At 44.3% G+C, this 144,179-nt stretch overlaps 3 protein-coding genes across 5 annotated transcripts in view; 1 reads left to right on the top strand and 2 right to left on the bottom strand.

The window, feature by feature from the left end:
- Window positions 1-17,773, bottom strand: part of LOC117346581 (lymphocyte antigen 6 complex locus protein G6c-like) — an 18,640-nt gene extending 867 nt beyond the window's left edge. Inside the window, exons 1-3 of the mRNA XM_033916396.1 lie at window positions 17,619-17,773; window positions 5,588-5,707; window positions 1-2,228 (exon numbers count right to left, since the gene is read on the bottom strand). The exon at window positions 1-2,228 is cut by the window's left edge and continues 867 nt beyond it. Coding sequence (XP_033772287.1) covers window positions 2,023-2,228; window positions 5,588-5,707; window positions 17,619-17,670 — 378 coding nt within the window. The 5' untranslated portion in view covers window positions 17,671-17,773 and the 3' untranslated portion in view covers window positions 1-2,022. The remainder of the gene's footprint in view (window positions 2,229-5,587; window positions 5,708-17,618) is intronic.
- A 52,446-nt stretch (window positions 17,774-70,219) lies between these two features.
- On the bottom strand, window positions 70,220-103,251 carry SPACA4 (sperm acrosome associated 4). 2 transcript variants are annotated; one of them, XR_004536641.1, is made up of 3 exons: window positions 103,133-103,251; window positions 74,059-74,184; window positions 70,220-71,286 (listed from the first exon to the last, which is right to left on the bottom strand). XR_004536641.1 is itself a non-coding variant. In XM_033916469.1 (3 exons), the coding sequence occupies exons 1-3, from the start codon at window positions 80,420-80,422 to the stop codon at window positions 71,087-71,089; spliced, it is 378 nt and encodes a 125-aa protein (XP_033772360.1). In that variant the 5' UTR covers window positions 80,423-80,430; the 3' UTR covers window positions 70,220-71,086. The 2 variants fall into 2 exon arrangements, 1 of the variants encoding a protein (XP_033772360.1); XM_033916469.1 differs by lacking the exon at window positions 103,133-103,251 and adding an exon at window positions 80,371-80,430.
- A 4,039-nt stretch (window positions 103,252-107,290) lies between these two features.
- On the top strand, window positions 107,291-135,075 carry LOC117346603 (E3 ubiquitin-protein ligase TRIM39-like). Of its 2 annotated transcripts, none has more exons than XM_033916450.1 (7): window positions 107,291-107,483; window positions 108,255-108,716; window positions 111,153-111,248; window positions 117,421-117,651; window positions 119,836-119,858; window positions 122,024-122,121; window positions 134,387-135,075. In XM_033916450.1, exons 2-7 carry the CDS (start codon window positions 108,297-108,299, stop codon window positions 134,899-134,901), a joined length of 1,383 nt encoding a protein of 460 aa, XP_033772341.1. In that variant the 5' UTR covers window positions 107,291-107,483; window positions 108,255-108,296; the 3' UTR covers window positions 134,902-135,075. The 2 variants fall into 2 exon arrangements, with proteins under 2 accessions (XP_033772341.1, XP_033772342.1); XM_033916451.1 differs by lacking the exon at window positions 111,153-111,248 and adding an exon at window positions 111,010-111,093.
- The last annotated feature ends 9,104 nt before the right edge of the window (window positions 135,076-144,179 follow it).

Raw genomic sequence — 144,179 nt, 5'->3', positions numbered from 1 at the left:
AAATAAGTCCTAATGTGTTTTTTGGACCCAGAATTAATATGGGTCAAACACATTAGTAATTTTGGGGCAAACACAGTAGTAATAACCAAGTTCATTGATAAGAATATAAGTTGGTAAGCATTTAAGTTTTTGTAGGAGTGACACAGTTTTATGCGCTAGAAAATATATATCACGCCGTTAAACATAGCTGACAGTGACAAATGGTATGGCAACAGAGGGACTTCTGTAGATGAAGAAACTTGACCCAGCAACTCCACTTTGCTGCCCATTCATGGACAGTGTTGTTTGTTGGGGCTTTCATTGTATTTAGTGGAGAAAGAGGATTTCTTTTTTTGTGCTCCATGCTGATAATATGCTCATAAATTTTCTAAACTTCTCTCGAAGCTTAAATAGATTCTGAAAAACTGGAGAATATTTTCTTAACCAAACTTGGCAGGCTATGTACATAGGTAATGCATACAATCAAAGCCCGAGACGTGACTTCATTCTAATAGTCTGAGAAGGGTGGTGGAGGGAAGGATGGTGTTCTGGAGGGAGGTCTGATGGGGAAGAAAAACATTTGTGCATAGTGGGAGGGCTAAAGCGGCTAGGGCTCTTCAGCTTGGAGAAGAGGTGACTCAGGGTCTATAAAATAATGAGTGGAGTGGAAAGGTTAGATGCAAATCACTTGTTCACGCTTTCCAAAAATACTAGGACTAGGTGACATGCGATGAAGCTACTAAGTAGTAGATTTAAAACAAACAAGAGAAAATATTTCTTCACACATGTAATTAAACTTTGGAATTTGTTGCCGGAAAATGTGGTGAAATCAGTTAGCTTAGCGGGGTTTAAAAAAGGGGTTGAATAATTTCCTAAAAGAGAAGTCCAGAGACCATTATTGAGGTGGCTTGGGGAAATTCACTGCTTATTCCTAGGATAAGTAGCATAATCTAATCTTTTGTTTTTATATACAGGATCATTCCCATAAGGGACTCGAACCGGTTAACAAAACTTAACATAAATACATTAGAAAAGCTAAGATAAAATGAACAAGGAACGACAATTCATAAATCTGTCATTAGATAAAAATAATTTTGGACATTCTTTCTTTCAACTATCTGCTAAGAATTTTTGAAACAAATATGTTTTCAAGGTTTTTCTAAAAAATGTCAGAGAAGTATTTCTAATAATAGGAGGGAGGTCATTCCATGCTTTTACCATAGTGAAAGACAGAGAGTGAGAGAGCTTGCCTAGGGTTTTAATCCCTCTTATTGAAAGTAAAGCTAGTTTAAATTTGTATATATTCCTTGTGGACTAGAAGCGAGAGGAGTTGAAAGTAAAGGATAGCAGTGGAGAGAAAATTCCATATAAACTCAGAATCTGTTTTACTACTTGGGATCTAGCTAGGTACTTGGAAAGGATACTGGCAATTCTTAGGTTCTTATGACAGGGAGAAGTGGTAAGTGGCATGAGTGTACATTGTAAGTAAGATGGGAAAGGTGTCCTTGGTTTTAAGAGGGAAGGTATACTAAGGTTTGGAGAGGAAAACTCTATGTGATAGACAGATAAGTGTTATTGATGGTACAGGAGAGGGAGGAGAAGGAGGTACTGATGGTGATGGGGAAGAGGAATCGGAGGTAGATGGGAGAGTGCTGGTGGTGGAGGAGAGAGATGAAGAAGGAGTAAATGTTGCTGGAAGGCTGGGGGAAGTGAGCGTTTGATGGAAGGGGCAGAGGTCTTTAAGGGGCGGGATGGATTGGATCAGGGTTCTCCAAAGTCCCTCCTTGAGGGCCGAATCCAGTCGGGTTTTCAGGATTTCCACAATGAATATGCATTGAAAGCAGTGCATGCACATAGTTCTTATGCATATTCATTGGGGAAATCCTGAAAACCCGACTGGATTCGGCCCTCATGGAGGGACTTTGGAGACCCCTGGATTGGATAGTCAAGCAGAGAGAGACCTTGGAATAACAAAGAGACACATTAGGGAAGATGGCTTCCCAGTTCTAGGTCCATCTTCTTGGCGTTCCTGGAATTTGGCTCCTAAGAGAGATTAAGAAGCAGGGTGATCATAGCAGAAAAACCAGCTAGGAGGGAGAGTTGCAGAGCAGATGCAGAGTTACATAGGTCAACTGCGCAACAGGTTTTCTCGTAGTTATATCCGAAGGTGTTGTCAACCTGCTTTGAGACGTTGCAGTTGTCAGGACCCTGGTCTGCACAGTTCAGTTTGCTGAATAGGGGTGCATTGCCTGTACGGAGGAAGAAAGAGAACAGTTCAAATCATAAAGCAAAGAAAACAAGGAGTCAGTACTAGTTCAGAGAGAAACGTGTCACCTAACAGCATACTAAGATACTGGGTTGATCCTAGTTCAGAGAGAAGAGTGTCCCTAACACCATGTTTGAACACTGGATCAGTACTGGTTCAGTGGGAAGAGTTTCCCTTACCCCATGCGGGACAAAGGGTCAGTACTGGTTCAGAGGGAAGAGTTTCCCTTACCCTACACTGGGACACTGGGTCAGAACTGGTTCAAAGGGAAACATTTCCCTTATCCCATGCCGGGACCCTGGGACAGTACTGGTTCAGAGGGAAGAGTTTCCCTTACCCCATGCTGGGACACTGGGTTGGTACTGGTTCAGAGGGAAGAATGTCCCTTACACTATGTCAGGGGTAGACAATTCCGGTCCTTGAGAGCCGGAGCCAGGTCAGGTTTTCAGGATATCCACAATGAATATGTATGAGATGGATTTGCATGCATTGCCTCCTTGAGATGCAAATCTATCTCATGCATATTTATTGTGGATATCCTGAAAATCTGACCTGGCTCCGGCTCCGGCTCTCGAGGAGTGCTCATGGAGTTGAGTGACGTCCTGGCGGAACCGTTATCCACGCTCTTCAATCTTTCCCTAAATACAGGAAGAGTCCCGTTGAATTGGAAAATGGCTAACGTCATTCCACTCCACAAAAAGGGATGCAGGACGGAGGCTGAGAATTATAGACCGGTGAGTCTCACATTGATAGTGAGTAACTTATGGAAACACTAATCATAGAAACATAGAAACATAGAAGATGACGGCAGAAAAGGGCTACAGCCCATCAAGTCTGCCCACTCTATTTACCCACCCCCTGTCTATGCCCTAATGACCCAATTTCCTTATCTTGACCCTCGTAGGGATCCCACATGGGTATCCCATTTATTCTTAAAGTCTGGCACGCTGTCTGCCTCGATCACCTGCGCTGGAAGCTTGTTCCAATGATCAACCACTCTCTCTGTGAAGAAATACTTTCTGGTGTCGCCATGAAATTTTCCGCCCCTGAGTTTGAGCGGGTGCCCTCTTGTGGCCGAGGGTCCCTTGAGAAAGAAAATATCATCTTCCACTTCGACACGTCCCGTGAGGTACTTAAATGTTTCGATCATGTCTCCCCTCTCCCTACGTTCCTCGAGAGTGTAGAGCTGCAATTTGTTCAGTCTCTCTTCCTACGAGAGACCCTTGAGCCCCGAGATCATCCTGGTGGCCATCCGCTGAACCGATTCAATTCTGCGCACATCTTTACTGTAATGTGGCCTCCAGAATTGCACACAGTACTCCAGATGAGGTCTCACCATGGCCCTGTACAACGGCATTATGACTTCAGGCTTTCAGCTGACGAAACTTCTATTGATACAACCCAATATCTGCCTTGCCTTAGATGAAGCCTTCTCCACTTGATTGGCAGTTTTCATGTCTGCACTGATGATTACTCCTAAATCTCGTTCTGCTGAAGTCCTAGTTAAAGTTTCTCCATTCAAGAAGTACGTCCTGCATGGATTTCCGCTTCCGAGGTGCATGACCTTACATTTCTTAGCATTGAAGCCTAGCTGCCAGGTTGAGGACCAACTTTCCAATGTAAGCAGGTCCTGCGCCATATAATTCTGTAATTCTGTAATCAAACGCCAATTGGATACGATCCTGAACGAGGAGAATCTACGAGATCCCCATCAACATGGTTTTACGAAGGGAAGGTCCTGCCAATCAAATATGATCAGCTTCTTTGACTGGGTAACAAGAAAGCTGGATATAGGGGAGTCCCTAGACATCATGTACTTGGACTTCAGCAAAGCATTTGATAGCGTCCCACACCGCAGGTTATTGAGCAAGATGGGTTTGATGGGACAGGGTGAAACATTAACCGCATGGGTTAGGGACTGGCTTAGAGGTAAACTTCAGAGGGTAGTGGTAAACGGTACCTTCTCCGATACGACGGAGGTGATCAGCAGAGTGCCCCAGGGCTCGGTCTTGGGCCCGATCCTATTTAACATCTTTGTAAGAGACTTTGTAAGAGGCTGAGGGGCTTCGAGGTAAAATTACATTAATCGCCGATGACACCAAACTATATAACATAGTAGGCAACCGCACAACGGATGAAAGCACAGTGCCCGACAAAAACTCAATGCCCGACAGTATGACGCAGGATTTACTCCGCCTGGAGCATTGGTCAATGACTTGGCAACTAAGTTTCAATGCCAAAAAAATGCAAGGTCATGCACCTTGGCGGCAAAAATCCATGCAGGACTTACACCCTAAATGGTGAGATCCTAGCAAGGACTGTAGCAGAATGTGACTTGGGGGTGATTATTAGCAAAGACATGAAGACTGCCAATCAAGTGGAGAAAGCTTCATCCAGGACTAGACAAATCATGGGCTGTATCCGTAGAAGTTTCGTCAGCCGTAAGCCCGAGGTCATAATGCCGTTGTACAGATCCATGGTGAGATCCCCATCTGGAATACTGTGTACAATTCTGGAGGCCGCATTATCAAAAAGATGTGCGGAGAGTTGAGTCGGTTCAGCGAATGGCCACCAGGATGGTCTCAGGACTCAAGGATCTCCCGTATGAGGAACGACTGGGTAAGTTGCAGCTGTACTCACTCAAGGAACGCAGAGAGAGGGGAGACATGATCGAGACGTTCAAATATGTCACGGGCCGTATCGAGGTGGAAGAGGATCTCTTTTTCCTTAAAGGACCCACGGCAACAAGAGGGCATCCTTTGAAAATCAGGGGTGGGAAATTTCATGGCGACACCAGAAAATATTTCTTCACCGAAAGGGTGGTTGATCGCTGGAATAATCTTCCACAACAGGTAATTGAGGCCAGCAGCGTGCCATATTTTAAGAAAAGATGGGATTGGCATGTGGGATCTCTTCATGGAGGTAGTTAGGGGGTGGGCCATTAGATGGGCCGTGGCCCTTTTCTGCTGTCATGTTCTATGTTTCTATGAGGACTGGAATTGCCTATCCCTGCACTATGTGACACTGGATCAGTACTGGCACCAGGCTCTGACACTGTATGGAAGGGTATTTTCTGGTAGACTCTTGTTTTTCTCTGTAATTCATAAAATGTGGCATCGCTTGGTCACTGACAGCATTAGCTGCGTATACAAGTCACCAAGGCCTGTCTCAGCCAGTTTTAATTTACCCTGAGCCCTGGCTGTATGTTTTCCAGTTTTTCTGAGGGAAAAAAGCAGGACACTGCAGGCCTGGGATGCTGTGAGACAAACCCCAGCTTGGCTTCAGTATACAAGGCTGGGAACCAGGAAGTGATGGGGCTGGAGGAGACAGAAAGGTATTTACCAAAGTAAGCTTTGATGGTTTGGCATTTCTCATTGGCACTGCAAGTTTTGATTTCTTTCCCTTTGACGCACCCAATGATAGGCAGCTTTATTACGCAGACGTTACACTGAAGTCCTTTCACTGTCAAAAGACACAAGAGAGGTCAGCTCGAAGTGCTTCCTTTTCAACCACATGCTGCATCCATTTCATATATCTGCATCCGTCTATCTTTTATTCACTTTATTTTGTTCACAAAACTCGCTCGACTACCCACGAACTTAAAAGCCCACCAGAGCAGTTCATACTTTTTTTTAAAAAAAAGGCCCAATATTCAAAAGCAGGGGTCCCCAAAGTCCCTCCTTGAGGGCCGAATCCAGTTGGGTTCCCAGGATTTCCCCAATGAATATGCATGAGATCTATGTGCATGCACTGCTTTCAATGCAGATTCGTTGGGGAAATCCTGTAAACCCGACTGAATTCGGCCCTCAAGGAGGGACTTTTGGGACCCCTATTCCAAATGCTGAGAATCAGACAGCCAGTCTTAGATGTTTCAGGCTTTGCAGCTTGTGCAGAAAAGCAGTGACTCAACTGGTGACCAATGTTTCTAAAATTGATCGATTTTGCTCAAGCTGCATCGCTTACCGACTGAGTCACGCATTTGCTTCAAGATTCTCTGTTTAATTTTTAAACATTTCGAATAATGATGGTCCTGTGAGTTTGGCAGATGCATTGCATTTGTGTAAGCCTTTGTGCAGTCTACGATCTTCCCAGAAACGACTGTTGGATATTTATTCTTCTTAGGGGTTACCAGACAAACGGATTTCCCCAGAAATGTCCTCCTTTTCGAGGACATGTCCGGGGCAGGCTTTTCAAAACCTGGCAGGCAGCGGGAGAGGGGGAACTGGGCCGGGACTAGGGTGGGATTGAGGGTGGGACTGGGGTGTAACGGGGCGGGGATGTATGGAACTAAAGTAAAATCTGGTAACCCTACTTCTTCTAGACATGTTAGATCAGTGTTTTTCAACCTTTTTACACCTATGGACCGGCAGAAATAAAAGAATTATTCTGTGGACCGGCATCGGACCGTGGACCAGTGGTTGAAGAACACTGTTCTAGAGCTCAGATTGTGATGTCATAATGCTTCATTCACCAATGCCTAAGCTCCGTCCTCATCTGCACAAGCCTCTTAAGTAGCAACATTCTAGAGCTCAGATTGTGATGTCATAATGTCTCATTCCACCAATGCCTAAGCTCCGTCCTCATCTGCACAAGCCTCTTAAGTAGCAACATTCTAGAGCTCAGATTGTGATGTCATAATGCCTCATTCCACCAATGCCTAAGCTCCGTCCTCATCTGCACAAGCCTCAAACACTTTAAAACCATAAGTAGCAACATTCTAGAGCTCAAATTGTGATGTCATAATGCCTCATTCCACCAATGCCTAAGCTCCGTCCTCATCTGCACAAGCCTCAAACACTTTAAAACCATAAGTAGCAACATTCTAGAGCAGTGTTTTTCAACCTTTTTACACCTATGGACCGGCAGAAATAAAAGAATTATTCTGTGGACCGGCAGTTGAAGAACACGGGGCTAAGTCGTGGGCCAGAACCCGCCCATCTCTACCCAATCTCCAACCCAGACCCCACCCCCATAATAGTACTAGTTGCACCTTGCGTGTCCCGTACCTCATCTGGAAGGTTTCTCTCTGATGTTGCAACGTCAGAGAGAAGGCTTCCGGTTCAGGCACAGGATGCCCGTAGGAGCCACTGCCTGTGGCTTTGTGCACTGAATCAGTTAGGAAGAGGGAGCTGGCTCGAAGTTAACACCGCATCGACCGCACCGTGGACCGGCGGTTGAAGAACACTGTTTTGGGCCTGATGCACGTGCTGGCACTGTGGACCGGCACTGGTCCATGGACTGGTGGTTGAAGAACACTGACTTAGATCATCTAAAGAGAGTCAATGTTTCAGACTGAGGGGGGGTGAGGAGGAATGAACTTCCTTGCAGTTATGGGCTTCTGTAAGTTTGTTACATTTTTGTAAGCAGCTAAAAACCTGGTACACTGTCAATAGTGCGTAGGACAATAGCATACAGGACAATTCCGCTCCATCAAATGCGTACACCGACAGGTGCGCGCATGAAGGGAGTGGGATTTTCAAGGCACAATTGTACGTTTAGTGTGGGGGGGGGGGGGAGATTGCGTCAGTCTTCAAATTGAGAGCACGTCAACATCCCCTGAAGGAAAGCGTAATTGTATTGGGGGTTCCCCCCACAGCCCCCCTCAACGAGAATGTGAGTGTTCCCTCCCCCAATTGCATTGGCCAATCAGGGACTTCCTTAGGCTACTCACTAAGAAAGTCCCTGATTGGCTCAGGCACCTCAGGCCTCTCCCAAGGAAGAGCCTGTAGGGCCTGAGCCAATCAAAACCTTAAGCCCCTCCCCATGCATCACATGATGCACCGGGGCGGGTCCTAAGGCCCAGACTCATCGCTGGAGGGACTGAGCACCCCTCTTGCTCCAAACAGGTATGGGGAGGGGAGGGGAAAGGGAATGGGGAGGGGGTGTCTGGTGGGAGGAGGGAGTCAACAAAAATCCGCCTTATTAAAAATAAAAAAAACCCAACTGAAGCCCTAACAGCAGGGATAAGAGGCTGCTTCTCCTGTCATTACTGTCAGGACTCTGCCCCGACTCAATCGCTCACTGAGCGATTGAGTCGGGAGTTTGCATGCTAATGATTTGCACCTCCGGGCAAATCATTTGCATGCAAAAAAGACAGTGAATCAATCGCTGTTTTAAAATTGGCCAGGAATCGACCAACAGCGATTGAATCGCTATATTTAGTGAATCTGGGTCTCAGTAGCTTCATCGCATGCCCCCCTAGTCCTAGTACGTCTAGCAGCTCTTTAGAAGTGATAAGTAGCAAAGTGTAGTTACTTACCTGTAACATAGGTTCTCTGTGGACAGCAGGATAGTCAGCCACATATGGGTGTTGTCCCAATAGCTCCCAGTTTGCGGATAAGCTCTCCAATAGCTCAGAGAGATTTTTATTTTTTCTCTGAGCACGTGCAGTGCCCGGGCCCCACTGGGCATGCTCAAGCACAACCCATTTCTCCCTGCTTCCCCCTAATCCCCAGTCTTTAGTCTCCGCCCATTCCCATCGGTCGGATTTTCTACAGCTCTCCATTACTTTTCTACCATCTAAACTTTTTTCTACTTACCATAGATGCCAGAAACATCAAAGAAATGTCCGGGATGCAGAAAAAGGATGAGTACACTGGATGGCGTCCACTGCTTGGGTCCGGTGTACGAGGACCAGTGTTGCTTGCATTATGCCCGCCTGTCTCCGCGCGCACGCAAGCTAAGGAAGAGGGCACTGAGAGACTTCATGAAGAGAAGTGAGGCCCGAGAATCTTCCTCCAGCAGCCATCCTCATTGGAATGCAGCAGTGGGGGATCCACAAATTACAGGGGTTAGGAGCCTCCAGGACGCCCTGGCTCAGCTATTCCCCCCGCCTGCACCTGGCCCAGCAGAGAAATCTCTCCCGGAGTCCCTGCATGCTGCCGTGTACAGCCAGCCCCTGCAGGCAGCCGATCGGGGTTTCGCTCTCCGGCCCGAGAAATCTCTCCCGGAGTCCCTGCATGTTGCCGAGAATGGGAATCCCTCCTGCCATGACTTTGAAGTGGCGATGGCGGCGGGCATCGGCTGGGGGGGGTATGGTTTGGGGAGAGAAGGGGCACTTTGTCGGGAGGGGGGCTTTTTTTTTTTTTAACCGGGCAGATATTTTGCATGTGTAATACATGCAAAAATCTGTCTTATTTAAAAAAAACCAAAAACAACCAAACCCAGCTGAAGTCCTGACAGCAGGGGTAGGAGGCTGCTTCTCCTGTCATTAGTGTCAGGACTCTGCCCCAACTCAATCGCTCACTGAGCGATTGAGTCGGGAGTTTGCATGCTAATGATTTGCACCTCCGGGCAAATTATTTGCATGCAAAAAAGACAGTGAATCAATCACTGTTTTAAAATTGGCCAGGAATCGACCAACAGCGATTGAATCGCTATATTTAGTGAATCTGGGTCTCAGTAGCTTCATCGCATGCCCCCCTAGTCCTAGTACGTCTAGCAGCTCTTTAGAAGTGATAAGTAGTAATTCTATTCAATTTCGGTGCTGTTGTTGCTCTGTGGGCTTTGCATTGTGGGCTTTAGCACCCGTGCTTTGTTAAAGAGGGTGAGGTTAGGCCTGGTCCCTGTCTCACATCTCCTTACAGTCTATCTGTCTACAGGTTGCTTTGGGCTAGATTCACAAAGGGCACAGATCAGATTGGATCCGCGAGGGATCCGATCCATGTCCAGGGGGGGGGGGGGGGGCTGATTCATGAATGCAAATGAGGGCGATTGGAATCACGCCCCCATCCGACTGTCGGGATCGCTGTCTAGTGATCCCAATGCATGCGCCGACCATCTGTAGATGGACTGTGCGTGCTTAAGAGCAGGCTCGGTGTGGGGAAGAGCAGGCGCCACGAGTCAAAACCCCCTCCCCCAAGGGAGGCAAAACTGGCATCGCAAGTCAGCGGTGGGGCTCAGGGCAGACCAGGATCTGGAGGGGATTAAGAGCAGCGACCTTTTATTTAAAAACTTTTTTAAAACTTTGCTTTTGTTTCTTTTTTTTCTTCGTGAGCCGGTGGTTTTAAGCCGCTTTAAACCCTCAAGTTAAAATCATGGGCTGGTAGAAACATAGAAACATAGAAACATAGAAATTGACGGCAGAAAAGGGCTATAGCCCATCGAGTCAGCCCATACCAATGACCCACTCCCTGATTCTTACTCTCCTAGAGATCCCACATGAATATCCCATTTTCTCTTGAAATCTAACACGCTGCTGGCCTCAATCACCCTCTGAGGCAGCTCGTTCCAATGATCTACCACCCTTTCAGTGAAGAAGTACTTCCTCGCATCACCCTGAAATTTCCCTCCCCTGATTTTCAGCGAGTGTCCTCTGGTTACTGAGGGCCCTGTAAGACTGAAGATATCATCTTTCACCTCTATACGCCCAGTAATATACTTAAAGGTCTCAATCATGTCCCCTCTCTCTCTTCGCTCCTCCAGTGAGTACATCCGCAGTCTTTTTAACCTTTCTTCATACGTGAGTTCCCTGAGCCCCAAAACCATCCTGGTAGCCATTCGCTGAACCGACTCAATTCTCAACACATCTTTTCGGTAGTGTGGTCTCCAGAATTGAACACAATACTCGAGATGAGGTCTCACCATGGATCTGTACAGTGGCATTATGACTTCAGGTTTTCTGCTGACAAAACCCCTACGGATACAGCCCATCATTTGTCTTGCCTTGGACGATGCCTTCTCTACTTGATTGGCAGCCTTCATATCGTCGCTAATGATCACTCCTAAATCACGTTCCACCGTGGTCCTGGACAAGGTTTCACCATTTAGTGTGTAAGTTCTGTGTGGATTTTTTTTGCCTAGGTGCATTACTTTACATTTTTTAGCATTGAAGCCCAGCTGCCAAGTTGATGACCACTGTTCAAGCTGTCTTAGGTCCTGCGTCATAGAGTCAGGCACACTGCTTTTGCCAACTATGTTGCATAGTTTGGCATCGTCGGCAAACAGTGATACTTTTCCTCTAAGTCCTTGGGTCAAATCTCCTATGAATAAATTGAATAGAATCGGCCCTAAGACGGAGCCCTGAGGTACTCCACTCATCACTGCTGACGTTTTGGAGGGGGTACCGTTTACCATCACCCTTTGAAGCCTACCATCTAGCCAATACCTTACCCATGTTGTGAATGTAGTAGTGGGGAAAGGCAGGAGAGATTCGGGGCAGGCAGGCAAAGAGATTTGGGGCAGGCAGGAGCAGAAAAGCAGGGCGGCGGAAGGCAGGGCAGTCTGAAAGGACCTCAGCAGTCGCTTATTTTTGGATCGTGTTTTTATTTTTTATTTTAGTGAATCGCTCCCTGCCTGCATTTGAATGCCGTCCCCCTCATTTGCATGCGCGGATCGTAGGATGATCAGGACAGAGGTTAGTGAATTGGGTTGGAGGGAAATCGGGTCGTAAAGGGGTCATTAAGTGGTCGGAAGTTGATTGGTGGGCTTAGTGAATCTCTAGCCCTTTGTGTTCTATCTTGCCGCTGATGGATGAATACCTGAATTTAATTATCACACAGATTTCCCTCCGCCCCTCTGCTTTCCCCTCCCGGGCCTTGTTTTCTGGTGGTTTACTGTTGAGGCCTGGTTGCCGACAAAAGCTCTTGGAACGCCATGCAAATATTTTTTCTCGGGAAGGGAGTGTTTTTACATGTTTGTTAATTAAGGTCTGTAAGGCAAAGAGGTGCTCATTCGGTGGTTTGGGGGAGGAATGCAATGGGAGGCCCGTGGGGCGTTTTGTTATCCATTAGGTATGTAGAGCACAAGACAGAAGAGTTTGCTGAGGTTGTGACTGACTCAGATCACCTCCGTCGTTTTTCAGATGACTGGTAGCTCCAGGTCTACAGAGTTAGGCTTGTGCTTGGAGCCGTGTCGGGAGGGCATCTGCGAATGAGCGACGTGATGATGTCACACAGGTGTGCGAATGCACGTGACATCACTGCGTTGCATCCAGGCTCGGGCAGATGCCCTCCCGACGTGGACCCAAGCTTGAAACTTTTCAAACCCTGGACCAAAATGCTGGGTTTTGAAAAGCCGTCACGTCTTCTAAAAAGAGGCCTCTCCCGTTCCGACGCCTAGACACTGGTACAGGGAGATAATGTCACTCACCCTCAAGGTCATACGCAGAGAGTCAGTGACAGAGCCAAGGATTAGAACCCAGGTTCTGGGTAACAGAATGAGATGCTACGCTGAGGACCTCCCTTTCAGAAAGTAAAAATATCAGTACATTTCTCATAGATCATAAAACCCCCTGCAGGCCTCCAGCAGACAGATGAAATGGTCTGTGCCCTATAAACTATGGCCTCCCTGTTCCTTCTAAGAAAATCTGGGCATAGCTTTACACACAGTACAAACCATCGCCTTGGCAGCTTCTGACTTCGCTGTTGACTTTTCTGGTCTTAATCCTGAGTTTTCTTTCCTTTTTGACTCTTAATTCTTACATGTTTTCTTCTGACATTGCCTTTTAAAAGTCTCCTTCCCTAAGTCCTGTTCTTCAGCTGTCTGTGCTGTATTCATGATTTTAGACTATCAGCGGTGTCACCTCCACGATCTCTTTGGGAAGAACTCCACACGTGCTTTTTTTTGTGTGAAGGGGTTTTCATGAGAGTTAAAATCCCTGCTCAAATTGATTTTTTTTGTAAGGCAGATTTGTTCTCTCTGCCTGAGGTGAATTGTTTGAGAGAGAGAGGGTGAGCATTCTTGCTGACATTCCCTGGGGCAGGTACCAGGCACCACATATTCCAGGGCCTGGCAGAGCCTGCCCGAGCGATACTCCAGCCAGTTGGCTTTGTTACAAGTAAACCAGTGTGATACTTCCACGGGGCTCTAACAGATATATTTTTCCGGTCTGTGAATATGTATGACTCATACAAGGGGGCTGCTGAGAAGTTCTTAGCCCAAGCAACAGGAGCAGGACACTTAGCCCAGTGATTTTCCACTTATTTTTGTTCCGTCGGAAAAAATATTGAACAACAACAAAAAAAAAAAAAGGTGGAAAATCACTGAACTAAGTGTTTAGTCCTCGAAAGAGACTGCCCCACCTTTGTTGTTTGTGCTGAGAACTTTTCAGCGGCCCCTAGTATATCAGGTGAAATCTCTGTGGGGCTCTGTAGAAGAACTGATTTCTAGTTGTTTGTGCTGTATTCATGCTTTAGACGTGTATCCGTGTGCACATCCTTGGTGATTCTGAGGACGAACTGTTCATCTGTCTGTGCTGTATTCATGTTTTCAATAGGCTGCGTCGGTTTGACGCTTTCAGATGGCTCTGACGACAAACTCGTCTTTAACACGTCTGGCTCATGGCCTGTATCGCCACGCCACACTCAAGGTGGCAGAACTAACAGTGTGTGTGAAACAGACTTGCCCCTGTGCTCCAGATCAGCCGAATAGGCTGATCCAGTCCTGATTTTTCCCTCACTGTGGGCAGGGTGGCATTCTAATTTTCTTAGAAGAATCGATGGGAAAATAAAAGCTGCATATCCTTGCATGCAGTGGGGGCAAACCTGGGACCGAGTTCTCCTGACTGATTGATTGGGGGGGGGGGGAGAGATGCCAAACCTAATATAGCAGAAAAACTTGACATCTCACCACCTCCTGACTTTTACTTCTTATGCACGGACTTTACCAGTAACGTCATTCTACTGGGGGTTTTTGGGGGGGAGGGGGAGAAATATATTAAGACAGGACCGTAGCAAGCAATGCGGCCACGCAGGGGGCAACAGAGAATTTACTACTATGAATTATCTCTATAGCGCTACCAGACGCACGCAGCGCTATAAAGAATCACAAAGAAGAAAACAGTCCCTGCTCGAAAGAGCTTACAATCTAAACAGACAAGACAGACAAACAGGATGTCATGGATACAGTTAAGGGGAACGGCTAATCTGCTGGCTGGGTTGGAGGGCAGAGGGGAGTACAGGACAATCAAGCCATTGTGACATCACTGATGAGGTTGGCTCTTATTGGTGGAATGAGGCAGTGTGACATCACAATCTCAGCTCTGCTTCTCCAAGACTGAAACTCTTCACACTATTACTATGAATTATTTCTATAACTATGAATTATTTCTATAGCGCTATCAGACGTAAGCAGCGCTGTACAGAGTCACAAAGAAGACAGTCCCGGCTCCAAAGAGCTTACAATGTAAACAGTCAAGACAAACAGGATGTCATGGATACAGTTAAGGGGAACAGCCAAGACAAACAGGATGTCATGGATAAAGTTAAGGGGAACAATTAATCAGCTGGCTGGTTTGGAGGGCAGAGGAGTAGGGTTACGGATTGAACGCTATATCAAAAAGGTGGGTTTTCAGTCTGCTTTTAAACATGGGAAGGGAAGGGGATTGATGGACAAACCTGTGACATTATGAATGGATGAACAGAATACATTTACCATAAAATTTAAAGATTGCAGGAATATACGGTATAGCCTCATGCTACATAATTAAAAACTAATCCTTATTTCATGATGAATAACTTTTGGACTATAATGTGTCTTAAATAGAAAACTATCTTTAGATAGATTTTTCTTCAAAAAAGAACATTTTATTTGAATAAATCTGATTTAAATACAAAAATCCAATTTCTCATTTTTGGGGTTTTAAAAATCATTGATCCATCCTGGTCCTATCCATTGCCTTCTCTGCTTAGTTAAGACGCAGTGAGCAAGATAGAAGCTCTAAAGCAGGGTGTCCCAAGTCGGTCCCGGACTATCTCTTTGCCAGTCCAGTTTTCAGGATATCCACAATGAATATTCATGAAAGCGATTTGCATGCAATGGAAGCAGTGTATGCAAGTGGACCTCACACATACGAGGGGCCACTGAAAACTTCTCAGCCCAACAAACAAGGTTGGGCTAGTCTCCTCTCCATCAAGGGTTATCAGTGTGCCCAGAATCACAAGGAGCAGCATGGGTTTGAACCCACAAGATATAGTAAAAGTGAGCCAAGTATGGGACAGTCAAGCCATTGTGACATCACTGATGAGGTTGGCTCTTATTGGTGGAATGAAGCATTATGACATCACAGTACCAGCTCTGGTTATCAGAGGCTGAAACTTTTCACACTATTATTTATTCTGTTTTCTATACTGTTCTCCCAAGGCAGCTCAGAATGGTTTACATGAATTTATTCAGGTACTCAAGCATTTCTCCCTGTCTGTCCTGGCGGGCTCATAATCTATTTAAATGTACCTGGGGCAATGTGAGGCTTAAGTGACTTGCCCAGGGTCACAAGGAGCAGCATGGATTTGAACCCACAACCTCAGGGTGCTGAGGCTGTAGCTTTAACCACTGTGCCAAGTATAAAATTGGTTAATTGTTTTCAATCGATTTGTAGATTAAAAACAACTTTTAAAGGAGTCAAGACAAGATCTTCAGTCAATCTTTGGTCTTTAAACTCACTCAACTCTGGAATACAGTAATCTCCCCTTTTTTTAAGACGTTCCAGTAAATCTTTAAAAACTACTCTATTTGCCAAACATTTTGAAAATTAATTCTTTTAAAATTTTGCTATTATCTTCTATTTAGCATTTGTAAATAATTCCCTGTTTATTTCATTGCTTGTTAACCGAGTCGAGCTTTCTCAGAATGATGACGGTCTACAAAGTTAAGCTTTAGTCTAGTTTAGTTTAGAATTGTGAGTAAGGGCTCCAAAATGTGAAAATTCACTACCTCTTAAAAATTAGGCGTGTCTCTGACTACAAGTTTTTGAAGATGAGTGAAAACCTGGTTGGTTTATAAATATTTTAAAAGAAACTTTAAATGTTGTGATAAGTTTAACAATTCTACCTTTGATACCACTTTGTAAACATAAGATATTTGGTATCTTTTTGTATACTTTTTTTAATCTTATGTAACCGCCTAGACCTGTTGACTAAATGCCATGGTAAGATTAGATTAAAATAGAAATAGATTAAAATAGAACTGTTTAAATCACATCCTCTGGCAATGAGTTATATGTGAATTTTCAGTGCTGGCACATAGATGCTTTATGATGATAAAAATACATTTGATTGCAAAGAAGCAAGTTATACTTTGGCCCTGCTGCTGTAAAAAGACCTGTATAATCTTTAAAATTGGCTTTCTGAACCTACTTATTTATTCAAATTTCTATTTGGTTCTCCCAGGGGAGCTCAGAACATTTTTTCCAGGTACTCAAGCATTTTCCCCTGTTTGTCCTGGTGGGCTCACAATCCATATATTGCACATGGGGGATTAAGTGACTTGCCCAAGGTCACAAGGAGCAGAATGGATTTGAGCCCATAACCGCAGGTTGTTAAGGCTGTAGCTTTAACCACTTCACCTCAAAATTCATTCCATTTAAGCTGCTTGTAAGCATTAACCCCTTGCTCTCCCGCTCACAGCCTTGTCAGTTTTAACCATTTCCTCGGTAAATGAATTCTCAAAACCTCTCTTGTCCTGTAGTTTTGTCTTGGTTAGCTTGTAAGCTCTGTGGGGAAGAGACCATCTCTTATGCATATTTGTATAGTGCTGCATATGTTGAGGTGCGCTACAGAAGTGATACGTAGATGTGGTAGTCATCTTGTTAAACTTTTGGAATCTCTGGACTGCCTCTGCCCTGCTGCTCCAAAGTATAGCCTCCAGAAATGAACAAAGAATTGCAGGCGAGATCTCATCCGTGCTGTGTACATAGGCATTATAAGTATTCTTTCTTTTTTTTTTTTCTCTCCATTGTATAAGTCACCCTATTATCCCTCAAGCTCTGGTTGTTATCTTATTACAGGCTTTAGCAACCTTGAGATCATCAGACACAAAGAGAAAAAAGTTAGCAATTATGAAAAACGTCATGGGCTTTTCAGTTTGGGATGACTCCTCAGGCAGCATTAGATGCTGAAATGTTAGGACCAGGTTTTTTTTTTTTTCTTTATGATGCCATGCACCTTTAAGGACAGTGGGGTGCAGCTGTGCTGTTTGACATCATAAAACAAAGTCTGGTTTTGTTTGTATTTATGAACCTTTAAAGTGAGCTAATGCCCTGATACTTTATCCAAAAACCCTCTTTGGCATCACTCAAAGTCTGAACAGAGAATGAATAGTTAAAAAAAACAAGTTACATTGAGGATACGGCAGTGGCAACTTGAGACCCAAAGTATAAATACCGCACAAAAGAGGGAAGAGTGACTTCAGAGAGTGAAATAGCAGTGCTGTGACACACCCAGGGTGTGAGTGCAGCACCAACAGCTAGAGAGAGATCCCCAAAATAGGAAAGTTGCCTCTCCCAAGCCTCCATTAATGCATTTCTAACAGTATCTGTGCTGTGGACGAGCTGATTATTGTACCGCAGCCTTTGTGCTGTGGAATGGAATGGAGACCGACCCCCCCACCTACATCTCTGTGTTTTCTCAAAGAATTCAAGAAGTTCCAGGAAACTCACCTACTGCCAGGGAGCAGAGGGTCACCAGCCCTAGAAGAATAAAGGTCTTCATTTTTCTTCCTGACCTTTGGGGAGGGGGCTGAGGTGATGTCTCTCAGCAGAGGTCCACAGGCACCTTTCCCGGGCTGTAGCTGTTTCTGAATACAGATCATCCTCTAAATCCTTCCTATATATTCTCTGCTGACATCACTGAGTGGTATGTCAGCCAAGGAGGTAGGGCCCCCTTGTGTGTACAGTACTGACACAACCAAAGGAGTGAAGTGTCCCGAGAGGGAGGAAGCAACAGCGGAGAGCTTCCATTGGGCAGAAGAATGTTAAGAAGTTGGATGTTTGAACAAATCTTGCTAATCCCCTCTTCAGGGTAGTATGTTCATGCCGGGCAAAACCAGGATGGCAACGAACCACACCCAAAAGCAAGAAAGGATGTCAGTATCTCAGAATCAAAAGGTGCATTGTTCCAGCGAGAGCTTCTGCTTTCTGGAGTTTCCTGACACATGATATCTATACAGACAGCCAAGTGGCATGTACTTTGAAATTCTTCTGAACTGGGCCAGTGTAGGCCCAGGCTTCTGGATTTACCCGGAAATGTCCTCTTTTTAGGCCAGGTGTCCAGACGGTTTCCTGGACTGGAGGGAGTTTGTCCAGGTTTTGGACTCACTCTCTCTAGTACAGCCCCCCACCTCAGACATAACTGCAGCTCTAGGGTTCTCCTAGGACAAGCAGGATGAGTCAGCCAGCTGTCCACGGAGAACCTACGTTACAGGTAAGTAACTACACTTTACCGGGTGTCCGGATTTTCCCCAGATAATGGCCTACGTTACAGGTAAGTAACTACACTTTACCGGGTGTCCGGATTTTCCCCAGGTAATGTCCTCGGGATCCAGACAGCTTTTCAAAACCCGGCACTTCGTCCGGGTTTTGAAAAGCTTCTTGTCAAAATCGCGTACCGTTGCTGTGTTGCGTCCGTGGCATGCGCAGATGCCGTCTGGGTGCAGGGCTGGGGGGGCAGAACGGGGTATGACAGGAGGAACGGGGCAGAACTGAGTAGGCCTTGGGGACATGGCCATGGGTCCGGATTTTCTTTCTGGAAAAAATCTGGGAGCCCTACTCCTGTTGGCCTGTCTCCACGCTCATGTACCTCTTCCAGTGCTGCAATTTCCAAACTTTGGTCAGCCGGCAGTGTTAGCAAAATGATCCTGCTGCCGTCGGCCTGTCCTGTAAGCGTTAACTCTGCAGCGACTTCCTGCTCCCATGTAGTCAGTATGCTGTAGGGCAGGAGTCTCAAAGTCCCTCCTTGAGGGCCGCAATCCAGTCGGGTTTTCAGGATTCCCCCAATGAATATGCATGAGATCTCCAGGATTCCCCCAATGAATATGCATGAGATCTCCAGGATTCCCCCAATGAATATGCATGAGATCTCCAGGATTCCCCCAATGAATATGCATGAGATCTCCAGGATTTCCCCAATGAATATGCATGAGATCTCCAGGATTCCCCCAATGAATATGCATGAGATCTCCAGGATTTCCCCAATGAATATGCATGAGATCTCCAGGATTTCCCCAATGAATATGCATGAGATCTCCAGGATTCCCCCAATGAATATGCATGAGATCTCCAGGATTTCCCCAATGAATATGCATGAGATCTCCAGGATTCCCCCAATGAATATGCATGAGATCTCCAGGATTCCCCCAATGAATATGCATGAGATCTATGTGCACGCGCTGCTTTCAATGCATATTCATTGGGGAAATCCTGAAAACCCGACTGGATTGCGGCCCTCAAGGAGGGACTTTGAGATCCCTGCTGTAGCGTAACAGCTTCCGGGCCAAGCCAATGGCAGCAGGATCAGGTTGCTAACATTGCCGGTTGTCGGCTGTCCGAAGTTTGAAACTGTAGCGCCAAGGAGGTGCTGTTTATGCAGGGTTATCAGATGTGCGGATTTCCCGGACATGTCCGGGAATCTGAACAGCTTTTCAAAACCCGGCACTTCGTCCAAGTTTTGAAAGCTTTCCTTTGCGCAGTAGAGCATCCACGTGTGAGCGGCAGGCAGTGTGTGTGGGGGGGGCAGGGCTGTGGTGGGATTGGAGGCGGAGCTGGGGCGGGATTGGGGCGGGACCAGGGCATGACAGGGCGGGGATGGGTGGAACTAGGTGGACCTGGGGGCGTATAGGGGTCCAGATTTTCCCGATGGAAAATCTGGTAACCCTAGGCGGGGGGCAGGGGGGTGAAATGACGCAGAGCTGGAGGTGAGACTGGGGGCAGAATGGGGCGAGCTCAAGTGTCCTCTTTTTTTGAGCTCGCCCCATGACTAGCTGTTGTGGCAACCCTACAACAGCTAGTCATGGGGCCTCAACAGTCTATACCTTTCTTCTTGTTTGCCCAGTGGACATCAGGTGGGCTGCTTTTAGCATCCTTAAGAGTTTTTAAGGTCAGAGCAAGCACCATAGGTCTGGGAAGCTAAAGCCACAGTAATTCTCCCAGTGCTGTTATGCAACATGTCAGTCCAGACCAGAGGTTGCAGTTCTATGATGCTCCTGCTAGTGCTAACCTGCTCCTAGTGTCAGGGGTGTGAACTGCAACTGAGAAGGCTGAGGACAGTGTGTCTGAAGAAGACATGTAGAAGCTGGTTTTAAGAAAGATTTGGACAATTTCCTGGAGGAAAAGTTCATAGTCTGTTACTGAGAAAGACTTGGGGGAAGCCACTGCTTGCCCTGGATCAGTTGCATGGAATGTTGCTACTCCTTGGGTTTTGGCCAGGTACTAGCGACCTGGATTGGCCACCATGAGAACAGGCTACTGGGTTTGATGGATCAATGGTTTGATCCAGAATGGCAATTCATATGTTCATATGTTCTTACGTGAGCCAAGTATAGGTCAATGAAGCTGTTGAAACATGACTGATGAGGTTGACATCACAATCTCAGCTTTGGAATGTTCTCTCATTGGAGTTCCAGAATCTTGCTATTCTATGAGATTCTGGAATGTTGCTACTCCTTAGTTTTGGTCAGGTACTAAGGACCTGGATTGGGCTATAAGGACCATTGGTCTGACCCAATATGGCTATTCATATGTTCTTACGTGAGCCAAGTATAGGCAATCAAGCCATTGTAACATCACTGCTGAGGTTGGCTCTGAGGCACTGTGGAATGAGGCATAATGACATCATAATCTCAGCTATGGAATGTTCTCTTATTGGGGTTCTAGAATCTCGCTATTCTTTGAGATGCTGGAATGTTGCTACTCCTTGGGTTTTGGCCAGGTACTAGGGACCTGGATTGGTCACCATCAGAATGGGCTACTGGGCTTGATGGAACTCCAGAGTGACTTGTGTCAGTTAGAGAAATGGGCGGAGAAATGGCAGATGAAGTTTAATGTGGAAAAGTGCAAAGTAATGCTTTTAGGCAGAAAGAACAAGGAACACGAGTATAGAATGTCAGGTGCAACTCTGGGTAAGAGCGAACAAGAAAAGGACCTGGGTGTACTGATAGATAGGACCCTGAAACCATCGACACAATGCGCGGCAGCAGCAAAGAAAGCAAATAGAATGTTAGGCAAGATAAAGAAAGGAATCACGAGTAGATCGGAGGAAGTTATAATGCCACTTTATAGGGCAATGGTCAGGCCACACTTGGAATACTGTGTCCAACATTGGTCTCCCAACCTAAAAAATGATATAAAACTGCTGGGTAGGGTGCAGAGACGAGCAACGAAGCTAATAAAAGGTATGGAGAACTTGGAATACGAGGAACGACTTAAGAGACTGGGATTGTTCTCCCTTGAGAAAAGGAGACTGCGAGGGGATACGATCGAGACTTTCAAAATACTGAAAGGAATCGACAAATAGAGCAGGAAAAAAAAATGATTTACAATGTCCAATGTGACACGGACAAGAGGACATGGACTGAAGCTAAGGGGGAACAAGTCCAGGACAAATATCAGGAAGTTCTGCTTCACGCAACGAGTGGTGGACACCTGGAATGCTCTCCCAGAGGAGGTTATTGTGGAATCCACCGTTCTAGGATTTAAAAGCAAACTAGATGCCACATCTCCTTACAAGAGGCATAGAGGGATATGGGTGACTAAAATTACGCCAGGTGTACACCTGGCTGGGCCTCCGCGTGTGCGGATCGCCGGACTTGATGGACCAAAGGTCTGATCCGTTGATGGCAGTTCTTATGTTCTTATGACCATTGGTCTGACCCAGAAAGGCTATTCTTATGTTCTTATGAGTTTGGGAGAAACAGAGAGAAAAAGGGAAGGTGAATTATTCACTCTTGAGACCAGGCAGGGTTTCTCTTTAAAACAATTCTGAAGCAAGTAGAAAGCATCTAGCTGAAACTGCCTAACCAAGGCACCTGTTTGCTAAAATCTCTGGAGAATCAAAAAATGCTAAGACCTGAAGATAAGTGTTAGTTTAAGACAAAGGCATCCGGTTAATCATTCACCCTATCCTTGTGCTGTTCTACAGAGCAATCCTTCCATCAAAGGCCTGCAATTAACCCAACACATTTCCTCCTGATTAAAAAACAAAACAAAACACGAGTTATCTATTTTATATTCGGTTGCCCGTTCATTGCTCTCTGTATTGCGGTTCTTCCTGGTTTACATTCCGAATTTGCTTACTCTTGTAAACTTCCTCATGGACTTTGAGGAGGTCCTCCCAACCCAGATCAATCTTCAACTCATTCCCTCTCCCAGAAGAGTTAGGGTGGAAAAATGACTTTTGTCTCGACACTTTCTGTTACTGCTTCTTCGCTGTAGAACACTTGGCCTCAATTGCCAAGACTTGGTATTGCTCACAGGCTTTCCAGTAGGTGGGACACTTGTGTTGGAGCTTGGCTAGCAGTTAATCTCATCCTTTCACACTGTGCAAGTTTTTCTACCTACTGTGAATGCTGTCTGTAACAGAGAATGACACAGGGACAAATTTTCCCTGTCCCCACATTATGGAAAGACTATCCCAGGTGTTACCATATTTTTGGGCCACAAAACCCCGGACACATGGTCCTGCCTAGTTTATCTTTGCCTTCACCCCCTGATCCCACATCCTCACTTCTTCTCCCGACAAGCTCTGATCGCATCTGGAGGGCCTGGAGCATGCGCGGATGTGTGTGACATCATCCTCAGACGCTCAGATGCCTTCCAGACGTGGCCAGAGCTCGTCGGGGCTTTCCAAAACCCAGACAAACTGCTGAGTTTTCACGGACATCTGGTAACCCTAGATACCTTCCTTCTATATTATGGTATACAGGTATTCCTTTATTCCATAGTATCACAAGATGTAGGGTATAAAAGCCATCCTAGGTGATCCTTAACTTTTATCCCATAATGTTACCTGATTTAGGGCAGGGGTGTCCAACCTCGGCCCTCACCAGGTTGGGTTTTCACGATTTCCCCAATGAATATGCAAGAGATCTAGTTGCATAAAATGGAAGCTGTACTTGCAAATAGATCTCATGCAAAATTCATTGGGGAGAGCCTGAAAACCCAACTGGATTGCAGCTCTCAAGGATCGATGCTGGACAACCCTGTTATAGGTGCTTCCTCCCTTCTATCTTATGGTAGGGAATAAAGATCACGCTAAGGGGCTCAAAATCGAAAGAGAAAAACGTCCAAAAACCAGCCTAAGTTGGCACTTGGACTTAGACGAAAACGGACTTAGACGTTCCTTTCGATAATGCCCCTCTACATGTTTTTCTCCCTTCTCTCTCATGATATCATACGGTGCAGAGAATAATAATAATAATTTATTTTTTTGTATACCGCCATACCCAGGGAGTTCTAGGCGGTTCACAACAAATAGATGAATTACATACAGTGCGATTGAGAAAAGAAGAACATAGCAAGGCAATCGAAAGGTCAAAACTAGTTTACATTGACAATTTAGGTGAGGGAAGGGCTAATACAGAGCATATATAGTATGTACTGTAAGAGAATACAATTGGATTTATGAGAAGGGGGAACAAAGCATATTAGATGAGAGGGTGGAGCAAAATCTTGGAAGGGTGGGGAAAAAGTAAAGGAAGAGGTGGGAAGCGTTGAGGAGGGGGAGGGGAGGGTTAAGGATTTGATCTGTTGCAAAGAAGAGATTTTGATCTGTTTTCTAATGTGGAGAAGGGGAACATTAAGGCGGAAGTGGGGAGCATTAAGGATTTGGTCCATTGAAAAGTAGAGTTTTGAGCTTTTTTCTAAAGTGGAGATATGAAGAGGCGTCAAATATAATTTGGGCGAGCCATGAATTTAGTTTGGCCGCTTGAAAAGAGAAGGTTCGTTCGAGGAATCTTTTAAGACGACACGATTTCAGTGAGGGAAAAGCGAACATAGTTATTCTGCGGGAGCTCTTATTATTATAGTTCAGGTTTCAAGTTTCAAGTTTATTTATTCTTGATGAATCGCCTATTTAAATTGCTAGGCGATGTACAATAATATTAACATATATTAATAAATGAAACAAGCACAATATTAATGGTGACATAAAAACAAATCTGATGTTAGTTAAAATTTAACACACTTAATAAACTGAGTGTAAACATAAGTTTAAAATAATTTTGTGGGTAAAACATACAAGACATGTGTGGTTAAGAGGGGGAATAGTTACAATTTTTGATAGAAGAGAAGAAAAAACATAAAAGGGAAAAACAAAAAGGGAGGTTAAAATGGTTGTTTTAAAAAAATAAAAACAACTAGAAAACTCGGTAATGGTATGAAGATAATCGATTTTTCTTTGTCCTAAGATCCATACGCATCTTTAAAGAGGAAGGTTTTTAACGTTTTTTTAAACAGTGTTAGGTCTTTTAGTTCTCTAATGTATTGTGGTAAAAGATTCCAAGAATGTGGGGCCATAACTGAGAACATGTCTTGTCTTCTAGTTCCTATCATTTTAATAGAAGGCACTGAAAGAAGATTAAATGAAGATGAACGAAGTGATCTTGTTGTACTATATGGGATAAGCCATCTGTTAATAAATTGTGGTTCATTAAAGTGTAGGGCTTTGAACACCAAAAGCAGTAATTTAAAGGTGATACGATGGCTTATAGGAAGCCAATGGGATTTAATCAACAGGTTGAAGTGGGGGTAAAGATAGTCTGGTGACATACCAGATACGGTTTTGTAGCAGATGCAAGAGAACTCCCCCTCCCCCCCCCAAGCCTTTTCTATCCTTTCTGTCTTACTTGTGTTTCAGGAAAGTCTACATATGTAAATTTAAACCTTCTTGAGTAGCAAGAAAGAAAACACACACTTTTTTGTTGAAGGCCAAGTGAAGGAGGAGATCTTGTTAGCACATACTTCTACATTCCTGAGCCCTGACTAACTTTTGCATTTTCAGTTTTTTGTGTCTACACCTGTTCTCATGTACGGCAGATGCAGCTAGAAGGTGTCAGGTCAAAAGCGCGCCGGGACAAAGGCGCGCCCAGGCAATTGAGCGCAGCGCAGGGGCGCATGCCGCAGAAAATTACTGTTTTTAGGGCTCCGACAGGGGGGCGTGGGGGGTGAACCCCCCCACTTTACTTAATAGAGATCGCGTCGCGTTGTGGGGGCATTGTGGGGGGTTTGGGGGGTTGTAACCCCCCACATTTTACTGAAAACTTCACTTTTTTCCCTGTTTTTAGGGAAAAAGTTAAGTTTACAGTAAAATGTGGACAGTTACAACCCCCCAAACCCCCCATAACGCCGGCGCGATCTCTATTAAGTAAACTGGGGGGGCTCCCCAACAAACCCCCCCCCTCGGATCCCCTAAAAACTGTAATTTTCTTCAGCGCGCGCCTCCATCTTGCGCTCAGTTGTCGGCGCGCGCCTTTGTCTTTCGCGGGGTTGTCTATGAACCCAGCTAGAATGGGTTAGGGTAAGAGGAAGACAGGGAAGGAGCCATCGCTTCACCTTTAAATTGTTGCTTTTGGTGTTCAAAGCTTTAAATTACAATGAACCCCAATTTATTAACAGATGGCTTATCCCATATAGTACAACACGCTCACTTCGGTCATCCTCAACTAATCTTCTTACAGTTCCATCTATTAAAATGATAGGAACCAGAAGACAGGACATGTTCTCAGTTAATGCACCTCAATCGTGGAATCTTTTACCCCAACACATCAGAGAACTAAAAGACCTAACACAGTTTAAAAAAATGCTAAAAACTTTTCTTTTTAAAGATGCGTATGAGTAGTAAAAATTGTTAATCTTATATACATTTTCGGTTTTTTCTTTTTTTTTTTTTTTTTATTAAAACAGCCATCTTTTACCCACCTTTTGTTTTGCCCTTTTATGTTTCTTCTCCTCTTCTATCAAAATTGTAACTATTTCCCCATTTAACCTCACATGTCTTGTATGTTTTACCCTCACATTATTGTGAAATTAAGCTTTTGATCAGTTTGTAAAGTATGTTATATGTTCACACAACAAATTTGTTTTTATGTCATTTTTAACATTGTACTTGTTTCATTTATTAATACATGTCATTTTTATTGTACATCGCCTAGCAAATTATATAGGCGATTCATCAAGACTTAATAAACTTGAAACTTGAAACTTACCATATTTTCTGTGGAGGAAAAAAGAGGACACTTGACCAGGGTTACCAGAAGTCAAGGGTTGCCACGGCCATGTCCTCCTTTTCGAGAACATGTTCGGAGGTCCAGGCGGCTTTTCAAAACCCAGCACTTTCTCCAGGTTTTGAAAAGTTTCCTCAAAATCGCGTCGGGCAGGAGGGCACCTGCACATAGAACGAGAGCAGGCAGTGGGGGGGGGGCAGGGCTGGAGTGGGGCTAGAGCAGGATTGGGGTCGGGACTGGGATGTAATGGAGTGGGGGTGGGTGGAACTGGATGGGCCTAGGGGCAGGTCTAGGGGTCCGGATTAAGTAATAAATCTGGTAACCCTACATGTGACCCCCCCCCACCTCATTCCACCCCAGCACTGCCCTGTTCCACCCCAGACGACCTCTTCACTTCTTCCTGGAGCTTGGGGCTGCGTCTGGAAGGCCTTCAAGCTTGCGTGGATGTGACACATCTTTCAGAATTTCAGATAAAGGACCTTGTACCCGTACTAGCATTTTATAGATGCTGTTCTATCTAATTGGAACAGCCTCACTGGCACTGTCCCCGTCTCTGCCCCGCAGTTAACTGCTGGTACCTGTCCTCTTGTCATTCTCTGCTTACAAGCGCATATCGGAGCCTGCAGCTTATCCTCACAGAGACTAATCAATTTATCGAATGCCTCAACAAGGGGCCTTTTTACCAAGCTGTGGTCAAATGTGCAGTTACTGCAACTTAAAGCAGCACCAATTGGGATCACGCCCCAGTATTTTCTTTTCTTTTCTTTTTTTTTTTTTAAACTTTAGTGATTTTCAAATCTGGAACAGTGCTTTCAAATAATACACAGAATTATCATCAGAGATAGTACTTACAATCAATCAGAAATACCCTAGGGTATTGAAAGAACTAAAGGAGGAAATAGCGGAGCTACTACAGCAGGTTTGTAATCTATCCCTGAAAACAGGCACGATCCCAGAGGATTGGAAGATAGCTAATGCTACGCCCATCTTTAAAAAAGGATCGAGAGGTGACCCAGGGAACTACAGACCGGTAAGTTTGACTTTGGTTCCGGGGAAGATGGCGGAAGCGCTGATAAAAGACAGCATCGACGAGCATCTAGAAAGGAATAAACTGATGAAAACAAGCCAACATGGCTTCTTCAAGGGAAGATCGTGCCTAACGAACTTATTGCACTTCTTCGAAGGAATTAACAAATGGATGGACAAAGGGGACCCCATAGACATCGTATACAGTGGTGCCTCGCATAACGAACGCCTCGCACAGCGAATGCTGCGCACAACGAACTTCATGTCTTGCTTCCTACAACGAACTTCGTTTCACACAACGAAGTCGCCCGAGCTGCATCCTTCCGCGCAGGCACTGCGCTTAACTGCCCTCTCTCCGCCTGGCTCCCTGTGCAGTGGCGGACCGTCGGCTCGCAGGGGCCCGGCGCCTACTGCTGATGCGTTGGGGGGGGGCGGAGCTACTCTCGCCGCTTCCCCGATGCTAGAAAAAAAAAAAAAAAATGAACAGTTAAGTCCCAGTTTTTGCCGCTGAGACTCTGCCCTCTCTCACTGTAAAATTAGACTCTACTTAGTCTGTCTTTAAATTTAAAAAATGTGTGTTGTTTTAAAAAACAATTATGTTTTTAGATGTATCTAAATAAAAATAATAACAAAAAATTTATCTTTTTTTATGTCATCTTAGCATATTTTATGCTACAGAACGAATTATTTTTTTTAACATGTATTGTTATGGTAAAACGCGTTTCACATAACGAACTTTTCGCATAACAAACTTGCTCCTGGAACCAATTAAGTTCGTTGTGTGAGGCACCACTGTACTTAGATTTCCAAAAAGCCTTTGACAAGGTACCCCATGAACGCCTACTATGGAAACTGAAGAACCATGGGGTGGAAGGAGACGTACATAGATGGATCAAAAATTGGTTGGCGGGTAGAAAGCAAAGGGTAGGAGTGAAGGGCCACTACTCGGACTGGAGGAGGGTCACGAGTGGTGTTTCGCAGGGGTCGGTACTCGGACCGCTGCTGTTCAATGTATTTATAAATGATCTAGAAACAGGGACGAAGTGTGAAGTATTAAAATTCACAGACGACACCAAATTATTTAGTGGAGTTGGGACTAAAGAGGACTGTGAAGATTTACAAAGGGACCTGAACAAACTAGAAGAGTGGGCGACGAGATGGCAGATGAAGTTTAATGTAGAGAAATGTAAAGTCTTGCATGTAGGAAACAGAAACCCGAAGTACAGCTATACGATGGGAGGGCTGGTAATGGGTGAAAGTACCCAAGAAAAGGACTTGGGGGTAATAGTGGACAACACAATGAAGCCGTCGGCACAGTGCACAGCGGCCTCTAAGAAGGCGAATAGAATACTGGGTACTATCAAGAAAGGTGTTACAACCAGAACGAAAGAAGTTATCCTGCCATTGTATTGGGTGATGGTGTGCCCGCATCTGGAGTACCTTAAGAAGGATATGGCGATACTCGAGAGGGTTCAGAATAGAGCGACACGATTGATAAAAGGTATGGAAAACCTTTCATATGCTGAAAGATTAGAGAAACTAGGGCTCTTTTCTCTGGAGAAGCAGAGATTTAGAAGGGACATGATAGAGACTTACAAGATCATGAAGGGCATTGAGAAAGTGGAGAGAGACAGATTCTTCAAACATTCGAAAACTACAAGAACGAAAGGGTATTTGGAAAAATTAAGAAGGGACAAATTCAGAACCAATGCTAGGAAGTTCTTCTTCACCCAAAGGGTGGTGGACACCTGGAATGCGCTTCCAGAGGGTGTGATAGGACAGAGTATGGTTTTGGTATTCAAGAAGGGATTAGATAATTTCCTGAAGGAAAAGGGGATAGAAGGGTATAGATAGAGGATTACTATACAGGTCCTGGACCTGATGGGCCGCCGCGTGAGCGTGATGGACCTCTGGTCTGACTCAGCAGAGGCACTGCTTATGTTCTTATGTCCCTCCCTCCCCCCACCCTAGATGGAGAACAAAAAGAAATGCTTTAAATTATACATGAAATTAAAATCCCAGACAACACTTGTTAAATATATAAACCCCCCCCCCTCCCACCCATCCTGGATATGCAATCTAAAAGGGAAAATCAAGGTGTAATTCAACAAATCAGAATGAACAAACTTTGTCAATGGACTCCATATTAATTTAAACTTCTTATTATGGCACGATGTTTCCGAATAAATTTTCTCATATTTATACTATAAACATAAAAATTTCCACCAAAAGGTAAATTGGAGTCTGTCACAATTCTTCCGATTTCTAGTGATCATTTGGATGGCTATCCCAGTCATAATCATAAAGAGCCTACCTCTCTGCCTGTCTAATAAAGGTTTGGTCTGTAATGAAGTCCCACAATTTACCATCTCATAGGTCAATGGAATTGAGGATTCCAGTATCAAGTTGATTTGCCCCCATATGGATCTCCAAAAGTTAAGTATCAAAGGACAATAGAATAATAAATGATCCAGTGTCCCTACGTCAAGATGACAGTGCCAGCATCTATTAGACTTAGAACAGTTCAACTTTTGTAAACGAACAGAGGTCCAAAAACTTCTATGTAACAAATAAAACCATGTTTGTCTTATAGATGCTGACGCTGTACATCTCATCCTCCAAGTCCAAATCCGTGGTCATTGAGTAGCAGAAATCTGCTGCTTAATCTCAATGCTCCAATTGTCTCTCAAGCTTATTTTTTGTTTTTTTATTCATATAGTCAGATATTAATTTATACCACTTGGCTGCCTGATGCCCTAGCAAATCTATCTGGAAGCATAGGCCCAGCAAGCTATACTGATTTTTTAAATTTTGCCAATCAGGGAACCCCTTCTGAATGGCCTGCTGCAACTGCAACTATTTATATGATAGAGACTTTGTAATGCCGAATGTTTGTTGCAGTCCTGAAAAATCAAGCATTTTCCCATTTAATAACACATCATCTAAAGTACGAATATCTGCCTGTAGCCAATGCTTCCAGAGGATCTTAGACTCGACAATTTGAATCTTGGAGTTCAACCATAAGGATTGACATGTGGATTGCTGTACTGGTATAGATGTCAAATTGTTAATGAATGTTAAAGTTTTTCATGTAGCAAAAAGAATACTATTGTCCTTATGTGGCACGACAGTAGTGGGAACTCCAAAAAATTGGTACTATAATATATGATCTCCAAAACTGAACCTACAACGGCGTGAAAAATGCACCACCAGCTTAATCCTTAAATAAGGACAAAAAAGTAAGTTCAAAAACCAAAAGGCACTAATCAGTACGGACCTGTGTAAACCCTCGGGATAACCAATGGCCCCAGGCAGGTATTTATTAAGTGACAATAACACTTAGACCGAAATCTAAATAAATCCTGCCCCGTACATCATCATGCCTTCATACAGTGTGATAGATAAGCTGATGAAACATCAAGTGCATGAACGCTACCGGAGAAGTGCCAGGAGGAGACGATATAAAATTATAAAGGAAGTTAAAGAAAAAGGTATACCGTATATTGGTATATATTTTTGGGGGGTTTTCGGCCGATTAGGTAACAACTGTAGTGGGGACATGATTTTTTTTGTAAAATCAGCCATTCCGGAAGATGTTCCAAAACTTCAGGAAGGATCCAGTACATACCCTGCCACATAATAAAAGCTTGATGGTATCTATAGAAATTTGGGAATCCTCCCCCCCCCCCCCCCCCCCCATACACCAATTGTGGTTTTTGCAAGGATACTAAAGCAATTATAGCAGTTTTACCCAGCCAAACAAATTTTGTGAGAATTCCATTCTGGGTTTTTTTTTTTTTATAAAAGGACCCTTGAAAATAAACAGGCAACATACTCATTTGGTAGCAAACTACAGGCAAAATCATCATCTTGACAGTTTGGACTCTCCCCCACCAAGAGAGATGTAATGGGTTCCAATGCTCTCACATTTCTTTGACTTTCAACAATAAAGATTTTTCATTTACTGTCATCGTGTCTTCCAATGTTTTTTGAATCATGATACCTAAATATTTTATACCCTCTTCCTTCCTATGGAATAGGAATGGATCAAATAGTCCCTTTGTACAATGCACATTTAGCGGAAGAACCTCTGATTTGCTCCAATTTATTTTATACCCAGAAAATTTACCAAATCTATCAATCAATTCCAGTAAATGCAGAATGGTAGATTCAGGATTCTTCAAATAAAGCCAGATATCATCTGCATAAACAGAGATCTTATATTCCCAACCTGCATAAGGAATCCCCTGTATCTCCCTTGCCTGCTGTATAGCCAACAATAAGGTTCCAAAACAATATCAAAAAGCAAAGGGGATAGTGGACATCCTTGTCTAACTCCCCTCTCCAGAAGAAAACGTTCTGAAAAAGTATTATTAATATATAATCTGGCAGAAGGGGAACTATTCAAGGTTTGAATCATTTGTATAAATTCGGATCCTATACCAAGCCAATCCATTGCTTGATACATGAAAGTCCATTCCATATGATCAAAGGCCTTCTCTTCTGCATCCAAAGAGACAGAGAAAGCCGGATCATTCATTGTTTTTGATAAACTTAACATATGAAATGCCAATCTAGTATTATTTGAAGAATGTCTTTGAGCAACAAAACCCGTTTGATGCATAAAAGGGAGAGCCTTGGCTAATCGCAGAGCCAATAGCTTAGCCAGGAGTTTTCCATCCACATTAATTAAAGAAATAGGCCTGTAGTTTGAAACCAACATGGGCTTCGGCAAAACAATAGTTAAAGATTCCACCATAGTACCTGAAATACAACCTTTAGTTAGTTGTGATTGATATAAATTTTAGAAGATGAGGTAATAATATAATTTGAAATTATTTGGAAAAACTCCACTGTGACTCTATCACTACCTGGAGCGGATCCAGCTCTGAGGGACTTCAACGCTGCCTGGAGTTCCTTAAGTGATATAGGCGCTTCAAGAGTTCCTTTTATATGCTTGGGGATTTTTGGCCCATGAAGTAATTTTAAAAATTCTAAACCATCAATTTCTATATTTGAATAAAGCTCAGAGGAATATAAAGCCTTGTAATATTCCAAAAATTGTTTTAAAATATCTCCATAAGAACATAAGAATTGCCATCTCTGGATCAGACCCTGGGTCCATCAAGTCCGGCGATCTGCACACGCGGAGGCCCCGCCAGGTGTACCCTGGCATAGTTTTAGTCCCCCATATCACTGTATGCTTCTCTATCACATGCCTGCCTCGCTCTCGGCTGTCCCATTGCTTACCCTCCTGCTCCCGACTCTCCGCTCTCTGCTTCCGACTCTCTCCGCTTTCTGCTCTCAGCTCCTGATTCTCCCTTCTGCTGGTCAGCCGCCTCCCCACTCTCCTTGGCTTCCAATTTGAGTATAAGTTTTACCTTTCTCATCCTTAATAGCCGCAATCTTTACTTTTCTTTTTTAGCTTTAAGATAGTTGGTCAATAATCTTCCCACTTTATTCGAGTTTCCATAATACAGAGTCTGCTGAGAAAACAAATCTTTCCTAGCCAATTGTGAAGAAATCTCATTATATTTATATTTAGCTTTCAAAAGGGCCTGCAAGGTACTTTGTTCTCATTTCGAGGCCAATTATGACTCTAAAGTCCAAATAATTTGTTCCAGATTAGAAAATTCTAATTTTAGCATTTAGCTTTGAAAACATCCCAAATGATTTCCAAAGAAATTTCCTCTGAGGAGTTGAACTGAAAAATTTCATTCATTTTCATTTGAATTTTTTCCAGAAAGTTTGAATCTGTAAGCAATGCATTATTGAATTTCCAAACAGGTCTAGTAGCATCTTTTCCAGTAAACTGATATTCATTCCAAATGCCAGCATGATCCGTCAAAAGGATCAGGTCTATGCTAGTAACCTGTTGAATTAAACTATCTGAGATAAATATGTAATCAATTCTTGAAAATAAATTATGTACATGAGAGCAAAAAATAAATTCACGAGCATTAAAATGAAAAAGCCTCTATATATCTTTAGGGAATTTCCAAGTACCTATCTTATTTATTTAGTTTTTATTTATTGTATCTTTAAAGTTTCAAGTTCAAGTTTAATAAATTTTGATTTTACGCAATATCCAATATTTCAATGTGTATTACATAATTGTAATATACAATAAAAGCCACGGATGACAACTACAAATGAGACAAAATTATACAGACTAATCATTATGTTCTATTAATACAAACTGGAATAAATAGGTAAAGGGTAGAAATACAATTTATACAATTTATAAAATAAAAAAAAAGAAAAAAAGAAAAAGGAACATTTAAGGTTTGTACACAAGGATAGGGTCAATTAAGAAAGAATATAAAAAAATAAATTGATAGAAAAAGCTTTAATTATTTTGAAATGATTCAAGAAATGGGATAATGTTAAGAATGATTAATCAGTTTAAATGTAAATGTCTTTTACGTGAAGAAAGTAAGGAGACTCAGATTAATATTAATGACCTTTTAAAAGAGGAGAAAAGTAAGAGGATTAAGATTATAAAAGCACTTATAATTTCCTCACGGTTATTAGCGGTACATAAGAATTAAATTATATTAAATTAAATATCTTTTAATCCGAATGACTATAAGATTTTTTAGACCCAGTGATTTTAATTGCTTACTAGGTTGTTTGTCCAATATTGGATACTTGACAGCATTGAAATCTCCGGCTACAATTAAATTAGACGTAGCAAGTGACAGAATTATTTGTTGGAGTTTTTTTTAAAGAACTCGGCCTGATTTGAATTAGGAGCATAAATATTAAAAATTGTCAGGGCATCATTTCCTGAAGTCATATCAACATGAAGCCATCTAGCCATATGATCAGCTCTAGAATTACCAAAATCCACAGAACATTTTCTATTAACTAGGATAGCCATCCCAGCCTTTTTCCCCACTGCAGGTGCACGAAAACAGTATTTAACCCACCCCCTTACCAACTTAGCAGTCTCCATATGTGATAAGTGCGTTTCTTGTAAAAGATAAACATCCGCCTCCTGCTGTTTCAAAAAATTAAGAATTTTTTTCCTTTTAATGGGATGGTTAAGCCCATTGACATTCAATGAATAAAATTTTATAGCCATTCTAATTGATTAAAACATAATTATAAATAGACCTTAAGTTCCCCTTTAAATGAATAAATATATAATAAATATAAACTGTCCATACACTTCCAGGACCCAAAACATATAATATCCCTACCCCCACCCCTAATCTATCCCAGCATATAATACGACAGCTTGTATGCAAACCACCTCGTCAGGTGAAAACCAACCTCCCCCACGCACCATAATTCATCTCAAAATTAATCTTCTATATACCAAATTATAAACATTCAAATTCCCTAGAATTTCTTTTACAAATACTATACAATGGAAACTAAGGGGTCCTTTTATCAAGCTGCGGTAGGGGTTTAACGCGCGTTAAACCATCTGCCGTGCTAGCTGCTAATGCCTGCATTGAGCAGGCATTAGTTTTTTAGCCGGCCGCGGGGGTTAGCGCGTGATGAAATGGCCGATGCACTAACCCCACTAGTGCAGCTTAATAAAAGGACCCCTAAAGGGCGCAATAAATAACTATTCATAAAATACCCAATTCATAACTATCGTAAGAAAATCAATTTAATAGCAATAAAAGGAAGACCCAATTCATTTTCTAGTATCCCATATAAATTACTTTATATCAAATTCTAAAAAGAACAGTAAAAATCTTCATTCCTACCATAAAAATAACAAATATAATTTAGTTCATTTCAAAAAGCCCATTAACTTACAATTAATTTCAATTACATATTAAATCTAAAGTAAATAACATCATCTTCTACAGCCAATAAATTATACCTTTCAAGGACTACTGAAAACTAATTTTCATTTACATTAGAACTAGATTAATAAGATCTGTAAATTAATTTCTTAAAACTCACAGTCGGCTGGGGAGAGAAGCACTTTGTTCCATGGGTGGCGAAGGAAGCGATGCTCTGTGGCTTTGCCGGGCAGAAAGGTTGGTGTGTACAGGGATGGGGGAGGGCCGGGCTGAGGCTTTTGCTGATGGGGAGTTGAATAAAACATGCAGACAGGGCAACCACATCATTGTTAATTCTTCTAGGCCTACCCTTGTGCTGAACTCTGTAAGTGCAATCAAAGCCTTGCATCTGTCCCTGATGTCAGCACTGACTCCGCCCACCTACACATGATATTCCTTCAGCCAGGCATCTCGTGCCTCAGATTTTTAATTTTAAACGGAAAGGTGCCGTTAAAAATACTCCTTTTAAAACTTGCCACCAAAAAAGAAAACCACAGTTTATCCATACAATTCTCCCTTTTAATTTCAATTTATTTCAATTTTTAACACTGCAACTCGAATACCTCCCACTCCAGTATCCAGTCCAATAACTTCTCAATCATGTAACTGAAGCAGATGAAGTCCCGCCCTAGAGCTGCAATCTCAACTCCCATTTGACAGCAAAAACTCAGTAAATTTTAGCAAAAGCACTTTCAAAAATTGTTAAAAATAAAATAACTACATAAAATACATAGAACATAACCTTGAACAAAAATAATTACTATGTAAAAGAAATAATCCACAGCAGACTCTGAAGATGCTATATTTAAATGCAGCTTAGGACATTTGATCTTGGTAACTGCTGATGAATTCTTGAAGCTTAGCTGGCTCCTCGAAATGGGAAGTCTTATTATTAAAAGTAATCTTCATAGTTGCTGGATACAGAAGCCCGTACCTGACTCCCATCTGCCTTAGCTGAGGTCTTAGCAACAAAAATTCCCTTCTCTGTGAAGCTGTTACCTTCGCAAAATCAGGTACGATGTGGATTTTGTGATCTTGCCATTTAAGGATTTGTAACTGTCTGGCCTTAGTCAAAATGTCCAGTGCTTGCTGAAATCTTAATATTTTACAAATAAAAGGTCGTGGACCTGCTTGACCTTTGAGATCTCTGAATGGGACTCTATGAGCTCTCTCAATGTCAAACAGATATTTCAAAGACAGTGAGAGGATCTTTGGCAGCTGGTCTTCTAGAAAGGAGATAGGAATAGTGCCTTCTTCCCCCTCCGGTAACCCCAAAATCCTGATGTTACATCTCTGACTCCTTTTATTCGCATCTTCTAATTCCCTCGAGATGCGGGATAACTCTTTATTTGTAGTTTGAATTTAAATTAACCGGCCCTCCACCTCAGTCACCCTGTGTTCTAAAATGTCTGGGGTTTTTTCACAAACTGTCAATTGCTGGAACAGAGTATGTACTTCCTCCAGTAGCAAGTTTAATTTTGTAGTATTGTCCTGTAGCAAGTATTTTCTATTAAAGGTTGTGCGTTAACATTCTCTTTAATGTGCAGTACCTGCTCCTATAGGGTTACCAGATTTTTTTTTTTTTAAGAGGGTGTGTGGCCCCGCCCTGTTCCATCCTCAGCCCTTCCCTATTCACAGCCCCATTCCATTACACCCTCCAACCCCGGCCCCACACAAACCTCATCTCTTCAGGGACGATTCTGGAGGGTCTCTGCGCACATGTGGATGTGACACAATGACATCCCATGCATAGCACACATGCGTTTCATGTCATCGCATCACATCCGAGGCCCTCCAGACGCAGTCCCCAAGCTCAATGCTCAAACTGCCGGGTTTTGAAAAACCCATCTGGACAGTCCTCTAAAAAGAGGACATATCCGGTAAATCCGGACATCTGATATCTCCATGCTCCTAGTTAAGGCTTTAGGTTTTATTAAAATTTGATAAAAACCTTTATAAAAAGTTTACAGTAGAATTAATGATTTACAGTAGAAATAAAATATTCTTTGAGACATATAAGCAAAAGACATTACTCATGACATACTTTGGTGGAGGATAGAAGAGAACTACAATTTAGATAGGAAAGGGGAAAAGGGGAAAAAACCCACTAGGAAGGGATCAGGAATTACCTAGAAGAAATTGCTGTTTTGATTAGGCCTAGACTATGATTAAAATAAAAAGAGGATTAGACTACCTAAGTATTTTGATTATCTTTCAAACGCATCTGTACAAAGATAGCATTTGAGGGAGGTCTTAAATTTCTCTAGGGTGGATTATTCTCTAAGGTAAAGTGGTAGATGGTTCCAGATTTGGGGGGGCGGAGATCGAGAAAATTTCCCCACGTCTTTTATTTATTACCTTTAAAGAGGGGATGGATAAGAGGTGCTGATTTGTGGATCTGAGAGTCCTTGGAATTGAGTGTGGAATTATGACCTCATCTAAGGAGGCTGGTAATTTTCATTGTTGAATTTTAAAGGTTAAGATGGCTATTTTATGGGCGATTCTGTGAGGAATCGGTAACCAGTGAACATTTTCAAGTAGTGATGTGACATGGTCGAATTTCCTTGAGTTTGTAATAATTCTTATTGCTGTATTCTGGATTATCTGCAGATGCCTTATTTCTTTTTGTGATATGCCTTTGTACAGAGTGTTACACGCAAGCACTCAGGCTCAGATTCTATAAAAGACACCTAAGGTTAGGCACATAGATCAGCATGCCTAGCTGATCTAGTTGCCCTTAATTATTTAATTATGAGCTCTTTTAAGAAGGGATGGGTCAAGGCTTTCAGAAAGAAGAAATATTTCCTAGCAGGACAAGAAACAGTGCATGTACAGTCAAACCTTGGATAGCGAGTAAGGTGGTATGCGACTGTTTTGCAAGACGAGCAAAACATTTGATTAAATTTTAACTTGACAAAACGAGCATTGTCTTGCAGTACAAGCACGTATACGTGCGTATGTCAAGTATGCACAATATGCGCACGTCGCATCGCTTAGAGTGGCTGAAAGCAAACTTGGGTAAACCCCTTAAATCGGGATGCCAATACCTTTTGACAATCTCACACACTTTTGTGACTGCTGACTGAATATGGTAAAGTGCACGCAAGGGGATTCCCCTCCCGCGATTGAGTTCAAGCGCGCACAACATGCGCACATCTCACGCTGAGCACGGCCGGACATAATAAAAGCATCATGCCCAATTCACCCGCAGTTTAAGCGCATTGTACGCATATCTTTTGCACTGTATTTTGGGTTGTGGAACAAATCGTCTGAATTTCCATTATTTCCTATGGGGACATTCGCTTTGATATTCGAGTGCTTTGGATAGCAAGCGTGCTTCCGGTATGAATTATGCTCGCAAACCAAGGTTTGACTGTAATTTGTTGTTCAAAGCCTTCAACGTGGACCGTGCTGGGTCCTCTTAAAATAAAATTCATTTTGCGGTTCACCAGCTTCTGTTCTTGGTGACCAGTGGAGTGCCGCAGGGCTCGGTCCTGGGTCCACTCCTTTTCAACATATTCATAGGGGATCTGACTCAAGGGCTTCAAGGTAAAATAACACTATTCGCCGATGACGCCAAACTATGTAATACAGTTGGTATTAAGGACCAAGTTTTGGCTTGGTTCTCTTCCTTTCTTTCAAACCGCTCTTCTGTCATCAGCTTTAACGATAATACTTCCAAAAACTTTTCCTCAGATTACGGCATCCCACAAGGTTCAATACTTTCTCCTCTTCTTTTCAATATATTCCTTTCTCCACTTCTAAACTTAGCTCAGTCTCTAGGTTTTACAACTTTTGCATACGCCGATGACATACAACTTATTCATCCTATAGACCCTGAAAACTTGGATGATATTACACGTATCAATAATAAACTTGTCTCAATAAAAAATTGGCTTTTCACAAACAAATTGGCTTTAAATCTCAATAAAACAAAAACAATGCTCTTCTCCTGGAAAAGAGATACAAAATTAATTTCTCCAATCACTGTTAATAACACTGTATTAGAACTGGTTACTTCTATAAAAATTTTAGGCGTTTGGATAGATGATAAACTTACTTATCATGACCACATCAGTAACACAGTAAAAACGTGCTTTTATAAATTACGTTTAATCCGTTCACTTTCCAAGTTCCTACAACCCGAACCTATTAATATTCTTATCCATTCGTTAATAATCTCCAAAATAGACTACTGTAACTCTCTTCTTATTAATATCACACAAAAAGAAAAAAGAAGACTGCAATTAATACAGAATCCTGCAGTGAAATTAATTTACAATGCAAAAAAATATGATCACGTCACCCCCCTGTTAATCAAATCTCACTGGCTCCCGGTAAGCCACCGCATTACCTTTAAATTACTACTTTTAGTTTTCAAAGCCATAAATTTTAATGAGCCACAATTTATTAATAGGTGGCTCATTCCCTACAACACTACACGTTCTCTTCGCTCAACCTCTTCTAACCTTCTTTCGGTTCCTTCGTTGAAAGTAATAGGTATCAGACGACACGACATGTTTTCAATTATGGCCCCTCAGTCATGGAATCTCTTACCACAATATATTAGAGAATTAAAAGATTTAGCAGTATTTAAAAAAACACTAAAAACATTTTTCTTTAAAGATGCTTACGATACATAATTATTTTAACAATAGTTTTTTTTTTAACTGATTAACTCAGAATTCCCTCCTATGTGTTCTTTCCTTTTTTGTTTCTCTCTCTTTCCTGTCTAAACATTGTAATTTCTTCCCTATTTATCCTCACTACTCATGTATGTTTTCACCCATAACTAATATTTTTTTTTTCATATGTATGTATTTTTATATAATAACAAAAGTTAGTTTAAATATTGACACCAATGTTTTATTTGTATTTTTTTGTAGCATTGTACATCGCCTAGTAATTTAAAATAGGCGATTCATTAAGAATAAATAAACTTGAACTTGAACTTAAGTGAATGCAGTTTACAGAATTATATGGCGCAGGACCTGCTTACATTAGAAAGTTGGTCCTCAACCTGGCAGCTAGGCTTCAATGCTAAGAAATGTAAGATCATGCACCTCGGAAGCAGAAATCCATGCAGGACGTACTTCTTGAACGGAGAAACTTTAACTAGGACTTCAGCAGAACGAGATTTAGGAGTAATCATCAGTGCAGACATGAAAACTGCCAATCAAGTGGAGAAGGCTTCATCTAAGGCAAGGCAGATATTGGGTTGTATCAAAAGAATTTTCGTCAGCCGAAAGCCTGAAGTCATAATGCCGTTGTACAGGGCCATGGTGAGACCTCATCTGGAGTACTGTGTGCAATTCTGGAGGCCACATTACAGTAAAGATGTGCGCAGAATTGAATCGGTTCAGCGGACGGCCACCAGGATGATCTCGGGGCTCAAGGGTCTCTCGTACGAAGAGAGATTGAACAAATTGCAGCTCTACACTCTCGAGGAACGTAGGGAGAGGGGAGACATGATCGAAACATTTAAGTACCTCACGGGACGTGTCGAAGTGGAAGATGATATTTTCTTTCTCAAGGGACCCTCGGCCACAAGAGGGCACCGGCTCAAACTCAGGGGCGGAAAATTTCATGGCGACACCAGAAAGTATTTCTTCACAGAGAGAGTGGTTGATCATTGGAACAAGCTTCCAGTGCAGGTGATCGAGGCAGACAGCGTGCCAGACTTTAAGAATAAATGGGATACTCATGTGGGATCCCTACGAGGGTCAAGATAAGGAAATTGGGTCATTAGGGCATAGACAGGGGGTGGGTAAGCAGAGTGGGTAGACTTGATGGGCTGTAGCCCTTTTCTGCCGTCATCTTCTATGTTTCTATGTTTCTATGGTTGCTTTCTGTTCCTGGTGTTGTATGAAAGGTGAGTTCAAAACGAGATTGACTGAGCAGAGGAGTTGTTTAAGAAGAAAATCCACGGATAAACCCTCGGTAAATATTCTTTGGGCAAAGATCATTCTTTTAACGTTGTTTTTTGTTATTTCAATGCCACACCCATCATAGAGAGGAGGAGACATTCCCCTTGTAGACTGACTGAATCAAGGTGTGGGTTAATCTGTATTTCTATAAATGTTTCTCTATACATGTATTATTGTGGTGCCTTGTATTTTACTTTTGTGTTACTATTTCCGCATTTTTCTTTTTAGAGAGCAAACACGTGAACAGTTAATTTTTCCCTAATCCTCTTTTTTTTTTTTATTTGAATGGTTTCCTTTAAGCACTTTTGTCTCTGTCTCCATCTTTCCATGACAGGCATCGCATCGATAGAACAAATTTTTAAAAAAAAATTTTTTTTTTTTTTTTTTTACAAAACCCCTCAATAATCTTCATAAGAAATCTTTTTCCAAGGAATGTTTATCACAAGTTTAACACTAATTTTTCTTCTTACACAATACAGTACCTATATTTCATCAATCTAATTTTAAGTTCATGTTTTGTCTTCCCAACGTATGACAATTTACAAGGACAAATAGTTATATATACAGTGCAACCTTTTAACTTCTCCAGTTTGGAAGTGTGTCAGTCTATAAATCTCAAAACAAGAAAAAGATTGTGGAACAGAAGATTGGATGTCATAATATAACATAACATTGTGCCTGTTAACCGCGTAACCATGAGTTCAACGCGGATTACAAAAGATTTTTTTAAAATTTTTATTTATGCATTCTAAACCAAATTTACAAGAATCTTCTTGTAACAGAAAATCGGAGCATTCATATCAAAGGAAAAACTAGAATCACATGTTAGAACAAAAAGAAAAAAGTCATTATCATTTAGTCACATATCTTTTTAAACTCCTCCTTAGACTACCAAAACACCCCATGGGAAACAAGTATATTAATGAGACAAGGAGATCTCTATTTTAATAATAACACTAAAGAAAAGGCTTAACGTTGGACTGGAAAACGGCTAACGTCGTTCCACTCCACAAAAAGGGTTGCAAGACAGAGGCTGAGAACTACAGACCAGTGAGTCTCACATCTATAGTGAGTAAACTAATGGAAACCCTAATCAAACAACAATTAGATAAGATCCTGGATGAGGAGAATCTACGGGATCCCCGTCAACATGGATTTACTAAGGGGAAATCCTGCCAAGCCAACTTGATCAGCTTCTTTGACTGGGTGACGGGGAAGCTCGATGTTGGAGAATCCTTGGACATTGTATACTTGGACTTCAGCAAAGCATTTGATAGTGTCCCATACCGCAGGTTGTTGTGCAAAATGAGTTCTATAGGATTAGGAGACACTTTGACAAAATGGGTTGGGGACTGGCTTAGTGGTAGTCTTCAGAGGGTGGTGGTGAACGGCACCCCCTCTGTAACGACGGCAGTGATCAGCGGAGTGCCCGATCCTTTTCAATATCTTTATAAGGGACTTGGCTGAGGGGCTTCGAGGTAAAATAACATTATTTGCCGATGACGCCAAACTATGTAATATAACAAGCAAGAGCACAACGAACAATATGAAACACGACCTACTCCTATTGGAGCAATGGTCTAGGACCTGGCAACTGAGTTTCAATGCCAAGAAATGCAAAGTCATGCACCTCGGCAGTCAAAATCCATGCGAGACTTACACCCTAAATGGCGAGATCCTAGCAAGGACTGTTGCAGAACGGGACTTAGGGGTGATCATCAGTGAAGACATGAAGACTGCCAATCAAGTGGAGCGGGCTTCATCTAAGGCCAGGCAGATTATAGGATGTATACGTAGGAGTTTCGTCAGCCGTAAGCCTGAAGTCATTATGCCGTTGTATAGATCCATGGTGAGGCCCCCATCTGGAATATTGCGTGCAATTCTGGAGGCCTCATTACCGCAAGGATGTACTGAGACTTGAGTCAGTCCAGCGAATGGCCACCCGGATGGTCTCGGGACTCAAAGATCTCCCGTACGAGGAACGGCTGGATAAATTTCGGCTATACTCACTCGAGGAACGCAGAGAGAGGGGAGATATGATTGAGATGTTCAAGTACCTCACGGGCCGTATCGAGGTAGAAGAGGATTTCTTTTTTTTCAAAGGTCCGACGGCGACAAGAGGACATCCATGGAAAATCAGGGGTGGGAAATTGCATGGCGACACCAGGAAATACTTTTTCACCGAAAGAGTGGTTGATCGCTGGAATAGACTTCCACTTCAGGTGATCAAGGCAAGCAGCGTGCCTGATTAAGAAGAAATGGGATGGTCAGTGGGATCTCTGCACAGAGTTAAATAGGGGAGGGTCATTGGGGTGGCCAGACTAGATGGGCCGTGGCCCTTATCTGCCATCTTTTTCTATGTTTCTATGTTTCTATTACTACTGGCCAAATTCTCTTACAGCCCTTTCTTTAATTATAATTAAACATTTTTTGTGTCCAAAAAGTATCGAAGCTGATCCGGAGCAAAAAATACATATTTAGTTCCAGCGTATCTCAGGAGACATTTACAGGGGTAACTGGTTGTATGTTCCCTTTGCAATTGTTAATAAAGATAATTGAAAAAAAAAAAAAAAAAGGTAGCTCCCATTTTGAATACTTCATCCCGCATAACTAAACACAACTTTCTACGATCCTGGGTAGATTTTGTTACATCGGGATAAATCTAAATTCTTTGTCCCAAAAATAAATTTTGTGAAGATCGAAAGTAAGCTTTCATTATGGCATTCAAATCTTGTTCAGAAACAAGTGATATTATCAATGTTCCACGGAATTCAATTTCTTCCTGGGAGCTCTCTAATATACCAGTTATATTGTTCAGGTCAATTGGTTGCAAATTGTCAGGTTGATTGCCAGATGATGATTTTTCTATTACAAAAGATTATTAACAGTAAACATGATCCAGGGGATAGAATAAGTTAGTTAGTCAAATGCATGAAAAAAAAGATACGTCTTCAGCTGTATTCTAAAATGTTTGTAGGAGTAAGCTGTAAGCAGCAGTGTTCGAAATTCTTTATCGTGAAAAGCTGCCTGAAATGCTAAAGTATGATTAAGAAATTTCTTGCTTTTGCAACCCTGGACAGAAGGAAAGTTAAACAGGGTATGGGTTTTTCTGCTATGTTTGTAAGATGCTAAAGAAAGTCTATGAACCGAGTAAAGGGGGGCTGTACCATATAGAGCCTTATAACAGAAGCAACCCAGCTTAAACAATTCCCGACCCTCCATAGGCAGCCAGTGCAACTCACAATAGAACGATGTGATATGATCGTATTTCTTCAAACCGTAGATCGGTCTAACCGCTGTATTCTATATTAATACTAGTCCCGCTAGTTCTTTCTTGGTGATTGTCAAGTAGACAATATTACAGTAGTCGAGAAGACTTAGTAATAATGATTGAACCAGTAGTCTAAAGGCAGCAAATTCTAAGTAAGATCTGATTGTTCGTAGCCTCCATAAGGTAAAATAACTTTTACGTACTACTGCATCTATCTGAGTTTTCATAGTGAGTGGCTGATCTAAGACGACTCCTAATATTTTGACCGTTGGATGGATTATGTACGATGTTGAAATTATACTAATGGAGGGTTCATGAAGAATTTTACTGGGAGACGTAGTTTAATAAGCATCCAAATAACTTTAAAAAAAATAATCATAAAAGCAATCCACAAAGGGTGTACACAGTCATGAGTGACCCACAGGATAGAAACCAAATAATCCCCCTCTTTTACTAAGGTGCGCAAGCTGATATAGTGCGCGCAAACAATTAGCACGTGCTACACGCTAACACCTCCATTATAGTCTATGGATGCGTTAGCGTTTAGCGCAAGCTAATGGTTTGCACACGCTAAATCGGTTGGCGTGCCTTAGTAAGAGGACATAAGAACTAGAGAATGACACGGGGAAAAAATCTGTCCCCGTCACCGCCCCGTCACCGGCCCACCATCCTCTGCACCGCCCCGTCACCGCCGATCCCTTCACCGCCCCGTCACCGTCACCGCCATTCCTTTCACCGCCCCGTCACCGCCACTGCCATCCCATTCACCGCCCCGTCACCGTCCCCGCTGCATCCATATAAGCCTTTTTCCTTTCACTCCCTCCTTCCAATTTGAGCCGGGAACACTAGCGATCGCACGGTCCCCGCGGCCACTACCTGCCTGCCCGGTCGATCCTGGTGTTTGGCCGGCTCTCTCCCTTCTCCTCACCTTGGTTTGTGGGTTTTCTTTTTCGGCAACCTGCGCGCTTTCCCAGGGAGCCGCACACGCGCGGCTGCTCAGTGTTCGATCTTCTGCTCTGCTGCAACTTCCTGTTTCCGGTTGCGTCAGAGCAGAAGATCGAGGCTGAGCAGCGGCGGGTGTGCGCGGCTCTCTGGTAGCGTGCGGGTCGCCGAGGAGGAGGATCTGCGGACTGGGGTGAGGAGAGGGGAGAGAGCTGGCTGGACACTGGAATCGATTGGGCGGGCGGGTGTGAGCTGCGGGGACCGCGCGATCCTTCATGCCTCACTGCGGGGGACAAGACCATTCACCGCCCCGCGGGCAGTGAATGGCCTTGTCCCCGTCGCCGCAGCGACTGCTAGTTTTCTTCCCCGTTTTCGGCGGGTGACCCGCGGCTAAAATGCGGTGGCCGCGGGTAAACCGCCACCGTGTCATTCTCTAATAAGAACATAAGAATTGCCGCTGCTGGGACAGACCAGTGGTCCATCCTGCCCAGCAGTCCGCTCACACGGCGGCCCCAAGGTCAAGACCAGTGCTCCAAATGAGTCCAGTCTCACCAGTTTAGCATGAACTTGTCCAACTTTGTCTTGAATCCCTAGAGGGTGTTTCCCCTATAACAGCCTCCGGAAGAGCGTTCCAGATTTCTACCACTCTCTGGGTGAATAGGAACTTCCTTACGTTTGTACGGAATCCATCCCCTTTTAACTTTAGAGAGTGACTTCTCGTTCTTCCTACCTTGCCGAGGGTGAATAACCTGTCCTTATCTACTAAGTCTATTCCCTTCATTATCTTGAACGTTTCAATCATGTCCCCTCTCAGTCTACTCTTTTCAAGGAAGAAGAGGCCCAGTTTCTCTAATCTCTCAATCTTTCCCTACAGCCCCTTAACCATTTTAGTCGCTCTTCTCTGGACCCTTTCGAGTAGTACTGTGTCCTTCTTCATGTACGGCAACCAGTGCTGGATGCAGTACTCCAAGTGAGGGCGCACCATGGCCCGGTACAGCAGCATTATAACCTTCTCCGATCTGTTCATGATCCCCTTCTTGATCATTCCTAGCATTCTGTTCACCCTTTTCGCCGCCACAGTGCATTGTGCAGATGGCTTCATCGACTTGTCGATAAGAACTCCCAAGTCCCTTTCCTGGGAGGTCTTTCCAAGTACCACCTAAATGCACACAATAAAAATGACCCTACCTCCTCCCCATCGTAGGCATAAAAAAAACCTTTCATAAAGGCACTGCTTCAGTAGTTGTTTGAAGGAGTGCCTTTATGAAAGTTTTTAATCCTATGATGGGGAGGAGATAGGGTCATATGTCTCACCCTATACTGAGGCTTTTTCTTTCATATGCACAAATTTATTTGGTGTTTGAAGTTGACTATTCCTGTGGAGCGTTTTTGCTCTGTCTGATTTGTTATTTTCCTTCACGCCTCACATTTGCTTGATCGTGGGGGGTTTTCAACTGGCATGTCCAGATTTGGGCATTTTATAGTTTTGTTATTATTTATTTGAAGATGTTTTTGAATTATATACTGTATGGTGATATTTTATTTTGATTTGTTTAAGTCTGTCTAGTTTTATTATGCATGTAATGGTGTTATCCGCATAGACGTGTGAAATGCGGGCGACAAATGTTTTAAATAAATAAATAAAAATGCCTTTCTCAGGGTTCTTATAGGATAAAAGTCACAAAAAATCCAAGGAGTTAAGAGGCTACAAACAAGCGGCACAGCTCACAAGACTACAATGTAGGCCATTTTTATTGTATATATTATTTTTATGCTTATTAAACTACAATTTTCCTCGTTAATACTGGGTATTGTTATCGATTCTTCACTTACATTTAAGGGCCAACCAAACTCGCTTATTAAAAAGTGTTTTTTTCAACCTTTGTGCTCTGAGAAGAGTGAGAGCACTCTTTCACCAACAACACTTCTCTGTATTGATTCAATCAATCATTTTGTCAAGGTTGGATTACTGCAACTCAGGCCCTCTTTTACTAAGGTGCGCTAACCGATTTGCGCACGCTAATTGATTTAGCGTGCGCTAAATGGTAACGCGTGCATGTAGTCTGTGGACGCATAAGCGTTTAGCGCGTGCTGATTCGATTAGTACCTTAGTAAAAGAGGGTGGTCAGTGTATTTGGGTCTTTCAAAGTCTGCAGAGACTTCAATTGATACAGAACACTGCAGCTAAACTTATTTTCGGTAGGAGTAAAATTGATCGCGTAACCCCTCTGCTCAAGGAATTACATTGGCTTCCAGTGTATCTCAGAATTCAATTGAAGTGCATTTGTATTGCATTTAAGATCCTATTTGGCATCTTTGCTACTCTGCTTCCTTTAGACTGGAATGTTCATAGATCTCATCTGGCCAGAAGTTCTCAAAAATTAAAACTTACATTTCCCTCTCTCAGTGGTAAAAACAGAACCTTTAAGAGATTTAGCCATTCTTTTGCTTTTAAATTAACCATATTCTGGAATGCTTTACCGCTTACATTAAGAAGTTTAGGTTCTTTTGCTTTATTCCGGAAAGTTCTGAAAACTTTTTTGTTTGCTAAACATTTTGGAAATTAACTATTTCAGTCTACTTTTCCCTGTCAAGTTTATGTATTATGTATTACATTATTGTGAACCGAGTCAAACTCCTTTTGGTTGATGACTCGGTTTACAAAACTAATTTTTAGTTTAGTTTATTTTTACATCTGATCTTCTGTTCCACAATCTTTTTCATGTTTTGTTGTTTCATTTCCTTTGTGGAACCTTTTGGTGCTCTTTGGATTTTGTGGTTTAGTCTATAAATCTCACCTTTCATCAGATGAGTAAAAGAATTAGGGAATGCTGCAGGGAGGGTGAGGCCCTCACAAACATCTGCACTACCAGGAAGTGAGAGGGGAGTAGGATGGATTCCTGGACACTTGTTCTGTTTCAGACCATCCGTTACATTAGCTCGGCTTTCAGGAGTGGTTTCGATGATGGGCGGGCGGGGTATTTTGGTCAAGCAGCTTTTATTCTTGGCTATTTATAGTCAAGTAAAACTAATAACCCTTGATGAACCAAAATCCTGATGCAACCACTTCCTGAGTAGACCTCACAGCTCATTGTAAATAGGTGAATGTCAGCGAGCAGGTAAGGAAAGAGTTCAGAGAAAACAAAGATTTAGAATAACATGTCAACAATGATCAGTGCCAATGCTTGAATAATCTTCTGCTCTACAGTGCAGATGCAGTGAGACACATTTGGCCCTCTGAGAGTCATTCACCATTTTTCTTTTGCAAAATTAGAAAATACAGTACATACTTAGAGGTACCACTAGGGGGTCGCTGTAGTACCCTGAAATTATGATGAAATGTTATGGCTGCCATTTTGGATGTAGCATAGACAAGGGCAGGAACGAATAGACATTGCTTCTGCCCTGTTGAACCCTCCTAGGCCACCGTGGATAGTGCCAAGTTATGAAAAGCCGTCATAGGGGGTGGGTTTGGCAGCCTACTGTCACTGAAATGTCATTGACCTTACTTCTGTCATTGTTAATGGCTGTCCATTCGTAATACTCATTAGCCCACATTACAGGGAGATGCAGAGATTATTATAAAGAAATAATCAAAGAGGAACACCAGAATTACACAATTCTAATTCAGTACCTAAATAACAGCGTAGACACCACTAAACCGAAAAGTTTGGCCAGTAACGTCCTCATGTTCCAAGTTAGTGGCGTTCCCATTGATGCCCTCCCCATTCTATCCTACACTGAATCACCATATATGGGACACAAACCGTACAAATCTGTCCATTACTGGCCTTAGTTCTTTAATTTATACAATTTTTTTTCTAATTAGAGATCCTCTGTGTTTATTCCATACTTTCTTGAATTCCAACACCGTTTTCCTCTCCACCACCTCCCTCGGGAGGGCATTTCAGGCATCCACCACCCTGTCCGGGCCCATGAGCCCAGGCGAGGCAGAGAAAGTACCTGCATATAACAAATTCTAACCTCTTTGGTTGCACCACGGAAAGTTGGTATATCAGACCTATGACTCTTTATTCTTTACGCTTTAAAGTGGACTAACTGGGCGCCCCACTTGGCTCTTAGGCATTGGTGGAATGAGGCATGATGACATCACAATCTCAGCTCTGGAATGTTGCTACTCTTTGGGTTTCTGTCAGGTTCTTGGGACCTGGGTTGGCCACTGTTGGAAACAGGACGCTGGTCTTGATGGACCTTTGGTCTGTCCCAGTATATTCTTATGTTCTTATGATGTGACACACAGACTCAGGTAGTTTGTTCCACGCATACGGGGTAGAGAGATGAAAGGAACGAAGTCTGGCATTGGCAGTGGAGGAAAAGGTACAGCTAAGAGTAGCTGATGTAAGGAATGGAGTTCTCAGGGAGGTGTATAAGGAGAGATACTGAGGGGCTGCGGCATGAACACATTTGTAGGTTAGTAATAGAAACATAGAAACATAGAAGATGACGGCAGAAAAGGGCTACAGCCCATCAAGTCTGCCCACTCTGCTTACCCACCCCCTGTCTATGCCCTAATGACCCAATTTCCTTATCTTGACCCTCGTAAGGATCCCACATGGGTATCCCATTTATTCTTAAAGTCTGGCACGCTGTCTGCCTCGATCACCTGCACTGGAAGCTTGTTCCAATGATCAACCACTCTCTCCTCCTCTCCCTATTGGCTAAGGCTCTTAACATTTGCATCTCCTCTTCCTATAGGCTAAGGCTCTTTACACCTGCATTGTGATGTCATAGAACTTTCTGATTATAGAAACATAGAAACATGATGGCAGATAAAGGCCAAATGACCCATCATAGAAACATAGAAGATGACGGCAGAAAAGGGCTACAGCCCATCAAGTCTGCCCACTCTGCTTACCCACCCCCTGTCTATGCCCTAATGACCCAATTTCCTTATCTTGACCCTCGTAGGGATCCCACATGGGTATCCCATTTATTCTTAAAGTCTGGCACGCTGTCTGCCTCGATCACCTGCGCTGGAAGCTTGTTCCAATGATCAGGTACGTTAGATAGATTGTGAGCCCACCGGGACAGATAGGGAAAATGCTTGAGTACCTGATTGTAAAACCGCTTAGATAACCTTGATAAGCGGTATATCAAATCCTAATAAACTTGAAACTTGAAAATCAACCACTCTCTCTGTGAAGAAATACTTTCTGGTGTCGCCATGAAATTTTCCGCCCCTGAGTTTGAGCGGGTGCCCTCTTGTGGCCGAGGGTCCCTTGAGAAAGAAAATATCATCTTCCACTTCGACACGTCCCGTGAGGTACTTAAATGTTTCGATCATCTAATCTAATCTAATCTAAATCTTGGGTTTATATACCGCATCATCTCCAACAGGTGGAGCTCGACACGGTTTACATGGTTAGGAAGCAACGGAACTCCAGTGTGTTTATAAAAGTAAGTAAGAGAGAGGTTAGGTGTGATAATAATAGGGAGGGGACGGGTTACGTTTTGGAGAAGAGCCAAGTCTTCAGAAGCTTACGGAATGGTAGAAGGGGGCTCAAGTTGCGGAGAGGGGAAGGGAGACTATTCCAGAGCTGAGCGATTCTGAAGTGGAGGGAGGACCCGAGTTTACCGACGAGGGAGATACCCTTTGAGGAGGGGAAGGATAGTTTTAATTTTTGCGTGGATCTGGTGGAGAGTGGGTTTGAGGAATTCCAGGATAGAGGAATAAGAGGTGGAAGGATGCCGTGGAGCATCTTGAAGGTTAAGCAGGCACATTTAAAATGGACCCTGGAGATGACAGGAAGCCAGTGCAGCTTGGACAGGAGTGGAGAGGCATGGTCAAATTTGTTTTTTGAGAAGATAAATTTGGCCGCGGTGTTCTGGATTAGTTGGAGTCTGTGGAGGCTTTTCTTTGTTAAGCTAAGGTAGATGGAATTGCAATAGTCCAATCTGGAGAGGATGATGGACTGTACGAGCACGGCAAAGTGTTTTTGGTGGAAGCAGGACCTCACTTTCCTCAGCATGTGAAGGCTGTGAAAGCATGTTTTTATCAGGGAGTTGAGGTGGTCGTTGAAGGATAGCGAGGAATCTATGGTGATGCCCAGAACTTTGCTAGAGAACTCTAGTTGTAGAGAGGTGCCTGTGGGCAGTGGGATGGAGGTGGGTAAATGATCAAGTTTGGGGCCAAGCCAGAGTAGTTTGGTTTTGGATTCATTTAGTTTCATTTGTACAGCAAGAGCCCAGGATTGAAGTTTGGTTATGCATGAAGAGATGTTTGCTGCGAGATTGGTGAGGTTTGTGTCGGTCTCGAGGAGGATCAGGATATCGTCAGCGTAAGTGTAGAGAATTTCTAGGGGGGAAAGGTGTAGGAGGTTCAGGGAGGACATATAAATGTTGAAGAGGATAGGGGATAGGGGGGAGCCTTGTGGGACTCCACATGTCGGTTTCCACGGGGAAGATGAGGTACCATTCTTGGTGACGATGTAAGAGCGAGAACGTAAGAAATTCGAGAACCAGTCCAGGACCGTGGAGCTGATGCCTATCTCGGAGAGTAGGAGGATTAAAATGTCATGATGGACAACGTCGAAGGCTGCAGAGAGGTCGAATTGGAGTAGAACGGCAAATTTTTTGTGAGAGTGGAGTTGTTGGATCTTCGAGGTTAGGGAGGCCAGGAGGGTTTCAGTACTGAAATTGGGTCTGAAGCCGTATTGATACGGTAGGAGGATAGAGAATCTTTCCAAGTAGGCTGAGAGTTGGGAGGAGACAATGGACTCAAGCAATTTGGTTAGGAGTGGGATGTTTGCTATAGGGCGATAATTGGATGGGATGGAGGGGTCTAGGTCAGCCTTCTTCAGTAGGGGGGTCAATGCAATGTGTCCCATTTCAGGTGAGAAGAGGCCTGATAATAGGGCAGAATTTATGAGTTTGGTGAGAGATGAGATGGCCTGTGTGGGTATTTTCTCAAATAGATAGGATGGAAATGGATCCAAGGTGCAGTTACAGGATTTCAATTTCAGGCAGAGTTTGAGGACCTGCGATTCGGATACTTGCTCAAAGGCAGTCCAGGATCTATTGACTGGGACAGGGGTGATGAGATTTGGAGTGGGATTAGGGGTGGCGAGTACTAGGGAGTTGTAGGAAACTGCGGGAGGGAAGGAGCTTCTTAAGGTGGTGACCTTTCCATTGAAGAAGTTTGCTAGTAGATCGGCTGATGGGGAGGAGGGGAGTATGGAAGGGTTGGTGTTGGGGATTAGGGAGCGCCAGATATTGAACAGCATGCTGTTCTGGTTGTTTGATCTCGAGATCTTGTCACCATAAAAGTTTTTCCTAGCGCTTTTGAGTGCGTTGTTGTAAAATTTAATGTTGACTCTCCAGATTTGTTTGTCTGTGGGGGATTTAGATTTTTTCCAGATGCGTTCCAGGGATCGACATTTTTGTTTTAGTGCCCTGTGGTGTGGGAGGTACCAGGGGGCCTTACGGGAGTAGGTGACGGTTTTGGTGGAAAGCGGGGCAAGAGAGTGGTAGGTGGATTCTGAGAGAGTAATCCAGTTGTGCCAGTTGGTTACAGAATCTGAAGGCTTAGGCTTGGATGAGAGATTGTCGAGAAATTTGGACCAGAACTGATCACTTGAAATTTTCTTGCGGAAAGTAATGGACTTAGAGGTATGGGGTGAGGTTCCAAGGTGTGACATGAAGATGGGGAGGGAGAAAGTTCCTAGGAAGTGGTCGGACCAGGGGACGTGGTCCCAACGGATGTCATCGATCGAAGTTTTGTAATCCGTGAGATCGAGGAAGCTGATGATGTCTAGTGTGTGGCCTCTATCGTGGGTTGGAGAGGGGGCGGGGGGAGAGAAGCCAAGGGAAGAGAGGAAATTATTGAAATCAGATGCATCCTTGCTGGTGGTGTCATCGAGGTGGAGGTTGATGTCACCGATGATCAGAAGTCTTTGGAACTTAAGGAACGCGTTAGATATGGTCTCGTAAACAAGCTCGGAGGAATTGCTCCAGGGGATGGGCGGGCGATATAATGATAAGATACCCAGTGGGTGAAGATGGAGCTCATCGTTGACTGAGGCTAACATGTATTCGAGTGAGCGATGGCTGCCTTTTTCGAGAAGCTGAACATCAAAGAAGGATTTGTAGAGGAGTGCCAGACCACCTCCTTTTCGGTTTAATCTAGGAGAAAAAAGGCCTTGGTAGCCCGGGGGGCAAAGTTCGTTTTGTGTAAAGAGATCGTCTTTGGTGATCCAGGACTCTATGATGCAGAAGAATCCAGGATCAGAATCCGCGAGGAGGTCTTTCACAATGTGGGTCTTGTTGCATACGGATCTGGCGTTGCAGTAGAGTAACGGGACTGGGGTTAGAGAATCTGTGGCGAGGTTGGGAAGGTTGGCGGGGGGCACAGGCTTCAAAGAGGCGAGGTTGGCTTTGCGGGGTTTTTGTTTGTAAGAGTGACTTCTGGAGCGCAACAGCGTGGGAATTTTGAGATCGGGGCAGGTAATAGTGACATTTGGGGAATCTGGTAGGTTAGGGGAGGGGGGTATCAGACAGAGGGTGATCTTGAGAGAAGAGCAGAGAAGGAGGAAAAGGAGCCAGAGGGGAGGCTTCATGGTGGAACTTGGGGAGCCTTTTAAGCTGAGAGGCAGGGTTAGTCAGAGAATTTGCCAGGAGGAGGGGAAGGGGAGAAGAAGGTTGAAAAAAACAGGCTGTGCAGTTAAAGATAAGACAAGGAGTGTATCCTGGGTTCGGGAAAAGTATTTTTTTTTTTTTTGGATTTGCCGACCAGGGAGGGGACAAGTTAAAAGTACGCGTTGTCAATTAGGAGGTTGTCTCCCCTGTATGCGAAAGTGGATAGGGAGCCAGTGAAGTGATTTAAGGAGAGGGGTAAAGTGAGTGTAGTGAAGTGGACAGAAGATAAATCATGCAGCAGAGTTTTGTGCACAGGGGAGAGACGGTTCAGTTAGATGTAAAGAAGGTCAAAAAATAATTTAAAAAGAAGCTCACCATAGAAGCAGAAACTCTTTTTTTAAAATTTTTTAAATCTTTATTAAATTTTCAAACTAAAACAGTGCAATACAGATAAAAGAACAACAAATACTGCATACATAATAGTGCATATATTGCACTATTAACTATACAGGTAATTCATATAACAATCAAATCCTCCCATTCTACATTTATAATATAGGACATAATATTTATAATATAGGACATTTATACATTTATAATATAGGACATAATATGTAATGATAATATTAAATTACCCAAGTATAACCATCAAGATTTATTTCCCTCCCTCCATCCCCCCCACCTTAGATGTGTAAAGTTAAATAGAAACTCTTAATGAAAACTTTTTCAAGTCCATTAGAAACAAGAAGCTTGTAAGGAGGTCAGCTGACTGAGGAACATATGAGGGGCAGTCAGGGAGGTTATGGACTTATGAGAGAAACAATGAATTATTTATTTTAGTCTTTAATGAAAAGAATTTGGGGCGACACCCTTGCTAGAAACCATCTTTGTTGCTGATGAATCAGAGGAATTGAAGCAAATCACTGTGAACTGGGCGTTGTCTTAGAGCAAATTGACAAACTAAAGAATAGCAGATCACCTGGACAAGATGGTATACAGCCTTAGGGTTCTGAAATAATTCTTGGTAAACTGGTGTGGTGGGGCGCTAAAAACCGCTTTTGCGGGTTTTATAAAAAGGGGGGGAGTAAACTGCATAGACAGCATAGACAGCAAGACATTATGCCATTTATTAACTGCATTGAAGTTTGAAGTGCTTTTTAAAAAAAAAAAAAAATGGTAAGAATTACTATAGATCGTATTTGAAATGGCAAGATTCGGGTTACTCCTCGTAGGGTTCCTGAAAGATGGATTGAAACATCTGGGTTTTACTCCCACTGAAAGCAATAGAAGTAAACCGAAAGGGAGGAGGACAGATGGCCATATCTGGGCCCCAGATGTGTCCATCTGTCTTCCTTACTTCCATTGCTTTCAGTGGAAGTAACACCTGGATGTCTCAGTCTGTCCTCCTTACTTCCATTGCTTTCAGTGAAAGTAAAACCCGGATGTCTCAATCCGACCTCCTTTTCCTGGAACCAAATGGTAATTTAAGCAAGACTGACCATACAGAGGCAGCCTAGTCATGGTGATAGTAGCTTCCGGTGCTCAACGTTGGTTCCCATTTTTTCACTTCAATCCGGGTTCCACTTTTTGAAAGTTAACTTTTTTTTTATGTTGAAACATTTTATTGAAGAAATCAATCAAGTATACAATTATACAATATATGCTCATTACAATTAAATTCAAAGCTCAAATATTACATAAATAATTTTATTTCTCCAAAATATATTTTCTATATTACCTATTCATAATACCATATATACCCCTATACCTTTCCCACCCCCTTTCCCTCCCCTTCACATCCCCCCCAATTTTTAAAATATAACAATGTAATAAATTAATTGTATAAATATACAATTCAAGAAATTCCAACTATTATTATCATCAAACAAATTCCCTCCCTACCCCATAATGAAAGATGACACATATTACAAAGTGTTAAGAAGTAATGAAAGTTTCTTATTCCTCATTATAAAACATTAAGAATCATACTACGAGCTCTATGGGAAAGATTTTGAATATATGGATTCCAAATTTTCAAGAAATACCTAGTTCTTCTAGGAAATTTACGAACCTCCAGACCTCAAATAAAATTAACCGATGGAATTGGTTCCTCCAATGCCAAAAAGTAGGAGGATCTTTCTGTAACCAATATTGTAGAATACTTTATGGTTTTATGTATAACAATTTCACCTCTTCCACCTCACCCTTTAAACATACCACAGTAACTTGATCTTTCTTTGACCTTTCCTAATGCATGAAATACAATTAGCCTAGGATTAATTTTTTAACATTCAATATGCCTTGTGTAAACTTTTAACCTTTGAAACTGCTTCTTTAATGTTTTTGCTAACTTATTTCCTCATTTTCTCAAAGGGCTCCTTTTACAAAGGCTGTGATTCCCGCGCGGCAAATGCAATGAAACCCATTCAGTTCCTAGGGGCTTTGTCACATTTGCCGCACCAGGAGTGCCCAAGACACTGTCATCTTTCATTTTGGGGATAGGGAGGGAATTTGTTTGATGATAATAATAGTTGGAATTTCTTGAATTGTATATTTATAAAATTAATTTATTACATTGTTATATTTTAAAAATTTGGGGGGATATGAAGAGGAGGGAAAGGGGGGTGGGAAAGGTATAGGGGTATATATGGTATTATGAATAGGTAATATCGAAAATGTATTTTGGAGAAATGATAGAATTATTTATGTAATATTTTAGCTTTGAATTTAATTGTAATGAGCATATATTGTATTATTGTATATTTGATTGATTATATTTCAACATAAGGGGCCCACAGTCTTTTTTAAAAAAAATTTGATGCTATAACAGATGTTTTCCTTTTTGCATTTTGTTAGTGGCCCCACCCCCACTTTGGAGATATGGAGCATTTAGGGGGTCTTTTACTGATTTAGTAAAAGACCCCCTTAGTGAGATCCGTACTATCTGATCTTAGACAGTAAGAGGGACTGCTGAAAAGTTTTCAGCCCAGCCAAGAAGAGAATGATGTGGAGCCATGAAATCCACAGTTATTCCACACTTTTCTTGACACTGTTCATTTCAATGATATGAGATGAAAAGTGTCAAGAAGTGTGGAATAACTTGTAAGTTTCACGGCTCCACATCATTCTCTTCTTGGTTGAGCTGAGAATTTTTCAGCAGCCGCCTCCTACTGTGATGTCACAATGCCTCATTCCACCAATGCCTAAGAGCCAGCCTCACCGGTGATGTCACAATGGCTTGTTTCCCTATACTTGTGCCCATTTACTAGACACATTTGCCTCATTGAAAGGAAAAGTGTGGAATAACTTGTATGTTTCATGGCTCCACATCATTCTCTTCTTGGTTGGGCTGAGAACTTTGCAGTGGCCCCTTGTATTGTGATGTCATATTGCCTCATTCCACCAATGCCTAAGAGCCAGCCTCATCGGTGATGTCACAATGGCTTGTTTCCCTATACTTGTGCCCATTTACTGGGTGCATTTGCCTCATTGAAAGGAAAAGTGTGGAATAACTTGTATGTTTCATGGCTCCACATCATTCTCTTCTTGGTTGGGCTGAGAACTTTGCAGTGGCCCCTTGTATTGTGATGTCATATTACCTCATTCCACCAATGCCTAAGAGCCAGCCTCATCGGTGATGTCACAATGGCTTGTTTCCCTATACTAGTGCCCATTTACTGGGTGCATTTGCCTCATTGAAAGGAAAAGTGTCAAGAAAAGTATGGAATAACTTGTACGTTTCATGGCTCCACATTATTCTCTTGGGGCTTTTTAAAAATTATTTTTACATATCATAGCACGTTTTTTAGCATCAGCTACAGCGGTAACAGCTCCTAGAATTCCTAGGAGCGTCAGAGCTGTTACCACCGCGGCCAGTGCTAAAAACCACGCAACGGTTTAGTAAAAGGGGGGTTAATAACATACTACTAGATTTTTGGGTGTCAGGTCAAAAGCGCGCCGGGACAAAGGCACGCGCAGACAATTGAGCGCAGCACGGAGGTGCACGCCGCAGAAAATTACTGTTTTTAGGGCTCCGACTGGGGGGGCGTGGGGGGAACCCCCCCACCTTACTTAATAGAGATCGCGCCGCATTGTGGGGGCGTTGTGGGGGGTTTGGGGGGTTGTAACCCCCCACATTTTACTGAAAACTTCACTTTTTCCCTGTTTTTAGGGAAAAAGTTAAGTTTACAGTAAAATGTGGAAGGTTACAACCCCCCAAACCCCCCATAACGCCGGCGCTATCTCTATTAAGTAAACTGGGGGGGCTCCCCAACAAAAACCCCCGTCGGAGCCCCTAAAAACTGTAATTTTCTTCGGCGCGCGCCTCCATCTTGCGCTCAGTTGTCGGCGCGCGCCTTTGTCTTTCGCGGGGTTGTCTATGAACCGATTTTTGCATACAATGTCTTTCTATCAAATGTATCATTGCTGAGTGTGAAGACATAAACGTCACAGTTACAATACCAAGAAATTTGCTCCATTAAGCAAAAATAATAGTAAATTTTAAGAAAAACAGCTTTGTGCAAATAGTGGCTTTGAAGGACCCCAGCATGGGCTTTAAAAAAGTGTTTAAGATTATGTTCTGATCAAGCACAATGACATTGATGGGAACAACTTTGATTAGTACCGTTTTCCTAACTTAAGGTTTTTCTGGGCAACCCCAATGTGCCTTGTTTCCCTGTCCATTTTCACACGGGCCTTTGTCCATACTTTGGCACGTATATATGGTCTTGTTAAGTCACCTCACACCTTGTGGTATCGTTCCCGGGTCAGACACCACATTCCTGCTTGGTAGCACTTGTCTTTTTTTTTTTGAGTTGTTCCAAAGTCATCACAAACCCCCTGAGAGCTGCTGCAGAGTCCGTAGGAATTGTGAACTCACTGCACCACACCCAAGGCTGGCAAGCATCTCTCCGCAAAGCCCTGATGACTGCAACGATCGAGGCTTGCGTATGCCCACATTTCAGCTAGAGCTGATTGTTCAAATTAAATGAAGAGCAACGCCTTAGCTGAAACTGAAGATTCACAAAGCAGTGTTCTCAGAAAAGTGGGGGAAAAAAACCCCCAACAACCCGTGAATAATTCACATGTATCGAACTGCTTTTATTCAGATGACTGAAGAGAAACTGTCTCGCACTGCGCTGATACACAAAGCCAGGGCAGATTCTGGGATTAGAATTACGGCACAGAAGATAAACCCGTGCTCACACTCGTGCATCGGTGGCGGAGCTGGGGATTACAACTGAGGCACAGGAGATAAAGGGATTCTGCCGGCTGTAACTCCCAGAGCAGGGTTAGAACTGAGGCACAGGGATAGGGTTATCAGAGTTTCCCAAAGGATAATCCGGATCCGTGGCCACATCATGCTCATAGCATCGTGAATAGAGCCTGGGTTTAGAACTGATACACAAGGAGAGAGAGAGGTGACTCTCCTCAAGGTCACAGCCAGAGCATCAATGTATTTCACCTAGAAATCTTTTAATAGGCGACTATATCAAAGTTGAATAAAACTTGACACTTGATATTACTAATCAATATAGTCAAATATAATCAAGATCAAAGATTACATTACATTACATTAGGGACTTCTATTCCGCCTATACCTTGCAGTTCAAGGCGGATTACAAAAGAGCTAACTGGACATTTCCAGTGAAGTTACAACAGTTTTTTTTTGGGGGGGGTTGTTTTTTTTGGGTTACAAGGGAGGAGAGGTAGATTAATTCCGGAAGAACTTGCAAATTGGATATTAAATTGACTGTACGTTACTGTGTGATATAACAAATAGATTACAAATAAGATTACGTTACATTTCATGGGATCTGAATACTTGGTTGGTGTTTTGGAGAGGAAGAGATTATTTAAGTGGAGGTTTTGGGGGAGAATTTATCTAGGAGGAGGGGGAAGGGTTGGGCTACGATATCTGGATACATTTTTTGAAAAGTAAAACTATTTATGGTGCGTAATAAATTTAAACTCCAAACTATAATTAAGAGGTCCTTTTATCAAGCCGCGCTAGCGGGGTTAGCGCGTCGGACAATTCATCACGCGCTCACCCCCACGGCCGGCTAAAAAAACGAACGCCTGCTCAATGCAGGCGTTAGGGGCTAGCGCGGCAGGCGGTTTAGAGCGCGGTATTACGCACGTTAAACCACCCCCCCCCCTACCGCAGCTTGATAAAAGGACCCCTAAGTCAAGTGAGGACCTTACTAGTTTCATGGAGTTGTAAAAACTGTTCCAATTATAGTTTGGCGTTTCAATTTATTATGCACCATAAATAGTTGCTACTGGGGGAAAGTAACCTTGAAAAGGACCTGGGAGTGAGTTTCAAGTTTCAAATTTATTCAAGTTTTTGATTAAATGCTTATCCGAAGGTACTAAGCGTTGTACAAAGAATAAAAATTAAAAAGGACATTAACATTTTAAGAAATAAAACGTACATGATTCATTATGGGACATACTTGGGTAACTGCTTTGTTAGTCACAAGAAACAATAGGAAAAAGGGGGAAAACTACAATTTTAACGAAAAAGTACATAGAAGGAAAATACATAAGGGTGAAGGATTGCTGGCAAAGATATATATCAAATTGGAAACTGCAAAATGAACAATTTTAGAGACTGCTAAAATTGATATGTATTGTATATACATATGTATACATATGTACATATGTACATATGTGTACATATGTACATATGTATACATATGTATACATATGTATACATATGTACACCACAATGAAGCCAACGGCACAATGCACAGCGGCCTCAAGGATAGCAAACAGAATGCTGGGTATCATCAAGAAGAGTATTACGGCCAGAACGAAGGAAGTTATCCCGCCGCTGTATCGAGCGATGGTGCGCCCGCATCTGGAGTACGGTGTCCAGTACTGGTCGCCGTACCTGAAGAAGGATATGGCGATACTTGAGAGGGTCCAGAGAAGAGCTACACGTATGATAAAGGGTATGGGAAACCTTTCATACGCAGACAGGCTAGAGAAACTGGGGCTCTTCTCCCTGGAGAAGCGGAGACTCAGAGGAGACATGATAGAGACATATAAGATCATTGGGGGGGGGGGGGGGATCATTGCTGGGGGTGAGCAAACTTGAAAGAGACCTGGGGGTGATGGTGGACACAACATTGAAAGCATCAGCACAGTGCGCGACATCAAAAAGGGTATCACGACCAGGACGAAGGAAGTCATTTTGCCGCTATATCGGGCGATGGTGCGCCCACATCTGGAGTACTGTGTCCAGTACTGGTCGCCGTACCTCAAAAAGGACATGGCGGTACTTGAGGGAGTCCAGAGAAGAGCGACAAAGTTGATAAAGGGTATGGAAAACTTCTCATATGCTGACAGATTGGAAATGCTGGGGCTATTCTCCCTGGAAAAGCAGAGACTTAGGGGAGACATGATAGAAACCTTCAAAATCATGAAGGGCATAGAGAAGGTAGACAGGGACAAATTCTTCAGGCTGTGGGGAGCCACAAGCACAAGGGGGCACTCGGAGAAATTGAAAAAGGACAGGTTTAGAACAAATGCTAGGAGGTTCTTTTTCACTCAGAGGGTGGTGGACACATGAAACGCGCTCTTGGAGGCTGTGATAGGCCAGAGCATGCTACTGGGGTTCAAGGAGGGTCTAGATAGGTTCCTAAAAGAAAAGGGGATTGAGGGGTACAGATAGAAGTAGAGGTAGGTTATAGGATTAGACAGAAACCACTTCACAGGTCATGGACCTGATGGGCCGCCGCGGGAGCGGACCACTGAGCGTGATGGACCTCTGGTCTGACCCAGTGGAGGCAACTTCTTATGTTCTTATGAAGAGCATTGAGAATGTGGAGAGGGACAGATTCTTCAGCCTATGGGGAACTACAAGGACAAGAGGGCACTCGGAGAAACTAAAAAGGGACAGCTTTAGAACCAATGCCAGGAAGTACTTCTTCACTCAGAGGGTGGTGGATACCTGGAATGCACTTCCGGAGGGTGTGATAGGACAGAGTACTTTACAGGGTTTCAAAGAGGAACTGGATAAATTCTTGAAAGAAAAAGTTATTGACGGATATAGATAGGGAAGATAGAGGATAAAGAAGGATATAGATAAGGATGGATAAAGGGGATTGAAGGATATAAGGGATCACTTACAAGTCATGGACCTGATGGGCCGCCGCGGGAGCGGACTGCTGGGCACGATGGACCTCTGGTCTGACCCAGCGGAGGCAAATCTTATGTTCTTATGACTATATTGATTAGTGATATCAGGATATATTCTCCCGTTATGTGGACTAGAGGAGAAGATTTCTATATGTTTTTTTGTTGTAACTTTTCCTTTCTTATTATTATTTTGTATAAATGATAATGATTAAATTGATTTTAAAAAACCCCAAAACTTGACACTTGAAAACGAACTGGGGATTAGAACTGAGGCACAGGGAGATAATGTAACAAAGTAACATTGGAAATAATGACAGATCAGTGGTGTAGCATGGATGGGCAGTGCCCCCCCCTCCAAGCTCTCCTTCCCCTTCCCCCCACTTGCGCCCTCCCTTCCCTTGTACCTCTTTAAATCTTTGCCAACACGAGAGCAGCTTCTCCGGCCTGCTGCTTGCACTGGTATTGGCTTTCCCTCTGATGTCACTTCCTATGCGCGACACGCAGAAGTGATCTCAACGGGAAAGACGACGCGGTCGCGAGGAACACGTTAAAGTTGTTGCTCGTGGCAGTGAACTAGAGGTATGGGGAAGGGAAAGGGGCGCGTACGTGGCGAGGGGAGGAGTGGGAAGAGGCGGAGGGTGGAGAGGAGGAGGGGAGCTAGCACCCCCACCAACATGGCACTCAGGGCGGACCGCCCCTCCCCCCTTACTATGCCACTGATCGGGAGGGAACTGGAAATTACCTCATTAACATCCATTTGATTACATTTGCATGCTATTTGCGTTAATCTTCGGCGCCTATGATGTCTCCTGCTCAACCTGCGCTAATAGCGCGTGGGCTAGTCTGGCGTCAATCGCCTCTAGCGCCCGCGTTGGGTTTTGAGCATCGACCCAAGGGAGGGGGAGTGACTGGCCCGTAAGGCGGACACAAAGCACCAGCGACAGAGCCGGGGACTAGAGTTCATGGGTTTCAGAGGTTGTTGAACACGAGAGTCCCACATCAGTCCCTTCTAAAATTTCTCCTTCCTTCATTCCCCGCCCCTGCGAGTTCAGAGAAGTATGTGAACGGCAATCCCACATTTAACGAGAGACACTATAATGACTCGCCCAAAGGCAAAAGCAGTCCAGAATTTGCCTGGAGACTCACACCTTAAGTGCGTTTTCACAGGGTGCTCAAATCTGACCTTGTGACACCTTGGGAAAAAATGCGCCCGGGTTACGATTTCCACCGCGTGTCTGTTTTTTTGTTCTTTTCGGGGGGGAGAGAGGGGTGTTTTCTTTTTTTTTTAGAAAAACAGTATTTCATTATTTTGTTTGGAGAGCCTCTGTGAGTGTTTTGATGTTCTGCCCGCACAGATGAATCACTGCCAGGGACACACCCAGCCTGGGATCCAAAATATCTCTTCACATGCCCTTTTCAGCCTGAACTGCTGAGACTGTTACCAGTTTAACCCCAGTTGTTTCTCTTACCTCTGAAATCTCTTTTCCTTTTTTTTTTTTTAATTTGTACATGTGTGCAAATAATATCTCTTGTGTGGAATTAATATGATATGATTTTATGTTTGGATTTATGTGGTACAATTAAAATGGTTATTGTGTATGTTTTTATGCAAGTTGCTTATCCTCCCCTCCCCCCCCCCCCCCCACACACACTTTTACGAAGCCACACGGCAACAAAACCCAATGAGCTTTGATGCGATTACTGCGGGCTGCCACGGTAATTCGCTTAGTGTTTCTTAGGCGTGTCAAAGCAGCTCCTGATTGGTATAACCATGACTTTAGTATAAGGAAGTGGCGGTCGGAAAATACCGCAAATTACTGAGTTCGCGATTTGCAAACTATAAATTCGCGGGGGTTTACTGTATAACAATTGTTAAATAAATAAAACCATGTGTGATTTAGACTGTAAGCTCTACTGAGCAGGGACTCTCTTTTGAATATTTTTAACATACAGTGCTGCATACGTCTAGCAGGAGTAGTAGATCCCAGAATGCAAATTGGGTGAAGATCCAGACTATTCTATAAGTGGCGTAGTGAGGGGGGACAGGGGGGGTGGACTGCTCCAGGCGCTGACTTGGTGGGGGGGGGGGGGGCGGCACCTCTCTGGCAACTTTCTTTTTTTCTCTCAAAATGAGCCAACACTGGAAATCTAATATATATGTTTGAAAGTGTGGGACATGTACTTCTAGACTAGTGGTTTCAAACTCGCAGCCCGCCAGGTACTATTTTGAGGCCCTCGGTATGTTTATCATAATCACAAAAGTAGAATAAAACAGTTTCTTGATCATATGTCTCTTTAGCTATAAATACAATATTATTATTAAGACTTAGCCAAAAGGAAAGATTTATAAACTATAAAGAGTTTTACCTCATGCCAAATTGTCATTTCTTTAATAAGACATTAACTATTTTTTTTCTTCGGCCCTCCAAGTACCTACAAATCCAAAATGTGGCCCTGCAAAGGGTTTGAGTTTGAGACCACTGTTCTAGATGTTTCTATCAAAAGAGAGATGAGTGCAGCAGTCTCTGGTAGGGAAGAAGCAAGAAAACAACAACATGACATTTGAAATGAGGTTTACCAGTTGTCCAGGGAAACCTGAACACATCCTCGTTTTAGAGGACTGTCCAGAGGGATTTCCAGGAGTTTGTCCGGGTTTTGGAAGTCCCCAAGCTCGGGGGCCACATCTGGAGGGCCGCTGAGCATGTGCTGACGTTGAAGCGATGACTTCATATGCATGTGCGCAGGCTCATGACATCATCGTGTCGACGTCCGCGTAGAGGCTCACCAGAGGCGGTCCCGAGCTCGGAGAGGTTCATTTATTTATTTGGTTTTATATCCTGTCCTCCCGGGAAAGCTCAGAACGGGTTACAAGTTTACATACATAGCAAAGCATGGTAAAATATAACATGACAAATACGGCATGGTGTGACACAGCATGAAAAAACATAGTATGGTAGCTTAGCATGGCAAATATAGCATGGCAGATGTAGCATTATATATACAAGCCTAACATGGCAATTATAGCATGGCAGACGTAGTATTATATATACAAGCCTAGCATGACAAATATAGCATGGCAGACATAGTATTATATATACAAGCACAGCATGGCAAATATAGCATGGCAGACGTAGTATTATATATACAAGCCTAGCATGGCAATTATAGCATGGCAGACGTAGTATTATATATACAAGCCTAGCATGACAAATATAGCATGGCAGATATAGTATTATATATACAAGCACAGCATGGCAAATATAGCATGGCAGACGTAGTATTATATATACAAGCCTAGCATGGCAATTATAGCATGGCAGACGTAGTATTATATATACAAGCCTAGCATGACAAATATAGAATGGCAGACGTAGTATTATATATACAAGCACAGCATGGCAAATATAGCATGGCAGATGTAGCATTATATATACAAGCCTAACATGGCAATTATAGCATGGCAGACGTAGTATTATATATACAAGCCTAGCATGACAAATATAGCATGGCAGACATAGTATTATATATACAAGCCTAGCATGGCAAATATAGCATGGCAGATGTAGTATTATATATACAAGCATAGTATGGCAAATATAGCATGGCAGACGTAGAATTATATATACAAGCCTAGCATGGCAATTATAGCATGGCAGACATAGTATTATATATACAAGCCTAGCATAACAAATATAGCATGGCAGACGTAGTATTATATATACAAGCACAGCATGGCAAATATAGCATGGCAGACGTAGTATTATATATACAAGCCTAGCATGACAAATATAGCATGGCAGACGTAGTATTATATATACAAGCACAGCATGGCAAATATAGCATGGCAGACATAGTATTATATATACAAGCCTAGCATGGCAAATATAGCATGGCAGATGTAGTATTATATATACAAGCATAGTATGGCAAATATAGCATGGCAGACGTAGAATTATATATACAAGCCTAGCATGGCAATTATAGCATGGCAGACATAGTATTATATATACAAGCCTAGCATAACAAATATAGCATGGCAGACGTAGTATTATATATACAAGCACAGCATGGCAAATATAGCATGGCAGACGTAGTATTATATATACAAGCCTAGCATGGCAAATATAGCATGGCAGATGTAGTATTATATATACAAGCATAGTATGGCAAATATAGCATGGCAGACGTAGAATTATATATACAAGCCTAGCATGGCAATTATAGCATGGCAGACATAGTATTATATATACAAGCCTAGCATAACAAATATAGCATGGCAGACGTAGTATTATATATACAAGCACAGCATGGCAAATATAGCATGGCAGACGTAGTATTATATATACAAGCCTAGCATGACAAATATAGCATGGCAGACGTAGTATTATATATACAAGCACAGCATGGCAAATATAGCATGGCAGACATAGTATTATATATACAAGCCTAGCATGGCAAATATAGCATGGCAGATGTAGTATTATATATACAAGCATAGTATGGCAAATATAGCATGGCAGACGTAGAATTATATATACAAGCCTAGCATGGCAATTATAGCATGGCAGACATAGTATTATATATACAAGCCTAGCATAACAAATATAGCATGGCAGACGTAGTATTATATATACAAGCACAGCATGGCAAATATAGCATGGCAGACGTAGTATTATATATACAAGCCTAGCATGGCAAATATAGCATGGCAGATGTAGTATTATATATACAAGCATAGCATGGCAAATATGGCATGGCGGACGTAGTATTATATATACAAGCCTAGCATGGCAATTATAGCATGGCAGACGTAGTATTATATATACAAGCCTAACATGGCAATTATAACATGGCAGACGTAGTATATATACAAGCACAGCATGGCAAATATAGCATGGCAGACGTAGTATTATATATACAAGCCTAGCATGGCAAATATAGCATGGCAGACATATATTATATATACAAGTGTAGCCACAAATTAGTGCCAATTATTTCAAAAACAGACTTAAAGAATTTCTAGGAGAGAAAATTCAAATATTCCCTGATGTGACAAGGGAAACCCAGAAACGACGACATCAGTTCTTGATCCTTAAACCAGGGGTAATAGCGATGGGTGGTGTTTTCTTTTTAAGATATCTATGCAAATGCGTTGTTAAATATAGATCTCATAAATATATTTCAAGTTTCAAGTTTATTAAAATTTTGATTTACACGCAATATCAAATATTTTCAATGCGTATCACAAAAATAAAATTGGGAGATAAATAAAATCATTTGAACAATAGACATAAAAAACATATCCATAGACAATTAATAATACATAAGGAATACAGGGATAAAACTACAATTGTTTAAAGTAAAAAACCAAAAGAAAAACATCTTAGGGAAGAGTAACATCAGGAAGATTATTTTCAAAAAAACCATTAATATTTAAGTGAAATTTGGGCTAAAAATACATATTTAAAAGAAGACTTAATCTAAGAGTAAGTAGGAAGATCTTAAGAAGAAAAAAGATTATCTGATTTAAGATTCAAATGCATCTTTATAAAGATAGGTTTTTAATTTACTTTTAAATTTTTCTAGAGAGGTTTCGGCGCGCAGAAAAATTGGAAGTTTGTTCCAAAGCTGAGGTCCCAAAATAGAAAAGGTTGTAGTTCTTCTAGTGACTATTACTTTTAATGATGGAATGGTTAGCAAGTATTGATCTGCTGATCTAAGAGATCTAGCTGGGGAATACGGTATTAAGTACCGATATATCTTTGAACCATCTCAATTAACAGGTTTTATTTCTCTTTAGACGTCTTGAAGTGGAGGTAACAAGTTAGATGTAATTAGTGTACTCATAAAACCACAGTTAGATATACCACTTTCCTGTTATTTGGACGAGAGTCCTTTTTTTTTTTTTTTTTTCCTTTAATTGTCACTCATTAAATATCTTGGATCCATTTTTGAGGACTATGGATTTGATTAAGTAAGGATTTACTTGCATATTGCTTATGTTTCATTATTGAATGACTTTTTCAATCTTCTGCACAAGACGTTTCTTGATAATTTCTTTCAAATATAAATAAATAATTTTTTAAAAAAAATTAGTGCCAAATAACATTAATTAACACTGCTTAATGGCTATTACTGGTACTTAAGGCCAACTGGTTGCTAATTTATTATGAAACTTTATTTAGTTTTTAATGCCAACAAAAAGTGCAATACAATTTACATATAAATAACAATAATCAAATAAGCACTTATAAACAATCAGAATCTATACAAAAGATAAAAATCCCCTCCCCCATCCATCATTACCATCAGGAATAATACCAAAACAAAAGATATACCCCCCTTCCTGCTCTCACCCCCCCCCCTGGATATGTGGGTGCAATACAAAGGAAAATAAAGATAAAGATAAAGGAAAACTATAACAAATCTACAAAAGACGTCAATGGACCCCAATGGACCAATTTGACTATCTTATTATGCCCCAGCAAGTCAGCATTCATTTTCTCATACTTATAAGTTAAGCATAAGCTCGCCCACCAGAAAGGAAAACTAAAGTGCTCCCAATTCTTCCAACTGGTTGCTAATTTAACAATTAAGTTAGACATGATAACTGGCACTGTTCTATAACTTGGGTGCCCGAATTTGCATGCTAGTTGGATATTTGGGCCTGCAACTTTATAGAATCTAGCCCAGGCCCATCATAGCTGTAAAAATGACAAGCACTATACGAAAGAGAGAGAGAGAGAGAGGCGAGAGTACAAGGGAAGTTAAATACATGGTCAGAGATGAGTTACTTCCTGTGTTTCAGGTTTGAGCTTGGGAAACACTCCCTGCCCAATCCACAAATGAAAGAACTGGAAAGGCAGCAGTGCCGGGGTGACTCCTACATACACTCCGAGGGGCAGAACAGGGAGGAAGGGTCCCATCCACCCCCCAATCCCAGGGCTCTGCTACAGCCCCTCAAATAAACAAGGCTTTGTGTTCCATGTGGATGAAATGCATCAGGAAGGCTCCCCAGTGCAAGAGTCAGACAGCAACAACTCTACCTTTGAAAAGGCAGCACTATTAAAAGACACATCATTCATACTGGGCCTAGAATACAATTGCACCATCTAGTGGGAAAACAGCACAAAAGTGTAGTTACTTTGCTGATTGCAGAGGCTGGCTTTACGCGGCAGCATGCAGTGACTCCTGGAGAGATCTCTCGGTCTGGTGAGACTCCTATCGGCTGCCCTGCAGAGGCTGGCTGTAAGCGGCAACATGCAGGGACTCCGGGAGATATTTCTCTACCGGGCCGAGTGCAGGCGGGGGGATTAGCTGAGCCAGGGCATCCTGGAGGCTCCTTGCCGCTGTAGCTTGTGGATCCCCCGCTGCTGCATTCCGATGAGGATGACTGCTGGAGGAAGATTCTCGGGCCTCACTTCTCTTCATGAAGTCTCTCAGTGCCCTCTTCCTTAGCTTGCGTGCACGTGGTGACATGTGCGCACAATGCAAGCAACACGGAAACCTCGAGCGCCGGATCCAATCAGTGGGCGCACAATTCATGAGGATCCAGTGTATTCATCCTTCTCCTGCATCCCAGTCATTTCTTTAGATGATTCAGGCATCTTCAAGGTGATGATTAGAAAAGTTGTAATGGAGAGCTGTAGAAAATCCGACCGATGGGAACGGGCGGAAACTAAAGACTGGGGATTAGGGGGAAGCAAGGGGAAATGGGTAGGGCTCGGGCATGCCCAGTGGGGCCCGGGCACTGCACGTGCTCAGAGAGAGAGAAAAAAAAAATCTCTCTGAGCTATCCGCAAATTGGGAGCTGTTGGGACAACACCCATATGTGGCTGACTCATCCTGCTTGTCCTAGGAGAATTATAGATCCTCCCACTGAAAACACAAGCTAAATTCTACAGAGCTGAGAAGTTACTCGGTTCCAGGAGGGAGACCTTTCTTCAGCCACTCCTGGTTTTACCTTACATCCCAAAGCAGGGTAGGCTGTGGTAGTCCCTGATTCCATTCTTGAAATTAGTCCAGTAATGCATTAGGACAGGGGTGTCAAACTCAATCACATTAAGAGGCCGAAATCCAAAACACAGGCTAAGTTGCAACCCAGACCCCCCCAATCTGCACCCCAGACCCCACCCTCATAATAGAACCAATTGTAACTCCATTTTCCCATCAATTTTTCATATACCGTATAACCACAAAATTAAACTACACAAAGCACACTGTATGCTTCTAAACATTCATTCCTAACAGAACACAGATACCCCTATGCAAATAATAATAATAATAATAATTTATTTTTTTTGTATATCGCTATACCAAAAGTTAAAAACGGTTCACAACAGAAAAGATACATACAGTCAATGTATATAAAGTACATAATAACATAGTCGATAAAAAAGAATACATCAATTAAAAAGCAAGAAGAAGTTAAAACAGTATCACAACTAAAATGTAAACATGTGAAACAGGCATGTCTTTAGTGATTTTCTAAAATCAAAATAAGTAGCCTCAAGTATAGGTTTTCCAAGCCATATGTTCAGTTTAGTGGCCTGGAATGATAAAATTCTGTCAAAAAACTTCTTATATTGACATGACTTTAGAGAAGGGTACTTAAATAGATTTATTCTTCATGTACTCTTATTAGAATAGTTCAAAGAAAACTGATAGGCAAGGTAATCTGGTAGCATCCTGATCACTGCTTTGTAACAAATGCAAGAAAACTTAAACAGAACTCTGGCATCGGATAGAGGGCTGCATAAAACAGCCATGTGGGCCGGATTCGGCCCCGTGGGCCTTGAGTTTGCCACCTGTGGTTTAGAGGAATGATTTTTATAAAGCGAAACATAAATATTAATAGGCAAAATAATATAAAAATGGAAACCTTATGAATGTTTCAGTCACATGAGTTGTAGAAGATATATGAAATTGTTATCATTGGTTTGAAAGTGCCACAACTTTGATGGAGGGTGGAAAGAACCGGACCACCAGAACCTTAATTTCCTTAGGCCTGTCTCAGTACAACACGGCTTCACAGAACCTGAGCAACTGAGGTTTAGGCCTATCCTAGGTAGGAAGGGAAATATATCATCAAAGCTAAAAACAAAATGGCTGCCATACATAGCAGATACATAACAAATAATTTGACATAAATAATTCCAACTTAGTGGGGGGGGGGAGGGTGCTGGAGATAAGTCTGTGTCCTTTAATGGATTATCCAGAGGAGCATCAGCGCCAGGACAGTGAAAAGGGAGACTTGGAGTGCACCAGCTGCAGTGTTGCACAGCTCTGTATCACAGCAAGACGCTTGCATACTGTATTCAACATTTTTCACTACCTTGGTGGTGATGTTGTTGCATCGGGAAGTCTCCAGGCAGCCCCGGACAAGGGTTGTGCTCCTGTTTGCTAAAAAAACACAAAGAATCTGTTTACACCTTGTGCTGTTTTGTGAAAATACAGTGTCTCCTAAAAACTAGGCCTTTCAGACATTTCTGGCATAGCGTAGCGATGGTAGGAGGCGACCGGGCTAGTGGCGCCTCCCCGCGCCCTCCTCTCTGCCCCCGCTCCTTCCATGCTACCCCCTCTGCTCCTTCTGCACCTCCCCCAGTTCCTTCTGCACCCCACACTTGCACCCTCCCTTCCCACCCCCGTACCTGCCAGTGCTAGCAGTTTCTCCAGCCTGCTGCTTGCGCCAGCATTGGATTTCCCTCTGATGCCACTTCCTGGTCCCACGACCCAGAAGTGGTTTCAGAGGGAGCCAGAATGGCATGAGCAGCAGGCCATAGTAGTTGCTTGCACTGGCGAAGATTTAAAGAAGTACGGGGGGGAGGGGCAGGAAAGGAAGGGTGCGAGCGTGGCATAGAGGGTAGAGACATGTCAGTAAGGTACCCTACCAAGATGGTGCCCGTGACGGTCCGCCCCCGGCCCCCTTACTATGTTGATGACGTCTACTCATACACTCAAATAAGGGTGCGCATGCTCCTCCTCTTGAAAATACACACTGATCTCCTAATTCTATAAGCTTGCAAGCACAAGGTAACACTTAGGCCCTGATTCTATAAAAGACGAGTTAAATTAGATGCTTAGATTGGCATGCCTAGCCAATTTAGGCCCCTAACTTAATTATTTAAAAAGCCTTAATTGGCACAGTTAATTGAAAAATTGCAATTAAATCACAATGAATTAGCGGGCACCCAACTGGGTAGGCACCTTCCATTTTGGGGTAGGCTTGTACTCCAAGGCGCCTACCAGAAAGTAAGTGTGATTCGGCGCAGATTATAGGCCAGGAGTGGGGGAACGAGGGCCACAATCCAATTGGGTTTTCAGGATTTCCCCAGTGAATATGCATGAGGTCTATTTGCATAAAATGGAGGCAGTGCATACAAACAGACCTAAACTAAAACTAAATTACACTAAAATAAAACTTAGCTTTGTATGCCGGGTCTTCGGCAAGGAGCTCGACTCAGTTGACGGTAACTAAAAAACAGTAACTAAAATATACTAAAAAAAAAGGTAACAGTCAGAAAATATTAATATGACTGATTTCTGAAGAGTTTGGCAAATAATATAGTTTGTAAAGATTTACGAAAGAGTTAAAAAGGACCAGGACCCCTTAAAATAAGAGGAAGTTCGTTCCAAAGTTGAGAAAATTTGAAAACCAAGGATTGACTGAGGGCTCCTGTTACGGAAGGTGCTCTAGGGCTTTTAGCGCACGCACAAAGTTACCCAAAATCTACCGCCTCCTAAAAAGGAGGCGGTAGTGGCTAGCGCGCTCGGGAATTTATTGCGCGTTATGGCCCTAGCGCACCTTTGTAAAAGGAGCCCTGAAATTCTTGACTCCTTTGATGCCTTTCGCTGAAGGATGGGAGAGTTTGAATTGTTGGCTGCCTCTTGCATAGGAGCATCGATAAGCATTCCATAATAAAGAGACAAGAGGGATGAAGATACCATAGAGAATTTTAAAAGTAATACATGCACATTTGAAGTGAATCCTGAGATGGATCGGAAGCCAGTGAAGGTTTAGAAGCAAAGGAGAGAGAAGCACAGGGAAAGAAATACCCGACTGGATTGCGGCCCTCATTCCCTACCCCTGTCATAGGTGGATCTTGAGCGGGTTTTCACTTAGACACCAGAAGATGTCTAACCTAAGCGCAAAGCAGGAGCAACAACCAAAAAAAGAGAGGTCCAACTCTATCTGTAGTGAGAAAACCAACCAGGAACAAACAAACAGAACTGCAGATGTGTACAACAACGTCCTTTAAATGAGGTTTGGTTTCGGTCACTATTTTTCTTTTTGTTATATTAATTTGTCTTCTAACATATTACAACTCATTTTATTTTATTTTATTTTCTCCGACGCTGTAAAAACACGCCCACCCCTTCGCTGATTGGATCGGTTGTCCTTCAATCATATTCTGTTTCCCCTTGGATCTTTTCCGTTATTTTGCCACTGCTGCTTTATGATTTTCACAAGGTCTCAAACTACTGCTGGACGCAGTACTCCAGGTGAGGGCACATCATGGCCCGGTACAGCAGCATGATGGATTATGGCATAACCATGCCGGTATTGATAACTCGGTAACACCACCACAGAGCTCTGAGTATTTCAGTATAGCGCAATCATTTAGGCCAGGGGATCTCAGAGTCCCTCCTTGAGGGCGGCAATCCAGTCAGGTTTTCAGGATTTCCCCAATGAATATGGATTGAAAGCAGTGCATGCACATAGATCTCATACATATTCATTGGGGAAATCCTGAAAACCCGACTGGATTGCGGCCCTCAAGGAGGGACTTTGAGACCCCTGATTTAGGCCAAGAATACCCTAGCATAGAGTGTGCCCACAGTTTCAGCGCCAACGGTGTCGCTGGGCATGATTCTATAAACCAGGGGTGTCAAATGTCGGTCCTCGAGGGCCGCAATCCAGTCGGGTGGCCAGGATTTCCCCAACGAATATGCATGAGATCTATTTACATGCGCTGCTTTCATTGTATGCTACTAGATCGCATGCATATTCATTAGGGGACATCCTGAAAGCCCGACTGGATTGCGGCCTTCGAGGTCCGACATTTGACTCCCCTCCTATAAATGTTTGGGGAAAGTGGTTAGTAATAGTGGGCAGGTGTTGCCCCCTTCTCTGTCGGGTGTGTTTGTGTGTGTGTGTAGGAGGGAGTCACTTACTAGCTGACAGTGTATAAGAGGCACACGACTCGTTGTCGCCACACAGCATCTTGATCAGGGGACAGGGCGGTTTCATAGTGTCATTGTCCAAAATGACTTGGCAGCGGTAGCACACTAGGGCATTTCCTGTAAAAAAAAAAATACAAGTGGCAGATATTACAGGGGCCCTAAGGTTCATCTCCTAGAAATACATCAACAAAGTGGCAGAAAGCAAAACACAGGAGACTTAAAAATTAAGCATTTATATATTTAACAATTTATATACCGCATGAAACTCAAGATTGCCGCTGCTTGGTCAGACCAGTGGTCCATTGTGTCCAGCGGTCCGCCCTTAGATCAATGATCAGTGTCCTGAGACTAGCCTTACCTGCGTACGTTCCGGTTCAGCAGGAGCTTGTCTAACCTTCTCTTGAATCCCTGGAGGGTACTTTCCCCTACAACAGCCTCCAGAAGAGCGTTCCAGTTTTCCACCACTCTCTGGGTGAAGAAGAACTTCCTTACGTTTGAATGGAATCTATCCCCTTTTAACTTTAGAGAGTGCCCTCTCGTTCTCCCTACCTTGGAGAGGGTGGACAATCTCTCTTTCTCTACTAAGTCTATTCCCTTCAGTATCTTGAATGCTTCGATCATGTCCCCTCTCAGTCTTCTCTTTTCAAGGGAGAAGAGGCCCAGTTTCTCTAATCTCTCACTACACAGCAACTCCTCCAGCCCCTTAGCCATTTTAGTCGCTCTTCTCTGGACCCTTTCGAGTAGTACTGTGTCCTTCTTCATGTATGGCAACCAGTGCTGGATGCAGTATTCCAGGTGGGGGGCGTACCATGGCCCGGTACAGCGGCATGATGACCTTCTCCGATCTGTTTGTGATCCCCTTCTTAATCATTCCTAGCATTTTGTTTGCCCTTTTCGCCGCCACACATTGCGTGGACAGCTTCATCGATTTGTTGACCAGTACTCCCAAGTCTCTTTCCATTAGTTACATACTATACATATTGTCCTACTCGCCCTTTGGTCATACACCTATGGGTACAAACCGTAGACAGATATAACTTTCCCATCACCTCAAAAATAGGTGGAACAAAACCATCAAGAATTCAACAATAAAGCTGCAGAAAACATTGAATATTAAGTTCATTATTACTGTGTCTTAAAACTGAAGCAGCTGTCGAGGTATTATCATAAGAAAGCATTAACAAAAAGCTGCGCTTTCAACATTTTCTTGAAACTGATCTCCCCAGCACAAAATCGCAGAATACCAGGCAGGGCGACTCTTGGAACACCCTTGGAGAGACATGATGCAATAATCTTAACATGCACTCTTTACTGAATGGGCAACCAATGCAATTTTTTCAACACAGGAGATATATGTGTTGAAAAGCCCTGTAACCCCTAGAAACCCCTGTAATCAATCGTATGGCAGAGTTGATCAACATTTGCGATGCTTTCAATTTCACGTTAGCAACTCCCAAGTAAAACATAAAAACCAATGCACATACAAAATAAAACATGATATATCTATAATAATAAAACGCTAAGCGAGCATGCGCACTCCTACCTGCGTGATCCGTATGCCCGTGGCAGGCAGGAGTGTGCATATGCGCTACTGGCAGAGAAATTGTAAAGCGCGAGCCTCCCTGCTCTCCAGCTCCTCCAGGCATCGAGCGGCAGTCCTCTATCCAGTCCACTAAAGCGGCTTTTCTGTCTGCCCTCCTCTTCCAAAAAGCCTACTGAGGATAGCGGCCGGCTGTAGCGAACCTCGCAGGCCGCTCTGCACCTCAGTAGCACGTTCCCTCTCACGCACCGGATCGCGTCAGAGGGAACGGGCTACCGAGGTGCACAGCGCCTGCGAGGTTCGCTACAGCCGGCCGTGATCCTCAGTGGGCTTTTTGGAAGAAGAGGGCAGAAACGAACGACCAGGAAGCCAATTACTGGACAGGGGGAGCAGGCAAGGGGTGCTGCTGGACAGAGGGAGCAGGGAAGAGGTGCTACTGGACAGGGGGGGGGGAGATAAGAGGAAGGGAGGCCTACTGCTGGACAGGGGGGAGCAGGCAAGGGGTGGTGGTGGACAACCGAGGAAAGAGACAGAAAGAAAGAAAGACAAACAGTGGCCAAGGAGAGAGAAAGAAAGAAAGAAAGACACACACATCTATTCTAGCACCCATTAATGTAACGGGCTTAAATACTAGTATATATATATATATATATATATATATATATATATATATATATATATATATATAACAAAATGGTTGAGTGGAAGACGACAGAGGGTAGTGGTCAATGGAGATCGCTCTGAGGAAAGGGATGTTACCAGTGGTTTGCCTCAAGATTCTGTTCTTGGGCCTGTTCTTTCTAACATTTTTATAAACGATATTGCTGAAGGGTTGTCAGGTAAGATTTGCCTCTTTGCGGATGATACCAAAATCTGTACTAGACACGTCAGATGGTGTGACTACCTTGAAGAAAGACCTGGCGAAGCTTGAAGAATGGTCTGAAATTTGGCAGCTAAAATTGAATGCTAAGAAATGCAAGGTCGTGCATTTGGGCTGCAAAAACCCAAGGGGTGAAGAACTTTTGTGCCCGACAGAAGAGCAGGACTTGGGTGCGATTGTGTGCGATGATCTAAAGGTGGCCAAACAGGTTGAAAAGGTGACGGCAAAAGCTAGAAGGATGCCAGGTTGCATAGGGAGAGGTATGGTCTGTAGGAAAAAGGAGGTATTGATGCCCCTGTTGAGACCTCATTTAGAATATTGTGTACATCACGTTTCTGTAACCATAAAGTTCTATGATATCACAATGCAAGTGTTAAGAGCCTTAGCCAATAGGGAGAGGAAGAGATAATGGTTACTGTGGATGGGCAGACTGGGTGGGCCATTTGGCCTTTATCTGCCATCATGTTACATTGTTTCTATAACCATAAAGCTCTATGACATCACAATGCAGATGTAAAGAGCCTTAGCCAATAGGGAGAGGAAGAGATAATGGTTACTGTGGATGGGCAGACTGGGTGGGCCATATGGCCTTTATCTGCCATCATGTTACATTGTTTCTATAACCATAAAGCTCTATGACATCACAATGCAGGTGTTAAGAGCCTTAGCCAATAGGGAGAGGAAGAGATAATGGTTACTGTGGATGGGCAGACTGGGTGGGCCATTTGGCCTTTATCTGCCATCATGTTACATTGTTTCTATAACCATAAAGCTCTATTACATCACAATGCAGATGTAAAGAGCCTTAGCCAATAGGGAGAGGAAGAGATAATGGTTACTGTGGATGGGCAGACTGGGTGGGCCATATGGCCTTTATCTGCCATCATGTTACATTGTTTCTATAACCATAAAGCTCTATGACATCACAATGCAGGTGTTAAGAGCCTTAGCCAATAGGGAGAGGAAGAGATAATGGTTACTGTGGATGGGCAGACTGGGTGGGCCATTTGGCCTTTATCTGCCATCATGTTACATTGTTTCTATAACCATAAAGCTCTATGACATCACAATGCAGGTGTAAAGAGCCTTAGCCAATAGGGAGAGGAGATGCTGCGGATGAGCAGACTGGACGGAACATTTGGCCTTTATCTGGTATCATGTGTCTATGTTTCTATACAGTAATCCAAAATAACAAAAAATAAGTTTATTAAGTATTTGATATCTCACCTATCTAGGTGGTTTCCATAAGAATAAAAATTGTTACAACCTTAGGGAGATAGAAAAAAAATTGTATTAGAACATATAACCAGTAAAACAAATTAAAATAGAGATACAAAAGGAGGGAAAGGGAATAAATTCAATATTCAAATGAAAGAAAAAGTCAAACGGGCTTACACAATAGGAAGGGGAAGGGTGAAGTACTGCACTAACTAGAAATAGAGAGCTTTTAAGGAGCAAAGGCTTCCTTAAATTGAAAAGTCTTTAGTTTCGTCCTATATATGGGTAAGGAGGATTCATTCTTGATATGGCTTGGAAGTGCATTCCATAAAGTGGGGGCGACTACAGAGAAGATTGTTTCCAGTGTGGTGTCGTAAAATACGTGGCGAAGTGAGGGAACCGAAAGGAGATTTTGTTGGGAAGATCATAAAGGTCGCGATGTTGAGTAAGGAATCGATGGTCTGTCGATGAACGCCGGAGTGTTTACTTGTTTCGTTCTGAAGGACAAGGAGAAAAATTTTAAAGGAGATACGATGGGGTATCTCTTTTATAACAAACTGATATACACTAAAAGATGGAAAGTGAAACCAAATGGAAATCCTCCAAAACAACAAAAGATCCCACTAGTCAACGCATAAGGTATGGATTGGGGAGGAAAAGGATCTCGGCAGCTCGCTCGGTGATATGGAAGAGACTTCAGCCAAGTCTGACAGGATTCCACTTTTCATTCGTTGATCCTGAAAAGGTCGGGAACATTTACACCTCTCGGGAGCACAGAGGGCCGGATTCTGTATAAGACGCCTACATTAGACGACCTCTAGGTACCCTAATCAAGGATACCTAGAGACGTCTAACTGAAAAAGGCGCATCTTTTTTTTTTTTTTTTTAATTGGCATGGTAATTGACCATGCCAGTTTTCAGCCAATTAAAAAATAATTAAATTACCAATTAACACCTCCCCTTTTATAAAACCGTGGCACGCTTTTTAGTGCCGGCCACGGCAATAATAGCTCTGATGCTCATAGAGTTCCAAGGAGCGCCAGAGTTGTTGACACCACGGCCGGCGCTAAAAACTGCGCTACGGTTTTGTAAAATGGGGGGGGGTAAGAAACCCACGCGGAACTCGTAGGACGTCTAAATCAAGGCACCTAGTGACGCTTAAGGATGCCTACCTGAAAAGTGGGCACAGTTAAGGGGTGGAGACTAGGCATTGCAAGGCGTGCACGATAGGCGCTGATAAATTAGGCCAGATAAAAGCTGACCTAATGTACTGGCTCCTACCTCTATGGTGCCTGGCGACACCTAAGTCGACTTAGGCGCCGCTATGCATGATTCTATAAGCGGTGCCATGTGGTTGATTGACAACCGTGTGGAGCAGCGTCTACAGTGCAGATGCGCTTAGGCACCGTTTATAGGCCCCTATTCTTTCAAACAGTGTCTCGCAATCTAAACGGCTGGAGGGCACCCAGAAGTGCACGGGTGTCGATGCGATGATGTCACTTGCATGCGTGATGTCATCACGCCGACGTCTGCGCACGTGCGAAGACCCTGCAGACAGGCCCTGAGCCGCCAGTGTGTGGGTGTGGGCTCAACAGGAGAGATGCCAGGGAGGAGGAGAGGCTCTGGTTCCGGCTGACTGTCTACAGGACGTGCCTCTCTCCGCGAGAGGCACGTTCTGTAGGCAGTCCGCCGGCGTCGGCTACTCGCGGCACACCTGCAATCTCGCCACACGGTTTTCGATTCACTGCTTTAAAATATGAACATAAATTGCAAATCTGCCTCTGTTCCTATCAAACTCCTCCACTGAACACGCCAACTCCAACCTGACGTGCAACCGCAGCGCTCGTACCTTCACGCCCGAGATAGTTTCATAAGAGGTCTTTAACGTGCGCAAAAGGTCTATAACAGTGGTTTCCAAACCTGTTCTGGGGGACCCCCAGCCAGTCAGGTTTTCAAGATATCCCTAATGAATATGCATGAGAGAGATTTGCATACCTGTCACTTCCATTATATGCAAATCTCTCTCATGTATATTCATTAGGGATATCTTGAAAACCTGACTGGCTAGGGGTCCCCCAGGACAGGTTTGGGAACCACTGGTCTATAACATAGTAAATGAAGGCAGATACAGACCTGAATGGTCCATCCAGTCTGCCCAAACATGCACTCTCTATGATTTCATTTAAATTTTTCTTTTTCGTAGATAGTTCTGGGCCAGAAACCCAGAGCTCTGCCCGGTATTGTGCATCTACTGGAGTCTCCGTCAAGGCTCACTCCGGCTCATCTAAACCATCCCAGCCCATCCTCAACTGAATGGCCATATATATTAGGATTACCTTCCCAACCTTTCTCCTGCAGAAAGACAAGATCCAGTCCCCGTAAAAGCCCTACGAGCGCAATAGAAAATCAGCAGCAAGAAAACCACGAGCCACCATAAGAAAGATTGCCATCCGGCGGCCAGTCGTCAGGGCACATTCTGGCTTCATCCCCAGTGAATCTGGAGATCCTCGTGCTTGTCATGGCACGCTAAGGATAGTCAAGCAAAGATATGCAAAGAGGAGTTAAACCAGAGCTGGGTCAGGGCGTCCCAGATGGCCACCATCACCCAAAGGGCCTCCTAGACAGCCACCATCACCCAAAGGAGGCGTCTGGATTCAATCTTTACCCTGTGAGATAGCCACAAAGGCGACCAGCGTGAGAAGACCCAGGTGCTCCATGATCTCTCTCTGTCTCTTTCTCTCTCCTTGAAGAAAAATTCTATTGAGAAGTTACAGAGTTGGGGATAACACTTCTTCCGCCCTTTGAGGGAGAGAGGCCGGTCTGTAGATTAGTCTAGAAAGCCACTGGTTGCATTCCTAGCCCCATGGCTGTCAGGCCCAACCTCTGAAAACTGGATGCCACAGAGCATGACTGTACACAAGAGAGAGAAAAAAGAACAAACAAAACTAAACCAAACATGACAACTTTCAAAAGAGTCTCATGACGTAAAGTTACTGAGAAACTTGCCCTTCCTTCGACAAAACAGAGACTCTCTAAAGGGGATTTACTGTGCTAGCAAGCCCAGTCTTTGCAGTGCTTCCATGCCTTTGTCGTCAGGAGAAAAATGCACTTCACTAGAAACAATAAACTCTGTGCCCTTGTGCCCATCCCCTGAACCCTCCTGTCAGTAATGAATTGGTGATTTTGCCATCCCAAGGCACCGCCTTCCTAGAACAATTGAACAGCTCCCAGAATCCTATGGTGGCAGAGTGCAGATTGCACGGCAAGTGTTAGAAGGTTCTCCGGCAAATTCTGTGCCGCTTGTTATGTGCCTGTTGAATAATGAAAATTTTATTCTACATCATAAAAATAAACAGGGTATTATTCGGTCTCAGCCAGCAGCATTTATTCCCTTAAATGTCAGCGGCTGTTGTTATAAAAAATTTTTAAAAAACCACGTTATTGGGAGCTGTGGTCTCAGCGTTTTTCCAATGATACTCTACTGGCACTCTTTCAGGCAACCTGGGGAAGGTCCTGCTATCTTTAATCCATCCTGACTTTGGCATATTTGGAGCTGTGGAAGCTTGGGGGCTCATAATCCAAAAACTAGAACGCCCCCAAAAACCGCCTGTCGGCACTTGCATAACCTAATTGCTCGGACATCAAATGCCAGTAATCTAGGGTTACCAGATGTCGGATTTCCCTGGCCATGTCCTCATTTTGAGGAGATGGCCGGGGATCCAGACAGCTTTCAAAACCTGGCACTTTAAACATAGAAATAGACGGCAGATAAGGGCCACGGCCCATCTAGTCTGCCCACCCCAATGACCCTCCCCTACCTTTCTCTGTGAATAGATCCCACGTGTCTATCCCATTTGGCCTTAAAATCAGGCCTCAATAACCTGAAGTGGAAGACTATTCCAGCGATCAACCACCCTTTCAGTGAAAAAGAATTTCCTGGTGTCCCCGTCCCTGATTTTCCACGGATGCCCCCTTGTTGCCGCGGGACCCTTGAAAAAGAAGATATCTTCTTCCACCTCGATGCGGCCCGTGAGATACTTGAATGTCTCGATCATGTCACCTCTCTCTCTGCGTTCCTCGAGTGAGTACAGCTGCAACTTATCCAGCCGTTCCTCGTACGGGAGATCCTTGAATCCCGAGACCATCCTGGTGGCCATTCTCTGGACCGACTCCAGTCTCAGCACATCCTTACGGTAATGCGGCCTCCACACAGTATTCCAGGTGGGGCCTCACCATGGATCTATACAATGGCATAATGACTTCAGGCTTACAGCTGACGAAACTCCGGGTTTTGAAAAGCTTTCCTCCACATCGCGTCGGGCAGGAAGTGGCACCAGAAGGAGAGCTGAGGCCAACGTCCGTGCATGCGCAGAGGCCCATCTGACTGCGACCCGCTTCGGAAGAGGGATTCGGGGAGAGGGGAGGTGCGGGGAGAGGAGAGACGCCGGCCAGGCGGAGAGTCATCCTCGCTGTGAGAGGCGCATCTTGTAGGCAGTCAGCCGGCACGGATGACTCTCCTTCTCACCAGTGTGTCACCGCACACAGTTTGCGACACCCCGAGTTAAAGTAATAGCTATTAGCAACACCGCTTTAAGATAAGAGCCTTCAAAGACGGCAAATTTTAATCTGTTAACTGTATATTATGTATGTCAACCTGTAATCCGTTCTGAGCTCTTTGGGAAGAACAGGATTTAAAACGAATTTAATAAATAAATAAAGTAGAAGAAGATAAAGGCAGCGACACCAGCATCGACTAAACCAAATTTAGATCCCATTGAAAGATGAGAAGTTTAACGCCCCCCCAAGGAAACGCAAGATATCTAATGAGAAGGGATATTTCTAGGGCTGAAAATTAAACACAGTTAGCTCTGTAATTATTGCATTATTAGTTGCAATTACAAATAAAGCTAATTGTAATTTTAAAAAAATGAATCATGTTGCAGCGTCTCCTGTAGGTTTTGAGCCACGCTGGTATGGCTCTGTAGTTTGCTTTGCTGGTTTGGGGATGGGGAAAAGGATCTAAAGCAGTGTTCTTCAACCACCGGTCCATGGACCAGTGCCAGTCCACAGAAATTTCCTGCCGGTCCACAGGGCCAGCACGTGCATCAGGCCCAAAACAGTGTTCTTCAACCACCAGTCCATAGACCAGTGCCAGTCCACAGAAATTTCCTGCCGGTCCACAGGGCCAGCACGTGCATCAGGCCCAAAATAGTGTTCTTCAACCGCCGGTCCACGGTGCGATCGATGCGGCGTTATCTTCGAGCCAGCTCCCTCTTCCTAACTGATTTGGTGCACAAAGCCACGGGCAGTGGCTCCTACAGGCATCCTGCGCCTGAACTGGAAGCCTTCTCTCTGACGTTGCAACATCAGAGGGAAGGCTTCCAGATGAGGCACGGGACGTGCAAGGTGCAATTAGTACTATTATGGGGGCGGGGTCTGGGGTGGAGATTGTGTAGAGATGGGCGGGGTCTGGCCCACGACTTAGCCCAGTGTTCTTCAACCACCGGTCCACGGACCGATGCCGGTCCACAGAATAATTCTTTTATTTCTGCCGTCCATAGGTGTAAAAAGGTTGAAAAACACTGATCTAAAGTAAAGGGGTGTAAAAAGCAGCCCGTGGACTATATGTGGTTTGCTTGAGTTTGGGATGTGGCCCACCTGAGATTTCTAGCAAATTATTGTTCCCAAGTAGCGGGTGCTCATAAGTCTGAAGGATTTCAGAACTATTTGGTGGATATGAAATCATAGTTTCAGAAGAGATTCACACATTTTTGGCGCAAATCAATCTGCAACCGGTGAAAATATTAATAGCCCACGAACTGTTAAAAATCATGGCTGGAGTCCCTGGCTAAGCTAATAGCATTATGACATCATCGCTGGAAATTTCAGCACAGGTAGGACTTGTCATCAGAGGTGTTTTATGATGTCAGACAGCTAACTGGAGATGCATCTGCTAAATCATCACCCTTTGAGGCTTTAGGGAGTCTCAACTGCACAGCAGTACCCCAATCTGTCCCCCCACCCCGATTTTGTCTCCACAAAAGGGGGAGGGTGCTGGGGGCCAGAGGAAAAGGGGCAATGGGGAACTGGTATTCAAACAGGAAGAGGACAACAGGGGGAGGGGACTTCAACACAGCTGGCTGCTTTGCTTCATACCTTCATAAACGGAGAAGGTAAGATATGACGGTTCTGGAGACACCCACCCCCCACTCCCTCACGCCTGCTTCTTCATATTTCGAAAATCATTCAATTGCCCCCTCACAGTACCACATTAGAAAGTCACTTAGCCCTGTCTACACCCTCACTTTATAATAAAGAATTGATTTTGCCAATGCCTAAAATTAGATAAGCTTAGTGGGGATGGGATGCTGATGCATCAAAATTACATCATAGTGGGGAAGCGAGAGATAAAGTCTGGAAAGAACCCCGAGAATTAAAGAAATTAGAGGTAAAGCCTGAGATCGTCACAAAGGATTCTCAGAGTTGGAGGAGTAGGATAGAGGCTGATATGGACACAGAGGATACTCACTGATGGGATATTCCGTGAGAGCCGTTACACTCATGTTACCTAGGGTTACCAGATTTTACTTCAGTATAATCTGGACATCTTAGACATGCCCCCAGGCCCGCCCCTTTACACCCTAGGCCCTCCCTAGCCCCTTCCCCTGCTGTCTACTTGTCGGGTTGGAGGGTATGCGCGGATGCCTCTCCTGCCCGACGTGATTTAAAGGAAGTTTTTCAAAATCCGTACAAAGAGCCGGGTTTTGAAAAGCCGTTCGGGGAAATCCAAACATCTGGTAACCCTAACGTTACCCCCTCCTAAAATCACTTCATTGGCTCCCCATCTGTTTCTGAATACAATTCAAACTTCTCTTACTGACCTACAAATGCATTTACTCAGCATACCCTCATTATCTTTCTTCAATTATCTCCCCTTATGTTCCCTGGCCCCCGTAAGCTCTGCTCAGCCAGTAGGTCCCTCCTATCTGTGCCCTTCTCCTCCAATACCAGCTCAAGACTCCGTCCTTTCTGTCTTGCTGTGCCCTATGCCTGGAACAAACTGCCCGAATCCCTACGGCGGGCTTTTCACTGCTTTCAGTTCTTAGCTCCTCTCACTTTGGGCTCTGCATCCCCAACCCTATATGTTATGTCTGTCTGTCCAGGTTAGACCATAAGCTCTTCCAAGCAGGACCATCTATTAAATGTCAAAATGTACAGCGCTGCATATACCTTTCAGTGCTAGAGAAGTAGTAGTTGGAAAGGCAAAGGAACCTCAGCAAGAGAGCACATAGGATGCATGGTGGTAGGGAGAAAACAGACACAGGGTCCTCACAGTGGGGGAGCAGTGAAAGTCAAGCCTGGGATAGAACACAAAGTATTCTCAGCCATGAGGGAGTGAGGGGAAAATACTGGGATGGGTACAGAGCAACTTCAGAGGTGGTAAGTTGGGGGGGTAAACCCCAGGACAGGCATAGAAGGCCCTTAGCAATGGGGCTGTACCACAGAAGACTTGTTCTCAAAGGATCATGCCTCAATAAATCAATCTATAACAGGCTTGCCCAACTTATGACCTGTGGGCCAAAATATGGACCACCATGTGCTTATTTTCTGGCCCTTGGAAGCTTAGTAATTCTTGTGCTTACAAAGGGATTCCCACTTCCATGGGTTATCAGGCATCCAGGAAAACCCAGGTTTTCCTGGACATCTGGTAACCCTAAAATTACAACAGTGTATGTTTTGGCCTTCTAAATGTTACAGAATATAAAATATAGTCCCCAACAACAGAAAAAGGTTGGACAAGTCTGGTCTATAAGATGCCATCAACCTCTTTATAATTTTAGGAGTGGGATAGTATAGTGTATGAGGAGTAAAGCCTGGAAAAGGCACAGAGGATTCTGATAAGAGCAGATAAACCCTGGACAGTGCAAGTGGATGGGAATTATATTTGCTCTGGTGTGAGTATATTACACCTGTTGGGTAAGATTTGGGAAATTGCCCAGTAGGGATAAAATATGTTCTTCCTAGTAGCGTAAGGGGGATAGGGGGGGGGGGGGAACCGCCCTGGGCTCCATGTCGGTGGGGGCACCGGCACCTCTTAGTCCTGCCCTGCCCTGCCACACCATGCCGTGCTCGCACCATCCCTCCCCCCACCCCGTACCGCTGTAGACCCTCGCCAGCACGAGCAGCTTCTGCCAGTTGCTCACGCCTGCCTGGTTCCCCTATGAATCACTTCCGGGTCACGGGGCCAGGAAGTGATATCAGAGGGGAATCCAATGCTGGCGCAAGGAGCCTGCTGGAGAAAAGCCACTCACGCTGGCGAAGATTTAGAGGCATGGGAAGAAAGGGAGAGTGCGAACGTGGACGGGGAGCAGGAAGGAGCGGATGAAGCAGGGACACAGAGAGGAGGGTGACACCTTTTTAAATCTCTTGCATATGCCTGTAAGATTGGTGCCAGGGGAGAGAGGTGTATAGGGTGGAGATCATTTTAGGTGCTATTGGAGAGAGAGGATTGGGCAGAGGTGAAATGAACTGGGTGTTCTCTGTCTGCCTTTACACTCTGTGTTTTCCTATCAGTGTTGAGGACAGAGGTGACAACTGCAGACCGCCATCTGCAAAAGAGAAGGACGAGGACTACCCCCAAGAGCAGTGGTCAGGTAAGTAGTACTGGTTACATTTCTGTGAGGAAGCTCACATGGCTCACAAGTTAAGGTTGCCAGGTTTCCTCTAAGGAAAAAAAAGAGGACCCCTGGTCCTGCCTCCAGCCTCGCCGCATTCTGCCTCTAGCTCCACCCCATTTCACCCCCCACCTCACCTCCACACCAACCTCCCCGAGCTCGGAACTGCATCTGTGCATGCGCAGACGCCCTACCGACGCAGCCCTGAGTTCAGGGACTTCTAAAACCTAGACAAACTGCCGGGTTTGGGAAATCCCTCCGGGCACCTGGGCAGTCCTCTAAAAATGTCAACATATTATCCCCATGGCGCCGAGATCTTTTTTCGTGAGATTTCGCTCCTAATTCAGAATCCAGCCATTGAATGCTTGTAGTTGGGGTTATTTTTCTCTCACTGTGCATCATTTTACCCTTATTCGCATTAAATTTCATAGGAACATAACATAAGAATAACCATACTGGGTCAGGCCAATGGTCCATCTCGCCCAGTATCCTGTTTCCACATTGGTCAATCAAGATTACAAATACTTGGCAGAAACCCAAACATTTGCGGCATTCCAGAATCTCAAAGAGCAAGCCAGAGTCCGGAACCCCAAATAGTAGCAAGATTCCATGCTGCTGATCCCAGGACAAGCAGTGGCTTCCCCCATGTCTGCCTCAATAGCAGACAATGGACTTTTCCTCCAGGAACATGTCCAAAAACCTTTTTTTTTTTTTTTAACCCAGCTACACTAACAGCTGTTACCACTTGCTCTTGTAACGAGTTCCCCCATACTCTCAAGGTCTTCCTTCAGCTTCTCACAATCCACTTTTTAAGTCTGTGTGATCTGCAGATTTGCAGAACTCAAGCACCTAACTGAAAAGCATTCTTCTTAACAGCTACAATTTGAAGAGCATAAGAATAGCCGGATCTTTTCCAGATAAGCCCCGCCACTAATGGAAAAAGTGGACGCGCCGAAAGTTAAGCCCCGCCACCTTTTGCCAGCGCACGCAACCTTAACCAGTGAAGTTCTCAGCACAACGGCCCCACAACGTCGACCATTTTTTTAAGGGCTCCGACGGGGGGCGTGGGGGGGAAACCCCCCCCCCCCACTTTACTTTCTACAGATCGCGCCTCTTTTTTATTATTTTTTTTGGGTGGCGGGGGTTAACTTTTTGGCAGGGCTTATCTGGAAAAGATCCGATTAGCCTTACTGGTTCAAACCAGTGGTACATCTAGCCCAGTATTCCATCTTCACAGTGGCCAATTCAGGTCACAAGTAAAAACCCAGACATTAGCAACATTCCATGCTACTGATCCAGGGCGAGCAGTGGCTTCCTCCCATGTCTGTCTCAATAGCAGGCTATGGACTTTTCCTCCAAGAACATGTCCAACTCCTTTTTAAACCAGCTTCGTCAATTGCTCTTACCACATCCTCTAGCAATGCATTCCAGAGCTTAACTATTCTCTGAGAGAATAAATATTTCCTCCAATTGGTTTAAGAAGAGCACATAAGCTGCAGGCATTTGTTTCCTAATCATCAAACCTACAGTGCTTTGGGCACACCCTACATTCTTGTCAAAAACAGTTTCAGAATTTCACACCATGCTGTGAGTCAAATTTTCCCCAGAACTTCATGCTGGCCAAAAGAAACAAGCTCTGCTGAATTGAAAAAGATTCTTTTCCTGTAACTGAGGCAGCCGTATGCTACCTTCCCCCCAGTGCCAGCAACTTTTAATAATATCACATGACACCAATCTGGCAATGCAAGATTGCTCCAAGCCACTTCTGCCTGTGCTGATTCCAGTCTCAAAATGGCTGGCACAACCTCCAACAGCAGCCATTTTGGCATCAGAAAGGACATGGGCAGGAGCGACTGGGCATCACTCTTGCCTTGACTACCCACTAGATCATCAGGGGATAGGCAGTAGGCCCAAGGTGGTGGGGCGGAAGGAGGAGATGGTGAACCTATTCTGTGATTGAGGGAGGAGAGCGTGGTGGCTCATTCCATGCAGGGGGTAGGCCAGGATGGGATACAGTGGCACAGTAAAGGAGGGGAGGGCAGTCCATCCCGGGCACAGTTTAGGTGAGGTTGCAGGCACCTGTCCTCCTTCCTCCCCCCCCCCCCCCCCCCCCCCGGCTGCATAGGTGTGCTGCTTCCCTTCCCCCGTACCTCTGTAATGTTCCTGGCACGAGCAGCAACCTCCAACCTGCTTTCCCGTCAGCATCGGCTCTTCCTCTGATGTCACTTCCTGGACCCGTGCCTAGGAAGTGATGTCAGAGGAAGAGCCGATGCTGGCACGACAGCAGTTTTGGGGTTGCTGCTCACGCAAAGTTACAGAGGTACAGGGGAAGGGAAGCAGCGCACGCGCACCAGGAGGGTGCGATGAAGGAGCGTGTGGAGATTGGGGGGGGGGGGGGGCAGAGAAGAAGGCGGGCCTCTCACCCTCGCTACACCACTGCTGGGATGGCCTCTAGTTCCATTTCAGTTTCGACCAATACATTTTGGCTGCAGCACTGTACATCAAAACACAGGAGTCCCTGCTCAAAAGAGCTTACAACATAGTCAAGCCAGACAGACCAGACAAGAAGGTGAATCTATAAACAGTGCTCAGGTGGGGTAATTAAAGAGTCAGATGTTAACAGAGCAATCACCTATGCAATAGGAGGGCTTTCAAGCCTTTTTTTTTTTTTTTTAATAAAAACAACGTTTTAGGCCTTGTTTTCTCTAAGCTGAGCAGGAGTTCTCCAACTGCATTGCAACCAGTAGGGGGTGGTGCTTCAATACTGTCTTTTCAGACGCCAGGGACAGGCAGGTTCCCTGGAGTCCTGCAGAGCTTTCTTGTCCCTCACTATTGAAAACATGATAGTGAAACAGCACCTCCCACTGGCAGGACTGTAGGTGGAGGATTCTCACTCAGAAGGAAGTGTCAATCAGAGTGCTGAGGGAAGTTTCATCCATCTCATGGCCCTGCAATGGAAAATGAGCAATCTCTGATCTCTGCAAAGCGTACCTTCATGAGTGATGGAACAGAAAGCTGGGATCTCCCATCTGACCTAAATAGGGTTGCCAGATTTTCCAATCGGAAAATCTGGACCTCCTAGACCCGCCCCCCAGGCTCGCCCTGTAATGCCCTAATCCTGCCCCCAGTCCCGCCCAAGCTGCCTGCTCTTGTCGGGCAGAAGGAAGTCCATGACATCATCGCCTGGCATCCGCGGACTTCCTCCCTGCCTGAAACGATTTGAGGCGGCTTTTCAAAACCCGGACAAAGTGCCGGACAAACCCAGACTATAAAATCATAAGTGTCTGAGACTTGTGCGGTTAAGGCAAAGCTTACAGGAATGGGACAGAGGCAAAAACTCGCGGGGACGGGACGAGGAAATTGAGTTCCGGCGAGTAAGGGGAAAATGTGTCCCTGTGTCATTCTCTACACTGCACCACTCTAGAAATCAAAATGTAGTAAAAGTGAGCCAAGTATAGGACAATGAAGCCATTGTGACATCACTGATGAGGTTGGCTCTTATTGGTGGAATGCGTTATGACATCACAATACTCACTCTGGTTATCAGAGGCTGAAACGCTTCACACTATTTATGTATTCAATTTTCTATACTTTTTTTTCCCAAGTAGAGGATGACACGGGGGACACATTTTCCCCCGTCCCTGTGGGAACTCATCTTCCCGTCCCTGCCCCATTCCTGCAAGCTCCGTCCTCATCTGCACAAGCCTCAAACACTTCAAAATCATATGCGTTCGAGGCTTGTGCAGTTAAGTCAGAGCTTAGGAATGGGACAGGGACAGCGACAAAACTCTTGGGGATGGGACAGGGAAACTGAGTTCCCGGGAAAAATTTGTTCCCGTGTCATTCTGTACTCGGAACTACTTAATTCCCCAGACTATGCAAATTTCCTAAGCGATAATACAAAGCTACAAGTCTCATTATAGTCTAGGTCAGTGAATTGCAAACTGTGTGCCGTGGCACACTAATCCCCCCCCCCAGGAACAAACAAAAACAAGCTGCAGATGTGTACAAGATGCAGGCAGAATTTATTATGACAAATATAAATTAATAAAACCTTTTTACCAAACAAAGGACCCGACGTGGTCCGTGTTTCGGACAAAGCTTCGTCGGGGGTCCAATATGCAAAAAGGTTTGAAAAATATGCCACCAAAAAATATAGAATAAAAAATCATAAACCCAAAGGTCCAATACGCCAAGAATCGCCAACTGCTGTATTTTTTGTGGCATATTTTTCAAACCTTTTTGCATATTGGGCCCCCGACGAAGGTTTGTCCGAAACACGGACCGTGTCGGGTCCTTTGTTTGGTAAAAAGGTTTTATTAATTTATATTTGGCACAATAAATTCTGCCTGCATCTTGTACACATCTGCCGTTTGTTTTTGTTTGTTCCTGGTTGGTTTTTTTCTGCAGACAAGGTTGGACCCCTCCTTCCTTTTTTGTTGCTCTACACTAATCCCCCCCCCCCTTTTTACAAAACCACAAAAGCGGTTTTTAGCACCAGCCGGCACGCTGCATGCCCTGTGCTGCTCCCGACGCTCCATTAAAAAAAAGGTATCACCTTATTTCCTTTGGTTTTGGGTTTATTTGTTTATACTACTATCATTAATGATAGAAATAGCCATTTTATCTGAAGGATCTACAATTGACAGAATTTGCATATCATCGGCAGAGACAAAGGTAAAGCATGGATTGAAATATAGTTAGTAGTGGAGATAGGAAGATGTTAACCCTTTCAGGACCATAAGGATCGTAGGCCAATTTTTGTGGTTTTGATGACATTTTTATGGTAAAAAGGGCTTGCAGATGCCAAAAAATTGATTTTTTTTGTGAAATATCATTATTTTTATTTAAAAAATCACACTTCTGGCTTATGGACAGTGTGGCAAGTGAATCTTCTCGTCAATCTGGCAACGACGCTAATGAATGAATGTCGGAACCAGTTTGTTTACATAAAGGCAGTATCATATGGAATCCGTACATATCAAATTTAGAACTGTAGACTATCCCAATCAAAATTTATAGGATTTTAAAGTTATGGGACAAATATGTCCCTTGGTCCTGAAAGGGCTAAATAATGTAGGTGATAAAACTGAACCTTGGGGAACTCCTGAGGGAAGCGTAAAATCCTGCTAGATTTCCATTCCAAAATGCACTTTATATAGGAACATAAGAATTGCCGTTGCTGGGTCAGACCAGTGGTCCGTCGTGCCCAGCAGTCCGCTCCCGCGGTGGCCCCTAGGTCAAAGACCAGCGCCCTAACCGAGACCAGCCCTACCTGCGTACGTTCCAGTTCCGCAGGAGCTTGTCTAACTTTGTCTTGAATCCCTGGAGAGATGAAGAAAGCCACGCCAGTGCTGTATCTTGAATCTCGATGTCTTGCTACCGATCTACAGCCGCAGCACCCTGGGGTTGTGGGTTCAAACCCACGCTGCTCCTTGTGACCCTGGGCAAGTCACTTAATTCCCCCCATTGCCCCAGGTACATTAGATAGACTGTGAAAAGGTTCAGCCTCGTTCCACCAATAAGAGCCAACATCAGCAGTGATGTCACAATGGCTTGATTGTCCTATTCTTGTCTCACCGTAATACATTTTGATTTCTAGAGTGGCGCAGTGGTTAAAGCTCCAGCCTTACTACCCTGAGTTTATGGGTTCAAACCCACGCTGCTCCTTCGTGACCCTGGGCAAGTCACTTAATTCCCCCCATTGCCCCAGGTACATTAGATAGACTGTGAAAAGGTTCAGCCTCTGATAACCAGAACTGATACTGTGATGTCACAATGCCTCATTCCACCAATAAGAGCCAACATCAGCAGTGATGTCACAATGGCTTGATTGTCCTATTCTTGTCTCACCGTAATACATTTTGATTTCTAGAGACTTGTAGCTTTGTATTATCGCTTAGGAAATTTGCATAGTCTGGGGAATTAAGTAGTTCCGAGTACAGAATGACACGGGAACAAATTTTTGTATAGAATGTATAGAACACTAAAAAAACTGGCCTACTCCCACTATGCCCCAGCCAACCACCCAAACCACCAGAACCTACTAGGCTTTTACCTAAACATTCGATCCATGAGGAACAAAGCCATTCTAATCAGAGACTGGCTGACGGATACCAACCCTGACTTCATCCTACTCACCGAAACCTGGCTACTATCAGACAAGGATATTATAATCAAAGACTGCCTACCCGCAGGATACAAGATCCTCTCCCTGGCCAGAACTCGGGGAAGAGGAGGAGGCCTAGCAATAATCTTCAGAGACCAGCTTAATTGTACGACACTCAACACCAAATCCTCTCCCAACGCAGAAATATTAGCCATCTCACTCACCTCTAAATCCCTTGCCTCCTCGCTAACTATCACTCTATTCTACATCCCACCCCTAAAATGGTCCCTAGCCAAAGAGGACCTCGCTGACTCCTTATTAACTAATTATCTAACAAGTCCTTACAACCTTCTATGCGGAGACATCAACATCCACCTTGAGCAAGCGGACCAACCAGAAGTTGCCGACTTCTGGTCACTCACCTCCCAACTAGGTTTCTTCAAACCCCCCCCAACCAAAACTCACCAAAAGGGTCATCAGCTAGACCTGGTCACATTCTCCTCCAACGAGCCGACCGACCCAAAAATATACTGGAAACAAGCCAACTGGACAGACTCCCTATGGTCTGACCACAGACTATGCGACTTTTCCTTGGGCTGCCAACAAAAACATTCAAGAAACAACAAAACAAGAAACATCACAACCCACACCACTAGAGGAAAGATAGACCCAGAGGAATTCTGGTCTCGCTATGACACCCACATAAAACAAGACGAAGAAATAGATCAACTCATGTCCACCTGGATCATTGACAGCACTAACATTTTAAATGAAATAGCCCCCTCAAAAACCCGCCACATCAGAACCACAAATCAGGAGGGATGGTTCGACACAGAGCTGTTACTGTTAAAGAGGGACCTCAGAAAGTCAGAAAGACTATGGATAAAGTCAGGAACCCAGGAACTCAGAACTGCCTGGAGACTCAAACTAAAAACCTACAAAAACCTTACCAAGGAAAAACGGAAAAAATTCTACTCACACTTAATTGGAAACATCACATCCAACAGCAGCAACCTCTTCAAACTCGTCAATAACCTTTACAACATTGAAACACTCACTAACAACCAGGAAGACTCAACACTAACCGCCAACACCCTAGCGGATTTCTTCAACTCCAAGATCCTAAAACTAAGATCAGCACTACCCACCAAGACCAACCCACTGGAGCTCTTTCCCATCCTCCCTGACATCGACATAGCTAAACCAGACCAAGGGTCTAGATCCGACCTAAACTGGAACCAATTTACCACAATCGACTGGAAAACCTTCAACAAATATTATAACAAATACACCAAATCCTTCTGCAAACTAGATACTTGCCCCCCAAATGTGATGAAAACGGCTCCGATCTACTTCAAAGCAAACATGCTACTATGGGTCAACTCCCTACTATCCGCAGGAAACTTCCCTCCAGAACAAGGACATATCTTAATAACCCCAATCATAAAAAGCATAAAGGACTCTTCCAACGCACCTTCCAATTACAGACCAATAGCTAACATACCACTATTCACCAAAATCGCGGAAGGGGCAGTAAAAGCAGAACTCTCCGCATACCTGGAAAAATTCAATATCCTAAGCGACAATCAATCGGGCTTCCGCACGGACCACAGCACAGAGACCATCATCGCCTCCTTACTAGACCACCTGCACATACTCTTCAGTCGGGGCACCAGCGCCCTGATCTTACAATTTGATCTAAGCAGTGCGTTTGACCTAGTTGACCACACTATTCTCCTGGAATGCTTGGCCCACATTGGAATCTCAGACCGGGTACTCAGCTGGTTCCAAGGGTTCCTACGAAACAGATCCTACAGGGTACACAAAAAGGACAACTTCTCCTACAGCTGGGTGAACTCCTGCGGTGTACCACAAGGCTCCCCCTTATCCCCCACCCTGTTCAATATCTACCTCGCCTCCCTCAGTAACCTCCTTCACAAACTTAAGCTAAAATTCTTCATCTATGCAGATGACATCACAATTGTCATCCCTCTAACCAGTCTATCCCAGGATCTTCTCAACTACATAACTAGCATACTCAGCCAGATAGAACTCTGGATGCTCTCCTTCAAACTAAAGCTCAACCCAGACAAAACAAAATTCTTTCTAGCCACCCCCAAAGACAAAATCAAAGACACCACAATCCAGGTGAAAGGATTGGTTTTCCCACTCGAACAAACATTAAAAATACTAGGAGTCACGCTTGACAAACATCTATCCCTAGAAAACCACACCGACCTCATTGTCAAGAAAGGCCTTTCAGCACTCTGGAAACTCCGTACCATAAAGAAATATTTCGATGACACTGCATTTCGACTATTAGTTCAATCCTCTATCCTCAGCATACTGGATTACTGCAATATCATTTACCTAAGCTCCACAAAGAAAATCACCAGAAGACTAAAACTGATTCAAAACACAGCTGTCCGCCTCATTTTCGGCCTGAACAAATGGGAACACATCACCCCCTTCTACCACCAACTGCACTGGCTACCCTTCGATTCCCGAGTCCTCTTCAAGTTCGCCTGCATCTGTTACAAGACAGTATTTGGTCTCTCACCAAAATACCTCTCCCCACATTTCAATATGTATTGCACCAACAAGAAATCCCGCAGAATCCAGTTGTTTACCTTCCCCTCCATAAAATCATGCCAGCTCAAAAGATTCATCGACAAAACTTTCGCCTTCCAGGCGGCCAAGCTGAACCCTTGGCTAGCCCAAATGATGCTAGAGGCCCCGACCTACCTAGACTTCAGAAAACTTCTCAAAACACACCTCTTCCGCGAACAAGACCCTTAGTCCTTACTCCCCGCATACACTCCAACCCCCCCCACCCCCACCTCCCTCTCCCCCCCCTCTTCTGATTTCCCACTCCCTCCATTTTATCCTCTAACCCAACTACGATAAACCTGTGACTCCTTCCGCGCTACCTGCAATTCCGATAAAATTTTTGTAAATCCGGGTTCAGACCGGATCCTAATGTAACGAATGTAAACCGCCTAGAACTCTCTGGGTATGGCGGGATATAAGAACCTAATAATAATAATAATAATAATAATAATAGAGTGGCGCAGTGGTTAAAGCGCCAGCCTCACTACCCTGAGTTTGTGGGTTCAAACCTACGCTGCTCCTTGTGACCCTGGGCAAGTCACTTAATCCCCCCACTGCCCCAGGTACATTAGATTGTGAGCTCACTGGGACAGACAGAGAAAAATGCTTGAGTACCTGAATAAACCATTCTGAGCTCCCCTGGGAGAACTATGTAGAAAATTCAATAAATAAACAGTGTGAAGAGTTTCAGCCTCTGATAACCAGGGCTGGTATTATGACATCATAATGCCTCATTCCACCAATAAGAGCCAACCTCATCAGTGATGTCACAATGGCATGATTGTCCTATACTCAGCTCACTTTTACTACATTTTGATTTCTAGAGTGGCGCAGTGGTTAAAGCTACGGCCTCAGCACCCTGAGGTTATGGGTTCAAAACCACGCTGCTCCTTGTGACCCTGGGCAAGTCACTTAATCCCCCCATTGCCCCAGGTACGTTAGGTAGATTGTGAGCCTGCAGGGATAGACAGGGAAAAATGCTTAAGTTCCTGAATAAATGAATGCAAACCGTTTGAGCTCCCCTGGGAGAACGGTATAGAAAAATTGAATAAATAAAAATAAATAGTATTATCGAATGGGCTACGAGATCAAAACCTGCAGAAAGATTGAGAGATAATAAAATAAACAGATTTAGGGCTCCTTTTACGAAGCCGCGCAATAGCGCACGCGAAACTGCCAGCCACGCTAGCCGCTACCGCCTCCTCTTGAGCAGGCAGTAGTTTTTCGGGCCAGCGCGTGATAAAAAGTCACGTGCGATAAAGCCGCTAACGCAGCTCCGTAAAAGGAGCCCTAAGCTTTTGCTAAATGATATTGCATGTATGTGGTCATACCCAAAAGAGCTGTCTATGATGTTTGCTGAAGCCTGTTTGATTGGGATGTAAAACATTGGAATTTTCAAAAAAGAAAAAATAAATCCTGTAATTGTGTACGAACTATGTCCTCAACAATTTTGTTAGCAGGATGATAGTTATTACACCAGTGTGCTGCGGCGAGATTCCGGATGTACCGCCAGGGATTGAAGGATGTGACTTATCTAGAGTGTCACGCCCAACGTTGACGCCTCTCCTCCGCTCTGCCCTCACGCGAACCTCGTCTCGTTTTCCCTGAGTTTGGGGCCGCGTCTGGAAGGCCTCTGAGCGTGCACAGACGTCGAGGTGACGTCGTCGTGTGCAGGCACCCGTGCGAGCGACCTCATGGCGTCGACATCTGCGCACGCTCGGAGCCCCTCCAGACGCGGCTCTGAGCTCAGGGAAAATTAGACAAGGTTCGTGTGGGAGTGGGGCTGGGGGCAGGGCGGGGGTAGAGTAGGGGATCTGGGCGTGCCACGGAAAAACATTTGCTCCGTTAGTGCGCCAGGGCAAAAAAAAAAAAAAAAAAGTTTGCGGATTGTACAGGATTTATCTAGCTTACTGAACAACTGAGCCAGATCACTGCTAAAAGATCACCCTAAAGCAGGGGTCCCCAACCCTGTCCTGGAGGACCACCAGGCCAATCGTGTTTTCTGGCTAGCCCAAATGAATATCTTCTATAATCACAGCTCACAATGAAATAATGTTATAATTAATTAGAATTGTGAAAACCTCAGACCCTAAACCCGTGACTGGTGATAACACCAAACTGGGGTTCATTGGGGGACCCTCATCGTTTTCACTGTCCCCTTTACCATCCAAGAAACAATGTGTGAAAAATAAGAATAAAAGTAAAAAAAGTAAAAAAACTTATCTGTATCGGATGGTAAGATCTCTTTAATGATCCTCAGCGGTGAGGTTTTCACAATTCTAATTAAATATAACATTATTTCATTGTGAGCTGTGATTATAGAAGATATTAGATCAATTTGAGTATCACAGTGTTATAATTAATATCTCTCCATATTAAAGTGACTAGCCCAAATGAATATGCATGAGAGAGATTTGCATATAATGGAAGTGGCAGGAATGCAAATCTGCTCCATGCATATTCATTAGGGCTATTGGCCTGGTGGGCCTCCAGGACAGGAGTTGGGGGACCACTGCCCTAGAGTATATTTAGATCTGGTCTTCAGTTGTTTCGCTATTCTTTTAATTCTGTTCTGCCTCCTTCAGCTGCAGGGCTTGGAAATTTTTATTGGGACCTGGAAGAGCGCCCCCTTGAGGCTTCAAACGATGCCTTTCTGCCCATAAAGCATATAGACGAAGGACCCCCGACTGCAGAGAACCAAACAGAAAACCTGCACCAGTTCCAGGGGTCCAAAACCCTCTATTACATCCCGGAGGAAGAAGAAGAGGAAACTGAAGAACAAGAAATTGAGGAGGAGGAGGAGGAGCCTGAGAAGGAGGAAGAGATTGAGGAGGAGGAGGAGGAGGAGGAGGAGGAGGAAGAGGAGAAGGAGGTGGAGGTGGTGGTGATGTACATGTAGAGACCTGCAGAGCTCCAGCTTGTGCCTGTCCATCCGCACATTTCCTGCATGCCATTCTTCGAGGGGACCACAGTCTCCTGCTCTGGGACCTCCTTCTCTGATTGATCTCCATCATACGTCCCCACCCCCTACTGCACACACAGAGGGATGACAATCTGATATAGTTCTGAATAAGAAATAAGGACCACCGAGGCAAACAGAAAGACCACCAGAGGAATCAGTAGCAACATGGAGAGAACAGAATTTGATTTGTTGGGGGTGGGGCGAGTTGGGCACAGGAGGAGGCAGGACTTCTCCGTGTGACTAGAAGCAACTACTCTTGAACATTCCACTGCACCCTCCCACACCCGTAGGCCATTCTGCTTCTTCATAATGCACATTTTGGGTGTCCTACTCGTTCCCCACCAACAGTCTTTGATCTGTCACAAAGTGGTATCTGGAAACCCATAAGGATAACATTCAAAGACAATGGTTATCAACCAAATCCTTCAAGCACACCTGGAACAGTCAGTTTTTCAGAATGCTCACAATGAACATGCATTAGATAGATCTGTATACAAGGGAGACGGTGCATGTAAATCTGTCTCATGCATATTCATTGAGATATCCTGAAAACCCAACTGGCTGGGTGTGTCTCATAGACTAGCTTGAGAACCCCCATTCAAAAAGGAAACCACCTATACATTTACAGATGAAATGGGGCAGGAACCCCCTGAGGTACAATGTAACCATATCAAATTGTACGTATAAAAGATTGAGCTAAAGAGTGAAAAGTATTTTGTTGGACCTTTGTTTGGAACTTGCTTCAAATTTAATCATTCTATCTTCCTGCTTCCCCTGTCTCTCTGCACTGAGTCTTATTTGCTCATAGTTCTGTCTCCCCTGTCCCATTGTGCCTCCGCTTTTGCTCATTTTTCCTGCTCTCATCTTTTTCATGGCCTGTGCCTGATTTTGTCCCCACTGCTTGCTGGGACTTGTAGTTTTCTGCTTTTCATGCCCCCACTGCTTGCTGGAACTTGTAGTTCTCTGCTTTTCATAGAGAAACAGGAGCATCGAGTTCCATCAATATAATGGGGGTGAAATATGGGCTGAAGAGAGGCAAAGCTCAGACTCCATGCTGTAATATTGGCTTCTGTCTGAAGGATGGAGGAAGAGCAGATACTTCCTTGGTGGAATATATCCTGATCTGTGTTTTCTTAGACCCCTGTGGAAAGAAAGGGAAGAGCTTCTCTGGGAGGGTGTCAGAGGATGGGTGGGCGGTTGTTAAGATAAGAACACAAGAGTTGCCATATAGCAGTGGTCTCAATCTCGTGGCCCGGGGGCCACATGCGGCCCGCCAGGTCCCATTTTGAGGCCCTCGGTATGTTTATCATAATCACAAAAGTAAAATAAAACAGTTTCTTGATCATATAATTTACAATATTATTGTTAGCCAAAAGGAAAGATTTATAAACTATAAAGAGTTTTCCCTCATGCAAAATTGTCATTTCCTTAATAAAACATTAACTATTTTTTTCCTGTGGCCCTCCAAGTACCTACAAATCCAAAATGTGGCCCTGCAAAGGCTTTGAGTTTGAGACCAGAGGCTTAACTGTAACCATGACATCCTGTTTGTCTTTGGGAAGCAGAGATGAGATTGTGATGTCATAATGCCTCATTCCACCAATAAGAGCCAACCTCATCAGTGATGTCAAAATGGCTTGATTGTCCTGTTCTCCCCTCTGCCCTCCAACCCAGCCAGCAGATTAACTGTTCCCCTTAACTCAGTGGTCTCAAACTCACGGCCCGCCAGATACTATTTTGAGGCCCTCGGTATGTTTATCATAATCACAAAAGAAAATAAAACAGTTTATTGATCATATGTCTCTTTAGCTATAAATGACAATATTATTATTAAGACTTAGCCAAAAGGAAAGATTTATAAACTTTAAAGAGTTTTACCTCATGCAAAATTGTCATTTCTTTAATAAGACATTAACTGTTTTTTTCTGAGGCCCTCCAAGTACCTACAAATCCAAAATGTGGCCCTGCAAAGGGTTTGAGTTGGAGACCACTGCCATTTAGGGAAGGATCAAAGGTCCATCAAGCCTGGGTATCCCTTTTCTTAGGGTTACCAGACATCTGGATTTCCCCGGACATGTCTTCCTTTTGAGGATATGTCCAGGGGTCCGGACGGCTTTTCAAAACCCAGCACTTTGTCTGCATTTTGAAAAGCTTTCCTTTGCACAGTAGAGCATCCGCGCATGCGCGGATACGATGTGATGACGTAGTGTGCATGCATGCGTGACATCATTGTGATGTATCTGTGCATGCACAGATGTCCTGCCTGCTGAGAGCAGGCAGCAGGGGGTGGGGCCGGGGTGGGACAATGGAGAGACTGGAGCGGGACCATGACAGGGCGGGGATGGGTGGAACTGGGCGGGCCTGGGGGGGCGGGTCTAAGGGTCCGGATTTTCCAGACGGAAAATCTGGAACCATACCTTTTCTGACAGTGACCACAAGTACCTGGACTTCTGTTTTAGGAAATTATGCAAACCTTTTTTAAACCCTGCTGAGCTAACTGCTTTCACCACATTCTCCGGCAACGAATTCCAGAGTTTAATTACACGGTGAGCGAATAAATATTTTCTGCAGTTTGTTTTAAATTTACTACTTAATAGCCTCATCACATGCCTCCTAGTCCTAGTATTTTTGGAAAGAGTAAACAAGCAGTTCACATCTACTTGCTCTGCTCCACTCAGTATTTTATAGGCCTCTATCATATCTCCCCTGAGACATCTCTTCTCCAGGCTGAAGAGCCCTAGCAGCTTTAGCCTTTCCTCATAGGGAAGTCATCCCTTTCCTTTTATCATTTTTGCCACCCTTGTTGTTAAAAGCCACCACCTCCTCTGCAGGGCTGGTCCAACCATGAGACAAGACTAGGTGGTCACCCAGGGCAATAGTTTCTGAAGAGCAGTTGAAGTCAAAGCAAAAGAGTAAAGGTCCAATATTCACCCAGTGGTGTGGTGGGTTTTTTAAATCATAGACCACCAGGGGCAGCCTGAGTCAGACCTGGTTGCGTCCCATTGCATGCTGAGAGTTGTAGTTCATATTTTTACCATTGATTCTCTAAGAAACTCAGAACTACAAATCCCTGCATGCAACAGGGCAAAATCTAGGCCTGCACTCTGCCTGTCCCTAATGCCTGGAGCCATCAGAGAATTCTAATCCAGCAGTATTCACTCCCATTCCTTGAGGACTGCAAATAGGTCAAATTTTCAGAATATCCCCAATAAATAAGAGAACTCCCTGAATATCATCTCCATTGTGTGTAAATCTGCCTCATGAATATTCATAGATATGAAAATCTGGCCAGTTTGTAGCTCTAAAGGACTGGGATTGAATACCATAGTCCTATCCACTTTAGACTCTGATTTACATTAGATAGTACTTGGGAGGTCAAGTTCAGATACTTGACAGTTAGATGGGGACAAGGTGGGTAGCAGAGAATGACATGGGGATAAATTTTCCCCCATCCCCTTGGGAACTCTTTCCCATCCCGTCCCCATGAGTTCTTTTCCTGCCCCATTCCTACAAGCTCCATCCTCATCTGCACAAGCCTCAAAAATTTTAAAATCATAAGTGTTTGAGCTGCTTACAGGAATGGGACAGGGGCAGGGAGTGGGACAACTCATGGGGACGGGATGAGAAAATTTGAGTTCCTGCAAGGACAGGAACAAATTTGCCCCCGTGTCATTCTCTAATGGGTAGTATGGATTCATTTGGGATAAACAGATGGGTGGCCAAACTCATGGCAAGTTCTATGTACAGTTAAATGAGATATAAGGAACTGGTCTAAGTTACAGGGTGTGTAGCAAGCTAGTGCAGGTGTGGAATGAGCATACAGTCCGTCACAAACAGTGTTCTTCAACCACCGGTCCACGGAAATTTCCTGCCGGTCCACAGGGCCAGCACGTGCATCAGGCCCAAAACAGTGTTCTTCAACTGCCAGTCCATGGTGCGATCGATGTGGCATTATATTCGAGCCAGCTCCCTCTTCCTAACTGATTCAGTGCACAAAGCCACGGGCAATGGCTCTTACGGGTATCCTGCACCTGAACCGGAAGCCTTCTTTCTGGCGTTGCAACGTCAGAGGGAAGGCTTCCAGATGAGGCACGGGACGTGCAAGGTGCAATTATTCCTATTATGGGGGCGGGGTCCGGCCCACGACTTAGCCCAGTGTTCTTCACCCGCCGGTCCACGGACCGATGCCGGTCCACAGAATAATTATTTTATTTCTGCTGGTCCATAGGTGTAAAAAGGTTGAAAAACACTGCTCTACAATATGTATTAAAGGCTCAGGAGAACAGACAGGCTTTCGCCTGCTTTCTGAAGTAAGAGGTAGTCTCAAGTTACATGTAGCCCTTCTGGGAGTAATTTCCAGAGTATGGGGGCTCACTGGTTGGTTTCACATCTTGCTGTTTCTTTTGATGAGGGTACATATAGCAATGTTCCTTGAAAGAACTTCAGAGGTCTCAAAGGTGTGTAGAGGGCTAACTTATTCTTTCAAGTAGCCTGGCTCATTTTGTTGAAGGACCATGAAAATCAGTTTCAAACTGCAAGATACTGAAAACCGTATGGTTTTTGCAAGAAAGGTATGATGTCACACCACTTGCCGCCCTCTGTCATTCATACTGCAATATTCTAAATTAGTTGAAAGTGCTGCACTGCTATCTCTTAATTCATGAAGGAGAGGGGTCTAGTGATTCAGGAAAAAAACCTGGGGCCTACATTTCAAACCCCTCTGACCTGAAGGGCTGTTTATTTTATTTAACTCCAGTCTTCGACTCCATGACTAATTCTGTGTGTGATTGGGTGAATCACTATTTTCCTTTGCCACAGTTCAAACCCTTGGTTCTCTCGCCAAATCTCTGCATGTGAACCTATGACTCGAGTTTTAATTTCCATCACTGTTGTGGTATGTGACATTACAGGGAATCACTTCTCCTTGTGTCTCAGCCCTAATGCCACGCTGTCCTTCAGACAGAGGAAACAGAAATTTTACTCATCCCCAGTAGAATCATTCTAACCCATACCCACCTGTACCCGTCAAGATCCATTCCATCCCCACAATTAATCTCCATCCCACCCATACCTGCAGGAGTCGATGCTATTTTTTTACTTGCTCACAGCTCTTTGCTTCTTCCCAAACCCAACAGTCTCCTGTGGTTTATTGGACTATTCAACCAATGAGTGTTCCAAGCTTCAGTCTGGTGTTCCAGCTGCCTCGCTGAGTATTTCAAGCCTCATTCTGGTGCTCCTTTTGCCTCTCTCAGTGCATTCCAAGCCTCATTCTGGAGTCACCAGAGATTTTGATCACACTCCTCCCTCTTTATTCGCGGTTTCAGGACCCGCGATTTCACCTGTTCACGAGACTACAACGAGAACTCACAACAGCCATTTTCGAAGACGGCTCTGCACGGGGCAGGAGTGTAGGAAGATCGCTCCCGCCCCCACTTCATCGCTAGACCACCAGGTAAGGTCCGGGAGGTAGGTTGGGTCAGAGCCGGCCCAAACGTTATTCACAAATTTTCAATATTCACGGGCTGGCTCTGCCTCTAACCACCGCGAATACGGAGGAGGATGTGTACACTCCTGCAGGAATCCCACGGCAACTTCTCCCATCCTTGCGGGTGTTAGGGTTACCAGACGCCCAAATTTCCCCAGACGTCCTCCTTTTCGAGGACAGGTCCAGGGGTCCGGATGGCTTTTCATAACGTGGCACTTTGTCCGGAAAATCTGATTACCCTACGTGAGAGTCCCATGGGTTCTGCGGAATTCCTGCAATCCCTATTTCAGTGCCGCTCTCTACTATACCTTGTTAGGGGTTGGGAGGAAACAGAGGACTACAAGCAAGTAAATGAGACTTGATTCCTGTGGGGATGGGTAGAAATGCAATGGATCTTAGCGGGTACAGTGGAAATGGACTGGATTCCATGGTGATGGGTAAAATTTCTATTCCCATGCTGTTCTACTTTCTACTTCAAACTCTACCAGCTTCTTTGGTGCTGGAAGGCCTGAACTTGATGTATAAAAACAAATACTCTAAGCATCAATTTATTGTCTATGGTACAGTGGCTCCCCTGTGTGGCCAATTTGAAGATTGCAAGCCTGTCTCCACAAGTTCACTCACATTGGGGAGATACCTTTCACCATACAAGAAAATCTTGACTTGTAGATGTGATGGTGGGGTCCATGACATTAACGCAGTAAAGGCCTTCTATGCAAATAAACATAATGATTTATGAACCACCTTACCAATGTAATTGCTCAAAGCAGCACATAGTCATAAAAATCAACCGACAGATTAAAATATGTGGATTATCACAAAAAAAAAAAGAATTTTCTAATCCAATGTAAACTAAAACATATTTAATTATCAATAAAACCAAATCAGAACTTATAGTGAATAATAGATTTACCTGTCTTCCCTTCTCCATAACAATTTAAGAGATATCAAGGAGGACCTGCTCCCCTTTGACTGGAGACACAGGTTTGGAAAAGGGGGATTGCCAGTCAATTCAGTAATTTAACAGGTTTAAAAGTGTCCTGCCCCCTCTTTCCTACTTGGTAATTTCATGGAGAATAGCCTTCTGCTGCCTCCTCCAACCTTTCCTATCCCAGGCAAACTGCAGGAGGGGAGAAGCAGATGTTGCAGTATACAAGAGCCAACCTGCTCCCCAGTGGCATGTGGTGAGGGCTTTCAGAAGATTCAGTGAATCCCCAGCTCTACAGCCCTGCTTTTATTTTTTTGGTTTGTTTACTTTTTGCTTGATGCAATTTGATTTGTTGAGTAAGCAGCCTGCTTAACCACTCAAACTGCATCAAACAAAAAGTAATCCCCCCCCTAAAAAAAACACATCTGAACCCCCTGACAGTAGTAACCTGAATTTGATTGGCTGAACAGCATTTGCTTGTTGCCTGCTCAACTAATAAAATTCAGAGCAGTGCCCTCAGGGCCTTAGGAGGTGGGGTGAATCCCCTGAAGGCGTTGACCACACTGCTGCTCCCCAATCTAGCCCCTCTCTGCTTGTCTTGCAAGAAAAAACAGGGGGGTTCAAAATGAACAGGGCAGGGCAGAACAGACCAAAGAACTAGTCTGCTCCATAATTCAGCCTGATAAGAGTATTGGCTAGCAAGGAAGCATAAGAACATAAGAATTGCCGCTGCTGGGTCAGGCCAGTGGTCCATCGTGCTCAACAGTCCGCTCCCATGGCGGCCCCTAGGGCAAGGACCTGAGCCCTGAATCTAGCCTTACCTGCGTATGTTCTGATCTAGCATGAATTTGTCTAACTTTTTCTTGAATCCCTGGAGGGTGTTTTCCCCTATGACAGCCTCCGGAAGAGCGTTCCAGTTTTCCACTACTCTTTGGATGAAAAAGAACTTCCTTATGTTTGTACGGAATCTATCCCCTTTTAACTTTAAAGAGTGCCCTCTCATTCTCCCCACCTAAGGTTCTTCCTGATTGTAAAGAGTTTCTCAGTAAATGAGGCCTTATTCTTGGCTGCTCAGCCTCTGGAATTATAAAAATAAAAGGATGAGGTGTTGAGTGGTAGGGCAGTGCATCAGCACTAGTTATCTTTTCGTGGACATTTTCGTGGCTAGTCAGTTTTGGCAGAAACCAAAAATGAAATTGCCCCCACACCCTTCCAAGCTCCCTCGCTCCAGCCCCCCCCCCCCCTTCTCTCTCTGTTCCTCCGTAATCACTCTCTACTACTCCCATCCTATCCGACCATCCAAAGGTCCTCTCTGGGCCTACCTTTTAAAGCCCTGCTGGTCTAGTGGCCTCTTCGCGCACAAGAACAAACCCCATTTATTCCCCCATGCTGTTACACTGTCACAATGGCTACCAAGAATTCCCAATGGCAGTCTAAGCAACCATTTGTGACTGGACCCAGCACAGGCAGAGAAGCAAGCCTCCATGTGCTGGTTCCAATCACAAAATGGCTGCTGGGACATCCTGAGGTTACTAGACCACCCAAAAAGACAATCAGACCACTAGGGCTCTCTAAAGTAGGCCCGGTAGGGCCTTTGGGTGCTAGAGGGCAGAGTGTAGTGGGGACGGGGTATGGAAGAGTTTTGGTTTCAACTGAAAATGCAAATTTTCAGCCAACACCAAAGCTACATTTCAGTCCAGTTTTGGTGCCCTATCCATAACCAAAATTTGATTGGCTTCTAGTCTCACTCTCTCTCATCCCCTTCTCTCACTCATAAGGAGTGTGTCACACTCGTTTGAAGAGTTTCTCACTTTCATACTCCTTGAACCTCTTCTCTCATTAGCAGTGTATCATACTCATCAAAATCTTTGAGTTCCTCAGGGTCTTAGAGGAACTCGAAGCTGTGGTAAAAGCATTGAAGCCCATAGGAAATGAATGTGCCTCAGTGCATTTAATATTGCAATATCACTACCATGGCTTTGTAAATAAGGTCCTTAGTTCCAGAAAAAGGAGGAATGATTGAGACATCCGGGTTTTACTTCCATTGAAAGCAATGTTTTTAAAAAATTCATTTTACATTTTATTGTAAACCGCTTAGATTTACCTTGGTTTTATATTTGTAGTATGTTAAATAAATTGAACTTGTCAATGGATAACATATTGTGGTTGCCCTGGTAGTCCATTTTAAGGGTTATACCTAGTGTGACCATATGGCTCCAGAAAAAAGGGGACGGAAGTAAGGAGAACAGATTGAGACATCTTGGTTGCTTTCAATGGAAGTAAAACCCGGATGTCTCAATCCGTCCCCTTTTTTCTGGAGCCATATGGTCACACTAGTTATACCAGTGGTTCCCAAACCTGTCCTGGGGGACCCCCAGCCAGTCAGGTTTTCAAGATATCCCTAATGAATATGCATGAGAGAGATTTGCATACTTGTCACTTCCATTATATGCAAATCTCTCTCATGCATATTCATTAGGGATATCTTGAAAACCCGAAGAGGACATGTCTGGTAACCCTAAAACTAAATCTATTTAGAATGATAATCAGAATACACAATTCTGGATGGTCCCAGTCTTAGCATCTCTCCTCCTCTGCTTTTTTTTTATTTTTTTGTACTGAGGGGGGCATTTTAAGTTTTTGCAGTTGCAGGGGCCTTCCCCTAGTCCTGGTTCAATCCTAGCAGTTGAGGGAAGGCAGCAGGAGTCACTTTGGAACTGTGCGCAAAGGAAGATTGAGCGTTCTCCGCGTCCGTAGTTATGGACGGCGGGCTATTTATAGAGCACTGGGAGACCGCATGTGTCGGAAGTTTGACCATTGTGGGCTGCCGTAGCTGTGTGGATGGTGGTCTCATGAAAAAAAACAAAAAAACCAAACACCCCATTGCCTAGGCTGGCGCTGCAGAATAGAACGTTAGGAAGAGAAAGAAGAGGAGGAGGAGGGATTTTGAGACTGGATGCGGAGGAAGATTGATCTCGCTGGGCTGCCGTAGCTGTGGATGATGTTCTGGTAATTCCCTCCATCCTCAGTCAGAAAAGTGTAGAACAGGAGTATTAGGAGGCCGAACAGAGGAAGTTTGAGCTCCCTGGGCTGCCGTAGCCATGTGGATGGCAGGCTCTTAGCCTTTCCCCCCTCCCTTCTTGCTGCAGAGAAGGAAGTTAGAAGCAAGGGGAGAAGGGGGGGAAGGTGCATGGCAGCAAGGCTACGTTTTGGAGGAGTCTCTTCTGGCTCCCAGTGATTCCCAGAATCCATTTCAAATGCTCCTGCCTGGCTTTTAAGGCATCCTTCCTCCCTTAATCCCACTATCTTATAACTCCTCGAGTCCTGACTCTACCAGACCTGCCCAAAGGTATAAACTATCTTTCCCCTCTCTACACGGTATTCGCTGCGCAGGCAAACTGGGAAAATCCCTTCTCTTCAGAATCACAGGTCTTTGGAACGACCTTACTCCCCCGCTGCGGAACCTGGGCTTCCTCCAATTATTCCGCAAGCAACTGAAAACCTGGCTTTTCACTAAAATGTAATTCTATCCCCCCCCCCTTACTCTTCTCTTCTATATATAAGTTCATGTAAACCTTTTTTTTTTCCTTCTCTTCCTATATTTTAAGTTCTTGTAAACCGTGCCGAGCTCCACAACATCCGTGGAGATGATGCGGTATATAAACTTAAGGTTTAGTTTAGTTTAGTAGTTTATAGGAGTCTCTCTTGATCTCTTTTCATCCCCCCTCCACTCTCTGCTAGATTCTCCTCTGGTGTATTATTTATTTATTTTTTTTGCAGGCGTCTTCTATAGAGTTTGATCCCTCCTTTACAAAGAAGCCCATGGCGTCCTCAGACCCGGTGACCGATCTCCAAGATGAGGCCACCTGCTCCATCTGCCTGGAGTATTTCCGGGACCCCGTCTCCGTGGAGTGCGGCCACAGTTTCTGCCGCCCCTGCATTTCTGAGGCCTGGCGAGGCGTCTACACCAACTTCTCCTGCCCCCAGTGCCGCAAGACGTCCAAGTGGAAGAAGCTGCGGCCCAACCGGGAGCTGGCCAGCGTGGTGGAGATCTCCATGCGGATTGGGGCCCAGGGCCAGGAGGCAGCGGCACGGAAGTCAGAGCTGTGCACCAGGCATGGCGAGGCCCTGAAGCTGTACTGTGAGGAGGACCAGATCAAGGTTTGCGCTATATGCCGTGAGTCAGGGGATCACCGGTATCACTCCGTGCTGCCTGCTGATGAGGTTACACAGGAATATAAGGTAGGTGGTGGCAGTGTATTTGGCTGCAAAAAAAAGTTGGGGGTTGATAGTCAAAGCGATTTAACCGGAGAGAAGAGGCTTCTGTCTAGTTAAATTGCACTGGTCAGCCCAGGAGATATTATTCATGGATACTTGGACAGTGCCACTGAGTATTCACTCTGATTGCCACAACACTCTCTAGTCAATGTTGTAGCAGAATTGGGGCTGTGCCAAGAGTTAATGTAAGCAGTGGTGATTTTCGGTATTTGTGCTTGCGTATTCAACCAGATACAAAAAAGAAGGCAAAAGATGTCAGTAAGGACTCTATGAGTGTGTCTATCAGCTAATCACTACTAACAGACCAAACCACACAAATACCAAATGTCAGTTGAGGAGTAGCGTCCCTACTCCTCAATTGACATTTGGTATTTGTGTGGTTTGGTCTGTTAGTAGTGATTAGCTGATAGACACACTCATAGAGTCCTTACTGACATCTTTTGCCTTCTTTTTTGTATCTTTTTAAGCACCTTTTGGCAAACGTATAGGAGTTTATAGTTTAGTTTGCGTATTTAACCAGGCATGTTGGGAACATGTAAAATAGTGATCCTAAAATTCTTGGTTAGCTACGCAGATTTGGCATTGAATATTAGCTATACCCAGATAGGGTTCAGCCCTGAATATTCAGTGTAGCTATACTTTTATGTGATTTGTGGCATGATTCATACTTTTTATGATCTGACAAGAAAGAAAACTAAAAATGACACAGAATGTGTACTGGGGTGGGAAGGAAAGGAAAAGGGAATAAGAGCACGAGAAAAGGCAGATGAAGTGGCATCTGGGAAAGGCGCCATATGTACCTCATAAAAATAATTTCTAGATGTCTCATGGGGAACAGGTTTTGGTTTTCCCAGCTTTTGCATTTCTTGCAGAACCCACTTGTACCTTTTGGAAATTTCTGGATTCTAAAAAGGGTGTTTAAATACAGCATGTTGCACATAAATTCTGTAGCAGTATGTGGGTAGCCAGATTCTGTTATAGAATACCAGTGTAAGCATTTAACTGCACTCACTTAAAGCCATATCAATAGCAGATGTAAATGTGCACACCTGAATGTAGCAGTTTAGCGTTTAAATGCAAGTACCATAGAGTCTTGGATCATCCAGCCTTTGCTTAACCAACCATCTGGCATATATAACAGCTGCCCCCCCCTCCCTCCCCCCCCCCCGGATGGAGGTCTAGAACAATTTATCACAATTGCAGCCATTTCAGTGCGATGAACTGACTGCGATGAATCTGATTTAGTGTGGGAGGGCGATGCCGTGGAGCAGCAGGGCTAAGGGGAAAAGCATGCAGCGGTGAGCAGCAGGCTGCATGGTGAGGCCTGGAAGCATGCATGCAAGATTGGCTAGTGGGGAGCCCGGTTCCAGGGCTGGAGCTGTTCTTCAGCTGAGTCCCAGGGCCCTTGGGGGGGAGAGAGGGAGGAGGGCAGGAGAAGCTGCTCTTCACAACAAGCGGGCGGCGGTGGCTGGCCCAGCTGGAGCTTTCAGCTGCGCATCTCAAAAGTCCAGCCTCCCTGCAATGGGATGATTCATCGCGGCTGTTTCGTTGCAGTCACGATGAAATGGCTGCAGTGAATTGTCCCATTCCACCCTGGAAGATGTCATTCCCACTTTTTTTTCCCCCACACTACTACTACCACTACTACTATTAATTAGAAGTCTGCTGTACGAGCACCTGGCAAGCATGTGAATGTTAGCATTCTGTAATCTTCGCACGCAAATGGCGCTTACATTTAAGTGCTAAGGCTACAGAATTAGGGGGGTTACCCTGGAGTCTACATACGATGCTCAAAATTGTGAGCGCTTAGCCCATTTGCATTCGCAATTTAATTGAGCGATGGGGGCCAAATACTGTTGTTAATTGGCACGGTTTAGATAGGTGCTCTCATCTTGCTACGTGGCATTCTACAAAGTTGCGATTGTAAATCTTATAGCGCAGTGGTTCCCAACCCTTTCCTGGAAGACCCTCCCCCCCCCCCAGGCCAGTCGGGTTTTCAGGATAGCCCTAATGAATATGCATGGAGCAGATTTGCATGCCTGGCACCTCCATTATAGGCAGATCTCTCTCATGCATATTCATTAGGGCTATCCTGAAAACCCGGCTGGCCTGGGAGGTCCTCCAGGACAGGGTTGGGAACCACTGCGCTATAAGATTTACAATTGCAACTTTGTTAGGGGTACAGTGGTTCTGCAGTACTCCCTGCTAGAAAGCATACCCATATTGCGATAAATTTTCAATTTTTTTTTTTGTGCAGAATTCCAGCAGGAGTAATACGAACACATTGTATTTACGTGTATTACTGTCCTATCAAATCACCTTATTGTCTCCAACTGCAAAGGTTTGTGGCTTTCAGATTATTATTATCCTGCTGTATTTATCTTCTTTCCTCTCACGAAGAGGAAACTCCAGAGCCGTCTGGAACCTTTGAGGAAGGAACTGACTAAAGCTCAGGAGGCGAAGAGTGCTGAGGAGAGGAAAATCTCCAGCCTGACCGTTAGTATTGATTGATTTTTATTATTTGTACATTTATTTTGTATTTATATTCCTTCTTATGAGCTAAGTGGTGTACATTCAGGTATTCGAGCATTTTTCCTGTCTTATTCAGCTCAATCTTCAGCCAGTTAACAAAAACGGGGGTCTAGGATGACTTGTGCTTCCTTTAGTATAATTTTTCTCTTGCACCTAAAGTGCTTTAAATTATAAGTAATTAGATTTATTGGCGCACTTATTTTAGATCTATAAACAATAACTTAATTTGAAGATAGAACTCATCCCCAAACTCGATAATGAGGTTGAAGTATCATAAATATGCATATTTCTCAGCGGCGGCAAAGAAAGTGAACAGGATGTTGGGCATGATAAAGAAGGGAATCGCGAGTAGATCAGCAGACGTCTTAATGCCGCTTTACAGAGCAATGGTCAGACCACATTTGGAGTACTGTGTTCAACACTGGTCTCCCTATCTAAAGAAAGATATAACCCTGCTGGAGAGGGCGCAGAGGCGAGCCACGAAGCTAGTAAAAGGTATGGAGAATTTGAGCTACAAAGAACGCCTCGGAAAACTGGGATTGTTCACCCCCGAGAAGAGAAGACTGCGAGGGGATATGATAGAGACTTTAAAAATACTAAAAGGATTCAACAAAATAGAGCAAGAAACATCGTTATTCACATTGTCAAATGTGACACGGACAAGAGGTCATGGACTGAAACTGAGGGGCAACAGATCCAGGACAAATGTCAGGAAGTTCCGCTTTACACAGCGAGTGGTGGACGCCTGGAATGCTCTCTCAGAGGAGGTTGTGACGGAGACCCCCATTCGGGGATTCAAGGGCAAGTTGGATGCACACCTTCTTGCAAATCACATTGAAGGATACGGGCAAACAAGGGATTCATCAGGGAACACCTAGCTTGGCCTCCGCGTGCGCGGGTCTAGATGGACCTAGGGTCTGTTCCGGTGAAGGCATTTCTTATGTTCTTATAATCTAGATGTTATTTCAAGCCTTCATTTCTGAAGGCATATGATGTAATCATCTACTTCAAAACCTCCTTCCTACCTATAAATTTATTTATTTCTTTATAAATTTATTGAAATATTTATTGATGAAATGGTTAAAGAACCAACTAACTAACTGGGGGATATAATTTAGTAGGAAGGTCCGTAAGATTGTAAGGCAAGTGGCACAACAGCAACATTGTCCCCCGAAGAAGGCTTTCCATTAGCTGAAACACTCTGAATTCAATGTGAGCGTCGGGCAGTTCATGGTCCCCCAATATTGGCTTTGGCTGGAGAAGCCACGAAGATAAATGTTGTTGCTCTTGTATAAAGTATATACTTAGAACAATATATAGATAGATAAAGCTTAACAATTTTATTTTATTTTTTTAATCTTTATTCATTTTCAGAAATTACAACAAGTGTACAATAATCACTCAGAAATATATTAATTAATCACTTGACAATCTTATTTGTAATCCTCCAAATATATAAATATAAAAGAATCCCATCCCTCCCACCCATATAATAATAATTAACAATTATTGTCAGTCATATTCCCCCCCCCTTTATCTTAACCAATACTGAGGTGTTTAGAAGCTTAACAATTTTAAATTATATCCCCCCAGTTAGTTAGTTGGTTCTTTAACCATTTCATCAATAAATATTTCAATAAATTTAGAAATAAATTTAGAGGTAGGAAGGAGGTTTTGAAGTAGATGATTACATCATATGCTTTCAGAATGAAGACTTGAAATAACATCTAGGTTATAAGAGGTCTCTTTACTGAGAAATATGCATATTTATGATACTTCAACCTCATCGAGTTTGGGGATGAGTTCTATCTTCAAATTAAGTTATTGTTTATAGATCTAAAATAAGTGTGCCAATAAATCTAATTACTTATAATTCAAAGCACTTTAGGTGCAAGAGAAAAATTATACTAAAGGAAGCACAAGTCATCCTGTACCCCCATTTTTGTTAACGTGCATACATCAGAGTGTGGGTTGGATAATTTATACATTTGATCTGTGTTTGTAGTTTGAGTTTCAATCTTCAGCCAATGGCAGGCAGCACATTTACCCCTCCCCCCCCTTACCAAACCGCAATGCCGTTTTTTAGCGTAGGCTGGCGCACTGAATGCTCATAGGAACTCTATGGACACTGAATGTTTTTGGAATGGTTTGGGGATGGATTTTTCACTGGGATTCACAAATGAGTGAGGAATTGATAAACCGGGAATGGTGTCTGCACAGATGACTGAACAGACATGGACCACAGGGAGTCTGCTCAAGATAAGTTTAACAATTAAATTCTTTTTGATTGTCTTGTACAAAAAACAAAAGGAATTGACTCCAAAATATCCACAAAGAAGAAAATCCAGAGAAAACCAAAAAAACTCTGGAGTGACGATGTTCCCAAATGGACTTTATTTGAAAGTATCAAAGTTCCAAAGGTACACTAAAATCATCCACATAAAATAATTCCATCCACATAAAAGTAAATCATCCACATAAGAGCCTTAAAGGACCTACTCCGCTAGGGATACAGGACCCAACACGGTCCGCGTTTCGACATAAAGTCTTCTTCAGGGGTCCAATTGTGTGGTGAACCGGAAGTGAGACACTGCTTGCATTTGCAATTATTTTATATGGATGATTTTAGTGTACCTTTGGAACTTTGATACTTTCAAATAAAGTCCATTTGGGAACATCGTCACTCCACTGATTGTCTTGTACAAAAATCTTGTTAAATTAGTCTGGTAGGCCGGTGATACAGTGATGTTTCTGATTATGCCATTGCCGGTAGGGATGGTCCTAACTTCTGACTGAGCACTTTCTATATTATTTTAAAAATTTATGGATCGCTTAAATCTAAGCAATGTCCAAAACATTTACATCCACAATTTCAAACACAAACAAACATTGTAAAATGCAGTAAACAAATAAATCTACCCCACAAATTTCCTCAATGCAGAATTCTTTAAATCTGAAACAGATACACTTCTCCCTCCATATTCGCTGTGATAGGGCAGGGGTAGGCAATTCCGGCCCTCGAGAGCCGGAGCCAGGTCAGGTTTTCAGGATAGCCACAATGAATATGTATGAGATGGATTTGCATGCACTGCCTCTTTGAGGTGCAAATCTATCTCGTGCATACTTATTGTGGAGATCCTGAAAACCTGACCTGGCTCCGGCTCTCGAGGACCGGAATTGCCTACCCCTGTGATAGGGGATTAACAGACCCGTGAATACAGAAAAAGCACAAATAACTTTTTCATATGTTATTCGCTGTTTTCTATTAAAAGCCATCGTGAATATGGTGAAACCGCGAATAACATGGTGGGAGACCTGGCCTGTTCCTGAAGGGGAGTCAAAACACGGTGAAGGAAAGTGCTGGGAATCGGCGCTTTTTTCTCTGTAAACGCTTGGAATCGGCAATTTCTCTCTGCAAGCTGACATAATTTGAGGGGAGGAGCCAGCAAGCTTAAAAAATCGCAAAAAATTGAAACTGCGCATGCTGAAACCGCAAGTACGGAGGGAGAAGTGTAATAACCACAGAATTAAAGAAAGGTGTCCATAAATAATTGTGTTTTTTAACATTTTCTTAAGACACACGATCTTTGCATAATCCCATTATACTTGGAATTGAATTCCAAAGATTCTTACCGGCAAGTGAGAAAATAGATATTCTAGATTTAACATAACGAAACCCATTTTCTTTTAAACTGATGAGCAACATCCCTCCCTCAGATCTCAGACATCTTGCGGGCTGATAGATTTCCCACAAGCTTTGAAAACAAGTAGGAGAAGAGGAGTACAATATTTTTGTTAAGTTTTTTATTCATTTTTCATATAACAAGTGTACCACTTAAATTTATACAATTTCATTACATACACACTTGATATTCCTTTTCATACATTACTATACTATATATATAATGTATCCTATATAATAAAAGGTTAGTGGCGCATGCGCTTTTAAAAAAGCGTGATTATTGCGGCCGTGGTGTGTGATCCGTGGCCGTGTTCCATTTCAGAACCCGGCCAATGATCACTCTGGCCACTCCCCTCCTCCCGTCTTCACCAACCCGAAGGAAGCTCAACAGACCTCCCGCCCTCACCTCACCAACCCGAAGCAAGCTGGACAATGCCTCCCGCCCTCGCTCACCGCTGCTGTCACTGCCGCTGCCGCTGATCCTCCTCTTCGGGGCAGCCTGCGATCGTGACCGGCTTTGGCGGGCCTCGCGGGCCACTTTCCGGCCTCGGTGGCACGTTCACTCTGACGCACGGGATCGCGTCAGGGGAGAGCGTGCTTCCGGGTTGGGGAGCGGCCTGCGAAGTTCGCTGGGGCCGGCCACCACGATCGCGGCCTGCTTTGAAGAGGAGCAGGCCAGAAGACGCCAGGATGGAGGGAGGGTAAGCAGGGGGATTAATTCAGGGGGCCAGAGGGAGAGGGAAAGGGGCCATGGAGAGATAGGAAGAGGGAAAAGGGGCTGCTTTGGGTGGGAGGTGTGTGCTGGGGGCAGACAGCTTTGCTCGGGGGGGGGGGGAGACAGAAGGACACAGACAGCGGCCAAGGAGAGAGATAAAGAAACACAGACAGACAGACACTCTATTCTAGCACCCGTTAATGTAACGGGCTTAAAGACTAGTCATTATATAATCTTTTACTATAATTTTGAAACAGTATATAATATTTAATAAGTATACCAACTATTTCTCAATTATAAACCCATCCCCTCCCCTTCCTTTGCCAACTGCATATAATACTACAAGATATATTGATAAATTATTTATATTATAAGATGAATAAAATAAACCCTCCCACCCCCCCACCCCCCTCTTATCAATATCTTATTATGGGAAAATTGTATCATTCATTGCAAAAATCTATTGATGATCCCCAAATCTTCTTAAACTTATCTATATAACCTTTTTGTGTTGCAAATGTACGTTCCATTTTATACATATGGCATACTGAATTCCACCAAAAGTTATAATATTTGATGAACGACAGACAGAGCTTTATAGCAAATTCTCTGCTGAACAGGTAACCAGTGGAGAGCTTTTAAGATTGGAGTAATATGGGCAACCCTAGGAATACCCATTATCAATCTAGCCGCTGAATTCATTAGAAGTTGGACAGGTTTGCAAGTCTTCTTCGACAATCCGAGATGATGCAAAAGATTGCAGTAATCAATTTGAGATAATAAGGCTTGAATGACAAAAGTGAAAATCCACAGGCAGGAGCATCTAATATAATAAAACGCTAGGCCGCGCATGCGCACTCCCATCGCGTGGGTCCGTTTTCTGTGAGCTGTAGCGACCCATAGGAAGTGCGCATGCGCGGCTTACGGTTCTTTGAAAGACGCAGTGGTGGCTACTCTCACGATCCCCGCCTGCGTCGGACTTTTGACGCAGGTGGGGATCATGAGAGGAGCCACCGCCGCGTCTTTCAACTAAAAAAAAATATATGGCAAGGCGGATGTCGGCCGCGGCGGCTGTTGGCGGCTGCAGGCCGCGGCAGCTGTAGCTCGCCGCGGCCGAGCACGGAGACGGGCCAAAGTTTTTTTTCAACTTCTCAAAGACGCTGCAGCTCCTCTCACGAGCTGCTCCTGCGTCGGAGAAGGCGGCGATCGTGAGAGGAGCCGCCGGGAAGTTACACTGCTGGGGGCTCGGGCTGTTAGGTCCGTGCAGGCTCCTCTCGCGGTAAATAGAGGGAGAGGGAATGCTGCGGCTGCTGGACAGGGAAGTAGGGAAGGAGATAGGAAGAAAGGGACAGGGGCAGGGAGAGAGACAGAAAGAAAGAAAGACAGCGGGAGGAAGGGAGACAGAAAGAAAAGAAGAAAGACACAGGGACAGGGAGAGACACAGAAAGACAGACAGACAAAGGGGGCCAGGGTCAGAGACAAACAGAAAGAAAGACAGCAGGACAGAGAGAGAGAGAGACGGAAATAAAGACAGACAGACATATATTCTAGCACCCGTTAATGTAACGGGCTAAAATACTAGTATAATATATTACATGTTAATTATTTTTAGGTGAGATTTTTTTTTTTTTTTTTAATATCAGGCCCAGGATCTTTTTGGATGTCCCACATAAGTACTCGATTATATAAAATGATTTCACCCCCCCACCCCCAAATGTGTCCGCTTGTTTGATTTAAAGGAAAAGGTGAGAATGGAGAAGCAGAAATGCGTGAAGGAACTGGCCCAGCTGCGCCAGATGCTGAGCGACAGGGAGCACGCCGTCTTCGCCAGGCTGGAGGAGACGGAGAAGCGAATCGCACTGACGGGGCAGGGAAACGTCAAGAAATTCTCCGAGAAAATCTCCTCCCTGACCCAGCTGATCACAGAGATAGAGCAGAAGAGCCGCCAGCCAGCCAAGGAGTTCTTGAAGGTAATTTTATACTTCTCAGATGGTCCCGTTCAGGGAGCAGCTCTGCAGTGACATGAGCAAATGGGTAATTGGGCACCTGAGCGTGGCTTCATATTAAACATTACACGCAACTTGATCACATAAATCACAGAATACTGTCACTTTTCACAGGGAGGTCTACATCCAACACGTGTAAGTGGCAGCAGAACACCTCAAAGCTTATTTGTCACACAATGTGTAATTGAACTCTGAAATTGTGAATGTGGTGAGTTAGCTTAGCAGGGTTTAACCCTTCAGTTGGCAGATAATGAAACGGCTGCTTTACGTAACTTAAGAACATAAGTCTAGGTCGGCCCCCATCCCGCCCACATACTGCCAGATACGCCCCTTTTAGCTCTGGGCGCACAGCGGCATTTGGAGACATAAAAAGTCCCGTGGAACATCCAGACATTTGTTTTGATTATCGGCACTTGGGGACGGGTTTTTAAGACGTGTTTAAGTTTTTGATTAAGAGCCCCATAGCCTATAGGGAGAGGAGATAGTGGATGCTGCGGAAGGGCAGACTGAATGGACGGTGTCAGGTCAAAAGCACGCCGGGACAAAGGCGCGCCCAGACAATTGAGCGCAGCGCGCGCCGCCACACCGCTCTAAATTACTGTTTTTAGTGCTCCGACGGGGGGCCGTGGGGGGGAACCCCCCCCACTTTACTTAACAGACATCGTGCCGCGTTGTGGGAGGTGTGGGGGGTTGTAACCCCCCACATTTTACTGAAAACTTCACTTTTTCCCTGTTTTTAGGGAAAAAGTTCAGTTTACAGTAAAATGTGGAGGGTTACAACCCCCAAACCCCCCCATAACGCCGGTGCGATGTCTATTAAGTAAACTGGGGGGGGTTCCCCAACAAAACCCCCCATCGGAGCCCCTAAAAACTGTAATTTAGAGCGGCGTGGCGGCGCGCGCTTTTGTCTTTCGCGCCGTTGTCTATGAACCGAATGGACCATTTGGCCTTTATCTGCCATCATGTTTCTTATGATTGAATGACGGAGACTACGGCAATTGTGCCCTTTTTAAAATTCTGAAGCTTTTTCCTTCCATAAATGTAATCATCTCAAAGTAATATGAATCTATGAGTGATTTTTCCTGTGGAGGTTGTTATAATTTTTAGTTCTGATTCTTCTGGTCCTCCACCCCTCATACTTTACTGATGTGCTCAGTACCTACAAAATGAGCCACCAAGCCAGTCTGCAGAAGTGAGATTTGCTGCCCTTATGGAGAATTACAACCAATGCACATCTTTGCTGCTTATCATCAGAACCTCTGTGCAGGCATCACGCCGATGCAAGTAAAGTGTGACCGTGGCTTAGATTGCTAATGTGGCATTGAAGAAGGGTTTTGTTAAGCGAAATGTAATCTTTGAAATATGTAACTTAGAAATAACAACATCACTAATAATAAAACCCTCAGTTCGCATCCGCACTTCTACCTGCGTGATCCATGCTCTGTAGCGCCGTGGCTTCGCATGCACAATAGAAGGAGTCACTGGTGGTTTCTTCTGCGCATGCGGAGGCACCTTAAGTAGGGACGCACGGAGGCGACACCCCTCTCTTGACCTCACTCCGTCTAACACAGCGCAGCCCGTGGTCTGGCCGGCTCCCTTACAGTCCCTTGCCAAAGTTATTTTTAAGTTCAAAGCCGCCGCCCCGGCTCCTCTCACGAGCCATACCTGCATCGGAAGCCTCTGACGTCATGTCAGAGAGAAGGCTTCCGCCGCAGGTGCGGATCGTGAGAAGAGCTGCAGCTGCAGCTTTAAACTCAAAAATAACTTTGGCAAGGGACTGTAAGGGAGCCAGTCAGAAACAAACAGAAATGCTGCTGCACAGGGAAGTGGGGGGGGGAGGGAATGCTGCTGCACAGGGAAGTGGGGTGGGGGGAGGGAATGCTGCTGTTGCTGCACAGGGAAGTGGGGGAGGGAAATGCTGCTGGTGAGAAAAGGGAGCTGGGGGCTGGAAGCTGAAAGGAAAAAGATGGGAGAAGGGTGCTCGGGGGATGGGAGGGTAAAAATGGGTTTGGAGCTGGGGCTGAAAATAGGGGACATGTGAGGGAAGGAGGCTTTACTAGCACCCGTTAATGTAATGGGCTTAAACACTAGTTTACAATAAATAATGAAAAAGTGGTGTGTTTTCTCTTTCTGTTTCTCTCCATTCAGGACGTGAACAAGATTTTGAGCAGGTATGGTCGTCTTTTTCTGCTGGTTTGTCTGCATTCGGGTGTTGGCAGAGGATCTAGGGTCTTGCTTACTGGCTCCTAATTTCCCAGCCTCCTCCTCCTAAAGTATTCACAGGGGCATCGCTGAAAGGGAAGAAGCCATGAATAAAAGTTCTCATACTTTACTTAACAGAAAAAGCATCCAAAATGTGTTTCTTTGACCTTTTTCTAAAGTATGTTATTTCCCTCATCTTCTGAACTACGCCCGAGGGAGCACGTCCCAAAAGTAAGATTACATAGTTGCCCCTGTGCAATTAACTAGTCACCAGAAGTCTACCCCATTGCCTGGAACTTGTTAACCCAAATACAGTAACCCATCTTTTCTTTTAGGCTGATTTTGAAGTGGGTCCTCCATCCCTTCCTCTCCCAGCCTCCTCTTCCTGCCAGAGGGTCACATCTGCTGACCTCTTTCAGCAGGCCCCAATGGTTTTTAGTGTAGGTGGAAGTAGTTCTTCCTGTCACCGGCAACAGCTTAGAGGAGTATTTTGTAACAATATCTCAACTCTTCAGGTTCTTCCCTTTCTCAGCATGTTCCAGCCAATAATTCCCAAGATTTCCACCTTTATGCCCTTAAAAGCAACAAAGCAATCTGTACCGTCCCCTAGTCTGCCCCACCTCTCCCTGCCTGGCACTCATCTGTTTTCTCCAGCTGCATTCGGAGGAATGAGTACCTGTAAAAGATCATGGTTGTCATGCCATGCTGTTGGAAGTTTCAAGTTTATTTTATAATTTGGTTAATCGCCTATTCCAAATTCTAGGCGATGTACAAGTCAGCAAAATACATAGTTAAAATAAACTTACATAACTAACAAAGGGACTAAGTCTACAAAACCTAAAAAAAACACACTTTTTCAAGTACAATAAGACAATAGGCAAGGCAAGGAACGAAATACAATCTAATTAATATAGGAGCAAACAATTAGGGGTTAAAAACAGCAGGAAGGGAAAGACAAAACTGATTAAAAGGTTTAAAAATAAACAGAAGAGCAGTAAGCAATTCAATTAAGTATTGAATGCATCTTTAAAAAGAAAACTCTTGAGTTTGCTCTTAAATTTTTCCAAATTCTTTTCCTCTCAAGTAAATTGGGAGTGAATTCCATGTCTGAGGCGCCATGATAGTAAAGATAGATTGCCGTCGAGTGTTGATGATTTTAAGAGAGGGGATGACCAATAAATGGAAACCAAGAGGGCCACCGTCTTCTTTCTTTCTCATTTTGAGCCAACCAAGAAAATTTTCAGAACACTTGACCTGAGCATAGTGAAACTTGAGGGTTGGGATTTCTGCATTTAGGGCCTGATTCTCAAAACAGCGTCCCATTGCTGTCATAACAGACCAATCGGGAGGCTGTCTTTTTTTTTTATTATTATTGATGCCGGGAACGGAACCTATGGACGCCTTAAACGTAGACCTATAAGATGCTGGCCTACTGCTCTCATCCAATGTTACCAAGTCTATACTCATTCTGTAACTATGTCTTACCCTAAATGTCATGTACCCTCCTGGAAATGTCCAGCTTCTTCTTATGTAATCCGCTTTGAACCGCAAGGTACAAGCGGAATAGAAATCACTAATGTAATGTAATGTAATGTAATTTAAGGCATCTGTACAAAAAAATAGACTTGATTCTGGATGCAGCCCCTACCGGTGGTTGACACGTGGTAGGTGCCTGTTTTGCAGGCGTCATTTCCAGAATCGGGCCCTTGTCTATGTAGCTTTCCGAGTCCTGTTTTTAAGGTGCATTGATTAGGTAATTCCTGATTTTGCCCCATTGCATGCTTGGACTTATGCTTTTTTGTTCAGAGAAGTCTAAAATGCAAAGCTTTAGAGGTACAACAGGACTAAATCCAAGCTCAGTCTCTGTTCCTAAAGCCCTGGAGACACCCTCTGATCCTTTTGAATATTATGGGAGGGCGGTAGGGTGACCTTGTGGTGATCCTCTCTGCTAGATTCCTGCCTGCTCTCTTTGACCTTCCCTTTTTGGTGATCCGGTTCTGACCCTATATAAATTCATTAGCTTTGTTCGTGTTGAGATTTCAAATCCCGTCCAGCCACTTTACCTTAATAAAAATAGTAAAAATGTTTTGCTTAGAGAGTAATGGTCTTCTCTCTCTCTCTCCCTATCACTCAGGAGCAATTATGTGACATTTCAGCACCCAGACCCTGCATCTCCAAGGAAGAAATGTAGTTTGCTAGCTGGTCCTAAAGACTGGATGAAAAATCACAGAGGTAAAGATGGCGCACCTTTTCATTTCTAAGTGTCCTTGTAAGGGCAAAACAGGATGTTCCCTTCCAGTGTCCTCTTTTCTATAATATTGTAGTTCCAACCTTTTTTCCTTGTGTCCTTGTTTGTCCTTGGTTAAAGCGTTCTTGGGATGTACTAACTACCCCTAAAGATGTCTATTTTAAATTTGTATTATTGTCAATATATGTTTTTTTTACTGAAATTGTACACCGCCTAGAAGTCTGATTAGGTGGTATAAGAAATGTTAAACTTGAAACTACTTTAGGGACAAATCAATGTTTTATGGGTGGGAGAATTTAAAAGATAATTGAATATAGCCCTTGATTGGCCCACTGGCTCAGATGAAAGTTACATTGAGCCCATCATCCCGTCTCTGACTGTGGCCAATCCGAACCTTGTTACTCCATCCCAAGGATATACAAAACTTTCCCCAAGTTTATTAGGCTAATAAAGGTTTATGGACTTTTCTTTCGGTAACTTGTCCAAAGCCCTTTAGACGTAGCTGCTCTAGATGCCTTGATCAGAGCCTCTGAAAACAAATTCCACCATGTCCTGAGAAATCCTCCGTATTCAAATTGTCGGCTGCTTCTTTTTCTTTTCTATTTTCTTTAAAATTTGTATTTTCCACACTACCTCCAGATCTAGGCGGCTAAAAGGAAACCCAATAATTAAACACCCACAACCGGCCATAAGACCCAGAATAACAAAATCAAAACAGAACAATCATCGTACTGCAGATAAAAATTCTTCCATCACAGGTTATAATAGTTAAGGGGTCGGTATTTAAAGGGACTTATCCAGGCAAAAGGGGCTTCTTCCTGGTTAATCCCTGCTGAACTGGCCAGCTGCTGCTGTTCACCGGTACTTAATCAGTTGGTACCCCCAAATATCTCCACTAACTGGCTGTTCCCTAACCGACTAGGTTAGGATTGGACTGAGGTGGAGTTATGGTGGACTGGCAACTTAGCCAGTTAACGGGCACAATTGTCCTAACCTTATCCACTAAGTTAACCAGTACCGGTCTAAATATTGGCCAGTACCCGGTTAACTTAAGGGTTGCTGCACTAACCCAGATTATCCAGGGGTGTTGGGGTTTTTTTTTTTCTCCTCACTAGATTTTTATTAAATTTTAATAGATAAACATCATAACCATCTTGTCAGCAATCACAAAGATATTCCAAAATAAAAAGTACAAGAACCAAACAAATGGTTGTACCAGACTACACATCTGTCTGTCTCTGTTTGTCTCTCTGTCTGTCTCTGTTTGTCTCTCTGTCTGTCTCTCTGTCTGTCTCTGTTTGTCTCTCTGTCTGTCTCTGTTTGTCTCTCTGTCTGTCTCTGTTTGTCTCTCTGTCTGTCTCTGTTTGTCTCTGTGTCTATCTATCTATCTATATATATATATCTATATAGATATATATATATATCTATATATATATATATATATCTATAGATATATATATATATCTATAGATATATATATATATCTATAGATATCTATATATATATATCTATATATATATATATATATATATAGTTCACAGTTATACATTGCCATTAACCACCAAAGCTCATCCCTCCCTCCCACCCAAATTCCATAATATGACCAACATGGTAAATATGCCTAACTAATTTTATAGAAACTTAGTGGTTAACTGTTTAAGTGCGTGGGTCAGGGAACTTTGTGATTGACGGGAAATGTCTTAAAGAATTACCCCCCTCCCCGTTTTTTGGTTGTGTTTGGTTTTTTTTTTTTAACAAAACCGCACAAGCGGTTTTTAGCACCGTCCGGCCCTGAAAGCTCTGCGCCGTTCTGACGCTTATAGGAACGCTGAGCGTTGGAGCAGTATAGAGCATTCAGAGCACCAGCCAGCGCTAAAAACGGCTTGTGTAGTTTTGTGAAAGGGGGAGGGGGGGTTATTCTTCAAGACCTTTCTGGTCAATCGCAGTTCCCCAACCCACTCATGTACTAGATAAAACAGTTAACCACTAAGAGCTGCTTTTTACTAAGGTACGCTAGCAGTTTTAGCGTGCGCTAAACACAGACGCCTCCACAGAGCTTGCGTTAGTAATTTTGGTTTAGCGGGTGGTTAGTGCGTGCTAAAAATGCTGCCGCACCTTAGGAAAAGGAGCCCTAAGTTTCTGTAAAATGAATGTCCAGATTATCCAGGGTTAATTCAGCCCGAGCGGCTTACAGCCCAGTTACCGCTGAAAGCGTAATCAGACCCAGTAATTAAAGTGCTCATGTATATCGTCGTGCAAAGACTTGCTGGAAAAGAGAGGCTTTCAGCTGTTCACTGAATGAGAGCAATGGTGGTATTGAATGCACGCTGTGCGATGAAGTGCTCCAGAAGATGGGCCTGCAACTATAAGAAGAGAATTGTTTAAACATGCCTAAAGCAGAAGGTATATCAAGAAAGCAGAACTTGTGTTGGTTTGTACGTTTTTAAAGCAGTGTCAATACAAAAGACCTCGGCGGTTTCTGCCTTTTGTTTCTTCTGTATTTTTTTCTTTATTGCAGGGCAGGAGAGGCCGAAAGGGAGGAAGCCAGAGCAGGCAGGAGGACCGGCGAGAGATAGCTCCGCCCCCTCACCGCGTCATAGGTCACATCGGCGCCCGGGCTCCCCTTTAAGAAGAAGGGAAGCCAGGGCACGAGGCAGACCTCGGCGGTTTCTGCCTTTTGTTTCTTCTGAATTTTTTTCTTTATTGCAGGGCCGGAGAGGGCAGGAGAGGCCGAAAGGGAGGAAGCCAGAGCAGGCAGGAGGACCGGCGAGAGATAGCTCCGCCCCCTCACCGCGTCATAGGTCGCATCGGCGCCCGGGCTCCCCTTTAAGAAGAAGGGAAGCCAGGGCACGAGGCAGACCTCGGCGGTTTCTGCCTTTTGTTTCTTCTGTATTTTTTTCTTTATTGCAGGGCCGGAGAGGGCAGGAGAGGCCGAAAGGGAGGAAGCCAGAGCAGGCAGGAGGACCGGCGAGAGATAGCTCCGCCCCCTCACCGCGTCATAGGTCGCATCGGCGCCCGGGCTCCCCTTTAAGAAGAAGGGAAGCCAGGGCACGAGGCAGACCTCGGCGGTTTCTGCCTTTTGTTTCTTCTGTATTTTTTTCTTTATTGCAGGGCAGGAGAGGCCGAAAGGGAGGAAGCCAGAGCAGGCAGGAGGACCGGCGAGAGATAGCTCCGCCCCCTCACCGCGTCATAGGTCGCATCGGCGCCCGGGCTCCCCTTTAAGAAGAAGGGAGCCAACGGCGCCCAGCCGTTCGGCGCGTGGCAAAGGCGCTCACCTTAGCGAGAGCGCCTTTGCGAAGAAGCCTTGCGAGGGAACCAGAAACGCCAAGTAATTCACTTTCTTTTCTCTTTCTCTCTCTCTTACCCACAGCAGGAGCACACCAGCACTTCACGAGAGCGATGGAGGACCCAGGATCCCAGAGGTACTTTCCAGTATACTGCACAGAGTGTAATATGTACGACTACCTCCCCTTGGGGAGGCGGGAGTACATATGCAGTCGGTGTCAGGAACTGGAAAGCCTGAGGATGGAGGTCGACAGATTGAGGGTCAGGGTCGAGGGACTGGAGGGACTGCGCAACACAGAGGAGACGAGCTGGTCAACCGAGGACACAGACGGAGCAGGCCCCATTGTGGACCAGGTGAGGGACCTCGAGAGATTCATCGAGGAAGCCTATAGGAGGAAGGTGGAGGAACAGGACCAGCAGCTGCACAGACGGATGTCGGCAGACGAGACCCAGGATCCACAAGGCGACACCGGGGAAGGACCTAGCGGAGGAACCACGCAAGAGGAGGAGACCGTGACTCACCGGGACCCCGAGGGAGAGACACCGCACTACACCGAGGACACGGACCTGAGACAGAGGAGGTTGCTGAGGAAAGGGAAGTCTGCTATTGTGGTGGGAGACTCGATCTTGAGAGAGGTTGACAGTCACGTAGCTGGAGGAAGGGAGGACCGGCTGGTGACTTGTCTCCCAGGGGCCAATACACGAGACGTCACTGATAGGATCGAGAGGATCCTGGACGGAGCAGAGACAGAGGAGACTGCGGTGATAATCCACGTCGGAACGAACGATGTGAGCCGGAGGAACTTCAGCATGGCCACACTGACTGACCAGTTCAGGGTCCTGGGACGAAAGCTGAAGAGGAGTACCCGGAGGATAGCATTCTCAGAGATCCTGCCTGTACCGAGAGCAGATGCAAAGAGACAGGCAGACCTCCAGGCTGTGAATGCATGGTTGAGGAGATGGTGCCAGGAGGAGGGCTTCCACTTTGTGAGGAATTGGACGTCCTTCTGGGGAAAGAGTAAGCTCTACCGGCGGGACGGCCTGCACCTGAGCACAGCGGGAACTAGACTACTGGCAGCCAATGTGAGGAAGGAGATCGAGAGGGCTTTAAACTGAGGAGAAGGGGAAAGCCGACAGCTGATCTGATGTTGACGCTTCGGACAACAGTATCCAGAACAGATGCTGAACGGGCTGACTGCAAGGAGGAAATAGAGAGACCGATGGATCTTATGATCAGATAGCGAGGGAAACATCAGGTAAAGGGAGCTTGCTGGGAGGAGACTAAGGGGCATGGAGACACAAGGGGACTGGGTGGCACGAGAGCGAAAGCTGAGGGCAATATAGGGGTGCCACAAGGCGAGGGGGATCAAACGGAGGCTCAAGGGATGATAGCCCAGGAGGGGGCCGGTAGGGCTAGAAAACCCAGAGGAAAAGCGGGGAAGTGGGGTGGCGGGAATGTGGGGAAACCGAAAGCTACGAGGGTAAGGGCTAAGGGCAAAGCAGAAGCACAGGGAACAGGAAAACTGCCCGAAGTTCAAGGGGAGGCGGCCCAGGTAAATACAGAGGTGGAGGAAAAACGACGGGACCTGCGGTGCATGTACGCAAATGCAAGAAGCCTCATGGCCAAGATGGGTGAACTAGAGGTCGTGGCCAAGGGGGAAGACCTGGATATAATTGGAATTACAGAAACATGGTGGACAGAGGAGAATCAATGGGAGGTGGCGCTGCCGGGGTACAAGCTCTACAGGAGGGACAGGACCCACAAGAAGGGGGGAGGCATAGCACTATATATAAAGGACTCTATCTACTCGGTCGGGATGGATATGGCAAAGAAGGCAGAGGGGCTGGAATCGCTATGGGTCAAATTGCCGGGAAACAAGGGTGCAGGCATAAAACTGGGGCTGTACTATCGCCCACCTGGTACGCCGGAAGGAGTCGGACACGACTTGGAAGCTGAACTGAGACAAGAATGCAGGACTGGAAGTGTAACAGTGATGGGGGACTTCAACTACCCGGGGATTGACTGGAGTATGGGTCACTCCAACTGCACTAGGGAATCAGGATTTGTAGAAGCTGTGAGGGACTGCTTCATGGAGCAACTAGTCAGAGAACCAACACGAGGGAGTGCTACTCTTGACCTCATCCTAAACGGATTAGGGAGGCCTGCAAGAGGGGTAGAAGTGGGAGAACCACTAGGCAACAGTGACCACAACGCGATCAGATTCACATTAGAAAGGGGGACACCCACAGTAAGGAGGACCGCAACAACCGCGCTCAACTTCAGGAAAGGGAACTATGTTGCTATGAGGGAAATGGTGGGGAGGAAGCTCAGAAACATCCTTAGGATGGAGACTGTAGGAAGCGCCTGGACCCTATTCAGGGACACCCTGCAGGAAGCACAAAGAATGTACGTCCCCAGTTTCAAGAAAGGCGGCAAGAACAATCGGTCAAAGGACCCGGTTTGGATCTCAACAGAAGTAAAGAGGGCAATAAATGACAAAAAAGTATCCTTCCGGAGATGGAAAAAGGACCCAACGGAGGAAAATCTCCAGGCGCACAAGAAATGCCAAAAGGAATGCCACCGAGAGGTTAGAAAAGCAAAAGGGAAATACGAAGAGGGGCTGGCCAGGGAGACGAAAAACTTCAAGGCATTCTTCAGTTACGTAAAGGGGAAGCGACCAGCGAGAGAAGAGGTGGGGCCGTTGGACGATGGGGATAGGAAGGGAGTGATTAAGGAGGATAAAGAGGTAGCTGAGAGGTTGAACACGTTCTTCTCGTCGGTTTTCACGAGAGAAGACACATCTAATATACCGGACTCAGAGGAGCTCATGAGTGGAGAACAGGCTGAAAAATTGGAACACATAGAGGTAAGTAAGGAGGATGTCCTCAAACAGATAGACAGGTTAAAGTGCGGCAAATCGCCGGGCCCAGACGGGATCCACCCAAGGGTTCTAAAGGAACTAAGACAAGAAATAGCGGGCACAATCCAGCATGTTTGCAACCTATCCTTGAAAACTGGAGAGGTACCAGAGGACTGGAAATTGGCGAATGTCACACCTATCTTCAAGAAGGGATCGAGGGGTGACCCCGGGAACTACAGGCCGGTGAGCCTGACTTCAATTATAGGGAAGATGGTGGAAGCTATGATCAAGGACAGTATTTGCGAGCACATCGAGGGAAATGGCCTACTGAGAACAAGCCAGCATGGATTCTGTAAGGGAAGGTCATGCTTAACGAACCTTCTGTACTTCTTTGAGGGAATAAGCAGTCGGGTGGACAATGGGGAACCTATAGACATCATTTACCTCGATTTTCAAAAGGCTTTCGACAAGGTGCCACATGAAAGGCTGCTTAGGAAGCTGTGGAATCACGGGGTGGGAGGGGATGTGCACAGATGGATCGAGCACTGGTTGTCGGGTAGACTGCAGAGGGTCGGAGTAAAGGGACAATATTCTGACTGGCGGGGAGTTACAAGCGGTGTGCCACAGGGATCGGTGCTGGGGCCGTTACTCTTCAACATATTTATCAATGACCTGGAAAAGGATGCAAAGTGCGAGGTTATAAAATTTGCAGACGATACTAAACTGTGCGGCAGAGTTAGGTCCAGGGAGGAGTGTGAGGACCTACAAAGGGACCTGGACAAACTGGAAGACTGGGCAAACAAATGGCAAATGTGCTTTAACGTGGAAAAATGCAAGGCCATGCATATAGGGAAAAAGAACCCATTGTTCAACTACAAATTGGGGGGGGGGCATTGTTGGGAGACAGCAGTCTTGAGAGAGACTTGGGTGTGATGGTGGATGAATCACTGAAGCCATCTGCACAATGCGCAGCAGCCTCGAAAAAAGCCAACACAACAGGATGCTGGGCATCATAAAGAGGGGCATAACAACCAGGACACGGGAAGTCATCATGCCATTGTATCGAGCGATGGTGCGTCCGCATCTGGAATACTGCGTTCAATATTGGTCGCCGTACCTCAAGAAGGACATGGCGGTACTTGAGAGAGTCCAAAGGAGAGCAACGAAACTGGTAAGAGGGCTGGAACACTGCCCATACGCTGAGAGGTTGGATAGGCTGGGACTCTTCTCTCTGGAAAAAAGGAGGCTCAGGGGAGATATGATAGAGACCTTCAAGATCATGAGGGGCATAGAGAGGGTGGATAGGGACAGATTCTTCAGGCTGAAGGGGACAACAGGTACGAGGGGGCATTCGGAGAAACTGAAGGGAGATAGGTTCAAAACAAATGCAAGGAAGTTTTTTTTCACGCAAAGGGTCGTGGACACTTGGAATGCGCTACCGGAGGAAGTGATCAGGCAGAGTACGGTACAGGGATTCAAACAGGGATTGGACGAATTCCTGAGGGATAAAGGGATCGTGGGATACTGAGGGAGGAGCTGGGATGTAACACAAGTATAGAAAGCTAATAAGTATAGAAACCCAACCAGGTCGTGCATGCGCAAGACCGGAGGGTTAGGACTTCGATGGGAAGATGGGACTTCAATGGGAAGCCAAGGAGGCAGGGGAGCCCCTTCTGGTGATTCAGACAGGTCGTGACCTGTTTGGGCCGCCGCGGGAGCGGACTGCCGGGCAGGATGGACCTATGGTCTGACCCGGCGGAGGCACTGCTTATGTTCTTATGTTCTTAAAAGGGAAGCATGGTCATGCGAAGCCTTAAAAACCAAAGTCATAATTTTAAAATGGATTTTCCACATAATGGAAATCTAAAGTGAATGGATCGGCACGGGAAAGATACATTGAAACTAGAGAAACCTTACAAAGCAAATGAAGAGTCGTATTTGACCTGACTTTAAAATTGCTCGAAGGCCTTTCCTGAGGAAGACCAAGAAAAGCGACTTATTTTATTATTTTTAGGCCTCTGCCTGCCCCCACCCCCAAGATGGCTGCCCAGCCAGAGAGCTGTGCTTTGGTTGCCCAGACAACAGAACTCACAGTGGACATTCTGGGGGTAGAGAAGGCCTGTATAACTTTTTTAAAAATTGTTTTTTGCACATGAAAGACCCGGCAACAGTGGTTCTGCCGAGCATGCTGCAGGTAACATGGCAGCTACCCGGAGGAAGCCCAACCCTTGTTATGCCCTTTCTCCCAACTCACCTCGGCTCCTGACGACATCCCTCCTGACATCAGCGGGGATTTCTCTGTCCCACTTTGGAGGTGGATGGCAAGGGGGCAGAGCAAACCCCTGGCTCTGCTGAATTCAGATGCATTTTGCAGGGGAGCCCCAGTCTTTTTCTTCATGCTCCCTTGGTTTTGTGCAACCTCTTGGAGACTTTTAGCACCTTCCTGCATTGGGTGGTATCCCAGTGATCACTTGCTGCAACCAATATCTGGATGACTTTTTCTTCGTTAGCCTGCAAAAATTGGGGGTTTGCATGGAGAACCTCGATTCGTTCATGGCAGTTGCCAAGGAGTTCAGTGTTCCCATTGCATGCAACAACACTACCGGACCATGTCAGGTAATCACCTTTCTGGGAATGGAAATTGACTCCTCTCAAATGACCATCAGACAACCTGAGGAAAAAGTAAGTAACATGAAATTGAAAACTGAGAAGGCCTTAGCTTATCGCAAGCTCACACTATCAAATGCAGTCCCTTAATGGCTCCCTGAACTTCGCTTGCTGGTTTATTCCCTTGGGCAGAATATTCGTTCGTATTCTGGCAGTGGTAACGGCAGGCGTCGGCCGCAAGCATCACCACCTGAGGGTCTCGCAATATTGTAAGCGAGACCTCTAAATTTGGCTCCAGTTCCTTAGCGAATTTAATGGATTGGTTCTCAGTCAGGTGCAGCTGGTGTCTAGCATGGACATTTAACCTTTTCATGGATGCAGCCTGTGTGGTGGGGTGTGGAACTTACTATGATGTAGCCTGGTTTGCCACCTCTTGGCCTCAAGCATGGATAGACTCGGGCCTCACCAGGAACATCACCTTTCTCGAACTCTTCCTTATAGTTGTTGCATTGTATGTATGGGCCTACAAGCTTGGTAATAAGAGGGTGGTTTTTTGGTCTGACAATGAGGCAGTCGTCGAGACCATCAACAGGCAGACGGTCGGTTGCCCCTGGGTGGCAGAGATGGTCAGAGTTTTTGTACTGCGCTGCTTACAGATAAACCTCTCACTGCACAAATGAAGCACGTTCCCAGAGTGGGTAACTGAATAGCGAATGCTCTTTCACGTCAACAATTGCCTCTTTCGACAGCCCACCCCATTGTCAGAAGAGGAGCTGATGCAGATCCCCGAAGAGCTGTGGAAACTGGGAAATGTATCACCGAACTATTAATTTTTGGCTCCCCAGCTCCAGCTACATGGCTGGCATACCAAAAAGCCTACCAATGTGACTGTGGGCATGTCTGCCGTCTTAGTTGGGATTCCAGACCTGTGAGTAATCAGTTCTTCACAAGGTATATCGCAAATGCTTTCAGCAGCACTATCTCAAGGGCAAATGTTAACTATCACTTAGCGGGGTTCGCATTCTTCTCCAAGTTCTCTGGCTGGGGCAAACCACGGACCAGCTTCCTAGCAAAGACTACTGAAAGATTGGGCCAGGTGTATCCCAACTCCACCAGACACCCGACTTCCAGTTACCCAAGAGATACTGCATCTCCTTTGGGATACCTTAGGAACAATATGCCCGACAGAATATGAAACGGGGCTTTTCGGAGCAGCTTTCTCCCTGGCCGCCTTCGCGGCCATGTGCATCAGTAAACTAACAGTTCAATCCTGCCAGCACCCACCTTGTTGATATCACTTTCCAACATGGGGCAGTATACATATGCATTGCCAGATCTAAGACGGATCAGAGCAGCAAAGGTCACTCGATTCCCTTACACCGAGGCCCAGACCTACCAACTTGCCCTGTGGCTAACCTACAGCGATATATGGCATCCCGCCCGAAGGAGAGTCAGATCTTGCTAATCCACCAGAAGGCGAGTCCACTCGCCAAGTTTCAATTCACTGTGGTATTTGGAAGGGCATCCCGAACTCTTCAGCACACATTCCTTTTGCATTGGTGCCACAACATCCACCTTTCAACGCGGCCTCCCAGTAGCGGCAATACGAGATGTGAGGTGCTGGAATGTACCACAGCTATATTAGGCCTCACACCCTTGGAGATCCTCCCTCTTTCCCTTCGAACTAGTAACTGCATCTCTTCAAGGAATCCCCCACAAGAAACGCGTCATATGGATCATCGGACAATCCCATATCCTGAGAGCACGCGACAGATTACTCGGCCATCCCAACTCAAACCTGGGATTTGACACAGGAACTGACGAGATGAGATGGCGCTAATTGCTCCCCTGTATCTCAGAGCTGTTTGAATGCATGCCGCAACCAAATGTGCTAATTATTCACCTGGGGGACCATGACATCAGCACGAGTTTATGCAGGTGGTTTATTTTGGATGCAAAGAGAGACCTGTTTGACCTAGACCTCCTCCTTGAAGTCACACAGATCCTCTGGTCTGACATTATTCCCCACCCAGAGCCTTGCGCCTCCAAGCTCTGATCACGGGGGGTACAAAAGGTAAATCGTCAGATTGGCCAGTGGACGGAGTACCTGGGCGGAGGTAAGATCTGGCACAAGTGGGACACCCCCATCATCCCCGGACATTATCTCTTAGATGGGACCCTCCTCTCCAACGTAGCTACAGACCAGCTTATTAATGACTTCTAGGAGGCCTTGGAGAAACACTTTAAGGATGGGGGTTATAATGGGGTCCCGAGGCATTAAGAACTCGGGTTGTGGCCCTGAAATTTCTTGCCAAATAATTGAGACTGGACTCTTGGAGTGAGAGCATATGATGCCTACGGGCAAAGTATTGTCTGCCTTGCTGGCTTGCGTGGCAGATGGACTGTCGAACTGTGGGCAGATTTTGAATGGACTGAGGCAGTGGCCTTGCTGGAAAGATAGCATGGCAAGCCATGGAAGGGACTGAGGGGCTCCCTCCCTAGCTGGTGTTCCAAGGCGGGGAACAAGGCTTCAGTGGGGGTTTCTCTGTCCCTATTGGAGGTGGACGGAGCAAGTCCCTGGTGCCTCCGAATTCAAATGCAGTTTGCAGGGGAGACCCGGACTTTTTCTCCATACTCCCGGCAGCCAGATACCCCCCCTCCCGCCCGCCCCTTTTTCCTATGTTATGCGCCCTATCTGAGCACAAGTAGGCAACCTTGTCACCAGACGATACACAGTGCATAGCAGCTGACAGGAATTTTATGTTAGTAATCCGTGCCAATAAACTGTACTCTCATATTGTGCTTAGCAGTAGTCAGGTACACGATTTTAGTAAGAAGTGTGTCAAAAAATTGTACTCTCATTTTGCTGATGTTGTCACGACGGCGGATGCACCCGAGCCCTGAAAACTTCTGCCAAATAACCGAGACTGGACTCTCGGGGTGAGAGCATCCTACGCCTGCAGGCAAGAGATTGTCCGCCTCGCTGGCTTGCGTGGCAGGAGGACTGGCGAACTGTGGGCGGGTTTCGCATGGACTGATGCAGTGGCCTCGCTGGAAAGATAGCATGGCAGGCCACGGAAGGGACTGAGGGGGCTCCAAGGTGGCGAGCAAGGCCCAGAGAGTGCTTAAGGCTCGGGTGCTTCCCCGGATGGTGTTCATGATTGTTCTTAATAAAGTTGTGACCTTTTGTTCCCAGAAATTTCTCTGTGGCTATGATTTCTGAATGCCTTTCTCTGGGCGTACAAATGGCTGCCATCTGCCTATGTTACTGACAAAAAGTTTAAATAAAGAAAAGAGGACAAATTTTAATTGACAGTGTAGGGGAGGGAGGAAGTATTTTTTTATTTTTTTTTTTAAATCCATCCTTTTGGCTTCTCCAGCATTTTAAGCTGCTGAGAAACCTTCAGATTGTATGTCTTATTAACTGACTCTCCACCTGCTTAAACAGTTCTTTTTATCCCTCTCATCTCCCTTCTCTTTTTTTTTTTTTTTACAGTGTCAATAACAGTGGATCCTCTCACGGCCCATGTTCAGCTAAACCTGTCCCGGGACAAGAGAACTATGAAATACGTGGAGGATGCCCTCTTCTTTCAGGACAACCCTGAACGATTTAACGGCAAACCTTGTGCCCTGGCACGCCAGGGGTTCTTTCATGGGGCACACTACTGGGAGGTGGAGGTCGGAGGGGGAGTGTACTGGACTGTGGGTGCTGCTAGGGAATCCGTAAGGCGGAAGGGGGTGTTTAAGATCAAACCCTCTGCTGGAATCTGGGCGATTGGGCTCCTTGGTCTGTATCACGATGAATACTGGGCCTTCACTTCCCAGGATACCCCTCTAGTCCCGAACGAAAGTCCCAGCACCATAGGAGTGTTTCTCGACTTTGACAAGGGACAGATCTCGTTCTACAATGCTGAGAGCATGGAGACCCTCTTCATTTTCAATGACTGCTTCACAGAGAAAATCTATCCTTTCTTTTGCGTGGGCGCAGTGGGGACAGAACTGAGGATCTAGGATAGGTCCCATATTTTAGGTTGTGTCCTTGCTTTTACTCTGGTTTTCAGGATTCAGCACCCTATGTTGGGGAGTCTCTAGATTTTGTATAATGTCTTATGTACGTGTGTTCTTGGGACTCGTGACTCTGCTCAACTTTTATTGGCTTAATAAATTGCATTGATTTTTATGCGCTAGGCTACTGCAGAGGGACATTGGCATTTGAAGCTTGGGCTGTGTTCTTGCTACAGCTGATGCCTGTGGAATAACAACTACAGTCCATTCTCGTTATTTGCGGTAGTAATGGTTCCTGGAAAAATTTGCGAACCATGAAATTGCGAATAATGACGCGCTGCGTCTGGGGAAAAAATAGAGGTTAGATTCCAGCAGTACATTTTGCACCTCCTAAACAGCATAAAGTGATTAATGGATTCTATGGGAAAAATAGGATTAGGTTCCTGCATGCGACAGTATTTGACAAAAAAATCATAGTCGAATGTTGCAAATGTATGTTTTCCTTTGCAGTATGCTTATAGAAGTAACATTCTTAAGCAAAAAATGTGCACACAGAGCCACAGTAAGCAATTGAGGTTCCTTTTACAAAGCCATAGTAGCGATTCTCCTGTGACAAATGCACCAAATGGGTTTTAGTGCATTATCTGCACGGGGAAGTACTTAACCCTTTCAGGACCATAAGGATCGTAGGCCAATTTTTGTGGTTTTGACGACATTTTTATGGTAAAAAGGGCTTGCAGATGCCAAAAAATTGATTTTTTTTTTGTGAAATATCATTATTTTTTTTTTAAAAAAATCACACTTCTGGCTTATGGACAGTGTGGCAAGTGAATCTTCTCATCAATCTGGCAACGACACTAATGAATGAATGTCGGAACCAGTTTGTTTACATAAAGGCAGTATCATATGGAATCCGTACATATCAAATTTAGAACTGTAGACTATCCCAATCAAAATTTATAGGATTTTAAAGTTATGGGACAAATATGTCCCTTGGTCCTGAAAGGGTTAATGGGCTTACTAAAAGTTGCCCTTAGTATTTTCACCGGTAGGACAAAATGGTTCAAAGATACTGGAGGATGCTACAGCGCAGACAGGGAAACGGACATATATAAAAAGAGAATTCACTACCATTATGAAAATATTGCTTGATAAAAATCAGCTTTAGAGAAATACAGTACAGGTGTGTACTGTATTGTACTGTATCATTCAAGGTGAACAGTCTGATCAACCACTGGAGAGAGAGAGAGGGGCTTGCAGCTCCAGAAGACAAAGACGTTGATGCCGGTAGGTTGACCTCAGCCTGATCAGCCTCTGGCGCATCAGTCAAAGCTGACAGGTCAATTGCTGACACCTCCTACCTCTAGAGAGGGAGAGGTGTGCAGCTCAAGAATGACAGTATCTGTTGACGATGGAAATGGCGCGGGTAGGTTGACTTCAGCCCAATCAAACTCTAGTGCGCGAGTCGAGGCTGGCAAGCCGACGTCTGTCGCATCAACTCTGGCGTGTGAGTCTCGCAACTTGTTGACTGAAAAAACTGTGTCAGCCTTGTCTGTTTGGCTTTCCTTCTCAAGTCCTTAAGTGTCTCAGTGTAATGGGCAAACGCTTGTCGGACGTTTTTAAACTGCGCTCCAGCATAGGATCACATTCCTCCATGTCACTGAACAGTTTTTTGTGGAGAATTGATGTCCAAGATGAAGGCTTTATTGAAACAACTTGAGAATCCACATGAAAATATCTGGGACATAATACACTGAGAACATTTGGATCCAACACGGTCTGTGTTTCGACACTTATTGTCTTCCTCAGGAGTCCCTGTTGTATGTCCTTTAAAAAAAACTCATGGTTTTATATATTAAAAGCAAACAATAAACCTCTACACTCTAGTCTCCTTAAAGAGCTATAAGATTCCAGAACCCCAAATAGTTGCATGGGTATAGAATTTGTTCCCGTCTCCATCCATGTGGATAACTGCAGGAAACCATCCCATGTCATTCTTTGGTGTCTATCTCGACATCAGTCCTTCTACATCAGCATTCTTCATTGCAAGGCCTGAAGGTCAGTGGCTGGGCCCCTCTCACTGTACTTTGTACTTCGTATTTTCTGACTGCTCAATGGCTTCTTCTCCATTTGTATTCTGCTATTCGATGGTTTTACAACATTTCTATTGTAACATGTTAAAATTATATTGTAACCTATGTATATCTTTCTTCTTACTAATCTGCACCATGTAATCACAGGCCGCTCTGTGACCTCTTCTCCATCTGTATATTGTAATCACTGATTGTACAGCTATTCTTCACTGTGAAACCGCCTAGAAGTCGCAAGGTTATGGCGGTATAGAAAAATAAAGTTATTATTATTATTCATCCTCCAATTCTTCCCTCACTCTTTAACAGAATGACAGAGATGGTTTCCCGCAGGGATGGGAATGGTGATAAATTTTGTCACCGTGTCATGCTCTCCTATAGAACTCGCTTGTAACAACAGGAAGGTTAAGTGATATTGTTGAAGATGTTGGAGGAGTGGAAGGAGGCGTCTTCGTGAAGTCATTTTGCTGAAAGTCGCAGAGGGAAGCAGTGAGCGGGCGCCGGCGAGTCCTGGGTGATAAGCGTAAATGATGTTTGCTGAAGGTCACAGAAGTGGTTGAGTAGCAGAAGAATGGAGGATAAGGGTTCTAGGTGCAAAGTATTTCTCCCTCGTCACAACAGGAAGTAAAACAAAGGCTGTTAATAGATTTGAACTGAAAACCACACAGCCAGCGCTGAGTGAGCTGATGTCTCTGAAAGTCACACTGAGTGAACATAAGACTTGCCGCTGCTGGGTCGGACCAGTGGTCCATCGTGCCCAGCAGTCTGTTCACGCGGCGGCCCTCTAGTCAAAGATCAGCGCCCTAACTAAGCCCTACCTGCGTACGTTCTGGTTCAGCAGGAACTTGTCTAACTTTGTCTTGAATCCCTGGAGGGTGTTTTCCCCTATGATATACTCCGGAAGAGCGTTCCAGTTTTCTACCACTCTCTGGATGAAGAAGAACTTCCTTATGTTCATACGGAATCTATCCCCTTTCAATTTTAGAGAGTGCCCTCTCGTTCTCCCTACCTTGGAGAGGGTGAACAACCTGTCTTTATCTACTAAGTCTATTCCCTTCAGTACCTTGAATGTTTCAATCAAGTCCCCTCTCAATCTCCTCTGTTCAAGGGAGAAGAGGCCCAGTTTCTCTAATCTTTCACTGTACGGCAACTCCTCCAGCCCCTTAACCATCTTAGTCGCTCTTCTCTGGACCCTTTCAAGTAGTACCGTGTACAGCGTCATGATAACCTTCTCTGACCCGTTTGGCATCCCCTTCTTTATCATTCCTAGCATTCTTTTCGCCCTTTTTGCCGCCGCTGCACATTGCGTGGATGGCTTCATCGACTTGTCGATCAGAACGCCCAAGTCTCTTTTCTGGGAGGTCTCTCCAAGTACCGCCCTGGACATCCTGTATTCGTGCATGAAATTTTTGTTACCTACATGCATCATTTTACACTTATCCACGTTGAACCTCATCTGCCATGTTGATGCCAATTCCTCAAGCCTGATTATGTCACATTGCAGATCTTTGCAATCCCCCTTTGTCCTCACTACTCTGAATAACTTTGTATTGTCCACAAATTTAATCACCTCATTTGTACCAATGATGAAGAGCTTGGGTCTAAGCACCGAGCCCTGCGGCAACCTACTGGTGATGCTCGTCCAGTCTGAGTATTGTCCATTTACCCCCACTCTCTGTTTCCTATGCTCCAGCCAGTTATTAATCCACGTGAGTATTTCACCCTCGATTCCATGGCTTGCAATTTTCCAAAGTAGTTGTTCATGTGGAACCTTGTCAAACGCCTTCTGAAAATCCAGATAGACAATGTCGACCAGGTCGCCCTTGTCTATCTGTCTGTTTACTCCCTCAAAGAAGTGCAGCAAGTTCATCAAACACAATCTACCTTTGCTAAAACCATGCTGACTAGTCCTCAGCCCGTGTCCGTCAAGGTGATCATTGATGCAGTCCTTTATCAGGGACTCTACCATCTTTCCCGGTACCGAAGTCAGATTCACCAGTCTATAGTTTCCCCGATCTCCCCTCGAACCTTTCTTGAAGATTGGCGTAACCTTCGCCACCTTCCAGTCTTCCGGAATCTTTCCCGATTTGATCGACAGATTGGCTATTAGTTGAAGCAGTTCAGCTATGGTCCCTTTCAGTTCCTTGATGACCCTCGGATGGATGCCATCCGATCCCGGGGATTTATCGCTCTTAAGCCTATCAATCTGCCTACACACCTCCTCTAGACTGACCGTCAATCTTGTCAGCTTTCCGTCTTCGTTTCCAGCATATAGCCTGATGGGTTCCGGTATGCTGTGTAAATCTTCTTCGGTAAATACAGACGCAAAAAAATGTGTTCAGTTTGTTGGCGATTGCTTTGTCCTCCTTTAGCGCTCCCTTTATTCCATGGTCATCCAACGGTCCCATCGCTTCCTTCGCGGGTTATTTCACCTTAATATATCTAAAGAACAGCTTACCACCTTATGGCACCTGTGTTGATGTTGTTTGTGCTTGTTCCAGTTTTTGTCCGTTTTTGACCTTTTCCATTCCTTAAACAAAGTTTTCTTGTCTCTGATCACTTCCTTCACCTCTACAGTGAGCCATGCCGGTTCTTTGTTCTTTTTCCTCTTGGATCCCTTGTTGATACGTGGTATATATAGATTTTGTGCCTCGGTGACTGTGTCCTTAAAAAGAGACCAAGCTTGCTCTAGCGTTTTTACAGTGCTTATCCTCTTCTTAATCTTCTTCCCTACCGTGAGTCTCATCCCTTTGTAATTCCCTTTTCGGAGTTCAGTGTCGTGGCTGTTATTTTGGGCCGATGTTTCTCCCCTGCGTCCAGATCGAAGCGGATCATGTTGTAATCGCTGTTTCCCAGCATCCCTTCTACATCTTGTGCCGGTCCTCGTAGGCCATTTAGAATTAAGTCCAGAATTGCATTTCCTCTAGTATTTTCCTTGACAAGTTGTTCCAGGAAACAATTGCCTACAGCATCCAAGAACTTGGTCTCTCTAACACAGCCGGAGGTGCCTAGATTCCAATATATTCTTGGATAGTTGAAGTCACCCATGATAATTGCGTTGCCTCCCTTTCTTCGGACTGCCCTGGGGGTCGGTAGTAGATGCCGATCTTCGTTTCCAGGCCATTTGTTCCCGGAATTTTGACCCATAGAGACTAACTTATCCATCGATTGTGGCGTGCTCTCTCCAGTAGATTCAATTCCCTCTTTGACATATATAGCAATGCCCTCACCTTTTTGAGCCACTCTGTCTCTGCGGTATAGTTTGTATCCCGGTAGCACAGTGTCTCAGACGTTTTCCTCAGTCCACCATGTTTCTGTGATGCCTATGATGTCAACGTTATCTTTTTGTGCCATAGCTTCTAATTCACCCATCTTATTCCTAAGGCTCCTTGCGTTCATGTACATACACTTGAGTTTGCGGCCTGTTACTTTCTTGCATTTCCTTCCCTCTTGTGTCCTTTTCGATCTGTCTTGCCTGTGATCCGGCGAGTCTTTCCCTCTTATCTTCTTGCACGGTATCCTCCGGGTATACCATTCCCGAACCATCGACTCTCTCTCAGTTGACTTTCGGCTTTCCCATTCTTCCTAGTTTAAAAACTTCTCAACTTCTCTCTTGATGTTGAGTGGGTGGATAGATGAAGGGGTTAAGTGCATCACAAAGGACACACAGAGTATGTTAGAAGTTGGATAGAATAGACCTCTGACCACTTAACACCCTCCTTCTGACTGTGCCTGTATCACCGCATCATTGTGTGTTTTTTCCTCTGCTGGAACCTACCTTCTAGTTTTTACCAGGTAACGGAGAAGAGGTTACGTAGAGAATTTGAAACTGTTGAGTGTTTGAGGAGGGGGGGAGGGGGGTTGTTTCTACAAATTAATTGAGACCAAAAAGAATGAAATCTTGAAAAGTTATTCTTTTCTTTTGTAAAATCCTTCCAAACAGATGGAAGATTACATTCTACTGGGGGTTCCCCCCAAAGGTTTGCCAGTTAGTCCTGCTGTTTAGTATGTCAAGAATTTTTATTCTTTACTAATTCCATTTTGTATAATGGCTGTTGCTGACCATGTGAATGTACTTATCCAATCAGGGGACACTTTTTTTTAATTTTATTTTAGATTTTTAAAAAATATATTTGTTGTAATATTTCCCTGGGGTCTCAGAAGGGTGACTTCAACATTCCTTCACCTGCTTCTACAAAAAGAGAGGATGAGAATATGAAATAGCATAGGTCAATTCAGTCGGCAATTGCATGGAAGGCACCGTGATCCCTTCACCATCCTCTCTCTTTTTTAAGGGTTTTATGAGGTGAGTTTCAATCCCAGCCTGCTCCTTTTGACGCTGGGAAGTCACTTAACCCTCTGTTGTCCCAGGTACCATAGTTAGAGAGCCTGCCAGGACAGAGAGGGAAAATACCGAAGAGTATCTGATTACTATCCAACATATTGTAAATAGCTTTGGACAAATCTCTCCATGAAAAAAAGGTAAATAAATCTCAATAAATAACTAACTTGTATAAAGGATATATATTTTTTTTAACTTGTAAGAGAGGTTTTATAAAATTACTTTGGGTGTTATACTGAGTGCCAAGATGAATGGACAGTCTTTTACACAACCCACAAAAAAAGGAGGGTGTGGTGCAGCGGTTAGAGCTAAAGCCTCAGCACCCTGCGGTTGTGGGTTCAAATCCCATGCTGCTCCTTGTGACCCTGCACAACTCACCTAATCCCCCATTGCTTTAGACAAAGTGTGAGCCTGCCAGGACAGATAGGGGTTCACATGGTAACTTTGTTTTAATGACTGCATGCTAATTCTGAGGTTGTGGGTTCAAATCCCATGCTGCTCCTTGTGACCCTGCACAACTCATCTAATCCCCCATTGCTTTAGATAGAATGTGAGCCTGCCAGGACAGATAGGGAAAAATGAGTACTGAATGTGAACCACTTTTATAAGTGGTATATAAATACTAAAATAAATAAATAAAAGTGTTTGGGACTAGAGCTCGGGCTAGAAGCTGACAGAGTTTCAGTTTTAGATTCACCCCAAATCTGGGGTTGGATTTCAGCCAAAAATGTCTGTAACTGTTCACCTCCACCCTTCCCACTCATGATTATTCTCCACCTAACACTGGTAGACCCTTTTTGGGCCTACCTTAAGAAGCCCTGGTGGTTTAGTGGCCTCTTTGATGGCAGGAACAAACCCCCCTCGTTCCTGCCCTGTCCACTACTCCAGTGGAAATGGCTGCCAAGACTTCCTGCAGCAGTCTCGCGAGACTGTTGCAGAAGGTCCCAGCAGCCATTTTGTGATTGGAACCAGCGTGAGCAGGGAATCTCTCCTGCCCATGCTAGTTTCCATCCACAAAATGGCTGCCAGCACCCTCTCGGCAGCCATTTCCACAGGTTCAATTCACAAGGCAGGAACGAGTAGGGCTGGTTTCTGCTCCCCCCCCCTTGAAGAGACCAGTAGACCATCATGGCGAAATAAGGCCTGCCATTCAGTTGCCTAGATCTAGAAGCCTAAGTTCTGAAAATCAGTGCCAAGCTCCTAACTTCTTTTCACACCCTAAATCTGACCCTAGTATCACCCAGTTTTTATGCTCACTAAATTTAAGAGTTCAGTGAAATTTTATATACAGATGTATGCACTCAGCCCTAGTAAATTTTCAAAGGTAATTTATGAGCAAAATCCTTTGACTATTGAGCCCTCGTAAATTATTCTTTTTAGGTGATTTCTCAAATAAACTAAACTTTAAATCATGAAGGGTGCTAAACTTTAAAAAATTCTGTTTTTAATGTGCCTTTTCATCAGCAGTAAAACCTGACTGTAGTAGTAGTGTATCTCATTTTATCTCTTTAATATTTGTAAATGTGAATCAGAAAATCTGTATGAGTGTATTTTTAAATAAACTGGTGGTGTTAATGGCTCTTCTCTGGCTCCTGCCTCAGATTGGCTGCTTCGGAAAAGTTGGAAGGGGACAGATTCAAAACGAATGCTAGGAAGTTTTTCTTTACCCAGCGTATGGTGGACACCTGGAATGCGCTTCCAGAGGGCGTAATAGGGCAGAGTATGATCCTGGAGTTCAAGAAAAGATTGGACAATTTCCTGCTGGAAAAAGGGATAGAGGGGTATAGATAGAGGGCTACTGCATGAAAGGATTAGGTCCCAATTACTGCCCCACACTCTCTCTGTCATTAGCAAGACAGATGCATCTGGGGACAATATCTTAGAGACAACAAACTATCTCCCAAACATGTCCAGTTTATTGAATGTTCTGTAACTCTTTTTATATCATTTTACATGAGTCTATGTCGTCAGCATGTGACGTAAATACAAACCATATATGGACACAGGTCACATGAAACTTTAAAGAAATAACAAGCATCTTACTATCTAAAGGCTGAAGTCCAAAGGGTGCTCTGCATTGCAGACAATTTTGTTATCTAAAGCTTCTTACAAATACAGCTATGAAAACAATTGAATTCACTTCACAACAAGATAAGAACACACATCTTCTCAAACATAAAATGGCCTTGCAGTATTTCAGCAAGAGAAGGCAAACTGTCTGGATTTACAGCTTCAAACACAGCCTAAGGAAAACTACAAGGTACATGATACGTGTCCCTTCAATCCCCTCTTACATCATGAAAATGACATCATAAATGCACAGCATGAGCTGGGAGGGAAAGATACTCTAGATATGTCTCTCGAGGAGGGGTTTTAGGAGCTGTAATACAAATAACACTGCATGAGCAGGCGAAAAATTGCATAAGAGACAAGAGTGCAAATAATAATAGAGATAATAAAAATGTCTTTTACCCAGCCCTGCATTCAACTAAAGTACTGATTCCAAGAATTAGATAAACCAGAGTTACATTTGAGCTCAGCAAAGAGGTCTGCTAATTTCTAAATGGCCATAGTAACCTTTCCTGTAGGACCTGTATTGTCAGGAATAAAAGTGCAACACGATAAAGTACTGGGAAGAATTTTACAGACACCCCTCTTCTCAGCTAGAATAACATCCAGGGCCATATGATTTTGAAAACCATCTGAGAAGTGGGGCCTAATTGATCAGCAATACCTTGCAAGGCGTCCCTAGAGTAGTTCACAAAACGTTGCTGATTATAATAAATTTAATTAATCCAATCAACATTCTTATTAATAGTAATAAAGGGAATAAGGGACTCAAACCCAGCCTT

This window comes from Geotrypetes seraphini, chromosome 12 (assembly GCF_902459505.1).
Source record: "Geotrypetes seraphini chromosome 12, aGeoSer1.1, whole genome shotgun sequence".
NCBI classification, from domain to species: Eukaryota; Metazoa; Chordata; class Amphibia; order Gymnophiona; family Dermophiidae; genus Geotrypetes; species Geotrypetes seraphini.
This window is presented reverse-complemented; position numbering and strand designations above follow the sequence as displayed.

Excerpts from the sequence above, each read along its gene's own strand:
- LOC117346603 (XM_033916450.1), top strand. The coding sequence starts at position 108,297 with ATGGCGTCCTCAGACCCGGTGACCGATCTCCAAGATGAGGCCACCTGC. Across the intron at positions 108,717-111,152 it reads AGGTTACACAGGAATATAAG|AGGAAACTCCAGAGCCGTCT; the intron begins GTAGGTGGTGGC and ends CCTCTCACGAAG. Across the intron at positions 119,859-122,023 it reads GTGAACAAGATTTTGAGCAG|GAGCAATTATGTGACATTTC; the intron begins GTATGGTCGTCT and ends CCTATCACTCAG.
- SPACA4 (XM_033916469.1), bottom strand. The coding sequence starts at position 80,422 with ATGGAGCACCTGGGTCTTCTCACGCTGGTCGCCTTTGTGGCTATCTCA. Across the intron at positions 74,185-80,370 it reads CTTTGTGGCTATCTCACAGG|GAAATGCCCTAGTGTGCTAC; the intron begins GTAAAGATTGAA and ends TTTTTTTTACAG. Across the intron at positions 71,287-74,058 it reads CTCTTATACACTGTCAGCTA|CAAACAGGAGCACAACCCTT; the intron begins GTAAGTGACTCC and ends GTGTTTTTTTAG.